The sequence below is a fragment of the Seriola dumerili genome, unplaced genomic scaffold (genome assembly GCF_002260705.1).
Source record: "Seriola dumerili isolate Sdu_G_001 unplaced genomic scaffold, Sdu_1.0 BDQW01000127.1, whole genome shotgun sequence".
Lineage (NCBI taxonomy): Eukaryota > Metazoa > Chordata > Actinopteri > Carangiformes > Carangidae > Seriola > Seriola dumerili.
The window spans coordinates 1,122,957-1,259,454 of record NW_019174382.1 but is presented as its reverse complement, the minus strand read 5'-3'; the positions used below and the strand labels follow the sequence as shown (position 1 = coordinate 1,259,454).

The 136,498-nt window shown below is 41.9% G+C and overlaps 4 protein-coding genes across 4 annotated transcripts; 3 read left to right on the top strand and 1 right to left on the bottom strand.

The window, feature by feature from the left end:
• Positions 1 to 7,500: 7,500 nt before the first annotated feature.
• On the top strand, positions 7,501 to 9,009 carry LOC111224225 (D(1)-like dopamine receptor). The gene has a single exon (XM_022748647.1). The coding sequence runs from the start codon at positions 7,501 to 7,503 to the stop codon at positions 9,007 to 9,009; it is 1,509 nt and encodes a 502-aa protein (XP_022604368.1).
• An 11,836-nt stretch (positions 9,010 to 20,845) lies between these two features.
• fgfbp3 (fibroblast growth factor binding protein 3) lies at positions 20,846 to 26,839 on the top strand. The gene is made up of 3 exons (XM_022748662.1): positions 20,846 to 20,911; positions 25,314 to 25,593; positions 25,691 to 26,839. Exons 2-3 carry the CDS (start codon positions 25,319 to 25,321, stop codon positions 26,136 to 26,138), a joined length of 723 nt encoding a protein of 240 aa, XP_022604383.1. The 5' UTR covers positions 20,846 to 20,911; positions 25,314 to 25,318; the 3' UTR covers positions 26,139 to 26,839.
• Positions 26,840 to 44,836: 17,997 nt separating this feature from the next.
• On the top strand, positions 44,837 to 47,617 carry LOC111224234 (protein phosphatase 1 regulatory subunit 3C-B-like). The gene is made up of 2 exons (XM_022748657.1): positions 44,837 to 45,001; positions 45,440 to 47,617. Exons 1-2 carry the CDS (start codon positions 44,988 to 44,990, stop codon positions 46,467 to 46,469), a joined length of 1,044 nt encoding a protein of 347 aa, XP_022604378.1. The 5' UTR covers positions 44,837 to 44,987; the 3' UTR covers positions 46,470 to 47,617.
• Positions 47,618 to 86,247: 38,630 nt separating this feature from the next.
• On the bottom strand, positions 86,248 to 127,295 carry hectd2 (HECT domain E3 ubiquitin protein ligase 2). The gene is made up of 22 exons (XM_022748659.1): positions 126,782 to 127,295; positions 119,430 to 119,559; positions 114,026 to 114,164; positions 113,749 to 113,851; positions 113,485 to 113,574; positions 113,018 to 113,082; positions 112,681 to 112,726; positions 110,827 to 110,936; positions 108,607 to 108,755; positions 108,358 to 108,481; positions 107,288 to 107,384; positions 107,009 to 107,116; positions 106,369 to 106,501; positions 102,905 to 102,993; positions 97,317 to 97,381; positions 97,079 to 97,172; positions 95,198 to 95,272; positions 92,770 to 92,857; positions 92,310 to 92,416; positions 87,976 to 88,091; positions 87,087 to 87,230; positions 86,248 to 86,401 (listed from the first exon to the last, which is right to left on the bottom strand). Exons 1-22 carry the CDS (start codon positions 126,863 to 126,865, stop codon positions 86,281 to 86,283), a joined length of 2,277 nt encoding a protein of 758 aa, XP_022604380.1. The 5' UTR covers positions 126,866 to 127,295; the 3' UTR covers positions 86,248 to 86,280.
• Between the last annotated feature and the right edge of the window lie 9,203 nt (positions 127,296 to 136,498).

The following is a 136,498-nucleotide window of genomic DNA, read 5'->3' as shown; positions in this document are numbered from 1 at the left end:
GAGAGAGAGAGAGGGAGAGAGACAGAGAGAGAGAGAGGGAGGGAGAGAGAGAGGGAGGGAGAGAGAGAGAGAGGGAGAGAGAGAGAGAGAGAGAGAGAGAGAGAGAGAGAGAGAGAGAGAGAGAGAGAGAGAGAGAGGGAGGGAGAGAGAGAGAGGGAGAGAGAGAGGGAGAGAGAGAGAGGGAGAGAGAGAGAGAGAGAGAGAGAACAGCCTCACAGTGATCACTCGTCCTCCTGATCTCGTCTGGTCGAGGACGGAGGTTTTAACTGTTACCTGTCATTACGTTGGTATTTTAACTCTCTGAGGTGATTTCTTAAATTCGCCTTTTGAAGTTACTTGTATATATTATATAATATCCATGTGTTTTATTTCAGAGTGTTCGGAGCGATCTCAGCTCTGTCTATAATGAAGCTGTTGATTGTCGAAGTTGATTGTCGTGTGAAAACAAACCTTTACTCATGCGGATGAATCATTCCGGTGCTTGACATGGGTTCTCCAAAGTGTTAGGTTCCTAAAAGGAGTGGAATATAGGAACAGAATAGGAGATTAATGTATAGTAAATGACTATAATGAAATGTTTCTATGTTGTTTTTGAGTTTAAGTGTTCACTCTTCTTTCACCAAATGTCAGAGGCCTGCTTATTGGCTTTATATATGAACCAGTCTACAGATTCTGACGGCATTTAAACCATATTTCTGCACCGCATTATCACAAACATATCAATAGAAACAAGACAAAGAAGAATTCGACTACCTACATTCAGCTGATATNTAATAGAAACAAGACAAAGATGCGCTCCTGCGTCCATCAACTGTTGTTTATAATATAAATGGAAATTCATCAGGACAAAGACAAAGAAGAATTCGACTACCTACATTCAGCTGATATCACAACAGCTCTCCTGGTGGCTTAGACCTTTAATATTTAATGTTTAAATATGTTAAAATTTAAATTACAGAAGAACCAGCATGGTCACCAATAATTTAACGATAACATCGGTTCATGTTCCGACCGTCCATCCAATTATTTCAACATCCTGAGAATTCAGATCTGCAACAAATTCAAAACACTGAACAAAACCCATCACCACAGTTAGTGAAGTTAAATATTGATCCAGAATCTGAACGGGAAATGATTTAAAACTGTTGAATATTTCATTAGGATTCTACAATTCTTTAGCTTCAACTTCCTGTCGGCGGTGCGCGCGATTACAGTTTACGCTTGGTAATTGGATGGTTCTCAGTGAAATGAACGTTGGGGGCTGTAGATGATTTCTCTCTTTCCGGGTTTATGTCCAGAGGCTTGTACCTTTCAACCTTTGAGAGCCGAATGTGTTTGTCTTTTGTTTGACGAGTCAACGGGGGATTTTGTGTCCGTCTAAGTCTTGACTGGCTCCAACTGTCTGTCGTCTAAAACCAGGAGAAAATCAACAGGGCTCTTACTTCTGGAAACATCAACACTGAACTGTATTTCATTTTTTTTCCCACTGATTTCTGTAAAACTTTTAAAGACACAAAAAGGAAATTGACGAAACACAAACAGAACTGAGAAAAATTTGCACGAATAAAGTGAAGCGAAGGTTATAAATGACTTCAGGGAATCAGTGAAACTTGTTTGGAAATTAAAATGAAACAAGAAAATAAATGGAGTTCTGCTCTGAGCGTCTCAGTTTGTGAATGCACAGTCCTAGCTGACAGGGAACAGACACACACACTCACAATGAATGACACGACTGCACTTTCTTTGACCCTCTTTCTTCTTTCTTTTTTATCCCATGTGACAAAATCACAATCACACATCCAAAATGGCTCCTGTCTGTTCTCTCTGTAAATATTTATGACTGAGGTTTCCTCGTCTTCCTGCCGCTCAGACGTTCACTCAGCGTCACTGTTGGACCTAAAAGCTCTTCTCACTGTTGAGACTTTCCTCGGACAACTCAATGCGTCTGTCTTCTCTCCGTCTCTATCTTGGGCGTCCGTCTCACTCTGGAGTTAGTTATCTCCCAACTCCAAACAGCCGACAGCCTCCACGTTGAATATCCCCCACAAGTCAAAACATCAAAGATCTGTTGATGCTCGTCTGAAGAACCGACTGTTGACGTGACAAATTCTCGTATTAAACAAATTCTGACAGGTTTAAAGTAAAAGATAATTCCTCCTCATGAAAACCAAAGTTAGATTTCCAAGTGACGTAAATAATGTACCAAACTACTGTTACTTGGCCACTAAACTCCACTTTTCCAAGAACAACTTTCCGAATGAGACACCAACGACACGCTCCATGGCAGTGGGTGGCGGTAGCGTAGTTTGCCAGCCGCCATAAAATACGAGAAAGGACAAAAAGGACGGCGACCACATCGAACACGGTGGAACATATTCACACGTTGGGTAACTCACTAACCCCTGACGAGCGAGGACCCTTCCCAGTTTCTAGTAGGGATGGGCATGTTCAGTCATTTCAATGTTCGAGTACGCTACTGGAATAATGGTGTCAACGACCCATCCCTAGTTTCTAGTCACTCAGAAAGTGTAAAGTCAAGTCTTAGCAACTACATTTTTACAGACGTTTTTCACTCATGATAATCAGATTTGAACATGCTGGCGTGACATGGACGAACAGTGTGGTTGCTGGTTTGCACTGGGATCATTTAGTGTTGGTTATTGTACTTGGAGTCCCCTGAGTCCGGGACCCTTCACCTCTCGGACTTGGAGCTCCTGTAATGACACCCTGTAGCGGCGGCAGAGGCTCAGCTCACCTGTCAGGCGTCCTTGTCTCTCTTTTAGCTGGTAAACTACACACACACTTTCAGCCAGGGGCTACAGACGGTGTGTGTTTTTCTTGGTGACCCTGCCGTGTGTTTGCTATCAAACAGCAGGATTTACGACTGGACCTCTCTCTCTCTCTCTCTCTCTTTCTCTCTCTCTGGTCATTACAGAGGGGAAAAAAAGCGTTTTAAAATACAAGACAAACACTCCAGAGAAACGATTTTACTTCTTCAGAGGAGAAACATAAAATCGTGTAAAGACCAAAAATATCTTGACAGTGAAGTGAGTGTTTTTAAAGCTCAGAGCCAACATGGCAGATAGAAACTATTAACTCCAAAACACATGAACTCTGAAAACCAGGATAAGATCTAAAACAAGCATGGCAGCTGCAATAATACACTCAAGTCTCTCTCTCTCTCTCTCTCTCACATACACTTGTTCTCCAGGGTCATTATTCCTCCAAGGTTCAGCAGTGGGTCAGCATCCACTTTCTTTTTCGTTTCTTTTATTCATCGCACCTCCTCTCTCTCTTTCTCTCTCTCTCCATCCTTTCGTTGATGTGACCTCACTGAACCCTCAGCTATGGATCGATGTGTTGGATGGTTTTTAGGTTTCATAGAAAGGTCTGTGTCCATGTGTAGTGTGATTATAGATCAGCTCTAGCTTCTATATTAATACTGTGAAAGTATCAAAGCCTCAGTCCACAGAGAAATGCACACAGCCTGTATTCAGAAACTGAGCCTTAAAACCAGCCGTCAGGACTTCTGGAACTTTGTGATGTCACAACAAAGCAGTCACCAAGCCCCGCCCACCTGGACCCACCATCCAAACCTTTACAGGATTTGGTTTCTCTGAGTGTTTTTACCTGAAATCTGCTATATTTTTATTGGATCAGTCAGAAAACAGTCAGCCAATCAGAAGAGCGGCTCAGAGCCTCCTCTCTTCTGATTGGCTCACAGACCTGTTGTTACTAGAGCTCCAGAGAGAAGCCTGAGAGAGGAGATGTGAAACTACACTGAGATGGTTTTTATATCTTCTGATGGATCAACACTTCAAATAAAACACAGAAGAAGAAGAAAATATGAAGCAAAACTTGAACATAACAAATATTTAAGTTACATTTGTGTGATGGATCAGCCTCCGTGTATCAAACACATTTCAAGTCTCTACAAGCTGCTTCTTCAGCTGCACTGAAACGAACCAGCGCTCTGCTGCCTGGGAGGACGAGGATCGATCTACCCACCGGCTACAGCTCAGGATGCATATGACCTCATTCTGTTCACAGTGGCTCTGTGTTGTTTACACAGACTCCCAATCCAGTTTCTCTTTCTGCTTCTTTTTAATTATCCAGACGAGCTCGCAGGTGAGCCGCGCCCTGCAGCCGCGACACACACTCTGTTTATGTTAGTGAGACGCCTCCGACAGGCAGAGACCATCACCCTCAGATGAAGCTGCGCTGTGAGTTCACCGTGTGACCTACAGGTTCATGCAAGTTCAACGTCACCAGGCGTACACACACACACACACACACACACACACACACACACACACACACAAAGAAACAGAAATCAGTGAAGATATGCACACACATTCAGAAAAATATATATATACAAAAACAAAGACGAGTGTTTATACACACACACACACACACACACACACACACACACACACACACACACACACTAATCAGCTGCTGCTGCCCCTCAACTGTGGAACCAAAGCAGTGATTAGAGCTTCAACTCTTCACCTCGGTGTCGAACCGGCAGCCGCCGCCAGATCTGCTACCGGGCATAATTACAGGTGAGGAGGAGCTGGGCGGCGGTCCAGCCCCGATCAGCCTCGCCTGCGTCATAGGTGACTCCGCCCTCAGCTCGCGGCAAAGTGCACACCAACACACACACACACAGGTACGATTTAACTGAGCACATGAAACACAAAAACAAAATGTACAGTAGCAACCGCAAAGAAGAAGAGCTCATAAAACTAAGAGATGCAGAAAGTTCAGGTATGTGTATACGCAGTTTGACACACACACACACACACACACAAGGAAGTACAAACAGAAAAACAGCAAATAGTGACAGTGTAATCTGCTTGTTTACTCTACTACACTTATGAGGACCAATTCTGAACCAGACTTGAGACAGAATCAGACACACACTGTGAGTTGTGACCTTATCATTACCTCACAGCTCGCCACAAACAGGGCGAGTGACATGACCGTGACCTCTGGACAGAGAAACACGAGCGAAGGTTTCTGGGTTTACTAAAGTTCATTTTATAGAAGTTCATTTGAGGACAGGTTCATAACGAGGCCTGAGGGCGGCGGTGTGATCAACGTGTTGACGCCACGACAGGAACAGCGTGATGTTAAGTGTTACTCAGGGGGCCGCTGGTCCAGAGCCCCCGCTTCAAGACTGATAACAGAGAGGTCGTTTTCTTTTTTGCTCTGATGCAGATCAGTGTTTCAATAAATATCTGTCAACTAAATCTATTCCTACATTTATTTTTCTTCATTTTTTTCTTTATATTACAGCTGCACAGAAAACTGAGGCTGGGTATCAACAAGCTGAGAAGATCAAACACACAGCGACAGTAGCAAACACATGAAGACACTATAGACAGGTGGCGCCATCTGGTGGTTGAATCTGTGCTTTGCCTCCTGTGACGAGTCAAAGTGTCGACTTCATCTGTCATTATGAAAGTTTATTTCTTTGGGTGTAAAGGGACCTTGAATCCAGCACTGTAGTTATTTATAATGAATGTATTGAGTTTTATTTTATTAAATGTCCTTTTATCACGGAGGAGGAGACGCAGATGAACTCAAATGAAGGAGAATGAAAGGAGGAATTTCAGACGTTCCTACCGTCTTTATGGTTTCATCTGTCGTCAGTTCAAATCAGTTGAATCTAAAGTTAAAGCTCCTCCAGTGTAAAGGTCTGTGTCCATGTGTAGTGTGATTATAGATCAGCTCTAGCTTCTATATTAATACTGTGAAAGTATCAAAGCCTCAGAAGAGGCTCAGAGCCTCCTCTCCTGTGTTACTAAAGGTATTATAAAATGCTTCCTTTGTACAGAAATGAAGCCAAGGTCAGTGTTTGATGTACAAATGTGCGGCTGTTTTTTAAAGCAGCCACAACAATAAGAACTTTATTAAGACATATGAAAACGAACTCTTCCTCCTTTGTTCACAGCAGACTCTGCCCTTCACTTCCGTATCTGAATGTCTCTTTTGTCCTGGGGAACCGTGAGGACACTGAACACAGCTGTAGCCGGATGAGAGAGACAGATGCAGAACATGCTGTCTGTTTATCTCGATCTGTCCCTCAGTTCTCTGCAGCCTCTGCAGCTCTGATTAAAATGACTAAAACCAGCAGAGGGCCTCGTGACCACCCACAGCATCACCTGCCCAACGCCACATTTAACCTACATTAATAACCAACATTCCTGATCATTAATCTCATATTTTGAAGTACAGTAATATTGTCAAATATACTTTAGATTTTTCTATTTATATTGAAGGTGTCCCACCTGCTGAACAAATTCCCTGTGTGTTGAAAACCTACTCAGCAATAAACGGATTCTGATCCTGCTTCAGGTGAACAAGCACCAACAGGATTATTGACAGTGGAGGGACAGATTAGGGTTAGTGCAGCTGATCAATGATCAACAGGAAATAAATCATTATCAATTAATCGTTTAAGTCCGTTTTCAAGCAAAAATCCCCAAAATTTGAAGGTTCTGTGTGTTTTCTAATGTGAATATTAGCTGCTGATTTGATAATGAACTGAATATTTTGAGAAATTATATTAATAATTTTTCACCATTTTCTGATGTTTTACAAAACAATTAATTGATTAACTGAGAAAATAATCAGTGGACTCATGTAAAGTTTCATATTTGATGTTTTGTTGCTTTTTATCTGCAAAAATCATAATTTAAAAAAAAGTCACCAACAGGATGTGAAACATTTTTATTGATCACCATATTATTGATGATTATTGGGTCTGGTCTGTTTGTAATGTAAAATGAATGGAACGAAATGACGGAGCATTTGGATTAACAATAACATACTGTTATTTATAGTAATATTTTATTATCTTTATTATTATTATTATTATTGTTATTATTATTATCATCATTCCTGACAGAAACACAGGAGAGCTTCTCACGCGCTCATTCAGCTGCCAAACCTTTTTTTTCCTCCTCTGTCATAATTTCATAGATTCAGTTTTTTCTCTCTGGAACAAAGTGAATCTAAAAACACTTTTCTCACGTGGACTCGGTTCTGACTGAACCGGGTCCCTGTAATCTATTACCTGAGCGGAGCAGCGCGGCCGCTTCCACCTGAGCGCGAGTCTGAGCGCGTCACACTCAGAGAGGGGAGTCCGCTGAGACTCACACCGGGACGGAGACGCTGTCCCCCCGCGGAGGCGCCAAACTTTACCCGGATTTATTATCACCGCTGCTCGTTTATTATTATGGGTTGTCTGTTTTTTTTAAATCTTGAATATTATTTTAATTTCTGAGGAGAAATGTTCTTTTCTGGGATTTGATCCGCGCCTCGTGTGTAGGGAATCAGGAGCAAACAGGATTTTTATTGAATAAAGTCACATTTTTTCTTCCTGTTCTTCCTTCGCTGAGACCAGAGGATGGTGCGTGTGTCCGGGGCAGCTGAGCAGCGGAGGGTCGGTCTCAGATCTGGATGTTAATCTGTTCTCTCCGTGTGGAGACGATGGGAAACACGACGTGGAGTAATTTCACCCAAGTGCTGTCGGAGCTGGACGGGACGGGCGGCGAGGAAGAGGAGGACGACGGCGGGAGCGGCGATGGTGGTGGAGGTGATGGAGGTGATGGAGGGAGCGGCGGGCTGCGCGTCCTCGTCGGCTGCGTCCTCTTCCTCCTCATCGTGTCCACGCTGCTCGGGAACACGCTGGTGTGCGCCGCCGTGGTCAAGTTCCGGCACCTGCGCTCCAAAGTCACCAACTTCTTCGTCATCTCTCTGGCCGTGTCCGACCTGTTCGTGGCCGTGCTGGTGATGCCCTGGGAGGCCATCACCGAGGTGACGGGCACGTGGCTGTTCGGACGGTTTTGTGGCGTGTGGATCGCCTTCGACATCATGTGCTCCACCGCGTCCATCCTCAACCTGTGCATCATCAGCATGGACCGCTACTGGGCCATCGCCAGCCCCTTCAAGTACGAGCGGAAAATGACTCACCGGGTGGCGTTTGTCATGATCGGGGTGGCGTGGACGCTGTCCATCCTCATCTCCTTCATCCCTGTGCAGCTCAACTGGCACCGGGCTGGGGAGGAGGAGGAATCGGAGGAGGAGATGATGGCGGAGGCGTTGGCGATGATGGTCGCCGGCGGCAGGAACTTCACAAACAGCAGCAACATCAGCGCCGGCGCCAAGAGCTGCGTCGCCAACTTAAACAAAACCTACGCTATATCCTCGTCCCTCATTAGCTTCTACATCCCCGTGGTGATCATGATCGCCACCTACACCCGGATCTACCGGATCGCTCAGACCCAAATCCGCCGGATCACGTCTTTGGAGAGGGCGGCGGAGCAAGCGCAGAACCAAGGCCACGGCGTGAACCGGAACCAGCAGCAGCAGCATCGGTCCAATGACGAAGCCTCGTTAAAGTCGTCGTTTAAAAAGGAAACCAAAGTCCTGAAAACGCTCTCCATCATCATGGGGGTGTTCGTCTTCTGCTGGCTGCCGTTCTTCGTCCTCAACTGCACCGTGCCCTTCTGTGACCCGCCCTGCGTCAGCGACACCACCTTCACCGTCTTCGTTTGGTTCGGCTGGGCCAACTCATCCCTCAACCCTGTCATCTACGCCTTCAACGCCGACTTCCGCCGCGCCTTCACCACCATCCTCGGTTGCAACAGAATCTGCTCGAACAACGTGGTGGAGGCCGTGAACTTCAGCAACGAGCTCGTCTCTTACCACCACGACACGACGCTCCACAAGGAGGCGCTGGTCCCCGCGCAGCCGCAGCAACACCCGCGCACCATTGACATCGGTTCGGACCACCTGGACGACATGAGCGCGCAGTTTGACGAGGAGTCGCTCATCTCTAACGGTTCTCAGAGCCACAACCGACTGCTGCTGCTTCCTGCCACCGTCCAGTTCGAGGACGACCCCGAGATCTCCTTGGAAACCATCACGCCGTTCACCTCAGTGGCGGGGCTGGAGAGTGATGCACTGATACCTGGACAGGTGCACCAGGATGAATAATTGGGCTGTAGATAAAACGCCAATTCATTCAATTTCTTCCATGTGACTGTTGGACTGTTTGGTTTCATTTATGTGTTTGAAATGGAATGAGATTTAGTAATTAGACCTACCTGACACACAACGGTTGGATATTAATTAAATGAATTAACTAATTTATTTATTACCCTGATTTTTTGTACTGTAACTGGCTGTTAAATATGGTGTCTGAACCTTTCCTCAAAATAATGAATTGACGAATCGAGACAAGTCGTCCAACCTGAGCGAACGTTATCGGTAGTTTGTCCCTACCCTGGGTTACAACCCGTAGGAGCGTCTCCTGAAATAAGCCCCCCCCCCCCTGCAGGTCCTAGGCCTATACCTTTGTTGCCATGGTTACAATAACAAATATGCACACAAAAACTACTTGGTTAGGTTGAGGAAAAGGTCGTGGTATGGGTTGGAATAAGAACTTCCTTAAAGGTTAGATGTCAGATAATAAACATTAAGGTAAGGTTGTGGATACAACAAAAAACAAAGACTGTATCAAGAGGAAACAGACGTCTCCTGTATCATCCATCCTTCCAAGCCCAACAGTAAAAGTTAACCGTGGGTTGTAATAAGCTTCTTGCACAGACAACCTACAGACTCCTTTGTTTTTTTTACAGGAAGGTTTCCTCAAGGTGAAGTTAGTAGGTAAGATCGATCTCTGAAACAAACGACAAGTGTTTCAGCTGCTGCCTCTGAAGGACGTGTCCGCTGAAGGTCGAGTGTGTGGAGTGGAACGCGCCTTGTCGAGCTGTGATGAAGTGTTTGGTGTTGAAATGCAGAGTTTGAAGAGGGAGAAGTCTGAACTGAGACGGAGCTGCCGAAATATTTAAAAAAAAACAACAACTCTTTCCTTTTGTGTGAGCTGAGATCGACTCCTTTAAATGTCTCAGTCGGTGGAGCGTATCTGGATGTCATGTTACCCCCAAAAAATAAAGGTGATTTAAAGATAACTGTGACTGATGGATGACCTGTTCTGAATAATTATCAAATCTGGTTTTCATAGCTTTTTGAAACTAAGAGAAATCAATGGTAACCCAATTTGAAGAAATCAAATCTTTTGGTTTTGGAGGAATGGTTGGTGGGTGTTTATCGGGCTGAAATGCATCACAGGTGTAATCCTTCAAAATACTGATTAGATTCTTCTTATTGTACGACAAACCTTCAAGAAAGTCGTAGTGACTAAGTCTGTGTCCTCAGAATAATGACATCTCGTCCTCACTGATGCTTTGAAACGTCCACGACTTCCAATAAGATTTGTGTATAAAATTAAACAAAAAAACGGCCACAAAGTTGTCCGCGAACACGTCTGAACAATTAGAGTTTCAGTGAGCTACACCCCCTAGTGCTCAAGTCAAGTAATGGCTCCTACAAAAGTCGTATTGAGACTTTAGTCCACTCTGAACTGGTCTGTCACCTCACCACCCACCCACATTGTTTTCTGGATTAGTCTGTAAAGTCATTAACAAGGATTTAGCGTGAAAGCCGAGTTTTAATATTCGGGAGAACAATGAGCAGAGTGATAAGCTTCATGCTTCAGAAAAGAAAAGGCCATGAATAAGTCAAGTCTGAAAAGCAGCAACAAACCGTTTACATTTACAACAAAGCAGAAGGTTTCAAAGATTTCAGGTAGAACTCTTCTGACAGAACCATTAAAACCACCTGGACGTTCAGCTGATTTTAGGGAAAATTGGCAATAAAGCAAAGAGGTCAAATCATCGTGTTAAATCAGGAGTAAAAGAGACTGAACTGCAGCATCTTCTGCAGTCGTTCTCAGAAGCATGACACCTCCTTACATCTCCCCCCAAAGAATGACAAGATTGCTTCTAACCATGGAACAGAAAAGAAGAGAATTTCTTTTCTTTATATTCTGAGTTGGATTCTGTTTTTTTTAAAAGTGAAGACGATCACTCAGCTTTCTCTCCTGCAGTTTAATGAGGTGTTTCCATCACGACACTCCCTCTTGTGCTAATTAACAAATGTACAGGTTTAAAGAACAATTCACCTGGTACGGGAAAACAAAGTCTGAACAGAGGACACATGTTCATCTCATTCTTATTTTACGCATTTGATTAGGATCAGATTGATTAGCGTTGGTCCTGGAGACAATTTAACATTAAAAATACTCATTTTTTTCACCTTGACATTTTATGAATTTATTTTTTTTTTAATTTTGGGAAAATGACAGGACTGATTTATTTTACAACCTATTTTGTGAAAACACAGAAGACACAGTTACTTAAAGCTCCATATTTCTTCTTCTTCTGTGTTTTATTTGAAGTGTTGATCCATAAGAAGATATAAAAACCATCTCAGTGCAGTTTTACATCTCCTCTCTCAGGCTTCTCTCTGGAGCTCTAGTAACAACAGGTCTGTGAGCCAATCAGAAGAGAGGAGGCTCTGAGCCTCTCTGCTGATTGGCTGACTGTTTTCTGAGTGATCCAATAAAAATAAAGCAGATTTCAGGTAAAAACACTCAGAGAAACCAAATCCTGCAAGGTTTGGATGGTGGGTCCAGGTGGGCGGGGCTTGGTGGCTGCTTTGTTGTGACATCACAAAGTTCCAGAAGTCCTGACGGCTGGTTTTAAGGCTCAGTTTCTGAATACAGGCTGTGTGCATTTCTCTGTGGACTGAGGCTTTGATACTTTCACAGTATTAATATAGAAGCTAGACCTGATCTATAATCACACTACACATGGACACAGACCTTTACACTGGAGGAGCTTTAATAGGAGCTCTAACAGGAATGAAACTAATCTATTTGTCCATGTATAGACCAAATACCATATAAAACCTGGAACATTTACTCATTTGCTGCAGCAACAAAACTTTCTGGTCACTGCAGTTTTTTCACCTTCATCAAATTCACAAACTCAGCATGTGGCGAAGAGAAAGGTCACAACTTCAAAACCTTTCAACACTGGATTTTAATAAGGTCAGAGGAAAAGAAAAATCCTCTGCAGTGAATTTCCTTTAAGAGACTGACGCCTCAGAGAACGAGGCAGGAGAACGAGCTCGGGCTTCACTCATCATGACTGAAAACGGAGCCACCTGCACATTTCTGTTTCCTCACTTACACCAACAGAATTATCTCCCAGTTCTTAAATAATTCACAGGAAACCAATAAGGAGAGCAGGTCGAAGAAAAACCACCAGAGATGTCTGATAGCAAAATAAAATAAAAATTACAGATGGAAAAAAAAAGGAGCAAATGAGGATTCTTTTCTTTTTCAGTTTCCCTCTGTTTGCTCCTTTCATCTTCAGGCAGTAGTGCAGTTGAAACACACTGGGGGCGACACCCTGAACCCCACAGGTGTCCTCCAACAGGTTCAGCTGCTCAGGTGAAATTAAAGTGGAGCCACACAGTGTTTCTGTGCTGGTGGATGAGACCGAGAGAAAGGAGAAATAACGGAGACATAAACCTGCGATGGCCACTTCAGAAAAATCCCAAAATATAAAGAGAGGCTGAACGTAGACCAGACAGCTACAAAACATGGTGGACAACACGCCAAAGGGCAGGATGCGAGATATATATATATATATATATAGACTAACAATCTGATGGGAGCAGGTGTGTGAGCAGGTGACAGGTCAGGTGAGGATCTGAGGCAGGAAGCAGACAAACTGAGAACGGACTGGACAAGACGAACCTGTAGAGGAGGAGACGTGTGATGATGGGAGAAGGAGGGCAGAGTCAGAGTCACATGATGAAGCTGAGAAAACCCTGACAGGAAGTGAATAAGAGGTTGAATGTTAAAGCTCATTCTTCTCATCACATCACCTCTGGTTGAAATTCTGTTAATTCATCTTATTATATATATATATATATATATATATACACAATTTAATTTACACCATTATACACAGTCTGTGAGGCTCTTCTGTTTTCTCTGTCGTCTCTGATTAAACCCTTTCTGCCTTTATCCTTTTCTATTTCTCTATAAATCTGCAGTGTGCATGTGTGTGTGCGTGCGTGCGTGTGGAGAGAAAAACTAAATGTCATGGCAGTAAGTGTAGGACGTCTGCTGATATTTAAACCACAGTCATCACCGCGCTCACATCTCTGCACAACAGGCAATTACAGCCGACACACACACACACACACACACACACACACACACACACACACACACCTCTGTATGTTAACAAGCACAGATGAACCACACTTCAACTTCAACACACGCAATTATTAGCGAGAGGACAGGATGAAAATGTTTCCATCTGCACTTAAGTCTGATTCATGAACCGTCTCACACGCACACGTACACGCACATGCACACACAGACACACACACACACACACACACACACACACACACACACACACACACAGTTTGTGTTTGCTCTTCCACTTTAGAATCATTTGTGTTTTCTCATTTTAAAACAGTTTCTTCAAACTAAAAACAGCACGATGCTGCTGCTGCTTCCTATTGGTTCAAACGTCCGAATATTGTACCTGTGAGCACGCCCACAACTAGTGATGTCACAGCAGGTGTTTCATGATTTTACCAGGGAAATTTCCCATTAGGGCTGGGACGATTATCCGACGTAATCGACGTTGTCGATTATAAAAATTATTCGACGTGGAATTTTAGTGTCGACGCGTCGTGTAAAACCACACAGGGTAAATGTTCTTAGAACAAAACCGGAACTTTCTAATGGGGCCCTTTATATCCATCGTCTTTGGTTCACCCGGATACAAGCGCAGCGCAAAGGCGGGGACAACGCGGTGACGTAATTGAAGTCATTGACTACGTGAATGATTTGCGTCTGTGTAATCTATCTGAACAACATGGCGGCGTCTACCAGCAGTACGACGGAGCGTGTGGAGCAACACGCGGCAAAAAAGGCTCGTACACGGTCCTCCAGAGTTTGGGAATACTTTAATCTTGACACCAACAGTGCGGTAGTCTGCAGACTCTGCAAAGTGCATCTGGCATATCACTCTAGCACGACAGTCATGTCAAGTTAATAAAAAAAATTATCGAAAAAACAATCACTAGATTAATCGTTTAAAGAATAATCGTTTGGGACAGCCCTATTTCACAGTAATAAAATCTTAAATCAACTCCCTCATTAAAGTCGTTTCTATCTGATATTGAACTTTTATTTTGGTTTGTCTCGTTCTCTCCACTGAACACACTGTAAACTGAAGTTCAGTTATGGATCTTCAGATGTTTATCATCTTATCAAGGTAGAATAAAATCAGTCCTGATGAGTCTGAGTGAGACCTGGAGAAATAAAGTGAAAGATGATTTTATTTCCTGATCTTTGCTCCGAGCTCTTTTCTTTTCCTTTCTTTTCTTTCGTCATCTCTTTCTCTCTCTCTTGCAGCTGAAGCAGTGACATTAATAACGTCTGACTTTGATGCAGTCACACCCAAAGGTGACACCGAAGTGTTTCCAGCAGAGGAGAAGTGTGTGTGTGTGTGTGTGTGTGTGTGTGTGTGTGTGTGTGTGTGTGTGTGTGTGGCAGGCTGACATTTAAAGCCACCGATCAGTGTGAGTGTGACAGATTGGGAGTTTGCCTCATTAACCTGTGGTACATTAAGGTTTCTTTACTCTGAGTCTCTTTACAAACAGAAGGATGAAGATGAAGGATGATGAGGGATGATGAAGGATAGAGGGATGATGAAAGTCTCCTTATCATGTGTTTGTGATGTTTATTAACCTCGTGTGACCTCAGACGGTTAAGACGACTGAAACTTCTCTGTTAAAGCTCCGTACTTTCTTCTTCTTCTGTGTTTTATTTGAAGTGTTGATCCATAAGAAGATATATCTGTGGCGTCCGTCTGTGGCCACTGTTTTATTTACAGTTACATAACTTCATACGTCATGTAGAGACAAGCCGAGGAAACCAGTTCAAAGTGCTGATGAGTCTGAATTGTTCATGTTTTTGATGATTTACATGATTTATACTGTAATTTTAGTGAAAAATGAATTGGAATAAAATCCTTTTACATGTAATTAGACTGTATTATAGTTTAATTTCATACATATTTCTGCTGTATTAGTGTGTATAAATATTGAGACAACAGCTATACAACTTTGAGCTGTTCTATTATATTTCGATTGATTATGACCAAACATATGAACATTTTCACCGGTGCCTGTAATATTTCACGTTTCTTGTGTTCGTAGCAGGCTTCGCTCTGATAACAACAGGTCGCTGAGCCAATCAGAAGAGAGGAGGCTCTCTATAGAGTCTCATATGAAGCTATATAAACTGAAGAAAGCTCTTGACAACTAATTGAAATATTATCAATAAAAAGTGGTTGAGGACGTTTACATTGAACCTGGAGACCTCGAGCGTCGTCTAACTCATCACCAACACACGACCGCAGAGTTTCTCACCACATGAAACTCATTATTTTCTTCCCCGGTTGATGCCGCTCATTAAAAATAATTGTGAACAGCCAGAGGAAGATGGTTTCACACTGTATGAACTGACGGTTCACTGTTTACTCTGAAAAACACGTCTCATCTTTTACAGTTTAAACATGCAGCTCTCTCAGCGTTTAATGGTTTCTCAATGACAGACGGCTCGTCCTCGTCTCATCACACTCTCTCACCTTCTGCCTATTGTCCTTTTGACTCTCTATCTCACACACACACACACACACACACACACACACACACACACACACACACACACAGAGGAGGTTTTGGTGTGGTGTCATAATCATCACAATAATCATGGAAGAGGAGGTGACGGCGGTGACGGCGGTGACGGAGCGCTGATTGCGGCCGCCTCTCAACGACCGTTGAGAACGAGGAAGAGGGCCTCTGTTTGCCGTCAAGGACTCTAAGTCATCACTAGCTCATCTCTCTCACACTCACACACACACACACACACACACACACACACACACACACTCTGGTTAAAGAACAGAAGAGAAGGATACAAACTCACAGCAGGTGTTGAAACCAAACAAACCCTGCAGCATGTGTAAGAACATCATCCTCCATGTTCTGAGCCTCTGTAGGTTCATTACAATATTATGAGTTTATTATGGATGTTATGCCTTCCTATGTTGCTGCCTGCTCTTCACAAATCATCAACATTAGTCAAATGTAGAAGTTTGAATTTCCATTAAAAGATTTTAACAAATTAATTATTCCTGCACAACATTTACTTTATGGAACAAATGTGTAGAAGTTTGAGAAGAAGTATTAGATGCTTGTGTAGAAGAACATACACACCATTCAAACTGGTTGTTTCTAGAAACCACCAGTAGGAGGCAGCAGAGTCCCACTGAGCTGTGACGTGACGCACACACACACACACACACACACACACACACACACACACACACAACTGAGAGAACTGTTTTGTAGTTGTTTGTTGTTGTTGTTTATCTCATGTGGTGAGGATGACATAAAGGCGGCTACATTTCCATGTGTCGCCCTGTTTGTGTTTGTGTGTGTTTACATCATTTATTCACTGAGGCCGTTGTTCAACTTGCGCTGCAGGTGTGGAAGCATCCCACTCTGACTGAGCATGTGTAATCTTTGATTTCAGGTTGGGAGGGGTTGAGGATGTCGACGAGGAATTGGGTCAGATCCAGAATTGATTTTGGGAAGACGGTGTGTGATTGGTTGGTTTCAGTGTCGAGCTGTGGGAGTCTGGGGGAGGACAGTGAAAGTCTATCAGCTGAAGAGACAGATATATTTTCTCAGTGGTCAGCTGAGATGAAATCAGAGATAACATGAATTTAAATTCATCACATGGACAAAAACACCACCTCTGATCTGTTTCTGCTGGATGTGATAATAAAATAATCTCCGACCTAAACGACCTTAGAGGTCGTTCGTCCCTCCGATACGACCCTCGGCAGCGTTACCTGGAATGACGACGGTAGATACGTCACAGATAAACAGTTAGTGTTGACACATAAACAACTAGAGCTTCATGATGTAACGATGACAACAAATACGTGGTCAGGTTCGGGAAGAGATCGTTGTTTTTAGATAAAAAGACTTCGTCAAGGTCGTCTTGGTTACAATAATAAATGTGGTTAAGGTTTTTGTCAGTAAACTCTTTATACATAGTTTTTCTTTGGCGTGAAAACCACAGAAAAGTCGACCCATCAAACTTCCCCGACCCCCTCCCTGTTTGGACTTCCTGCCTTCCTTCCTTTCTTCTTTGCTCTCGTCGCAATCCCTACGTCCACCAGAGGGCGCCGTCTCTTTAACGTAAAGGTTGTTTCGGGGCTTTTTCTCCTAAGAAATATTGATGAATATTAAGGGAAAGCCAATGATTTACAATTTAAGGTCTCACATGGTTTTTATTTCATGTGTCTATTTCCTTCAGAGGCTGAGAAATAAAGGTTGTAGTGACAGCGTGGCATCAGGTAAATCTTTACCTCTGGCTAGTGGTGATACTAGCTTACCGATCCTCTCACCCTGAGCCTTAACTAGCTGGTTAGTAGCTTAGCAGGTTGAAATCAGTGTCTGAATCTTCTAAGTGGTTGTCTGTTGTAATAGCTCCCCTCGCTCAGGTCGTCAGGCATCGTCCGAACCGCGACTTTAAAAACTTTTTTGCGGCTAAAACCACTGATAAAAAAAAACCCAAACAAACTACATTTCCCATGATGGATTTCACCTTCCTGACCCGACTTCCAGCGAATCAAAATGAATTTCATCGATCACGTCTGAAAATCGTATATATACAGTATGTATATACATATATATATATACACACACTACTCATATACTATGCGTCTTAATGGGATGAAGGAGGACAGTGTCAGTGATACGTCAGGGATGTTTGAGTTCCTGCTCCTCCTGATGCCGTAAAAACTAAAGTAAAAGATCGACTGCGTTTGATTCATAAAAGAAGAAATAAAAGTTTAAAAAGCAAAAATCAAAACAAACCAAATCAAGACAACTTCCTCGTTTCGAGTCACAAACTCTGACTCCACCAACTTGCTTCAGACAGGACTCCACGCCGCTCCGCCCGGCAGCGAAGTGTACCGACTTAAAGGCTGAAAATAAGGCGACATACTTGTTCCTGATTGGCCCAGACTGGGCGGAACGACGTGTTCGCTGTTGCCGACTGTTGTTTTTTTTTTTTTACTCAGAGCATCCTCTCCTCGCCAAGCAGATTTCTGGCAGCGCCCGCGGGGAAAGAGCTGTCCTCGGAGCTCCACCAATACCCGAAGCTGAATGAGAAGGAGCTGGGCAGCGATGACAGGGTGTCAGCAGGGGGTTAAGCTGTGACCCAGATTCCCGCACGAGTCTTTGTCCTGGAGGACAGAGAAGATTCTCCTCATTCATCTGGCTGAGGGCCCAGTTACTGACTGTTACCAATACAGTGCGGGAGAAAGAGAAACTCGGGCCGATAGAAAAGGAGGAAAAAGTGACTTTGATTTTTAATGTTCTTCCGTGCGACGGGGTCGAGCATGACAGATGATTTTTCTCGGAGCAGCTCTCCAGATATTTGTTAGTACTGAGTTTGTGCAGCTCTCGTTCGTAGATTCGTAGTGTAAAGAGCTGCAGCGGCTCTGCAGGAGTTAACGTCACATTCAGATTCAAGAGGAGCAGTCGGTGCACTTTCCCTGCAGCCTGTTTCTTTACCGTTTCTACCATGAACACCACGACTCTTCTAACATGTAGTCTGGAGCCGCTTCACGCTGAAACACAATCATCTGAACGCTGCGACAGTTCTTTAAAACCGTCTTTCACTGTTCCACTAGATTTACAAACACTTGGTTACAGAGGCTTCAGCCGTGTTACACACACAGTTAAATAAAGATTTAACTGAATACAAATGTTGAAATTGTTATATATTCCTTTATTTGAATAGCACGTTTATACCCCAGGGCAAATTCAATGTGATTTACGGGTGCAGTTAATAAAGAAAAGCAAAAAAAAAACCTACAATTCAAGAGTGTAAAAGTACAAACAAGTGATACAGGGAAGGGATGTAAATAAATAAATATATTGTGTGTCTGGATATTTACTCTTTGCAATAACAGAACTTAACATTCAACGGGAAGATTTCTTCTTCCTTTTCTTTTTATTTCTTTTTTTTTTTTAATCTCCAATATCTTTTGTGGACTGTTGTATTTTTCCCCTTTGACCTTAGTGTAATAAAAGAAAAAAAAAATCATGTTTATCTCTTATTTATTTATTTTTGTTGTTTTAGTTTTTTTTAATTATGTTTAGTTTTTGTGTCGAGTCTTTTTTTGTTTTCTCCGTTATTTTTTTTTCAGGTGAAGCATTTTCTGAGTCACCACTAGAGGGCCTCGTTTTTCTGTGAACGCCCCCTAACGGGGTCGCCTCGCAGCAGGACATAAATGATTTCCTGCTGTATAAATGATTATTTTTATTGTTTATGTTCGCAATGTTTTTGAGACATCAGATCTACATTATTTAGCACAATTTTGAAAACTCCTGCCCCCCCCCCCCCGTGGTTGGTTAAAGGTCAATGGATGACTTCTTCATCAATATCAGACAAACCAGGAAGCAAACAATAAGAGCAGGAACGTAGTTTTGTTCTTCCTTACGTTTAGTTACGTTACAGAGCATGAAACTGATGTGCTGCAGAGAGTTTACAGATGTTACTAATTCTCAACACTTGTCACTAGTTGAGCCTTTACATGTACAGGATAATTAAAATACAACATACAACACACTACAGATGTAGAGTAAATACTGGGGGATGATAGTAAATGTTGTGATACTGTGTGTTTTGTTGATGAAGCAGCTGTTGCCTCCTCTTCCTCCTTCTCTTCCTCTGTGACTGTAACAGGGAGTTTCTCTGAGCGGCTGATGAGGCTCGTGTGGTTTTAAATGTTTAATGTGTGTTTCTTCCTGCTGCTGATTTACAGCTGAGATCAGCTCTGCACTAGTTTACACAGCGAGGACTGTTTCACGTCTCTCTGACTCTTTTGTTTAATACCTTCAGAGAATGATAATGCTTTTATTTTCTATGTTTCTTTGTTTGTCAGCAGGATTATGTAAAAACTACTAAACCGATTTAAACCAAACTTGGTGGAGGGACAGGTCATGGTCCAGGGATCGACTCATTCAACTTTGGTGTCGATCCAGTTAAAGGGGTGGATCCAGGAATTTTCTTTCATCACTTCCTGTAACATTGCGAGGTAGAGCATTTCTCCACATTTTTGTCAATTTCTCAGGAAATAAAGTTTGAATTTTGACGTAAAGAAAAATCAGACACACTAATAGTGTTGAGATCTGTGGGTTTGGAGAGTTTGGTGCAGATCCAAGAAACAGTCTGGATCTGGTGGAAGAAAATGTTCGGCCTCGGCGGAGGTGTGAGCTCTACCGAGAGCAATTCTCGTTTGTTCTGTGGTTGTCAAACCAAAATAAAGTTTACTGAATAAATAATCATTTTGTTACTGAAAAGTGGCCATGTGGCTATTCTATTTATTTTTATTCATTTAATTTAACAAGACAAACTGAAATCAAGATGCAGCAGCTGAAGAGTTTCCAGTGATGAACAAAGACGTGTTTTGTTGAGTGAGTGACACTGAAGCATCCAAACCCTGGAGGTGTCGTCAGTGTCGCACAGAGCAGGAGACCCTGGCAAGTGTCCATTGTCCTGTTCTCTCACACACACACACACACACACCCACACACACACACACACACACCCACACACACACACACACACACCCACACACACACACACACACACACACACGTACATAGGGTTTTGTGAGGAGGGGGGAATGTGGGAGGTGTGCTTGGTTTTTGGGGTGGGCAGTTCTTCGTATAGTCCTCCTTATTCTCCGAACTCCCTCCTTCCTCCTCCTCCTCCTCCTCCTCCTCCTTTATCCCCGTCTCCTCTTTTATCCAAGTGTTTGTGGCCCCCACATTTCCACAGCGACTCAGAGCTGCGGAGCGTCACATGGTAAGAACACCGGGCCTCTGCTCACACTCAACCACCGAACAACAAACTCCGAGCTACTGCATCTCTTCTTCTTCTTCTTCCTAAAACTGTCACTGCAGATTTTATTAGAGCATCAGAGGAGACAAACACTGAGCTATTGATTTTATTGTCATGACTTATTGATGAGGGGTGTGTTTAGAGGGGGGGGGGGTTGTGCTCGGATGGGGGATTATGTTTGTTTTGGTGCTGCGTGTCTTTGTTTATCATCTCAGGCTGTTAAAATGCTGCAGCAGGACGAAGTCGAAGGAAATCTGTTTCATTTCTGTTTGAGTTTTTACAATAGAAACTTTTTTTTTTTAAGTTAAAGATGAACTCAGTGTTTTTGTTCATTCAGTGAAATGAACTGAATGTTTTTATATTTGTTGTGTTACTGATGCTGTGTCCTGACAATCACCTCAGACCTCCTTAAAACCTTCACTGAGGAGATCTTTGTTACTCTGAACATCAACCAGTTTAAGGTCAGTCAGACACTAAAGTGTATTTTATAAACAATGAAAAAACAAGTATAGTAAAAAAAAAAAATATATATATATATATATATATGTTTAAAATCCCTGCAGAAGTGTTAACTGCATGTGGACGGCACAATGAGCTGTTATTGAGAGATAAAGCACAACGCTGCCCTCGGCTCAGCCTCTTTATAGCATCACCAACCAAAATTAATAATATATTTAAAGGGGACCTTTATTTTCTGTAATTTAAATTATGTTATAATGTCAGATATACATTTTAAACGTCGCAAAAGTTTGAAATAAGGAGGAAAATGTATGAAAACGTAAAGAACACCAGGTTTCAAACGTCGTCTTTCTACTTCTGCGACGAGCTGACATCAGCACGTCACGGATTTCTTTATACAGTCATTCGCTCCGAGTCTACTTCAGTAATATTATAGACATTTAATGTTCTCCAGCAGACAAATTACAAACTAACCCAGCAGAATAATATTTTTCACCAGCAGCGTTAGCAGTTCAACATTTTAATCTTTTTTTTTCCTAGAAATTTCCTAGAAAAAAAAAGTTATATACGGACTAAATCCACCGTCATGTTGCACGATAAGAAGAGAGCAGCCGTAACATTCACCAAACAGAGTCGTCCTGTTCTAATCTTTGTTGCTGCCGATGTTCGTCCCGTCCACTCTCTTATTCTGGATCACCTTCAGGCTCGAACAAGTTACTATTTCTAATTAATTATATTCTGTTGCTTCATTTTACAAGGCCTGGGCCGATATTTGATCATATCAAATAGCACAACATTTTCCGCCATATGCGATATTTTCATTATATCAACATGTCATATATCACAGTATTTGGGCTGGACTGGATCCAGATGTTACAGAGAGAAAAACGCTATTGATTTTTCCGGATGTTCGTCCAATCAGATGAAAGCGGGTTTTTAAGGAGGCCTCTTAAGGAGGTCCAAGTTAATAAAGCCTGTTTCAGTCAGAGCTACATAAACAGGCATGCTAAGCTGCTCTGGTGGAGTCCCAGGATAAAAAATACAGAGCTGGAGATGAAAGTAACAGGTCTCCTTTAAATATGAGAATACCCAGTTCTGATTGGTTTGCAGGTGTCCACTAATATACAGTAAAGGTCATGAGGTGACAGGAGTGATGATCCCTTTTTCAAACTGGATTTAGAAACAAAATGTGAGAAATATAAACATTAGTTTGAATTATTTATGACGCTTTTGGTTCATGTGATATCTTATTTACTTGCTGCACAAGCCGTCGGTTTAAATCAGTCTGACAGGAAACGGCACTGAGCTCAAAGCAGCTGTGTCCGTCAGGTTTGTCAGCTCATACCTGTTCATTCAATTTGTGAAATTAAATCTTTTATTTGGGTTCAAACGGTGAAGTTAGAGCTGTTTGTTTGGTTTTATGTTTCTCCATGTGAAAGGATATTTAAAAAAAGATAATTGTCCTAAAGTGCTTCATTGTTCAGGGAGCACAAAAACACAAAAACAGCTCGATGCTCTGGAGCTCCATGTTCTCCTGCTTTAATTTTCCATTTCATTACGACGACACATAAACATTACTAATGGGATTAATTTTGGCTCCACACAAACTGTTCTGTTGTTCCCACCGTGGCCCGGGGGCTCAGCGGCGCACAGGATATGAATGTTTTTACTCTAATTAATCCACACTCACATAATAGACTCACATTGATGCAGGTCGCAAATGGTTTTAATGAAACACACGACGACCTGAGAAACAGGCCGAGGTAAAACGATCTCAGCATTTACATCGACACTCGTCAGTTTCTTTCATTTATCTAGTTCATTTTCAAGTTAAAATTCTAACAAATATTTATCTAATAATCCGTCTAAACAAGAGAGATTAACATATCATTATCTGATGGGTTGTCACAGACACACAGTCTGTGTTAATGTCGACTGAGAAGACACTTTATTTTTATTCGCAGATTTTATTTAACACATCTCACTTCAAGATTAAAATAGTAAATATTAAAATATATATTTCGATATTAGAAATGATAAAAAGTTTTTTCAGTTTAAATAAGTTATTTGATCAACAACATGTTAATTCATGTAAATTAATGTTTTATTTTTGGCTGTATTTTCTTCTTTGTGATAAACTGTTGCTCTAAATCTTAAAGTTTCTCTAGAAGAGAAATAAAATGTGGAACTAAGTGACGGACTCTCCTCCAGCTCTCGTCCCTCCCCGCTCCGTGTGATGGCGACACATCCTCTTGGGGGAGTGTTTCTGACGCTTGGCTGGTTTTCAATAAGCCGCTGACAGCGACTCACGCCCCCTCTCCCTGTCCATTGTCCATTTCTGAAACATTTAACACTCGTGTGTCGTGTCTCTTTGCCGCTCTGAGAAACTGATGCATCAAAAATTCACCAGTCCAGGTTTTCTTTTTCTTTTTTTTTTAAGATTAAATTTGAACAAATTCAGCCAACAAATAAAATGATTTCAAACTAAACAGTGTGATGAAGCTGATTCCTTGTGGGTTCTTGCTGCACTGACCCAGTTGCCTCGCAGGGATCATTAAAATTTCATCGAGCTCTTAGTAGTTCATATTCACAGAGCCGTCATACTTCTCCTCTGACCTCCTGTGAAGGAGCTACAGTGGAGTATTTTACAGATTAAAGGGACGGTACGCTGATTTTAAAGATGTTCAGTTCACTGGCAACAGACAGGAGGTGTCACTCAGCCTGTGAAAACAGTTGTATAACGCTCTGGAGGGAGCTCTGTAAAGTCTGGAGAAATAATCCGGTTGATGTCATCAGGCGTGTGTTTAAAGGACATTGACATTCACAAGGCAAGGAAGGGTCAAACAAAAGACTCTCCTGAGCTGGATTATGGGAAATGAAGGAGTTGGCATTTCAGGATCTCGGCAGATTCCAGAGCATAAAGTCAAAGTATCTCAGGTTTGTCAGTAACTCCACCAGCCTGGACTAAAATATGTCAACAGCTGCTGAACGGAGCGATATGGATATTTGTACATGGACCTCAGAGGATGAACACTGGTGATTTCTAGCGCCACCATGAGGTTTACATTTGTGGTTTGGCAGTAAAGGTCCTCAACAAATATTGAATGAAACGCCACGACATTACGTTCAGAGGCCGCTTGAACAAAACACCTTCAGTTCTCAACTTAAAAATAAAACTTAAGGTTTAATTTCTCCTTAACTGAGGGAGTTACTGTGTTGCATAGAATCTCTTAACAGGTTTCCTTCGTTACGGAAAAGTGAAGGATTTTACAGCAGTAATATTCTACCGTTTCCATGGAGACCGTCCAACGCTTCAATTTATGATCAAACACCTTCCAAACTAAAGACATTCCCAGCCGCAGCAGCACTTTGTGATTAGAGCTAATTAGCATGTTAGCCTGCTAACAAGCTAAACTAAGACATTGTACGTGGTAAACATTATACCTGCTCACCGTCAGCACAGTAACACATGACATGGTGAGTTACGCTAGACCAGTGTAGACCCGGTTCCACGGCCCAAATCTGGCCCATATATGGCATGATGATCGGATGCTGCTTCCACATCTGGAAAATGTGAAAATGAAAATCTTCCGACTGTCAGTCAATACTGGACGATAACAGCTGGAATCTGCCCAGATGTGGAGGTATATTTATTTGTGTCCACATGATCGACTGAAGTCCAGTTGTCTCCTCTGTTTTCATCTCCACCAACTTTGGCTTTTAAGCTGCTTTTTCTTCAGTCTCTAACTCTGTGCGTCTTTTTGCTGCTGAGAGTAAATGACAGTAAATGCGCTTTAAAACAAAAAAAAATGAACTAAAAGAGGCTAAAATGTCGACTTTCAACGCAAATCTCAAATTAAACCCAAAATAAATTCCTCATTTTCTGTGTCCACGTGTCCCTCCCCAGCCAACATGAGCGTCCTTCCATGCAGCTTCCTCTTCCTCCTCCTCCTCTGCCTCCCCGTCCTCCCCGAGGCCAAGCGGCAGCCGGGTCAGGGGAAACCCGACAAACCCCGCCAGCCTCCGTCTTCACCGCCGCCGGCCAAGAGACCCAGAAATCGCTCAGTGCCCGGCTCTGGAGAGCTGAGCACCAAGGAGGGGCATCGCTGCGTCTGGCAGACGTCTGGCGAGGGCCTGGTGAGCCTGCTGGTCAATTGTAGCACTGAAACGCTGGGAGACCCGCAGAGGTGAGACACCTGACCCCAGTCATTCATTTAAAGCCCTTAAATCTGTCTTTATCCAACCTCTTCATTCATCTGGTTCTGGTTTTCCCTCCTCCTCCAGGTATTGGTGTCGTTACGCCGGTAAGCCGGACCTGTGCCAGGCTTACGGGGTGAAGTCCAGCCAGTACTGGAAGCAGCTGGTTGGAAAGCTGAAGAAGAGGCAGAACGCCTGCGAGGGCGAGAAAGTCCTGAAGGCCAAAACCTGCAAGAAGGCGCCGGCCGAGGCGCACATGAAGCTCGCCACGCGCAGCGGCGAGGAGGACAGGAAGGGAGGAAAGGAGGGAGGGAAGAAGAAAGGAGCGCCGGCCGGTAAGAGCTCAGAGGGAGGGAAGGCGGAGAGGAGGAAGAAGAAGGAGGAAGAGGAGGAGGAAGAGGAGAAGAAGAGGAGGGAGGAGAGGACTGGGTTTGAGGAGGAGGGAGTGATGAACGACATGGATCCGGTGCAGAGTTACTGCAGTGAGGGGTGGCACTCCGTCTGCTCCTTCTTTGTCAAGTTTTTTGAGGGTTGATGGGAAATTATGACGCAGAGGCGAAGCTAATTTTTTGATACAAAAGTTCAACAATCTGAAAACAATCAAAATAAATACGTTTCAATCAAACTGGAAGCTCCAGGAAACTCGTTTATGAAAACACTTTTCATTTTATTTTCAACTTTGAGCTTTTTTGAATCAAATTTAGATAAAAACTTTAATAAACGACGGACTTTTAACAAACGAGGTTTACAAATTCACGGTGGAACAATAATTAAAATTCGTCAGTCTGAACGATATAAAAACCTTGAATCAAACCCATTAATCTGCTGATGTAATGAATCCAGTTGTATCTGAGCTCAGTGTTTTAGCTTCGGGACGAGTCGTGTCGTGTAAAAGTTTGTCGTAGATTTTTTCTGTAGAAACGTTGAATAAGATGAAACTGAACAGTTGAGTTGTGTAACGTTGTAACTGACTAACGATCAATAAAAAACAATGTCTTGTTGGAAAACAATCAGTCGCTGATCATCAGTGATGATGATGATGATGATGATGATGGTAGAATCACTAGATGAGTAGGTGTTGTTTATTCGTATTTTTGTGATGTGCAACTAATATTTTCTATAAACTTTGTATAAAAAAAGAAAAAAGAAAAATAAAACGATCTGGTTTGATGTTTGATTTGTGGCAGTTTAGACCTCAGTGACGTTTTTTATATTTTCTGAAGACACGTGTTAACACTGTTCAATTCTACAATAAAAACAAAGTGATTCAAATAAACAAGCGTTTCTCCAATTCACCTCAGAGAGTCACAGAATTTCCTCTGATACAAAAGGTTGATAAATTGAAAATAAATGGGTAAAATATCATTAAATTTACAGCAGTAAATAACATAGAAATTATCTCTCTTTATCAGGGTGATATTCTCCTAATAAAAAACTGTTAAATTCCAGGAAAACATCAGTGATTATAGGATATAAATAGAGATTTCCCATTATCAGTAATTCAAACACTGACTTCTTACCAGTAGAAGCAGATTTGTAGTTCAAGCTGGTGAGAATTCAGACTTTCTGAATGAATTAAAAACAAACAAAAAACAAAACCCCAAACCCCAAACCCATTGGAGACTAAATGAAGACAGACGTGCTGGTGTATATGACCACTTTATATCAAACAGCACAAATGTTGTATTTTGTATTTAGTGTGGAATATCTCTTCATTTCTACACTATTTCTTAAAGTTCTTGCTCATGAGATAAAACCCAAATGTTTTATATCACAGTTTTCAGATCAGTCTCAGCTTTCTTGGCCCAAATGCTGAAAAACTGAAGCCCAGTTTTATGAAATTCTCCAAATCTCTTGAAAACAAACCTTGACTGATGTGGATGAACTGATGATTTATATGGGTTTACCCAAGTCTTCTTAAAAATGACATGTAACATGTAAGTAAGATAAATACATAAATGTATAATCAAATTTTAGAGGCCTGCTTCAAAGCCTTCTAGCTCTGACCTCGAGTCGTGTACGTCCTCACGAGAATATGAAACGCAAAGTGGAGAGTCGACAGATTCTAACAACATTTAAACCACATTTCTACGCTGTGTTATCACAAAGATAATGATGGAAACATCCGTCGACCTCAGAGGGTTAAGTTTGTTTTCCGCTGATCTGTGGCTGCATTTTGCTGCTGCTCTGTCGGTCTCCACGACATGGAAAGAAACCACACGTCACCAAGTGCTACACGACAAGTTATCAAACATATTGGTCGATATTTGAAGACTTAGAAAAACCAGAACCTGGACTGAGAATCTTTACAGACACAAAGAAACCTTGTGTTTTCAGAAAAAGAGAAACAGTTTAAGAAAGGTTCGCTCCGCACAAAGCAGAGGGACGGGGCAGTTAGTCACGTGTACCTACACTATTGTTCTAGTGCATAGATATATATATATGCAAACACAGAAGCGCCACTTTCACCCTGTGGAGAGTCAAGCGGACACGTCACTGTATGTGGCAGCAGGGAGCTTTACATCCTGCCGTGGGTCAGTGAGTGAAGACGCTTCACTGCTTTAAAAATAGAAAAACTAACTTTGACTGGAGCAGTTCCCAAGGACAGAGAGGGAGGGAAGAACTGGGAATGTGGAGAGCCTGGACACCTCTCAGTGGTTACCATGCCAACAACCCGAGAGGTGGTATGTATGTGTGTGAGTGTGTGTGAGTGTGTGTGTTGTAGTCGGACCTACGGCAGGGTACTTGGCAGGATGTATGGTGTAGCCTACAATTTGTTAAGAAGGGCTGCATGATCCTTTGCATGCAAGTGTGTGTGTATCAAGTACAAACACACACACACACACACACACACACACACACACACACACACACACACACACAAAAACACACACTGATGACCCTACGTTTGGTGCAGTCCATTCATCTTGAAGCTAACATACTCGCTAATTATTACCGTGTCACACTGATGCTGTGAAACTAACTTTCAGAAACATTTTCACCTTGTTGTTTTCTGCTTTCAAACTTTGTTTAAAGGTCGTTAGAGGTCAAAGAGCCAGAGCTGAATTAAACTGTTTAGTTGCTTCTTTTGGAGAAATTGTTTTTACTGAGTCAAAACTGTTAGTACGTCCTGATTTAAGTTTAAGCGTCAAGTCCACAGCTCTGCTTATTTTAAATTACATCCACGACCATCATTGGTATTTAAATAAAACATCTGTACTACAATCATTATCCTTTAAATTACTTCATGAATTACATTCATCCTTCACTCCTCAAAAATGTGCTAAATTAAGATTTCATAAATTTGCAAAGACATTTTTTAAAGACCCCTCTGATGAAAATCTAGTGTTTAGAGAGCCATGGTTTCATACAGCACAAACCAAAGGTCACTATTGGTCATCGCCTCCATCCTCCTCCCGTCTCAGACTGTAGTTATAATCTCACAAAGGTTTGTGGCAAACGAAGCTGCAGTCGACACACAGAAAGTTTTCCTGTTAGCTTGTTCATAACCGTGTTATTATTAGCTTATCGCTAGTGCGCTACACTCGTGTAAAACAAACCGCAGTGGATGGAGAAGTTGGAAATGCAGCTTTTCTACATGTTTAAATCTTGTTGAACAGGAGGAGTGATGAGGGACGCTAATTGCTTTTTTACTCGTAAAGGTTGTGATGCGTTCACAGAGCTACGACTGTAGTTGTTGTCAGCTCCAGTAAATAAAAAGTTCACTGGTCACTGGTCTCCACCGCCGCCTCTCTGCTGTCTGCTGTGCTCAGTGTTGTGCCAGTTCACACGAGTTCAAAGTTCAGTTCATACAGATGAAAATGAACTAGTTCATGTTTATTGTTGTTCACTACTCTTTTTCAATAGAACCTCCATCACTTTTCAATAGAACCTCCATCACCAGCCCTAAATCATTGCCACTCCCAAACTAACTGGATTATTGTACCACTGAAGAATCACAGACATGAGTTACATTTAAAATCTGTATATAAAATGAATCCGTCTGAGTCTTCACTTGTTTGTTCATAAAACTGCTTCATATGCTCAAACAAACTGGCTTCAGCAGCGGTAGATGCGTCTGTACCGTCTGTACCGCCTGTACCGTCCGTACCGCCTGTACCGTCTGTACCGCCTGTACCGTCTGTACCGTCCGTACCGTCTGTACCGTCTGTACCGCCTGTACCGCCTGTACCGCCTGTACCGCCTGTCCCGCTGGCACCAGCCAAGCTGTGGAGACGTCATGCAGCGTGCCGTGAATCTGTCGTAAAACGTGAGCCTTTTGTAAACTCATTCGTTCAGTTCGGCGTTAAAAAAAAATATATGAACATGTTCAATGAACGGCTCTCATTAAACACGTTCATACACAACACTGGCTGCGCTGTCTGAGCGGCTGCAGCCCGACACCAACACACCGTAGTTTTCCGGTTCATCTGGCTCCGACGCTGCGCCTTGAAAACCCTGCGTGTGTGAATAAAATAATTTTTTCAGTCAGTCTTTTGCGATGTGTTTATTACACGTGTTCAAATCTCAGTGATGATGAAAACACGATTAATCTGTCAGCACTAGTTGTTGCTCATTACGACAAGCTTCGACTCCAGAACTCCTCTCCCACTTCACATCTCCACGGTGGCCTGGTTGTCCACACACACACACACACACACACACACACACACACACACACACACACACACACACACACACACACACACACACACACACACACACACACACACACGCTCAGCAGGGAGCAGCATGGGTCAGATGCTCCATAGATTCGGACACTAAGACCCCCCATGTTGGACGCTGGCTGTGTGCCTGTGAGGACTCGGGGCACAGCGAGGGTCTGGCAGCTCTCAGCCTCTGTTCAGTTCAGCTTTTATTCCTTAGCTTTTCTCTACCATCTTCATCTTTCCTCTCACCCTTTGGTCACTGTGGGCACACACCTCCATGCACGCTGCCAAACACATCCAGGCTGCAGATGAAGTCACTAAACCTTTCTGGGAAAAAGATTCTTCCTTCGTCTTTTATCCTTTAACAAACTTAGACACTGATTAATAGTCCAGCAGTTAAGATGCTGCTTCCAGAGTTGTATAAATATGTTTATTGTCTCTTGGTTTGAATGTATATTTAAAACTGTAGTCAGGATTTGAACCCACAACCTCTCTGTTACCAAACCTGCTTCATCACCAGATGAACAATGAAGACCTTCTGAGCTCGAGCAGCTCTCACCCAGAGAATATTTAAACAGAAAAGTTAAAATGAGAATATTTGTGACCTTGAAACATAGAAAGTTTGTTATTTATAAATTGATGAAGATGAATATCTGCAGTCTGTGTTGAGAAAAGTATCCTGAGGAAACATAGCTCAGAGGAACATGAACATTAAATATACCTGATACCTTCATTAGCTGTGCTCTGATGATCTGAAGCTAATATACCAGGGGTTTATATTTAAGACAAATTAATATCTGTGCATCTCAATTTATGTCTTGTCAATGTACTGTATGTCTATGTCTTCCATGTCATTATTATACACTTCATTTAATCAGAATTCAGAAAAATATGAACTGAGATAAGACACAACAAAACAAAACACGCCCAGACCAACCCGTCTGCTAGAGTCTAAGTTGCTATACAACTAATCTGCAACAGCAGCTCGGTTTTGAGGGAAACATAATGAGGAAGTTGTATATTTGTCAAGAGGCAAAAGATCCTGGTCAGTTTAATCCAGAAAAAGTTCACTTTCAGTTTATTTACATTTAACAAAGCTCAAACACAGAGCTGCTGCAGCCTAAACCACAGACAGGATGTGAACCTGGTCTGTGCATCCGCCGTCCGTCCCCACCCACCTTCTGCTATTAATAAATGTAGCTTGGGGGATCACGTGATGCTGTCACCCTGAGCAGTCGACCGCTGCTGAGCTCCGCCACTACTGAGCTACATTACTTGTTTAACACATTTTTTTTCCGAGTTACAACCATACTGAAGTTTATCTAACAATATCAAGAACGAAGTTATGATGAGTAAAGCCGCCAAATCCGGAGGGAAGCCTCCCAAGGACCAAAACAAGAATGTGCAAGCTAACAAGGGAACCTTGCTAGCTAGCAATGACTCGCCTGATAAGACCCACGCTGTCGAGCCTGATACTCTTGCGATGGACATATCCCAGACTGTCAGTGAGAAAATATCTGCTATGATGGAGAAGAAGTTTGATGAGTTTTCAGCGTCACTGAACAACTATTATTATTACTGAAAAAAGGTGTTTACTAAAACTGCTTTAAGTGGTGAACCAATTACTGTTTTGGTTTAAGGAAACTTAAATGGCATTTTATTCTCCGTATTTGATTTATATTACTGTACACTGTATGGAATGACATCCATGCACTTCCAAGAGCTGCTGTTCTTCACACAAGCCAGCTGCATTTGTTTGACGGCTACCTCACGAATGTTTTGTATGCAATGCACTATAGTCAATCTAATACGTGTTTTAAATGCTCCCTGCCATGAAGAATGATAGGTGCCGACTTTACTGACTATGTTTACATATAGTTCTCTTGCCATCTCAATATGCCATTGTGGCAAGATTCAATTGATTTCAGTTGAGTTGGTTACTGTTGAATTGTTGAATGTTTTTGGACTCCTTCGAGAATGGACGCTATCTCCGCTGCTCTTTGTGCTGGCGCTTGAGCCTCCAGCTGAGGCTATAAGGCGGCACCCAGATGTGCATGGTCTGTCAGTCGGAGGAGTGGACCGCAGAATTGCACTCTATGCAGACGATATTTTATTATTTCTGACAAGGCCTGAAGAATCAATACCAGCTACCCTCTCCGTTATTCAAGAGTTCAGCTCCTTCTCAGGTTACAAAATCAATTACAGCAAATCAGAGGTGATGCCACTGTGTGAAGCTGCTGGTCAAACTCTACCTATCAGCTGTCCTTTTAAGTGGTCCCCCACAGGTTTCACATATCTCGGAATAAAGGTTTCACCAGACTTGACAGAGCTATGGAAGCTTAACTTTGCTCCAATAGCAGCTACAATAAAGAACGACCTGAATAGATGGCATGACCTCCCATTATCCTTCATGGGTCGTATTAGTTTAATTAAAATGTATGTCTTCCCCCGACTTCTATACCCCCTTCATATGCTACCTTTGTGGATTTCCCCATTTTCCCGATTCATATGGCATGGCAAGAGGCCTAGACAGAAAATGAGCACTCTTCAGCAGCCCTCTGGGAGGGGAGGCCTAGCCTTGTCCAACATAATTTTTTACAATTGGGCATGCCATGCTCGGTTCTTGTGGGAATGGCTGCATGCTCATATTGAATCCAAGCCCTGTATGTTAAAAAGCAATTAAATTCTGTTTAAAAATAAATAAATAAATAAATAAATAAATAAATAAATAAATGTAGCTTTACTCATTCATTAAAAATAAAAACGTTCTCTGAATGTAGGTCAAAATTAAGGTCAAAATTAAGGTCAAAATTAAACGTTTAAATTAATCTAATTTCAAGTATTTCAGTCCTTTGTGATAATATTAATATAATAATAATAATAACAATAATAATTATTATTATATTACCATTCTCCTTTTACTGCGAATTAAGAACAACCGACTTTGTCATATATGATATAAAATGATGAATATGNAAAATAAATAAATAAATAAATAAATAAATGTAGCTTTACTCATTCATTAAAAATAAAAACGTTCTCTGAATGTAGGTCAAAGTTAAGGTCAAAATTAAACGTTTAAATTAATCTAATTTCAAGTATTTCAGTCCTTTGTGATAATATTAATTTAATAATAATAATAACAATAATAATTATTATTATATTACCATTCTCCTTTTACTGCGAATTAAGAACAACCGACTTTGTCATATATGATATAAAATGATGAATATGATATTCATGAACTCAATGAAGCATCTGCAGATTTTCTTCCCACCTAAACGCAACAACAATCTGATATTTAAACTCGTCAAGCTGTTTCATCAGTGAAACCAGTCGCTGCTGCTGCTGCTGGTGTCATATTATGTCATTATTGTCATTATTATTATTTTAACTCATGTAAAGTGTCTTTGTGTGTTATGAAAGACGCTATATAAATAAAATGTATTATTATTTATTATTAGAAAAGCTTCAGACTCTAAAGAAAAGCTCCTGTTTTGTCCATCCCTGATTTAACTTTGCAAGCAGCTGCATCAGATCTGTCAGGTCTCTGCTGCCCTCTGTTGGAGGATATTTGTAACTGCAACAGGTGAGTCAAAGTCTAATTTAGTCAGTTCTGAATGAGGCAAAGATATTCATCAGGAATTATTTTTTTTAAATGAATGAAATGCTACAAATACACAGTAAATATAAAAAAAAGTCAAATCTGATCCATTGAATGTTTCTCATGGATCTCATTGTGTAATATCATCATACTAAACAATTTGAAGTTCCTAATAAGGATTAAGTGATTCTGAGACGATGTGATGCAACTGTCGAGTTGTACCACTAGAGGTCGCCACTGGATCACTGAAGTAAAAGCTCCACATAACGTGAGAGAGATGACAGAGAGAAATAATGCAGACAAAGTATCATAGACAGACATATAGAGAAGATAAAAATAATAATCCATGGCTGACATCACTCCTCATCATCCAATCAGCAACTGACAGTAAAAACTATCACGTCTAGAGAGAAGCAACATTTTGTTTGTAAGAGAAAAGTTTAATTTTGTTGAATTTTAAACTCTTTTATTAAAGGTGAGTTTGGTTGGTTTTTCACCTCGTTTCATCACTTGTCTTATCTCTGTTCTGACTAATAAGCTTGTCCTGTTGAACTGTGAATGTCCGGCTGATAGCAGCCTGTGGGCTACAAACTGCTAATTGAGCATTTCACACAGGTGCTGCCTCTTACATCACAACACGCTTTCTTCATCCAAAGGTTCAGGCATGAAGCAGAAGATTTATTCTGGCCTCGTTCTCACGGCCGACTTTGATAAATGAGCTGGACGAGTCATTTACAGGGTAACTCGTTTACTTTAAAACACACGCGTTAGCTCCCACACCTCAAGTCAAATCTACAATGATACTGTCTGAGAAGAAGAATAATATAATAATATCTCTTATATACATTACAAATACTTTTAATTTTACAGACACATTCACTGATACAGAACTAGGATATACTGGGACAGTCAAATTCTTCTGAGAAAATTAGTTCTTTACATAATTTGGTGTTGTGGATGAAACCATGTACGTCACAGTTGTTTTTCTGTGTTTAATCCTAACTCTATGTTCAGATGGGAAGTGGCAAGAGTCAAAAAATTCCACCAAGTTGAAGTTCATAGGCGCTCTAACGTGGACGACGTAGACGATATAGGCAGCTAGCATTTTTGTTCAGAATGCTTCGTCTTGTAAACTGTATTTAAACGACCCGAAAAAGCAAACAGACGTCAACCAGTATCTTTGTGCCAACTGACCACAGGTAGTGACAAAGTTAACTGCAAGAATTAGCAAGATTAACGTTACGGGCTGATGTCAGGAAACACTGTACTGCATGCTATTGAGCTAGTTAGCATGTAATTACCTCCTATTTTCACAAAATATATTACAGGCTACATTTCAGCGTCAGACATCTTTGTCCACGCAGCATTTTATTTATTCTTTATTTATTTAAGTCCCTGTAGCACACAAGGACTCGCCGTAAAGGACGGGGAAACACACCACCGCAATTATCAACTTCTCCTCCATCGTGCTTGGGAACAAAAGTTTACAAAGCTCATCAACATAAAGTTTCCTGGATTACAACTTTTTTCTTTTTAAAAGTAAATTCAACACTCACTTTCAGAAAGAGAGAAAAACTGTATGCTAATGAATGCTAGCTTACTGTTAGCAGTTAGCGTGCACACTGCAGCTAAAACTGTCAAGAACGCACAAATGGTGAAGTCCTTCCTCTCCAACACAACTGCTAACAAAAGTTTATGTACAACTCAGCTGCCGGCCGCTGCTCGATGACTATTGGTTGTCTGGTTTCGTCATAGCAACCGAATAACCAATAGGGAGATACTTCACATTTTCGCAGCTTTAATTTTACACAAATGAACACAACTGAAAGCCATTTTTATGATTTGTCAGTTTACGCATTAGAGCTGTTTAACTACAAGGAGGTTCACTGCAACAGGACGAACAACAACCTTTTAATATGAACTCTGTTTGAACTATCTTAGAGGTTTAAGTTTATATATAGATTCAGGTTTGTCTTCATTCACCCCCCCCCCATTCAAACTCCTCTCTGACAGCATGAGTGGAGACGATCTCTCTGACCTTGCGTTGTCCTCCAGTGTTGAACTGGAGTGACTGCTGGACTGTTTCCCGCAGTGTGAGCTGTTCAAGCTGCTGTCAGGATATTTACACAGGCTGCAGCATCAGTCAAACATCAGTCAGATCACAGTCCAGCCCCAGACGCCTGCTATTTCAAGACCAGCCTAGCCTGAGGTGGCACAATGCCTGTGTGTGTGTGTGTGTGTGTGTGTGTGTGTGTGTCAGAATGTGTATGTTAACATGACTTACATAAGGACAAGGACAACGCTCCAACATAATGTGATCCTGTAAATAACACTGTATACGTGTCACTCTCCACATTCGGTAAGAATGGGTGTGTGTGTGGGTGTGTGTGTGTGTGTGTGTGTGTGTGTGTGTGTGTGGGCAGGCCTGACCTCATTTCCCTCACAATGCCTGAATGTGCCAGGCTGCAGGGTTAAATAAGAATACAGAGCTCAGCATGCTGCAGTTGCCTGAGTTACAGAGACTCGCCTTTAACTTTCTTTATGTTAAATATGAAATACATACATATACATACATAACATAATATTTTTCTGAGAGAGAAACAAACAACCAATTTATGAAATCATTCCCTTGGATAAAAATCTGCGTCTCATGCCCAGCAGAGACAGGGAAGAGTTTATCCTCATCTATGCAAAATTTCAGACTACAATGCCATTTTTGTTTAATTCCCTGCTGCATTATTGACTGTATGCATGTCAACTAAAGTATGGTAAAGGTTATGGAATGACTGTGTATGTTCACGTTACACTATAGGCAGAGATAGGCAACTAAAACACTAAGTTAGGACTAGGGAAAGATTGTGGTTTGGTATAAATGAAGCAGCATCATTAACTGTTGGATTGGGACTGGATTCAGATGTGCTACATGCCAATCTACCACTCTGACTTCCTGGAGAGATCAGCCCTGCAGAATTAGCTTGGTAGCTAGGAAATAGCTAGCATGTTTTCTGAGCTACTTCAACACCAACTCTGGGGAATAAAACACATCTCTAACCTAATGCATTAACCTGCGTGGAAAAAAAAAGGCCAGAAAATGTGAAGTGATGTGTGCTTCCATCCATTACTGTTATACAAATGTTATTTTTTATATTATTATTTTAATTCTCCAATCAGGCGCCGTTAACCCACTGCAGAAGAAGAGGGTGCAACAGGATGAGGAGCGTTAGAGTCTCGTCATCGCTGCACAAACCTCTGATGTTTATCATCTCCTCAGTCGAGCAGAAGCTTCAGTCCTTCATGTTTGTCTTGATTTATTCCTTGAGTCTGTTTTCACTATAGTTTGTTTTTCCACATCCAATTTTTTATGAGCAAATGTGAACATGTGCATAAAAACAGGGGGCTGGAAACACACCTGTAGAAACCGAGAGCTGCAGGTGTTTTGACATGAATGAAGAACAAGATCTACTAAATTATTTGACATGAATAATAGTTTCTATTTGCTAAATATGTAGTTTATAATCTACTGTAAATAAGATTAGTGGCCATAATGTGCAGTAACTTAGTATCTTGTGTGACGCCTGTTTCTTTGCAGCCTGTAAACAGCCTGTAAAATGCCTGTTGACACTGGCAGAGATCTCCTGTCTATTTCTACTGGCGTCATGTTTCCTGCAGCCTGCGGTTACTGACTCAGTGGGCCACGGTTAAAAAGAACTCGTGCCAGACGGTAAGAGTGCTCATCGTGGCTCTGATTCTTCTCTCGTGTTGGGTTTATTTTGAAAAGGCAGAGGAGCAGTGATCAGGATAACAGGATAACACCATTTACGTGATAAAAAACAGCAGCCAATAAAGACGCGAGTCAGAAGAGTCGTTTCTCCTGAATGACCCAGTGAATCACCTGCACAGGTGTTTCCACTTATTCTGCCTGATCGGACCTTTTCAGCGCCGACATCTTTTGGATGTTTTCTTTTGTTGGTCGTCGGAGCGAGACGGATCACACAGAACAGCTAGCCTCACATGACGTGATTGATCCTGAATTCTACACAACGACAGATTCAACTCCAGGAAGCATTAGGGCCGTCACGTTTTCAAAAGATCAAGATCGATCTAATTCGAAACGACCCGCAATTCGTTCGAATGAATTCAAACAAAAACGTAGCAAGGTAGAGCAGTCCGACCTCATTTCTCATATTATTTGCCAAAAACAAATCTATCAACATGATCCAGATCAAGTTCGGCTCTTTTTTTTATTAATGGTGTTACCTGCCGATGGTTTGATGCACTTACAGAGGCTGCAGCTACGTTTCCAACAGCTCATCACTGCTCAAATATGAACTTTTCACCCCACGTTCCAATGAATTTCGGATTACAAATAAAAAGTGACAGCTCTGGGAAGCATAAAAAATGATTCTCAAAGGCACGGACTGTTCCGCTTCTCTGATTTCAGCTCTTCACAAAATCAAAATAAAACAAACCCCTGACGGCTCTCAGGATATTAATGTAATAGTGAAATAAGTGAGGCAGAGGAGGAAGCAGATCAGAGGATACAGGGAGGGAGGGGGCTGTTGTTGTAGAGATATAATGTGTATATACAAACCAACAGTCTATAGTCCACAACAGCTGGTTAATATGTTTTTAATAACGTCCCCCTTAATGCCCAATGACACACAAGTAGGTCGCAACCCAGATTTTAAAAAAACATTGGTGTACAGTGATTAAAACCTGGACCTGGACCTGGACCTGTCCTCTACAGTCAGACTCAGACCTCTCCAGAGCTGTAAGGGGTGGGGTGGGTTGACCTGGGGTTACATGAGGTCGACTCGCTGCCCAGATTCACAGAGCTGCAGGCCGGATCATGCCGAGGACACACCCTCACCTCCGTCTCACCAACACCACAGATTTTAAAGCAAAGACAGGTGTGTCCTCTGATATTCACCTGTGACCTCAATCAGGCAGCGATTTGTAGATAAGCAATAAAAACACTGGTTGATAACGAGTCTAATGTCTGAAAGTGCAGCACCTGTTTCACCTGCTATGACGTGACATTTATGCTTTTATTTAGTTTTTACCTGCTCTATTATAAGAGGAATAGCTCTGTGTTTTTATCATGAAATCAATACAAATTCCAAATAGTTTCTTACTGAACATTTTGCATTTTTGCATATATATATATATATAAGAGAGAGAGAGAGAGAGAGAGAGAGAGAGAGAGAGAGAGAGAGAGAGAAGAAACCTATTGGTGACAGATTCACCTAAATCATGGCAGGCATATGCCATATGGTTGGTGTTAAATGCATATTTTCTTTTACTACATATTTATATATTTTAGTGATTTTAGTCTTTGATTATTTTAACATATGCTGCCAAACTTAATTGTTTTCAATGCAACGACATTTAAGAATCAATCTGTTATCACCTGCTTCCTGACTGGAGCCACACTGAATTTGATATGGCCTTAGCTAAAAACTGATGATGACTAACTGATTTAAAACCTAGTTAACAGCTGTTTTCAGTGTTTAAACAGCTACAAGTTGATCATCTGTTTTTAAATTATATTTTTATTGTAGAAACAGTGAGAGAGAGACAGGGACGTCGGGGAGAGAGAGGGAACAACATGCAACAAAGGGCCACAGGTCGGATTCGAACCCGTGGCCGCTGCAGTAAGGACTAAGCCTTAATGGTACGCGCTCCACCAGGTGAGCTACCGCCTCGCTGCGATCGTCTGGTTCTCTGGCACCAGATCAGATGACTGTCTGAACGTGGTTTTCACTTCCTGTTTGTCCCCTCGCAACCAAAGGAGCTCACACAGCTGTTTGGGAGTTTGACTAATTAGACCTTGCAGTTAAAATACAACAACCTTCTCCTTCCCTCAAACGCTTGTTACCGCCTCCTTTAATGTCTCCATCACCAAACGCCGACAGTAAACACCTCGTCTCACTCGGCGGTCCACTGGTGTCGAGCATCGTCAGTATCTGACCCGTTTGATCCGGCTGCACGGCCTAAAACCTGTTTCTATTCCTGGAGCTGTGAAATGTGGAATGAGGACACACTGCATCGTTTAAAGTACATCAGGTCTTGAACACACTATGAGGAGAATTAATATATATTTAGACCAGTGAACAAAACTGCCCAGGTACCGCCAGTGTCAGCGTTCAGGTGCTGGTTGGATGTGGGAACATCTTCAAAACAAAATGAACCACGGCCCGGCAGAAACGTGTGACTGAGATTAAAAAAAAATCTAAGTTTTTGCAAAAAATTAAACTGATCTTCAGCAGCCAGAAAAAAAGCTGGAGACACTTTTGCATTTCACTTTTAAGTTTAATTTATTGCTGATGATTTGGAGTCTTTCCCACCAGCGACCATAACTCCATACTTCAAAGTCCTCAGTGAAATCCAGACAACATGCCAGTAATGTCACACGCAACCCCCCCAACCCCAGAGACAAATCTAAAATACAAGTACAAACTGTGTCACTACACACAGTACCAGCAGTAAAGAACACATGGTACATAATAACCTACAGAAGTTGTGAATAACTAAATGGTTCAGACCCTAAAAAATTCTGTAGTGACATTGAAAAGCCGATCATCAGAGAAGTAACTCTAACTTTAAAATGCGACAATTTTAACGCAAAATCACAAACAACCCTCAAAAGTTATGAGTGTGTTTGAAAAGTCATGGATGAGGCAGAAAATGAAGTAGTTATGCTTCCCAGAGAAATCAGCAATAACCCTGAGAAGTCAGAGATGAAGCCTCTTGGTCAACAGTGATGGTAACTGTGGATAACTGAAGATCCAGCAGTAAAGATATTTCTGAAAAGCTTGAAATATTGGTATTGACTGGACAAAACTGGGTCGAGATGTCTGTCATGGGCAGATGTGTGATTCTATAAACAGTCATACAGAGTGAGAGATAACGGTCCCATTGTGTGGACAGTGAAACAGACCCGAGTCTGCCCTCCTTTAATATCAGTCCATGAACTTTCCAGCTGCTGACACGACCCCCTGACAAATGCCAGGCAGCGGCCGGCGGGACGCCTGACGGCAGCCAAGACGCAGAGGACCGGCACGGCAACTGGGCTCTTTACCATCTACATTCATGACCAAGAGCAGGTCGATAATAACTGCCAATCCCATTTGTCTGCAGATTACACTGTATTACATGCAAATGAATACACACATAAAACTCTTAGTCATCAGTTTAAAGCTGGTTTTAAATAAAGAGGAAAATAACTCCAAATCTTTCAGTACAAATAGAGAGCGACCGTCTATCTGCTCTCAATGGTTTCATACTGAAAATGTGCACAGGGTTTCAGGTTTCTTCTCCAAATACACACATAAAGGGCAACATCATTACTCCACTCTTGTCTGAGCTGTCAAATACTTAAAAACTAGAATTACTGTCTCATGGTCGTCATCCCCGTTTATCCAGAGTCATAAAATATGAACCACTTGTGTGAAAAAAGGGTTTTGTGAGGTCATGCTGACCTTGACCTTTGACCACTAAAATCTAATGAGTTCATCCTTGAGTCAAAGTGAATGTTTAGGCCAAATGTGAAGGGATTCCCTTGAGGGGTTCTCGAGATATCGCGTTCACAACCTTTAGCCACTACAATGTAATCAGTTCGCCCTTGAGTCCTAGTTCTCTCAGGGCGTTACTGAGATATCGTGTCCACGAGAATGGGACAGACGGACGGACAACCTGAAAACAAAACGGCTGCTGCTCTGGCTGTCGAGGAATCACAATTTAAAGAAATTATCTTTGAAAATTTAGATGTGATATGGTTTTGCTCTTGACCACTAACTGGATCCTCGTTACTCTCGTTACAACTTGAGTAAAGGAGGAAGGAAAGGAAACATGGAAGGAGTGATGACTATTTTTACCCTGTGCTCTCACACAGGTATGGCTGACGCTGCATTCTGCTCTGCTGTCCCGTGAGATACATAACCTGAGAGCTATCAACATCTTAAGAGAAAATCCAAGTCATGTGACAGCTGTCGGCCAATCGCAGCGCCCGATAACCTCTCCTGATCCCTTTTGTCTGCAGGCCATCGAGCGGTTGCTACGTGAACGGTAACTGTGCCAACTGGCAGCCTGGAAATTACACAAAGAACCAGTGGTGACACAAGGTCTCTCTCTCTCTCTCTCTCTCTCTCTGTGTGTGTTAACACATCTCAACCTTCCCGTCATCTTCAGATCTGTCAACTTTCTGTTGCAATGCTGATATTTCCAAAAACACACACACACACAGTTCAGACAGTATCCTCCCCTCTTCACTGTGTTGGAGATTTAACTTTATCTATATTCAATAATCCATAATGTCAGAGTTGTTTCATAAAGTCTTCGGAGCGTCTGCTGTGGTCAGCTACATCCTCTTTGATCTAATCACCCCTGAGAGAAGTCTAGAAGTTGATTGGAGGTAAATTAGGACGAAGTTTAGAAAAGCAATAAATAAAATTCCACAAAATCAGAGGTGTAGTTCTTGTTTCAGAGGTGATGTAACCACTGTTCCTACGGTGACAAGTTCACATCCATTCAGAGGTGAAGCTAAGCTAACAGGCTAGCTTTCTGTCCAGGTGTAACAGACTGTCTTTGTTTCTGGGTAAAAGCATCACGGATGAAGAAACTGTCAGAAGAGTGGATGATGAATGAAAGGAAGTTTTCTGTCTTTTCATCTTTACTCATTAATCATTTAATTCACTGAGCATCCGCCATCTTTTAAGGTGGAATGTTTTCTTGCGTGTTACTCAATGCATGATTGACGTTTGGAAATCAGTCAATACACCTTAAATGCCAAAACTTTGACCATGTAGTTTTGTTGTGGATGGATGGATCTTGTATTGTGGAATGACAATCAGCTGCTTCTGTTTGTTGGTTTTCGATTCCTCCCTTTTTTTCTAAATTCTTTGAGCAAGAGTTTCTGATAAACAGCCATGACCACAAAACTGCAATAGTCTCTCCCACATATATTGTCATTTCCCCCCGTCTTTCGTAATTCATTTGATTTACCCTTTCATCGAGTCATCCCAACTCAGCACGGCTGCAGCTTCAGTATGATCCTCTAACTTTGTGTTTACTTTGAAAACTCAGACTTCTATCTTTGGTGTGATCACATGAACGCTGCGTGACACTCGTAGATCAAAGAGAGTCAACAGCTAAAATTGGAAAATCTTACATTTCTGTCGAAACCAGAATTAACCACTGATCCTCGTAAATTCTTTCTAGCCAAAAGCTTTAAACGAACTTGTTCGCATCTCTTACAAAACGAAAAGACACAAATGTCTTTGTGGGAGATGCACATAATCAAATTATAAACCATAATATTTATCTATTTCTCTTTTTATAAACCTTTTTTTATCAATGTTTTATGACTTTTACAGCATCTCTTAATCACTGCTGACTTCATTCGGTTGTAAATGTTTTTGCCAAATAGATGATATCTTTTTTTTTTCCTGATGCAATCTTGAGGCTGTGTTGAGACTGAGCTTGGTAACCCTTAGACAAGGCCGTGATAGATACTCTCTGTTGTCTTTATGACCATGTGAAAGTGGCGTGGTCGCTTCTCCGAGTCCAAAGTCTCCCTGCAGATGATGAAGAGGTAGACAGAGGCGTGGGGCATGAGAGGGGGAACCCTTCAGAGGTATCTTGCCCTCTGACCTGGAGGTCTGTTAAGGTCAGGACTCTGCTAATCTGATCCAAAGAAATCAATCAATTACAGTTCAGATTTGTAACTATGAAGGTGCTGCACATACAGGTGAACGACTTGAGACTGAATACAGATGTTCCAGATGTTGGACCGACCTGTTAAGTTTGTTTTTGGACTTGAGGGCTCAGCGCTCTGAGGACAGCCTCGGCTTTCAACTCTTGGGCTTCTTATTGAATCAAAAAGCAGATGATGACCTTCAATTTACAAAAATTAAAAGTATAATGGAAGAATTCAGTTCACCCATTTCTGCCTCCCTCCTTTTTTCCAAATAAAGTCGACTCCATTTGATGTTTTTGAGGATAATGTTTAACCCAGGGCTGAAAATCAATGAAGCAAATAAGCTTTAAAAATAGAATCGGTCAATATGTCCAGAAGTCAAAACAGCAACAACTGTGACGGAGAGGATTCAGAAAACCTTCAACCTTTACGGCTCACTTTTCAGGTGTATTTTGGTCTGATATGACTCGACAAAGACTGTAAGAAAATCCTGTGAGTTCAGTGTCATAATGAATTATTTCATTTCTAGCTAAGGTGTTAAAAAAGCCGTCAGATAAATCACACGTGATCCACTCGTGGCCCTCATTACATCACACTGATGAAAACACTCCAGAAATTGCAATGTCACAACGTCAATATTGTCTATTTTACACATTTTCAAAGATATTTCTTCACTTATATAATTAAAACCTTTAATAATTGATCGTTTTTGGACATTAAAAATATTTTTTTTCTTCTAGTGGGTCCAACAAATGTGTCAATCCAGAAGAATAGGATGAAAAATTCTAATTCAAAAGTGAAATATCAAACACTTTTCATTATCATCATATAGGAAAATATAGGAAAGGTTTATTAGTATTTGTAAACATGTTTAATCAGCTCAAATCATCATCAAAGTGAGAGGGACTAAAATAATCCTGCTGTGATGTGTTATGGGAATCCCTATCACAGGGAAGAGCCAGAGGCTCTCTGCAGCACTGTGCAGTGACTAATCTGAAGATCATCTCCAGCACCAGCAGGGGTCCATAATGTTTCTCAAATAGCAGCTGAGGCAACAGGCTGAGGCATCCCAACCATGAGGCCCATGCAGGCGACACTCCCCTATCAGCTGGACAGCAGCCAGGTCAAACCTGCTCTGATTGGCTGATGTTGAACTTCTCTAACTTTCCATTGGCTGTTTGAGGAACCATATGACAGAATATGCAAATTGTCTCTATGTGGCAGTTGAAATCCCTGAGTGCTGAGCAACCCCCGGCACTGAGAGGCAGCAGGAGAGCGAGAGCGAGCAGGAAGAAGAGGGGGAGTGACGACAGCATGCACTGTTAGAAAAAGCTGCTCTGTAGATCTCGGAAGTCAGACGGACCGAACACTTTTACAACACTTTTCTCTTGGGACTGTTTATTTCTTTTTTCCATGAGTGCTGCAAGGTAAGGATCACAGATGACAGCTCGGTCAAGGTTTTGCAAAAGTGACGCACGTCACACCAGAATGAATCTGTTGTGCTTTTTTTAAGTGGATGATCTTAAGTCAGATCAGGGTTTATTTGTGTATAAAGTCTGTGCAGCTGAGTCATTGCTAAACCCGATGTATATGCCGTCAAACTGGGGCGTTTCACTGGGCTGATGTTGCACAGTATTGGTGTCATGCTGATTGCAAAGGTGATGAGTTTCATCAAACAAAAGAAAAAAGGGAAGTTGTTTTTTTAATTGTTTTTTTTAAATTGCATACAGTGCCTGGTGTTCTAATCTCTCCACCTTTCTCTCTCTCTGTCTCTCTCTCCACCTCCCTCAAATTTTCTCTCAATTTCCTTCTCTCCCTCCTTCTCTCACCACCTCCCTTCTCCTCTTCTCCTTCCCCTCCCTCAGCGTGCTCAGGTCTTTCAGTCCATCAGCGATGCCTGGCCCAGTGATGCCGATGGATGTGGCTATGAGGTTCTACATCAGCCACTCTCCGCCGCCCCTCCGAGGTTTCCTCAGCTCGTACGAGGAGCTGCAGAGGGCTAAGAACCGGGTCAACCAATCCACCGCCCGCTGCCACAACCAGCAGCTCTACAAACCCCTGCGGCCCTGCCTCAGCAGCCAGCAGAGAGCGGCGGCCGACGGTAGCTGCGTCACCTGGAACAACAACAAGGCAGGCAAGAAGAGGGTGGTGTTCGCCGACACCAAGGGCATGTCACTCACCGCCATCCACGTCTTCTCCAAGTTCGATGACGAGCCGTATCAGAACAAGCGCTGCGGGGGGATCACGGAGGAGCTGCAGTTCGACATGACGGACCTGGAAGCGGCCACCATGGATCTAAAGATCAGCTCCGTGCGCAGCCTGGCGCTGGACTTTAAGCAGCCCTCGGCCGACTACCTGGACTTCCGGAACCGCCTGATTCAGAACTCGGTCTGCTTGGAGAACTGCTCGCTGCAGGAGCGCTCGCTGACCGGCACCATCAAGGTCCGGAACATTGGGTTTGAGAAGTCGGTGCAGGTGCGTGCCACCTTCGACTCGTGGGCCAGCTTCAGCAACGTCGAGTGCACCTTCATGAACAACGTCTATGGCTGCCAGGACTCTGACACCTTTGCGTTCGTGCTGGAGCTGCCCACCTTCGTGCCACCGCAGAACCGGGTCGAGTTCTGCGTCTGCTTCACGGTCCAGGGTCAGACCTTCTGGGACAATAACGACGGCAAGAACTATGTCCTCAAGCACGTCGGCCTGAACGGAGAGGACCTGAACAGTCTGACGCCCCCGACTTCTGTTGAGCAAAAGAAGCCTTCGGAGCAGAAAAACGGGGGCGTGAAGCTGCTGGAGATGGAGTTCGATCAGTTCGGCAGCCCACGCATGTCCAGCGGACTCTTCCCCGGCTGGCAGAGCTGGGGTCAGATTGAAAACACAGTGCCTTATTGGTGAAAGCATCGAGGGGTTCGCTAAAACAGTACTGAAATAAGTTCAGACACTGACGGGGCATTCAGTTTGAATCCAGCGGAGGACTGGCTCTGGGCCAGAGACTAAACTGAAGCAAACAACCTTGAAGTAACCAGCAGAGGAAGTGCACAAACCAGACAGAAGCCTGACTGTATCGTGTCCAACTGACCTGCTTTTTTTTTTTGTTGCTGTAGCGTGGTCGTCAGGCCTGAGAGTCCTGATGGACTGTGGTCGGAGAACGAGTCATTTATGGGGGAGATCTGTCGTGTTTCACATGTTCCTCTCTTGTAAAATATTAATGTGCCTTCTTTAGAGTGCCTGCCCACTAAAATACAGACAAATGTTAAGCCCTGTCTGAGGGCCCGATGTATCTGGTTAAATATGCACTGATTGAGATGTCCCTCTCAATGTGACGTCTGTCAACTGAAGAAGTGGAAATGGAGCTGATTAAGTCCTTCATATTGAAGGGAAAGTACAGGGAGTGCATGGCGACAAAATGCTTCTCTACTACAAGGAAATACAGCTGATTCATTTCTAATGAAAAAAAAATGCACACTAAACTTTCGCACCTTCTTCAAATGAGAAAAAACTTTTACGTGATTCAAAATTGCCTTCATTTTTAAAGAATTTGAGTCATGCAACCCTTTCTTTCCCTCCACCTGCCTGAAAGTGCACATTTGTGTGATGAAAACTGTTTGGATGATATAATTTTGAGGTACGTTTGTCAAGGAACCGAGCTGCTATCAACAGATGTGTCAAAAGAGAGACTCTGCATGTGATTGTCTGTGTTGAAAGGGGAGGATGTTTGGAAATTTCTGTGGTTACGGTATGTCAAGAAAGAAAATGGTGTAAAGAGCGAATGTTTTTGTTTTGCTTGTTTTCACAAGTGCAATTCAGTGATGAGTGTACAGTACGTGTGGCTGGAAGTGATAGTTATCTTTGAAACAATCTATATATTTTGTTTTTTCTCACTGTGAAGAGAAGAAAGCATTTTGTGCTTCACTTGAAGGTGTGTGTTGCTGACATGCACCATGTCAGTCATGTATTTCCCTTTCTGAAATAAATTTCTATATTTGTGCGAAAATATTCACGACTCCTGAGCTCTTTGTTTGCGATGTTTCGGTTGTTAATTGTTGATGAACAACTCATCAAGAAAAACAAACAACAAAAATATGAGGCCGCTCTAAAATGTGCAGCTTTATTTTGAAAAAAAACAAAACAAAAATAAACATTTATTAGCTCTAGAAGTTCTTTCTCACTCGGTCTGTTTTACTTATACAACACTGTCCAACTGTGCAATTTCAAAATAAGGTAGTAGGAGTACATTTACAGTGAGTGATGAAAATATACAAACAAGTAAACAAACACGTACTCCCCACAACAAAAATAGAAAACACAAAATTGGAACCGCCTACACGCAATTTGACCGAACCACACGTCAGACTTCAGATGTCTATATTCAGTGGGAGGGTCTTTATTTACCACAGCGAGAGAGAAAACAAAGCCTGAGAAATTAGACACAGGCCTTTATTTTTAAACTCCCTTTGATTATGTATTCTCTTTAAATATATTATATGTGCCTGTTTGTCACTTGTCAAGCTCCTGTTAGTTTAGCAGAAAATAAACACGTCCACCTCCATTAACCTCCATCTGTCTCACATTTAAAGCCTCACAGCTGTTAAAAGAGGAAGTACCGCCTAACCTTGAGGGCTTTTACTGTGAAACATTTACAGGAAATTATGATTTTTCAGAAAAGGCTTAGCATTTCAGTGCAGTTAAGTACAAATGAGTAAAAACATATATCTATTTCCAGACAGAGTGGTTGAGTCTTACATGACAACACAGAACTGATGGTAAGAAGGCAAGAAGTGTGTTACTCATTTTGTTCACACAAGCTACAAGCTACTAAGCTAATATTAAGACCCTCCCTTTACTTAAACAGGTGATTTTATTTTATGGTTTTAAAAGTGCAAACACACTGTTTATTCCAGGAGTCTTGTAACAGAGCGACCAGTCACATCAGTCAGTTTATCTTGACCTACACTGATGCACTCATGAATGCAACAGCCACCACTAACAGACACAAACATGTATAAATCTCTCAAACACCCAGTTTCTACACACAAATACATCCTGCACACATAATTCTACCTCATGCACACAGAGTATTTGTCTTTTTTTCCAATTAATAATGCAAAACCTTCCGTTTATTGTACATTTGGGATGAGGATGACTACAGATAAAAAGCCCCAGTTGCCTGCTGGTGTTTTTTTCTGAACTCATTTCAATTCCTGTTCATGCTGGACTCATATCCAGCAGGAAGAGCGCTCACTCCCTGTGTTTGGCATGCACAAAGGAAAGACCTCAGGCTGGACCAGGATGACCCTCTGAAGCCTGAGCATTCCTGCTTTTATCAGAGTTTTAACTCTTTAAGTGCAGGCTTGTTATGTGTCTTATATGGGAAGAATCTTTACTCAAAGCACTTTGCAGGACCATGAAAATTTCTCAGGGTCCATATCTGTGAGTTGAATTACCTCTGCAGATATCAGGAGGTATTTTTATTTTGTTGTTTATGTTTGAGCCTTGAATACAGTTTTGTTGATGTTTCTAAAACATATAGATTATAAGAAACAAATGATATTTCTCCAAACATGGAACAACCTGCAGAATTTGAAAGATCCCATACATTAAAAAAAAGAAATAAAGAAGAGAAGACATCGGTGTATTTTGGCAGGTTAATAAAATCATCTTCTCTGGTCCTGACAACAAACCGAACTACCAACATCTTAAGTAAAGAGTTAAAGGAGCTATTTGCAAATTTTGGTATTAGCATTAGCATTAGCAGCTGTTTACTGACCAGTCTTGCCAAGAGCTTCAGCCATTGTTGCGTTTACAACACGAGGTTATAATACGTCCTCGGAGCAGCACTACTTCTTCGCGGTAATCTGGGTGCTACAGTGACGAGACGGGCTAACCGGGGCTACCTGGTTAGCATGCTAGCTTCAGTAGAAGAAAAGACAAAACAAAACAAGTTTCTTCTAGACTGATGAGTAAAACAAGCTAACGTTGGGTTTATTTTGAAGAATACAGTTGGTGTGAAGCCTACAAGCTACTGTACGGGTGCGTTTCAACTTATAACGGCACTGATCCCGCTTTGATCTTTAGGGGTGAATTTGACCTGGAGGACTTCTTACACATCACCATACTGCTCCTGCACTCCTCACTGTGGGGTTTATGGTGGAAAATTGAAAAGCTGATCCCGTATCAGCTTCAAAAGACGGCTTCATCCTGAATCCGACCTGCCCTCAGGCCTCAGCTCATCTCCACCTGCTGACTGATGGAACCACATTCCTTTAATACCTTTAATTTCCTGACATATAAACAACCCCTTTCTCTCCCATTCCGTCTTTCTGCTTTTCATTCCATTCGCATATGTACGTAGGTATCTGTTTGTACAGTAGCATTCACTGTCTTTCTCTTTATTGCAGGGTCTTCTCTCATTTCCTTTTCCCCAGTTGTTTTTCCTGTTTACATTCCTTTCTCCGTTCTGCCTATTGAAAATCAAACAAATGCACCTGAACTGCACATACATGTTTGAACCTTGAGATTTCTTCCACCAGAAACCAATTGCAATCATCCAAGTGTGACTTGCCAACATACAAAAATTATAAGGGGAGGGTAAAGAACGGCACAGGAAAGTGGTTTTCCCATTGAACCCACTGTTTTTCTAAATTAGGTGTGCATCACAGTGTTTATATCATAGCAAAGAACATTTGGACTTTCAATTTAAAAAACACAACAATCATTAATTGTTAGGCCCCATGTTCTCAAAATGAAAGTTAATATTTTTTTGAAGATAAACAGCAAAATATGATTTCAACTCAATATTGAGACAATCAGACAATTTTAATAAAAACAAGAATAACATAAACAATTCAAGTTTATACTGTTGTGTTTTCTGTCGTCCTGACAACAGACAACTTCTGTTCAAAGTCAAATTTCACTAAAATCTAAAAGTCTAAAATCTGAAAAGTCTTTCATCCATCCCTGCTCTCCCTTACAACAGTGTGGAGCATCAGTTGTTACTATGGTTACCGGTCATGTAATGTGCAGTAGCTTAGGTGTTGATTTATTGCAGAACACTTGCCAATAAGAAAGTGATTCACCAGAAATTATCATCATTATTCGCATCAGTTAAAGTATCACTGACTCTAATCCTCCCTCACCTGAAACATCAAAAAGGTACAACATACCTAAGAGATTTGTTTGCAAATTTGTTTTTTTTTTTTCATATAGTTTCACCTCCATCCAAGAAATGTGCAGCCGGAGTCACGTGTAGCTCACAGTCCACTGCTGGTCAAACATTAAGAGAGGCTGGGCTGCACTCAGAGAAACACTGGACCGAAATGATGCAATGAGGATGCAAAGACAGAAACCTCCCATGCAGCGACAGTGAGGTCCCAAAAACAACAAGTCTGTGAGATTTAAACAGGTTCCACACAGTCATTTAAGGACAATCTGCCAAAGTTATTCGCTATAATATGCTGCACAGGTGAGATTTTCATATCAAACTGACTGAGGATGATTAAAAAGGGGAAATAAATTTGGCGACAACAAAAAAAGGGGAAGTTGTTTTTGTGTTGTAACAAGCTGAATTAAAATATGGTCCTCTTTGAATTTTAATAAAAAATTTGCCTGTTAATACCAGTGTTGATTGGGTAATACCCGGAGAAAGGAGAAGTTCTTGGCTTTAAAGGATGTAAGGAGTTGAAGTCTTGGATTTGTGACCAATTTAGATGATGTGATTTGATAAAGATGGGGATGAACAGCATCAGGTTCGTGCATCTTAAACAGTATGTTTGTGAGGAAGAGAGACAGACTCTGAAGCGTGAAGGAAACCACAAACTACAGGAAAACCAAAGCTATTTATGGTTCATCAGCTCAGATAAGACATTTCCAGCAAAACATGACTAACAAGCATGTCTGCATAGTTCCCCGAAAAACGGATAAACGGTTCACATTCTACATCAGAAAAAGGCCCAAAAAATATACTTTAAAAAAAGAAAAAGGTCCATTTAGTTCTACTGTCCTCCAGCAAAGCTATCACGGAAAATACTGGGAACTGTAAGTCTATTTTTACTGTTACTCAAGGCTAACCAACAAGTCATCCCGAATGAATCATTATTGATCCTGAACTGTTCCAAGATTATTGAGACGCACACTTAAAATAAATCAAGTTCATGCTCTGTAGTTCAAGCTTACGCAGATAGCCCGTTAGCATGTAGGCCTAAAGGGATAACGCAAAGCAGATACAGTCTTTAATAAATTGATGATTGATCGATTGATTGATTGTCATAGTTATTCATTTTGACACAGCCTCCCTTCTTTTTTCTTTGGTTTAATGGACTTGGCAGGGGGACTTTGACCACTACACTGGTTTTTTGTTTTTTACCCTAATCAGCCAAAGCACCAACTAAACACGTGTTAGCTATAAGCTAAGCTAGCAACATACATGTGTGATGTGTGACAGCTCAAACTCTGACTCTTAAACTCAAATTTATTTAATTTATTTAACCTCCATTTACAGACAGTCCCCTTGAGATACATGATCTCCTCTACTAGAGAGACCTGTCAATATTAAAGGGGACTGATGATGATGATGATGATGATGGCAGCGTTTCAAGATGAAGTTTATCGTGTCAATTAGTCTAAACTATGGCGCATAGTCTGAAAACAGTTTTAACAAGTTTAACGAGTTCAGTGACACTAAAGATTAGACAGGTACAAATGTAAAGAGGAAGTTTACCAAGAATAGATAAACAGGTTGTGCACACATGAAACTTTCTCTATCTTTTCAGTCAATCCAGTTCCAGTGATGAGAACAAAATAAAACGTCCACATACAGGGTATCGATATCATCTAAAGACAGAACTTGTAGTAAACAGAAGACGTTCTTCTGTTGCTGGAGTTTTGACCTCTTTGGACTGTTTTTCCTTTCTCCGTGCAACTTGGAAGTCAGTGAAGTTGTACCAGAAACCTAAATTAATATCATCTAAAACAGTTAGCAATGTGAACTTTCAAATTCACGTTCCAAAGTTTAAATTTTCGATGTCGTCCTTTTCTTGTTTGTGAGCATTTTAGGTTAATTTTAATTGGTGAATGATAAACTGGAGAGTGTGAAAGGCAGTTCAGTAACAGCGCTTATAGACAAACATCGACTGTATACATTACTGTGTCATCTGCATACAAACAAATCTTTGCTGACTTTATATGTAACTGCACTGCTTTTAAAATTCACATCCTAGCACTGAATTTCAGTTTGAATCCAGTGGTCCACAAACTACCCAGGATAGTGATGATAATCAGCACGTAGACACTGCCTCACTTACTCAGAGCTGAATGAACAGGTTGGCACAGGTGAGAGACAACTGTTGTTGTGTTCAGTAACACAGAGGCCAGACAGACGGACGAGCCTCAGCAGAGACACAACGTGCAGATCAACATGAAAATAACACATCAAAGTGTCTGAGCTGGACAAACAGACGTTCTGTCCCCCAAAAACAAACAGAACCGACGGCTCTGAACAAAAAGAGAGAGAAAAAGAAAACTGGGTGACCAGGTGGATGATGGCTTGTGTGTTTACCTGCCCTTGATTTGTTTGTTTTGACGGGAGGTTAACACAAGAAGCCGAACACTAAATATTGAGATACATGAATGTGTGTATGTGTGTGACTGTGTGTGTGTGTGAGTGTGTACTTGTACAAATTAACCGTCTATCGATGTTCTGTGTGTGTGTGTGAGTGTGTGTGTGTGTGTGTGTGTGTATGTGTTTGTATCCAAGTTGAAAGGTCAGAGGGGTGAGGAGATAAAACAGATCTTTCTCTGGCACGTGACCAGTGGTTGTGTGTGTGTGTGTGTGTGTGTGTGTGTGTGTGTGTGTGTGTGTATGTGCCATTGTTTGTGCGTTCATTGTGTTTGACTTAGTTTTACTGATTGCCCTGTATTGATCCTTGAGGGGTTTCCACCAGGAGGTTAGACACACGTGTGGACCAAAACACTTCTCCACATGCTTCAGTGTACATGTGAACACACACACACACACACACACACACACACACACACACACACACACACACACACACACACACACACAGCCAGCCATCCAAACAGAATCACAGCTGCATGACCGCACAAAGAATGACTAGAAATATTTTTCCTGTTGTGCTTTTCGACGTTCACATGTGTGATTTTATTCTGAGTGACAGTGGGTGTGGCTGTTTTCATGAGAAACTATACACCTGGAAAATGATTAATACCTTCTGCGTTCTAGCTCCTAGTTAATGTAGCAATAAGCAAAATATGGAGATTGTTTTCCACTCTTATTTCCTCCAACAATGCATGTACTGTAACTGCGAAACCTGACCAAAACCAGCCTGAAAAAGAAAAGAAACCTGGTCCAGGGCTTAGCCAATCATGTAGCATTTTCTTAGACTAGTAGGAGTGGATCTACATCATCTACATGCGCATACACCACCATGAAGCATGTTAATTAGACAAAAACAAAACAAGACTACAAACAAAACCTTGTTTATGTCCATGGAAAAATGCTGAAGGTTTGTCCGTAAAGTCACTAGATTTGTCACTAGGTGCTAAGTCGCTAAAGGGTCTGAAAATGAAAACTCATGCATCTGATGTAAACGCCACTGATTATATAATAGAAAATGTTCCTGCCAAAGAAACTGCACAGGCCAATGGGACAGGATAGCAGCAATGTGCCAGAAAAACTGTAAAACCGCTCCAAATACTTAGTAACTTTCAATGTTAGCATCTCGATCTAAGTCAGTGATGACACCCGGACGATCAGGGGCCTGATTGAAAGCGCCAATCGTCTAGTTTAAGGAGAAAAAATGGCCTCTGCACAAACAGTCGTGGAGCAATAACACTCTACAGACAACATGAAATTTGGAAGCATATATGCTCCCAATGGCTTAAGAGGGTTAGCATTAGAGCCCAACCCATTTTATCAGCCGATCAGAGATATATCAGTATTGGCTCATATATTCTCCGATATGCGCTAATATTAGTTATATAGGCAGCACTTTATGTATAGTTATCAAGTTAAAGATATGTATATAATATATACACATATTTGTCCTTATGTTTTTTATTAATAGTTATTTTTACAGTTATTTTATTTAATTCCCAGCGAAGTTTACCGTTTCAGTGCACTGATGTCATTTTGGACAATAAAGTTTATTGTTAAACTATAAAATATCCTGCTTTCATTACATATCTTTTTTTACATATATATCGGCCAATATATCGATATCTATAATTATTTTACTAATATCGGTATTGGCCCCAAAAATCCAATATTGGTCGGGCTCTAGTTAAAATACATCACTGTTAGCATATGATCCCAACACTTCAGTGAGTAATGGCAAATTTGCTAAACAATATGTTGAACAAGTTCAAACTGTAGGAAAAGCACAAGGAGTGTGTCACTTTACTGTGTGCAGAGTGGTATACGCAGATAAAACACTACAACTTGCATCTGTCCAGGACACACATTTAGACTTTTACAGGTAAATTACAGTCCTACGGCCCAGTCCTCTGCACTGTCTCAGTACAAATGCTCTGTTCTGCTGTGAGGAGGAGGAGGGGGCGTGTGACGGTGGTTAACCAGGATGGAAATAGTGTGTTGAGTCCCCGTTGGTCTGCCGAGGCCTAAAGAGCTGCCTGATGTAACAGAAGATCAGTGTCTGAGCTGGGAGGTTGTCTATACATGACAGAGGCACGTACGCATGTAGGGAGCTATACGAGCCAGAAATAAACGCACACGCAGGGGAAACACTATAATTAGAGCTGAGATGTGACTCATGATATCAGTCCGCTGACAGGTGAAGCTGTAAGTAAAAGTCAGGAGGAGTCACGAATGAATGAAGTTTCAAAATTAAATTGAATGTTAATTGGCTACAATAAAAAACTTGACTATGATAATCAAATGTTGAGTTATCCTCATGGACCACGATCCACATCGTTATTCATTTAAAACTGTATAGTAGTTTAGCCATTAGCTGCTTACGATATTTTGCTCTGTGTTCTCAAAAATGACAGATATATCGACAAACTCTGTCTCAGGTCTTCCTGCTATAAAAATTGTGATGTTTCTATACAACTTTTTAAAATTAATTTAACTGTCAAATGATGATTTTGCTAATTAATTCTTCATTTTATTCATTATTGAATTCCTACCCCCTTTTTAAAAGGGCTTAAGTCTCCAATGGGTCTGAGGATGTAATATAGTTGACAATTTTACTTAACCCATGATCTACTGTTCAGATGAATCGTACAGATTACGTCATTAAAAGTTTATATATTTAGATCTTTAATTTTAGAAGTTAAATCGCAGCTAACCAGCCCAGCGAGCTTGTTGTAGCGGCACATGAACCAGTTCAGCACCTGAGCAGAACAAGAACCGCCGTCACCAGCTGCAGTCCAAGATGGTGGAGCTGCAGGCACCATATAAATAAATAACAGCGCTGTCCAAACGAACACTCCACATGAACTAAGCAAAAAGTGAGATTAGTTAGTTAGAAGACAGCATTGTGGCCGAGGAGTAGCAGCGAACGGACAAACATCGGAAAGAAGCGTCAAAGCGGCGGGAAGATACGAATCACAACTTCTGGTCAGGACTTTCAGAATAACATCAGAGAGGAAACAGGAAGCAGATTGTGGATTGCGATTCTACCCAAATAGATTGTAATGTGACCTTTTGGCCAGACCGCCCACCCCCGCTCAGAAGTACAGCATTAAACCAAGACCTGAAGCCATATTGAATGTACCAGAAATCTGAAAGAAAAAAAAAACTCAATTGGCAAAGACAATTAAAAAAAAGTAAAAAGAAAAGAATGCACAGTTACAGAAGTCGCTCTCTGTGCTGCTCAGGTGGGAATGTTTGCCAAAAAAGTAGCAACCAACAACAAAGACCTTCTGTTTCCATCCTACCACTCCTGGTTTCCCTGCAGAAGCCGCCTGGGTGTTTTCTGGGGCTGAGCTTTACGGCCTGACTCACCACACGACCTTCACAACTGCTGGGAACTGAGGACTGAATCAGGGAATTGCCTTGAGATTTAAATCTTTCAGAGAGAGTCCTGCAGTGTTTGCAGACAGCAGGAAACAGGAGAGAAGTTTCAGGTTCAGGTTTTATGGCAGATTTGTAGAGCTTTACGTGGTTTGTGGTCTCAACCTCAACACCAAATTTGGGTACAAAGTGGCGTTTCAGGTCCCAGATTAGCGCTGAAGGACTAAATGTTCCTCAGGTTCTGCAGAAAAAAAAAGAAAAGCCTGATGTGAGAACGAGCCCCGTGGCAGAGTTTTCACTGTGCTGGGAACTTTCCTGGCTCGCTGCAGCAGATCACACGTCATAAAAGAGCTCTGACTTTAACAAGAATCAGTGGAAACTTATTTGTTGCACAGAAATAACTGCGAATGTGAATGTGATGCATTTATAGCACAAAGAGCTTGATGAAAACTGCCTCGCCTCTTATCAACCTCTATATCTGACACAAGCCTTTTAGCTGGGGCTGTTTGTGCAGCAGATGAAAGCAGAATCAGAGTGGACGATTGTTGCCCAGTAGCCGGTTACTTCTCCTCAAAGAGCTTCTTCATAAAAGTTCAGTTACATAATGCTGCAGAGAGAATGTGCAATGGCATCCTGTGTTTAATAAAGCTCACTGCCCCAAAGACCTGACGTCAGCCGATCAGCAGCACTTTGTTAGATGGAATAAACAGACCTGGAGCCCGGGAGCCATTTATTCCTGTTCCTGCTTGTTTTGCAAAGACAGAAACATTTTTCCTCTACAGACTCACATCTGATTTACAAACAGAAAATGTAAATTCAGATTCTGTAAGGTACATTTAAATATTAATATCACCAATCATTGTAGGAAGAAGTGTTGTACATCATAACTATAATAACACTGTCACAGAGTGTAGACACAGCTCTGTTTAGACACAAACTAGATTTATTGTGTTGTCAGCAGCACAAACTGCCAGCATCACTGTCAAAGCAGCTCCTGTGTCATTGCACACAACCATCACTTCCTCATAGTTTCTGATTTCTGCTGATTATCTGAGCCCAGAGAGAAACGAGGAGCTGGAGATTATGAATGGCTCAGTTTATTGTCTATACTGACCACATGCTGGGGTTGTTGTTAAAGTGACTGCAATCACTAGTTTTAAGTCTCACTCTTTTCTTGTTTTTCTGTTCTAGTTCTCTCTCACCGCTCCCACAGCAGCAGATGTTTTCAGAGAAACATCAGTACATAAAAGTCTCTGTCCTCGTAAGTGAACGTGGAGCCAGATGTTTCCCGCAGGAGCTGGTGGAGACCAAACACAGAGCTAAAAGAAAGAGAGGGAACACTGGACTGAGATCAATCAGGTGACACATTCACATGTTGCTCTGTAGTTGCTGGATGATAGTACTGTTTGATAACAAGTTAGCTGTATCAACCTAAAAGATGATGACATGTAAAATCTGGGGCAAATTTGGGGCAAAATCTGGATCAACTTTGAAGTTAGTCGAGACAAGTCAAGTTGCAAATCTTCATAAAAAACTTTCACTTCTTCGACATCTCTAAATGCTGACTGCGATGGGGGATGGGTCAGGGAAGAACCCATTAAAGTTTTAGTGAGGATCCGGGTAAGGAAGGCAGATCCAGGTAGGACACTTCTCAGGAAATAATGTTTGGTTTTGGATGTAAAAAATAAGACATATTTATGGTGTTGAGATCTATGAGTTTATGCAGTTTGGTGCGGATCCAGATAACAATCTGAATCTGGCAGAAGAAATCCTGAGTTGAACTTATTATTAACAGTAAACAACAGTGCATGCAGCACCAGCAGCATTTAGGAACAATCACATCAGTGTTTCAGTCAACATGCAACTAATAAAATCACACAATAACACCAGCGCAGCTACGACATAACAATGAGACAATTCATACAGCTCTAGAGCTGATGACATCATTTCACTTAACAGGTAATAAAACCATATATAAAAACAATAAACAAATGAAGCTACAGAATAGAAGTGTGGGATTGTTTTGGTGCAGGTCTGAGTTCTACTGAGAGTCATTCTAGTTCCTTTATTTAGCTGTTTCTTTCTAATTTCCCCACAATTATATCAGGTTAAAACCTGAGACGTGAATATTTTTTCTGTCAGATCAAGTTGAGTGTTTAGTGCCAGTCACTACAGACAAGACAGACGCAATATCTGAATTCTCCTCCGACCTTTCTGACCCATATTTAGGTTGGTTTAATGGTGTTATGGCCCTGGACATGTTTCCTACCCTGTGACCAGTTTTCTCCTGAAAAAGCTAAAAGAGCCTAAAACATCAATGTTGTTGCCGTGGTTACCTGCAAATAAATATACCCTGATATCTGATGCCAGTCAGAAATGCTATTTCAAGTTGTCATGACATAATATAATTCATTGCAGCGAGAGTTAAAACAAACAACGACCAACTTTCTGTCTGATGTTTTCTTCCTTCAGCTCAGTTCATGTGTGACTACTGTACGACATGCACACACTCTGCAGCATGTAGGGCTGCACCTGTCAATCACACAGTGTGATCTAAGGGGCCAGGGTCAGGGGTTGAGGTCAGGGGTCAGGGGTCAGGGGTGCTCAGTCTGTGAGTATTGAACTTGATGAACTTGCTTCCTGTCAGGTGATAGCAGACTGTAAACACTGGAATATAATCATGTGTTAAACTCCTATTAGAGAAATCTGTATTAGGGTGAGGAAGATGAGGATGAGGACGGCGATTCCTCTTCATCATCTGCTCACATCAGCCCTGTCCAGTCGACGCTCAGCTGCAGCGTTGTTTGATGGTAAATATTGTGAGCTGTAGACTGCTTTGTTTATGAGGTCACAGACTAAAGTAAGTTTTTACCATAAACAGAACTGTTGCTGTGTGTGCGTGTGTGTGTGTGTGTGTATCATGTGTGGAGTTTGTGCGTCACTGTGTGTATTTGTGTCTGAGTGATGATTCTGGCTCAACACAAAGGTCAGAAACAGCTCTGAAATATTTGGTCTTCTGAACTCAAAAAGCAGAAGCTCACATTCCCCTGTGACAGAAATATGTCTCAGTGTGTGTGTGTGTGAGTGTGTGCATGTGTGTGTGTGTGTGTGTGCGTGTGTGTGTGTGTGTGTTTAACGTAAACAAAGCTGAGCAGGACCTCCTTCACTGTGCAGAGGGACTGCACATCATCTTTCATGAACCACATCAGCGTTTTTGTTTATATCCACTTACATTATCACATTAGCCTCACATGACCTCTGACCTTTCTCCAGGAGCAGGGAGTATGAGAAGAAGAACATACCAGATAGATTTAAAGCTAGTAAGATATTCACTGTGACAATGTCAAACTTTTCATTTATGACCAAATACACTTCCCATCAGACTCAGCTGCAGTGGTTAGTGCTAATTAGCAAATATTAGCATGCTAACACTCTTAACTAAGATGGTAAACATACAGAACATCTGCTTAATGAGCATGTTAGCATGTTAGCATTTAGCTCAAAGAACCACTGTGCCTCACTGACTCAGTAGCAGGGCTTTAGTCTCTCAGTCTTGTTCTATTGTGGGTCACAGTGTGACTAAAGCAGCAGTTATGGATGATAAGAGCTAAACAGACTGATTGTAAGGCGTCGATAAGAGAAGCTCAGCAGATAAAAACTCTCTGAACAACGGGTGGAGACACTGCGATAAAAGTAATTTCACTGCTACAAAGACGTCTCTAAATCACAGCTAACAGGAGTTCACCTGATTTCAAATTATCTTTTTCCATCTTATCTGTTGTAGGTCAACTTATTGGAGATGATAACAGCTGATGGGGGTCACACACCTACTTGTAATTTCCTTCTATAGCCACCACCTGTCTCCTATACAGTCCCCAGGTACAAGGTATAACTGATAAGAGTGAAAAATGCTCCCATTCAGCTTTAAAACACACATTTCTGCACAGAGGAAAGTTATTAGTGAAGCATAGAACTTAGTTTCTAGTAGTAAGCTTTGGTTTTTATGTTTCCTGCACTGTTTAAAACTGAAATATTAGACTTTTTAGCTCCTGATTTGACTGACAGCTGACATTACTGGTCACTTTACATACTCACATTTTATATTCAACATGAGATCAGGCTAATGTCTGTTGAAAAGCTCCAAAATTCCAAACATTTCAGCTTCTTCTACAAACAAACATTATAGATTTTAGACATTAACACTTTATACTGAGCTTGAGAAAATAAATTCACACATAAGGATTATTTACTCAGTCATTCTTCAGATGATCTGAAATAATTAATCTCCAAAGATAATGTGAAGTTTTCACATGATGGCAAATCTAAACTGCTCTTCTTCACTGTACAGTTTAATTAAATAAAAATATGAAATGCAGGATGTGTAGACACTAAAAAAATCAGTTAATGAGTTTAAATTTTAAATCAATCAGACAGGAATTATTCTGACAAACTTGTCCAAAACTCTAACCAACTCTTAGTAACTAATTGCACATGCATACTACTACATTTGTAGAGTTTGTGCACATTTCATGTCGTCTATAAAATCCTGCTCATCAGTCTCTGTGTTGTCAGCTCCTCTGATCAGTCACTGTGTCTCTGCACCGACTCCCTCATGGCAACTTGTTGCACCTGGTGCCATTTAAACTCTTAGACATGGACACTTGGCCGACACAGACCAACAGCAGCAGTTTCTGAACATCCTGCACATCCTCGTGCGCGGGGCATCAAACCATTTACAGTATAACACACAGTCAGCTGGGCTCACGTTCAGGTATGAAGAGCAGCTATTCCTGTCGAGCAGCGGCCGCCGCAGGAGTGCACAGCTGTAATGTGATGCCACGCTAGTGCCACCACGCCGGGTCCACGCTGTGAGAGCGTGATCAGCGAGAGAGGGGGAGGAGGAGGGTGGTGAGGGATGACAGAGACAGAGAGGAGGAGAGGGAGTAGAGGGGAAAGGAAATACAAGGAGAGGCAGAGAGGGAGAGAGGAGGTGATGCAGAACTAAAGAGCCTTTCAGAGCCCTGACCTCAACCAGACCTTGTCCAATTCCAGACTGAGGCCCGTGTGTCAACAAAGCCTTCATTTTCCATGTAAAGCATCATGTAGAGCAGCAGATCACAGTTTGTTTCATTCTTTTTTAATGATGCCAACCCTCAAATAGATTCAGATCAAGAATTATAGATTCTTATGATCAGATTTTGCCCAGAGGAGAATATTATTATTGTTAATTGAACCTGATTTAACATATCTTTTAATCAAACACTGCACTCAATCACTTTTCAAAGATGTTGAAGCGCACTAAAAAATATTTCTAATGGATAGAGGAGTAATATTTTAGCACAAAATACAGACTGTGCATTTCCATCAAAAGTGTATTACTAATGAATTTTCAAATGCCTTAAAAATACTCAGGAGACTGGATTTGGCTGCAGCCTGCTCTGGAAGCCAAGCTGGACTAAATACTGAAATGGATGGAAAAAAAATAAACATCATTAAATACCCCCAGACGATGGAAACAATCTCCATTAGCACCAGCAATGCACGTGCAGGGAGGGCAGCGCTGTGGTTTTTTTGTCTGACAGAGGATGCTAACGGGGTCTTGTTGTGTCTGCTGCCAGAGAAATGTGACGAGGACAAACCGAGTCCACGTGAGTCCGAACAACAGAGAGTCTTTCTAACTGGACACAGAGGAGACAAAGAGAGCAGAGCCCTCATCAAACCACACACACACACACACACACACACACACACACACACACACACACACACACACCCTTTACTAACAAGCAGTAAAACTTCCACACGTATACACACACACACACACTGACACACACACTCTCAACACATAAGCATGTCATTACAAACTATGTCCTCTCATGAATCCAAACAAAGACACATACATGAGGAGTCAACAGTTGTCGTCCTTCGACTTTACTTCCACTTGACAATCGTAGGAACACATACACTGAATTAACATTGCACCAAGCAGTTTAGTTCTGGACTGTCTTAAGACAGACTGTGGTACAATGAATTCTGGGAACCTTGTCCAACTGCTCAGCTCTGTTTACCCCAGCAGAAAATGTTTGCCTTTAGGAGGAATTCAACAGTTTACAACAAGACGTTTTACTTCGGGAATTCAGTAAAGAGTGAAACAAAAAAACAAGAATAAAAGGATTAGCTCTAAGCTCTAAGGTTATGCTCTCTCCATAAAAATGTTAGCAAACCTCAAACTATGAGGCGTGTTTTCCTGTTTTTGGTTTAGGTGCTACTACTCAGTGCAGGTGTCATTGATTGTTGCTATAGTAACGTTGGTTTTAGGCCTGAGTTAGCCTGAAGGTAAGGTGTCTAATGTTTCTGGCTTGAAATGAGCAATTCTACTATAATGAATTGTTTTAGTGAAACAGTTTGACTAACATTAGACTGAACCAACACTACAGACCATTCACAGATATGATTGTGTAACTGGCCACAGGTTTTAACCCTCACACAGCCCCTTTAACCTGTGTGGTCCAGCATTCTGGTCCCCAAAAGTATAGCACGAAAACAGTAAACAAGCCCATAGACACACACGTATTGTGAGTAAACGCCTATTATCTCTGACCTGTCATTCATGTCTTCACGCAAAATAAACACAAAGTATTTGGAGCAGAAAGATTCACAGAGGTCAAAGGTGAAACGACAAATGAGGCAAAAAAAATAAAGGACTGGGAGATGAGAGGTCGACTGTGTGAACTAATGAGGCTGCTGTATGCGGCCTGCTAACACGCTAACGATGCTACCGTTCATCAACACCGCTAAACCTTCACATTAGCAAAGCACCACTCTACACAACACATGAAAGTGTTTGTTAGCTCTGAGACACAAGAAACCAACACGGCACGACACGGCAACCAGTTTACTGACATACAACATTTTTACTAGGTTTTCATGAAGGTGTAAACGCTTGTCAATATTGACATGCTATACCTGGCTAGCTCGGTTAGAGTCTCCACAATTCAAATATCCAGTTCATTTTTCAGTAATCACAAGCACATAAACACAATTCACTCATCTTTACCAGCATGGTAAACAAGCGAGAAGTGTTGAGTCCCTACCTTAGAGGATGTCCCGCCCTGTGTCCATTCCTCCGTTAATTACAGTCCTTTAGTCCGTAACGGTCCACAGATCAAAAAATTCGCATCATTTTTGTCAAAATTTCATCCGTTTTCCCTCCTTCCGACAACATGTGAGCAGGTGTGCTTGTTTTCGTTAGCTTACTGGCTAAAAAATGGCGCCCCCCCCCCCCGTTTACATTTCACTCCACGAGACTCCGGTGAAGAGAGCGAGCGCGAAAAAGAAAAAAACCCGATGCATTTCTGTGAGTTAGAGGAAGTGCTGCTATTGGCTACTGCCTCTGTCAATCATTCTAGCTCGAAGACCGGCACTTACCTTGTTTCCCGGGAGGAAAAGTGTGAGAAAAAATACGATCAATACTGTTTTGAATGATTTAAAAACGTTTTTTAGTTATCAACATGCTCCGGTATGTTTTATATTGTTTCACATTGAATAGTTAAAGCACAGTTTTCCTTTAAGAGAGGTTCAAGGGCACCAATAAAAATAAACAAAAAAGTCCATAGCTCTGATAATATTAGACCTAGAGACCTGAAACTTCACTCAGATGTTTTTGACAAGACGGGAATTTGGTGATCTTCCTACTTCTTGCATAAAGTATATTCTAGTTATGGTTATCAAATATCAATTTTTTTTTTGGCAAGAATAAAAAAATTAAAATTACATCTATGAACTGATGTAGTTTAGGTTGGGTTTTAGTCCCATGCTAAACAAGCAGATTTTCATTAACTAGATGTTACCTTTCCCATAATGTTTCATGAAAGCATTTTGGCCTTACAGTTCTTCAGTTATAAGATTTTTCATTTGAATATGCAAATATATGCAAATTATATTTTTTAAAAAAGGGTGGATGTTAAGAGGCTAGAGAGACATTTCTGTGACACAATTAGCTTAGCATTGACCAAAAGTACAACTGTAGTTTGAATGAGTTTGATTTTCAGCACTGAACCACTGTCACTGATTTCTGAAGTTTCCACCACTCTGATTGTTTTATAAACACCTGCAGAGTTTAACGAATGATAAACAGGCGAACACATGAAATGGATAGAGGTCATTCACTTCATTGTGATTGCTTGGCGTTTCTATTCACAGAGAACAGCAGGTGCAAAACCAGGTTGACAGGCTGATTAAGTGGTGTTGAAAGTAACACAACACAGTGCTGACACTGCTGGTACGGGACAAAATGTAACAGGAAGCCACATATAGCAGGCAGCAGCGAAGGAAAGGGAGTGACATTTCAGTCAGTTTCAGCTAATCAACTTAAGATCTAAATTACTCAGGATCAGTTTCTGTTTCTGCTCCTGGAAGAAATTGCCAGTTCATCAAACTATCAAAATATTCATCTGCAAGAACAACAGGCTTATTTCATCAGATGGTTACAGAAGAAAATTGTCCCAAAAAGACTTGATTGTTTTGTGGGGATGGTTATCGTCGACTGTTCAGTGCAGTTGATCTCGTGTTTTCCTTATTTCGGGGAAGTGAAACTGACTCCAGCGTGGCAGCATTGATCATAGCTGCAGATTTATAGATATTTTGTGCATTTTTTTGCACAAAAATGTCACAAAGTTTTACCAAATCATATGATAACCATGGTGTAAATGTATTATATTTTAATCATGTGACACTTGGTTCCCTGCAGCTTCAGTCCAAGTAAAATGAGATAAATTCACATAGCAACAAACTCTTCTAAGACATTAAATGTGCTCACTGTCAAGAGGTGATGAATTAGAGAACAAGAAGTTCAGACAGTTCAAACAGGTGGACATAAATGGAAGGTGTCAAGGGACATGTGAGCTGGAATGAAGGACAAGTGCTGCAGAGGGAGGGCGAGGGTGAGAATAGGTAAGGTGAAGTAGGGAAGAGGTGGACAGGAGAGAGATAAACGTTTGGGCACAGAGAAGTACAGGGTGTCAGGACGGATCAGGACGTCCAGAGTGCAGAACCTCAGCGAGTCCTCGGCTGACCGGGAACGTAACCGTGACCAGAGGACAGAGAGAGAGAGAACATAAGGTCGGCCTCTGGTTCATTTATGTATGAAATGAATATTAGATTTCAATTAGATCGATTACAAAAAACAAATACTCTCCGTATCTGAAATTCAGAATTTATAGTATAATTTAAATTTAATGCATTTATTCAACATTTTCAGGAGCTTCTCACTGAAGGTGAAACCTGAGGAAGTTTTCTAAAAGTAATTTTCTGTTTTGTGTACAAAAGTGTGTAAAATTACAGAAATTATCTGTGAATTAACAGCCAAACTTCTGTTTTAAGCATTATGCCAAAAATAATGAATTACATAAATCTTATTAGTTTTACATTAATGTGACTTCTACATTCAAACTTAAATTCAAACAACTTAATTCTGGATGCAAATGTAGCAAAGTTTTTTTCATCACATCAAACCTTCAAACTTCAAACAAAAAAGTTTGAAGTACTGGAATGTATCCCAGCATGCACTGGGAGGAAAGCAGGAAAATGGTTTATCACACAACAACACACACTCACTCAAACGCATGGACAATTTAGCGTCCTCAATGAATTAAATGTGCATTGTCCGTCCTTCAACAGTGACAATACAGGATCTAGAGACAGATACTAGAGTTTGTGCTTTTCTAATTTGTCTTATGAACTTACCAATTTAAATAACAATGAAAACACTAATTCACCAAAGTGACTGTTAGATTCATCATGAGGCAGATGGTAAATATGAAGAAACACTCAGTAATTTAATCACAGGTTTATTTATTAAAAACTTTTTCGATCACAACAATGAAGTTCTGAATAAAACTAATGAACATGAGCTGTACTACACTGACAACTGCTTCACAATCTGAACTGTCAGCGTTCAGTTCTCACTAAAGAGTGTGTGAGGTGAACACATCCGTCTATTCATATATTGTTTTCTCAGCCGATGTCCATCCATCCACTGCACCACAGCACATGATGTGAGCTGCAAGAATAAAAGAAAGCACACATTACACATGAATCCTCACATACAGTAACAGCATTGTGTCCAATGGAAACTATTTACAACATTTTTACCAGGGAAACAGTCAGTGTCCAGTCTTTGCACTGCGCCATCCTGAATGCAGTTTAACAATATCATTAAAAGAAAAAAGACCTGTGCAGTAAAATAATGATTCAGTTACCGTCTTTGTCATCTTTGAATATATAAACTCCTTGGGCCGTAGCCACTGTCCACGACCTCCTCAGCAGCAAACAGCAGAGACACGGTCCGACAGCAGCTGCTGAACATATGGAGCAATAAGAAGCTAAAGAGACGGGTTTCCCTCAGGAGCTGGTGGAGACCAAACACAGAGCTAAAAAGAGAACACTGATCTGAGAATCTCATCATGCAGGACATCAGCTGACACAAACACCAACTCCAACTGTCCCAACTAATCAAAATATAACAATTATAAATAATGTCTATTATAATGAAGTTATGTAAAAGAAGATAGACCTCAACAATACTCAAACACTCCGTTTTCCCTCCACTCCTCCACAGTCTGTCACCCAACAAGTTCAACAGTGTACACACCTGCAGTGTTGTGAGCGTTCAGAGTCAATCCTTCTGGATATGTTGTCCACACTTGCTGCAGATGCTATAAAGTATGACTAGCCCTTTGCAGCCGGATGGTTTTTCCTCCAGGCAGCGGCCTCCCTCGCCACAAGGCAGCTTCTGCAGTCACCTTCCTTCTTCTGTGCTATGTACCTGGGTACAGGTAGTCCAGGCAGAGGAGGTGGAGGAACAGAAGAGGGGAGTGGTGCTGGAGCGAGGGGAGGACCAACAGCACTGGATGAGGGGCCATGCTGTTCATTGTCTGGAGGAGGAGAAGGAGGAGGAAAGGAGGAAGAGGAGGAGGAGACCCCTGCTGGAGGGCCAGGCTGCTCCTCCAGGACATGAAAGTTAACGGTCTGTCCTTGTCCCACCTGGACCAAGGACAGACCCTTTGTCTGAAGGAGAGTCTGGCCAGCAGCTGGAAACAAACAGACAAACTGACTGTTTTAGGATTTTCATCTTTCATTAAAAGATAAATCACAGAACAGGTTACAACACACCAACAGCTTCATGACAAACTCTTACCACTGAGTCCTCAATTCAATTCAAAGAGCTGGATGTTGGTCTGAGCCATCAACCTGGGGTCGGCCAGCACTGCCTCTCTGATGCCACATAATCCTTGAGACTGAATGACCAACGAGTCCTCATGGTCCCTCTGGACCACGTGGCCACCGGGTGAAGACGCAGAGCTGGTTGCAGACGGCCTCCACCAGGCGGCTAACACTGGCCCAGTTTGCAGGGCCCGAGTTCAGTCCAAGAAGACAGCTGAAAGATAATCAGAGAGCAGTGTGTGTTAATATAGATCTGATATTCATTAGAGGAAACAGTGATATCTGAAGTGACTCTCACCTCTGGAGACTCTCCTTCTCAAGACAGGAGGTGTTCTTCCCCGTCGCTGCCTTGAACTGTCACCTGGGCTGCATCTCCTGGTCTCTGGGAGGGAAGACACCTCGCTCTTCCTCCTGCTCTGTCTGGCAGGTGTTGCCAGGAGCTTGGAAGTACTTGGCACTGGTTTGAGGAAAAAGGTTTTGGATCAAGAATGAGCATCCTGTGCTTCCCCTCCAGCTCAGACCGCTATGCCTCAATGAGACAACAGGCTCCTCCGGGGGTCCATCTCGAAGATGTGGCGTCATCAATCCGGTCGCCATCCTGGAAAGCCAACACACCAACATTGGTAACCAAGGCAACTGTTTCAGAAGCAGCAGCAGCAGCTTCTTTGTCACCTGGAGAGAGACAAAAAGGTTTCACATGTTAATATTAATATTTGTGTGTGAATTTAGGACACACACAGCAGTGGTGTGAAAGCAGCTGTAAGAACATAAACTCTGCCTGAATTACACCTCATCCTAGAGAAACTCCCTGCTGGGAAAGAATATTAGAGATGGCTGCTGGACAGATCAATCAGTTAGACACACAGTGCATTTACAAAGTTCTTACTTTTTTACATTGTATTATTTTGAATAATCTTATAAATCGTTAAATTCATTCATCAATGACCAAAGCCAGCAAGCTAGCTGCTAATGGTAGCGCTAATGAAAATGGGGGCAGCTCTATGTACTGTACGTGCACATGTTCATTGCTGCCATTATCATCATTATCATTTATTGATATACATCACTGTTAGCATAATAATTGTTATCAATACTCATGATTGTTATTTTTACAATTATAATTATTATTTTAACTATTATTGTCATTATTATTATTATATACAATCAAACAAAATGTCACTTTATATAAACTTTGTCACTTGTGTATCGTGCTTCATGGTTAAAATGTTCTGCGTCACCTTGTTTGTCACCAGTGAAGATGCTAGCTATCCCCCCACTTGTCATTTGCATTCTTATGAAATTGTTAAATGCAGCATGCCAGCTGCTAATGCTAGAGCTAATTAAAATGGGGGGGGGGTCTATATACTGTACACGCACATATACTGTATATTGCCGCCATGTATATCATTGTTAGCATTATAGTTGTAATCAATGTCATTATTGTAGACAAGAAGCTAATCCTGATGATCAATGCTAATGCTTGACCCTTCTCCCAAACACAGACACAGTGTCTTATATGATAATATAGTATTTTTTAATGTAACACTTGTGGCCATAACATTGTTCAGTCTGATCAGCTGTGCTCTTCCTTGTTCCCGACACCCTCACTGTCGTATTACACTCTCTGCCCCACGTCAGACATACAATCACATGACTTCTGGACTCCACTGTAGCTGTAACAAACTCAATAGTTTAAAACATTAGATTCATATTTCATAGTCTTCAGCCATTATAGTTAATATCAGTGCTGTTCCAACAGCGTCACTTATTTAGAGGGAGATTGTTACTGGAGCAAATAAATATGAACTGTCTCACACATTAGGACTCATGATGGATAATGATTATACTTGTTACTAAAAATTCTGTTGCGCTGTTGATTCAACTACTTCTTTTTATTAAGCAAACTTAATAAAATTCAGCTTCAACTTCATCCACATCTATCTTTTGATTTTAAATAGTTAGTTGCTTGTAAATTGTACACTACAGTATTTAATTAATCCATTTATTATTCTTTTATACATGTTTCCAGTGTTGCTAATTGTTTAAATTAACGTAGTTTATAATGTCCAATAAAGTAACGTCGATTAAATGCACCTTTTTATTGGGCGTTGACTGAACACCTCCACAGGCTAACGCAGGTTGGCACAGGTTATCAGCTAACTCTAGCACTAGCTGGCTAGCTTGGTTAGCAAGGTGCATCTTCACCTGAACTGTGATATTAACAGGGATGCTAATTTTGGCTAGCAAAGAAATAGGCTTAAAACAAAATGTACTTACCGGAAAACCGCTGAAACTTTAGTGGCATCCCTTTATTGATGGTGTTTGATCATAATAATTTAGGAGAAATCTGTAAAATAACAGTTTTTCTCTGTAGAAATATTAATGAAATTCTCTGTAAATTTATTGTTTTTACACTTTATTTGAATTAGGATATTTTACTTTCATGTTATGGTGTCATTTGACCGTTACGATTTTCTTTTTACAGTGTGGATTAAACCAGTTCCCCATCAGTCATGTGCAAAGAGGTTACCGAGCCAATAACCGGCTCATGTTTCAGCCCAGTGAGCGTTCGGGAATGGGAACCTAATTTGGAGCTTTATTGGCCTGTAGAGTAGAAATAATCATTAAAACATGTTCACGGTGAACTGTTACAACAGAGGTAGCTGGCACACACTGATGCCAGTGTTTGGGTAATTGGGAAATTATTTAAACTTTTAAATTATTCAGGGTGAACAAACAGAAACATGTGTTGAACTTTGACTGAAGTTATTAGATTAGAAATTAAAATAAAAGATGCAGAGGGAGCAGGAGGAGTTCTGCAAAGTCAGACGTGCTGATGCTGTAGGAGGCTCTGGCCCAACAAATATGACTTTATGCAACCTGCAGGCTACACACGCACACGCACACACACACACACACACACATGCGCGCGCGCGTGCATAATGCATGCACACACACACACACGCGCACACACAGCAGTGATAGCTGGTTCTCACACCTCACTGCCAGGACCGGTTTAGTCTGGAGCCTCAGACAGGTTGTGACATGGCTGGTGAGCTGCTGCCTCATCCGATCACGTTTTAGCAGTATGTGGAAACAGGTGTTGAAACCTGCTGTTTGTGAAGGTTCAGTTTCTTATTTATTTATTTATGTGTTTTATATATTTTATATATCTTATGTGTCTGTTTCCTCTGTGTTGCCAGATTGCTGTAGACACAATTCCACCTCATGCAAATCTAATGGACAATAAAGTTTTTATCTCATCGTGTCTCATCTTCACTCTGATCCTGAGTCTGATTTATGAGACAAAAATTCCTTGATAAAATAAAATAACTCCTTCATGCCTCTGCTCGTCCTCCACATTTGAAAGGTCTCACTTCCTGTTTCCTGTGTGAAAACAGATGAAGAGATGCGGCGTCAAAATACTGATTAATTCTGACTGACAACACACTCGTCCCACTGAACTGAGTGTTGTGGGTAAAGTAGGTCAAGACTCAGCCGGTTATGTAACATGCTCAGTCTATCCATGGTTGCACAACACGCACACACACGCGCACACATGCGGCCACATACCGATCATCAGAGAGAGTGAGAGTGGGACTGACTCCACTGAACTGAACTGAGGGCGGCCTGATGATGAAGCAGAGTCTCTTCCTCAGGAGCAAGATGAATCCTCCTCTTAAACGCTGTAAAGTCACGTGACACTGTGCTCTCTGGTCATCACGCTGAAGTTACTGTTAGTCATTCCAATGATTTTGACTTTCAGGACTGAAAACCCAGAGTTACACCTGAAGTTACCTCGATAACCTCAGACCTCAGGTTGAGTTTCACCTGTTGCATCGTTGCTTCTCTTGTTTCTGCTCGATGGAACAACGAACGCTGAAGCCTGTGACATGTGGAGAGCAGCAGAAGTGACACAAACAGCACACTACATGTGTTTCTGTGGGTGCACAGCTTTATTGTAGCTGCCTGCGTGTCTCAGTGTTTGGTTGTAAAAGGCCGAGTTCAACGGGTCGGAGGACTCGTCTGTCAGAGAGACGTCACTTCTACAAGGAATGTCCTCGTCTGAGCAGTATGTCCTGTAAGGAACGCAGGACACATGAACGGAGACATGCAGCAGTCTGGTTTAAGTGACATAAAATGGGGCCTGAACTGGGTCAAGAAAGTAAAAGTAAATTAAAAAAAATTTGATAAAATGTCATTAACACAGTGCTACTGCAGAACTAATGTGATAATAACAAGGAAAAAATAATCAAAATTCACTGACAATGGGCAGTAAATGAACTCACAGTTTCTGTTTATCATAATGACAAAGCTTTTAAGGAAATAGAGAGGAATGTTTTTTTGTTTTTTTTGCAATATTTCTTCTCTGAAGAAACAAAAGTCTGTGATGCAACTTCGAAATGCCACAGAGCGTCTTCACAGACCGACACACGAAAGCGCCGACTCACGTCCTCCTGCTTTGACGGAAGTAAACATGGCCGACCAAACACACAGCGACTAAACTAACAAAAGAACCTTAGTCCCTGAAAACCAGAATCAGCTCTTCACCGATCCATTAAAGTGAAAATAAAGTGAATATTGAACCTAGTTGTGGTTTGATTGATTTGAAAGTAAAAATACAGACACTGTGACAGAGAGCGAGACAGGGGTAAGAATGGAGAGTTTTGTTTTTGTCAAAAGTTTAAAAATGTTCACTTCTGTCTTTTCATCATCACCTCTGAGCCACAGATTCCTCCAACACCAGCGACTTATTTCAAATGAGCATCAGCGTCTTTCTCTACAAATTCAGGAACTTACTGTGAAACACACATACTACATCTGTGTGTGTGTGGTTCAGGTATTACTCATGTTGTGGGGACCTAAATCTGATGACACAGTCACATTATGGAGACTCCGTATGATGTAAATCATGAAATTTTAAGGTGACGAGTTTTAAGGTTAGATTTAAGTTTAGGTTTAGATTAGGTTTAGATTTAGATTACATTAAGTTAACTTTAGATTGGTTTTAGATTAGTTTAAGGTTATGTTTAGATTGGTTTTAGATTAGTCTAAAGTTAGTTTCAGATTTGGTTTAGGTTTAGAAAGGTTTTAGATTATGTTAATGTTAACTTTAGATTAGGTTTAGGTTAAGGTTAGGTTTAGGCATGTAGTATTTAAGGTTAGAGTAAGTCCCCAGGAAATGAATGTAAGTCAATGTAATGTCCTCTGAAGTCATCGAGACACGACTGTGTGTACTGTGAAGGGTAAAAGGCTGTTTGAAGATTAGGTTTCAGGGTACACAGGCAAACATTTCACAATAAAATAAAAATAATTGCCAAAAGAAAATACAGTGAACAAACTGTACAGAAACACGAAACCATGGGCCATAAACGCTGGACACAGGGGGATATTTAAGTTTTACAGATGTCCACAGCTGATCACTGTCATTAAAACTTTATTCTCTCCACCCACCAACCAGCTTCTGTCAGCTGATGGAGGAAAAAAAATAAACACAGGAACATGGAGTCCCGATGAAGGGACATGAAGTCTCTGTTTGATCTGACCAGTGACTGAACCTGTGAATGTAGGTTACAGCAGTCACAGTGTGAGCCACTTTAACAGGGTCACTTCATGTCATATACTTTAGATTGTACACACACACACACACACACACACACACACACACACACACACACACACATAGTTTAGGCCTTTGATATTCATCATTATAATTTTAACATTTAATGATGGACAACAAATCTGATTCAGTGGCTGCAGCTTCATCTCAGTGGCATAACTGGATGTGAACAGCAGTCTGCACTTTATTTTGTCATGCTCTACTTTCCAAAATAGAGGAATTGCTTCATCTCCTACCCATGAGCACTTGCAGTCACTTTACTGTAGTTGGCTCAGATTTAGTTTCCTCAAATGTACAGTTCTTTTCATATTACAGTTTTAGCAACAGTACAAATGGCGCCATTTTCAACCTGGATATAAAATAATGTCGGATTTTACTGGAATTTGGTGGAAAGTTTCATCATTTTCATCATTCGTTTTGATACATGCATAACTTCATAACAACAAGGCGTAGGTTCTTTATGATTAATCAGTAAGAGACAGCCTGTTTTCAAAGAGGCTTTTCGGCCATTTTGAATACTTTGAAAAAGCAGTTCCTCTCCTCCTCCTGCACATAAAGAAACATAAAGTTAGATGAGCCAAAAATATAACCACAGACTATATAAAGATGGCCGTCGCCTCTGTGATATCACCCGCAGGTTTCTGAAGCTCAGAGTGAGCTGCTCACCGTCACCATCTTGGCAGTGTCTGACTCCGCCCCCTAACTCCCAGCTAATACAAAAATGGTCAAAGAGGAGGGACGTGTGTGGAGCTGGGACTTCGGTGCATGTCGGTTTGTGGCAAGTATACGCTCACCCACCTGTCACTCAAAGAGGCCACACCCTCAGTCCTCCATAACTGTAGTCCTTAATAAAATGTAAACAGGTGAGTTATATAAACAGGTGTCATGAAGGAGGAAATTAGCTCCAGAGACCAAAACAGTTTTTGTTCCAGGCTGTAAACATGTTGATTTCTGCTGTAAAGTTGGACATTTTAACATGGGAGTCTATGGGGACTGACTCACTGTTGGAGCCAGACTCTAGTGGCCATTAGAGGAACTGCAGCTTTTGGCCACTTCCCCTGGAGGATGTCCTCGTTCCATACAATTTCCTGATGATTCTTCTTCTTTGTGACATGAACTCTTGAATGTATTGTGCATTTGCAAGTAAATCTAGATGACACATTCACATGCTGACTCAGAAACATGCATTAAAAAAAGCAGCAATATAAATATGTCGAGCAGCATCAGAGGTTCAGCTGAGACGCTTTGAGAAAAAGAAGGATTTTTTTTTAACTGTTAATCATGCAAATCTGCTTTAGTCCCAGAATAAGAATATAGAGCTGGAACCTCCTTTAAGCTACGGAGTAATCATGGTCACGATTCATTTCCTGGTCGGAAATGGTTTCCCATCTACGTCTTCATGCAGTGGTGGTCCTTTTTCATTACACCCCACTGCAGGACAGGTTATGTTTACTCCTGATGTTTGGCATGTGCATAATGTTTTTTTACATGCTGGGGGGAGGGGGTGAGTCAGATGACTTTCCCCTGGCATCAAATGGACATACCGAAGATACTAGATATCCACTCGTGGGCTGACTGGGAGGGTTTGGTGACCAGTAAAGGAGTTTGAGCCAGAGAAAGATAATTCAGGTTTGAGAAGAATCAGATAAAATTCTCTACTCTACTCCAAATACACTGTAGATAAGAGATTTTCTTCTTCTTGCAATGAATTTGTCACAGCGTTGAGAAAGAGACGAGGGTTGTCATGAGAGTCTGGGCGACAGCCTGAGCACCGGAGCCAATTTTACCTTGAGTTATGAGCTAGCTGAGGAGTTGATGCTGCCTTACAGGCTTTCTCAGGTTATAAAGTGTCTTTTTAAAGCTGCTACATGTGTCAGTAAATCATTACTTCAGACAGTAGTATGATTAATGGAAATAAGATCACTGCCGCAGGGCGAGCCTGAATTTTATAGCTTACAACTGGATCATGTTTGGAGGGAAACCTGCTGGACGTCTTCGTGGCATGAAGCAGCAACAGGACGCTGAAGAGAAGAAGAGGAGATATCAGGCTGATGGACAAAAAATTGGCCTTATGGATGACACTATTTCATTTTGTGTTCACTGACAGTTATGACTCAAGTTCAGCTCTGGTGAAATCTGACGTGTAAATCTTTACTGTAGCGCAAGACCCACAGTTCAATCTTCTTTTTTTAGAGGCACATAGAGCTAATACATACCCAACTGCTAACACTCGCTATCACCTGCTAACACCTGCTAACACCCACTATCACCCGCTAACACCTGCTAACACCTGCTAACACCTGCTAACACCCTCTATCACCCGCTATCACCCGCTAACACCCGCTAACACCCGCTAACACCCGCTAACACCCGCTATCACCCGCTAACACCCGCTAACACCCGCTAACACCCGCTATCACCCGCTAACACCCGCTAACACCCGCTATCACCCGCTAACACCCTCTATCACCCGCTATCACCCGCTAACACCCGCTAACACCCGCTATCACCCGCTATCACCCGCTAACACCCGCTAACACTCGCTATCAGCCGCTAACACCCGCTATAACCCGCTAACACCCGCTATCACCCGCTAACACCCGCTAACACCCGCTATCACCTGCTAACACCCGCTATCACCTGCTAACACCCGCTAACACCCGCTAACACCTGCTAACACCAGCTCTGGATCCGATCGAGTCGTCTTCAGTGTGAAGGGAGTCAAACACCTTTTTTAGTGGCTCTACCCACGTCTAAAATACCTGCTTTTACCTGCTAATTTTAGTGTAAAAAGAGTAAATGTGAACCCTGGACATTCTCTTCTTCTGTGGTGAAATAAAACATGCACTGTAAGGTCCTGTGATGTCAGAAAAACTACAAGTCAAGGTGGATGAAACAACAATTTAGCTAGTAGCATAGATAACACAGTGTCTATAGCATGAACAACTCTCACTGTGAAAATACGTAGGTGTGTTTTGGTGGTTGACTCAGCTGAAAGAGGAAACTGTGTGTGAGGAGGATGTGATGGATGAGGAGAAAGTGGAGGACTGGAGCAGAGCTCTGCATTACTCTCTCTCTCTCTCTCGCTTCAGTGTGATGAGGGAGCAGTGACGAGGCTAAAAAAGCTGCTTGTGTAACGCTTCTGTCTCTCTGCCAAGTTTTTTTTTTTTCTCCATCACCAAACCAGGTCGTTAAAGTCTGTAAATCTGTCGTGTCGAACTCTGACTCTCGTCCAAACCGCGGCCGGGCTGAGACTCTGCTGCGCACAAAGGCTGCTTCTTCACATCTGGAGCGCAGACAGCTGGAGCTCATATAGAGCTGTGTTTAAAGACGGATTTTAACCAGAGGCAGAGAAAAGCATTGTGGGAACAAATACCAGGGAATTTTTTTTGACTGTATTTAGAAGGATACAAAGTTTTTTTGTTAACGTTTCCAAAACAAAAAAGGTGCTTGTGAAACTATTTTAAAAAAAGGAATTGAAGGAAATTTTACATTAAGTGTAAAACAGTTGACAAAATCTTTACATTTCACAGATTAGAAAAGACTTTTTGTGCAATTGTTTCCCTTTAATTACAGTGACATTTAACGATGCATATAATTGCAAATGTATGTAGTTAGATTTCAGGTTATATTTTTTAAAATGAAAAAGCTTTTTTCCCTTCAATATAAATATTTACAATTTTAATCCTATTTGTATTTGTAGCATATTTTTTTTAAAATAATACAAAAAATTTCATAAAAAACACAACAAAATACATCAAGCTGTCAATATCAATTTCATACTTAATTTTAATTATTTATTATTTCATTTATTATTTTATTATTATTCCATCTCATTTTACATTCATGTTTTTCATTTTACATTAATATTTTCAACATGTTTTTATCTTCATTTTATGTCTTTTCATGTGAAGCACCTGGTGCAGGTCATTTCTTTGTTGTAAAGGAATTTGTGCCTCATTATTATTATTATTATTATTATTATTATTATGCATGTACACCTATGATGCATGTGTGTAGCATGTACTTGTATGAACTTTATGTGTAATAAATGTCCATATTATTCTCTGCAGGTTAGTAGCAGTCTGTTTTTATTTTGGCTGATACACTCCTGCTTTATGGAGCCAAGACTGCAGGAAGAAGCCACAGGGGTGAAGTGAGGACGGCAGCCTGCAGCAGGAGGAGGACCTAACCACAGCAGGAAGATTTACTTCAGCTGTACAGATGGGAGGATCGGTGGTGGGGAGTGTACGGCCTCTGGTTGGAGAAGTGTTTCCATTTCAGGTCAGAACCCACTGACCCTTTGCACCTGATAACTGTCTGTGATTCAGAATTTTTGAATCTGTGTCACAATAAACCAAAAGTGCGTTTGGGAGGTTTTATATCTATGACATAACATCATCACCTGTTGCTCTCATCATCACTGTGGGAAAGCAGTTACAGTAACAGCGACTGTAACATGAACACACTTCCACTCTGAATGTGGGTGTGAGTGAACTTGACAGCTGCAGTTTTAACCATTACTCTACAACACACATAATACACCATCCAAAACACAGTGATGAACAATTTTTGAGGAAATCTATAAATTATAATCTAAATAATTTTCTGCACATTTTCATATTTTTATTTAGTTACCATGCCAACAGTAACCTGCGCTTATTTAGTTTGACCCCTTTGGCCTGTTGCTACCTGATTTTACATACGTCTGATTAAAGGAGCTATATTTGTTGTTTTCTATCGCTACATAGCCAACGTTAGCATTAGCTGTTTACTTAACAGTCTTGAACAAACGAGTTCGGCATCAAACTTTGTTCCTTTACTTGCCAAGAGCTGTCTCTGGTGGTGGAAAGAAAATATCAGCTCTTATTTTTTTTCTTCTACTGAAGTTAGCATGCTATCCAGCTAGCTAGTCTTGTCACTTTCCGATACCGAGTCACTGTAGTCTGCCTGAAGGAGTAGCTGCTCAGAGGAAGTATTATAACCTCTTGTCTTGTAAACGCAACAGTGGCTGAAGCTCTTGCCAAGGCTGGTCAGTAAACAGCTGCTAATGCTAACATTCGCTATGTAGCATTAGCAAAACTTACGAATGGCTCCTTTAATAGTTAATAACTGTTTATGTAAACATCACAGAACCATGGTAAATGGCTTAAATTGGAGAAGACACGTGTGCAATTAAATGTATAAGGATAAATTAATGAATTCATCTGCAGAATTTAACTGCAGAAAGTTAAATAGAAAAATTTACTCTATCGATGAAAATAATTATCTTCAATTAATACCCAGAAAACTGCAGAGTAAGCGCAAAGTAACTGCAGAATGAGCAGATTATGCTTTAAGGAAAGTGTTAATTAATTAAATTTAGTTTAGAAATAATTTGTTTTATCAAAATTAAAATGACATGTTTTTGGATGTGGTGATCAGTTAAAGTGCAGATCCGCTGCCAGGAGGTGATGACTCATCATTCACCACCCAGCCACATACATTGTTATGACATTAACAGTTGAACTGAATCATCCAGATGATGGGAAACTCTAACATTACGCTGTGAGTTCTCAGTAACCTCCATTGTCTCTCTACCTGCTCAGCCCGCATTCAACACCTGAGTCAACCTGGATTGGGAAATATTGTTTTTGATTTGTTTGACCAAGCTGGTGTCAGGTATGAGGTGTGATAACACGGGACAGTAACAGGAGTGTCAGAGAGTTTTCTTCAGTCAGGGTTTGGTTCGCAGAACACGTTTGTTATTAAAACAGGTTTATTTTATTATATATTATTATTACATATACGTCTAACCCGACACAAAGGAGGGAAAATCAAATTACAAATCAAATATAAAGTTCTGCCTTTTTCTGATTAAGAATTAAAGAAGAATATTATAAACAGAAAACATACTGGTGTGGTGATTGGATGGTTGCTGCTGGAAGTATCCCATCATCGGATCTGAGCCAGATGGCACTGAATCTGAATAAATAGATTTCTGCCAGTGTTGAAAACAACAAGTCGATATGAGTGCTGACCAGACTGGGCGAGTCTCGTTATGTAACTCAGATATAACCCATTATTTCACACTTTAATCTTTTGTTAAAAAAACAAAAAATAACTTTATATCAACTATGGAGAAATATATAAAACATAAATATCAATTATTCAAATTAGCAACTTTTATTTCAGAAATCCTGTGTCACTGCCGGACAAATAAATAATATGATGAAATATGATGAAACAAGGTCAGTTATACAACTGTTAGAGCAGCTGGACACTTTCCAATGTTAACAAATATGTGGTTCCATCCATGTGTTTTTACCTGCAACAATCAGTGAAAAGTAATGTTTTGATCAAAGTATAAAGGCATTAAATGATCAGGTTGCTGATAAACACTAATATTCTGATATTATTTTAATATATTAATTCTTTAGGTCCCAACATGCTGCAGAAATGAGTTCGATCTCTAGAGGTTGCATTATGTGTGTTCAAAAACCCAAGTCCCTGTGAGCTACAGACACGATAACAAGTTAGAAATGGAGGGAAAAGCGGAGGCAGTTAGAGGCCGTCAGCTCTAGGGGTGTGGTCACACAATCCACAAGGAAACGACAACAGATATAGGTCGACGCCTACAAAGAAAAATGAGAAAACTGCAGATCAATGTTTTTAAACTTCAGCATGAACCTGGAGTTTACTTTTCCCGTTTATTCACATGTTTTTGGATGATGAAAAGTTTATTTAACTAGTTTGATGTTGCCAAGTTTCTGTTGAAACAGGATTTGAGTGACACCACGTTGATCCGCCATGTTTGTTGGTAGCTAGTTATGTAAAGTCTTTTCTGCTTGTTGTCAGCAAACAACATAGAAGCCGTGTCCCAAATCAATTCAGAGGCTGCATCTGAAGAGCGATGGCGTCACAGCGGCGAGACTCGAAGACTTCTTCAAATGTGTCCTTCTCCTCCTGGACTTAAAACATCTGGTTTTTGAGAAAAAAAGTTACGTGTTCTCAAGGTTGCTAGGCGACAGGAGCCACGTTTTGCGACGCGACGGTAAGGGCGGGAACAGCTGGTGATGCACAGCGAAAATCCTCCGTATACCAGACCGTCTGATTGCAGTTCGGCCCTCGTGGTCGACGAAGGATGCGCCGCCTGAATTGACTTGAAACCTTCAGCTCGTGTGTGGGAACATATTTAGACTGGCCAAGATTTATGAATGTGTGCACGCACTTATTAAATAATAAACTGACAGATGATGTTTATTTTCTAGTTATGTGTGAATCGGAGGACACAGAGAATCCGGTTCAATAAATTAAGGAAAGAGTGGATTTACAGACTCTGTGGATGTAGAGAGAACTCACAGCTTCAGGTGGTTTTTGACTCTTTAGAGTAAAGAAAATTGAATGAAGACCTTTTATGCTCTGCAGCATCTACTTGCTCTGGATGCTTGTGTTACATCAGGACAGGTAGAGAAGCAGACATGGTGAATTTGAATGTTCAAATTTCAGTTGATGTGTTTCTTAAAAACCGACAGTCCCCCCACATGTTCAGTGTCCACAGGGAGACACAGTTAGAACTACACCCTGCGATCCTGAGTCTGTGGTCTTACATTAACTCAAGTGTCAATAACAAGCCACCAATAAGTACAGTAGCGCTCCCACTCCTCCCCCGACGTATCTGCAGCCATGTGTGCATATGACAGTAGCAATCAATACGAGGACGGACTATGTGACGGGATTCTGAAGAACTCCGTGATCCACCAACAGCAGCAAATAAAAGGAAAGACCAACTTAAGGTCATTGTCCCGACACTTGGCACAATGTGTGTGATTATTTTTGATTTTTAATAGGGTGAAAGCGCTGAGTCGGCCAGAAAGCTCTCCTATTAAAAAAAGATAATGGCGGCCTGTTGTTGGCGGGTTACTGAGTGACAAAGCAGCGCCGGCCATGGCCTACATATTTCTGTTTGTTTAATAAACGATAAGATCCCTCGTTCCCGGCATTAAAGTAGGACACCTCAGCTCCACAGAGACGGACGGAGGGAAAACAGAAAGTAAACATGGGAAAAAATATTGTTGGGCATTAATTGGTGTCTGCAGTAAAGGAGAGAGAAACACTGGATACGAGTGTGTGTGTGTGTGTGTGTGTGTGTGTGTGTGTGAGGTAACAGCTCTTAGTGTCTTTAACTGTGACTCTGCTTCAGTGTCAGGATAATTAGTGAAATGAAAACATGAACCCGTCATTATTCTTCTGTGTTCACTCACACCACATGACAGATCGTCCCGTGCTGCTGTTCTTCCCGCCGTTTGTCTCACTTCAAAGTCAAAACACGAGCTTTACATCTCTGTAACAAACTGAAACTCAGAGTCAAAGTGTTTCTGTTTGTCTCGGCCGTCTCTTTGTGGCAGAGACAGTGAATTTAAATATTTATAAAAATTAATTTCTGCCGCTGTAATAAGAATATTTAATGTTTCAAACAAAAATCAACTTCTTTCAAAAACTTTCTGGAATAATAACAAGTTGATTTTCATTGGAAATCAGTGTCACTGCACGAAAAGATTTTGTTTTTACTTTTTCTTTTTAGTCAAAGACCTCTTATATTCACAGTATAGAGTCTATTTAATGTAAAGCTCCGTGTTTTCATCTTTTCCTGTGTTTTCTTTTGAAGTGTTGATCCATAAGAAGATATATTTATGGTCTCATCTCGGTGTCAGTCTCATCAGTCTCATCTCATAACAACAGGTCGGTCGGCCAATCAGAAGAGAGGAGGCTCTGCACCAAGCACAAAATTATTCTGACAAAATTTCATACAAATGTTTAATATTTTCTCCGACTCTGGATAAACAGGATGTCACCTGAGACCAGTCTGAGTGGCGGAGGGATACGACCACGAGGAGCTGACAACAAATCTACTCTCCCTCAGTTTCTCCATGTGTGTTTTCTTTTGTTTGTTAATGTCGTGAAACGAACACAGACACAAACACCGGTCCTCTGAGCTGTAAACCAGCAGCTCTCAGCTTCCCAGGCTGTTCTGTGCAGCTCCCAGTGTGAATGTGAGGAAGAGCATGAACTCAAAGGATCTAAACAAAAGAAACAAAGAGAAGAAGCAAAGACGGAAAAGGTTTTTTCTAGAGAGGAATGACCCCTCGTCAACTTTTACTGTAAATACTTGTGGAAACACGGCAGTACGTACAGTATTATATAAGACTTGGGCAACAGAAGCACGACAGGATTCAGAAAATGGGTCATGTTTGGTCGACTCAGAGTGTAGAGAACATCTGGACCTGAAGGTTTGCAGCTGTCAGTACGTGACGTTTCTCTGCTCTTACATTTCAAACACCTGACAAGTGAAAATATTTATATCTCATCAAATCCTCTGAATCCATCTGAACTATTTTCAAACAGATTTTCGACAAGGTCTTTACTCCGCCGTCCCACTGTATAACCTGACACAGTTTGGTCCCATTAACAAACAACAGACCTGGGTCAGATCAACATTAAAACAACAACAACAACAAAACAACAACACTTTGACATTTACATGATCCCATTTGTCCGAACACGAGCTGCTCCTCCGACATTTCCCTCTTCCTCTTTGTATTCAGCACCAGGATGCTGACATGTTTTTATCCCCGTCAGCAGCTCCTTTTTCTTTTTTCTTTTTTCCGATAGTTCCGACGTGCCGTGAATGCAGCATGAAGTCCTCCTCAGACAGATGCTTGGACTGAAGCGTCTCCTGGCTCCAGCTCCTGCTGACTTGTCGTTAACCGACAGAAAGAACCCGCTGTTGTATCAGGATCTTTCTCAGACCCTATAGACGCTCAGTGAGACTGGGTGAATGGGTGAATGGGTGAATGGGTGAATGGGTGAATGGGTGACCCAGATCTGGCTGGTGTAAGTCTCAGCGGTGCAGCCATACAAGCTGCTTGACCGTTGCTTAGTTACTTGGTTTTCTTGCCAGATCGTTTTTTATTTTGGGGACTTTAGACGTGTTACCGTGGCAACCTTACATGAGACAGTGATGTCCCCGCTCTGGACGAGACAGACAGAGAGAGAGACATCAGTGGCACGAAAACCATGAGAAGCTCCAGAGAGCTTCATTAGAGGCAGAGGGTTTGGATCCCACCAGAACTTTGTGGCACTTAAATCGTGTTTGTCTGATTATGTGCGATAAGCTGTTTCTCAACTCAGGGGCCACGTCCTTCAGAGACCTTCAGGGGCCTCGGGAAACCACATAGACTACGAATGCCGAACAGAAATGAGACGGTTTGGTCTACAGAGTTCACCTTTTTGTAATAGACATAGACTGTAAGGAGCGCTATGAATCTTGGGATATGTTGTCCCCCGAACTGAGACACAGCTTTACAGAGCTGCAGGGACGATGTATTTTTGTAGGCTAACCCGGAAGTTAGCATCACCCTGGTTCGCTCAACAAAAAGCCAATGAGATTTTTCCGTTGTCTTTTGTACTGCAGAAAATAAACATGTTTCTGATCCTGACAGGTTTAGTTCAGCAGGATCATCTTCACTAATGAACCACTTTATGATGTTTGAAGCCTCAATGCAATCAGAAGTAAAATGCTAACGTTAGCCTATAAACCAGCTTCACCACGGTCACATGACTTCAGTAAACTTCATAGTGTGATTCAGCTCTGACCTTCTACTGAAGCCTTTCCTCTGAGAGTTAGTGACAGTTTGTAGAAACACAACGAGGTGACGAGGGAGCGATTCGTAAGTCTTGCTATTGCTACCTAGCTAGCGTTAGCATCAACAGCTGTTTACTTCAACAGGTTGTGAGTTCATCACATTATGATTCCTCTATTGAAGTCAGCATGCTAACCAGCTAGCTGTCACTGTAGTGTCCAGTCTGCTATGAAGAAGTACCAACATGACCTCTTGTATTGTAAACGCAATGATAGCTGCTCTTGCTCTCTGCTAATGCTAACGCTAGCTATGTGGCAATAGTAGAACCTACAGATAGCTCTGTCGTCTCATTTAGACACTCGTTAGCAACCGGCCTTTTTTTTTTTACAGACGGAAAGGCTTAAAGAAATCAAGACTTACTGACATATTTTATGTCGTAGAATAAAACGTAAAAATGTCTCGAGCTTGTGTTAAACACAGAAACTTCAGCCATCTAACTAAAAACACAGAGACTTCAGGACGAGGGAACCAGAGGTGCTAAAATGCTAATTTACTTCCAGGTTTTAGGAGTCTTTACTTTAATATTTTCTGATCTGACAAACAGGAAATTGTGATGAGAATTAATGTTATGTCCACAAATTCTGCTACAGGATAAGATCGCCATTACTGAAGTTTTGTTTTTCAGAGTTGCGCACGGTGCTGCCTCTGGTGGCCACAAGTCATATTTCACCAATTTATCAATAATATTTTCCATTTGTTTTGAAAAGCAGAACATTTAAATTATAATTTAATGAATATTGCTAGAATATAATTTCTGACCACCAGTGGCAGCAGTGAGCACAGGGCCATTATGAGGTAGACATGAGTTATTTTGGATTTTCAGAGGACGAGTGGCGGGTTTGTGTTTCTGAGATTTGTCCGATAATGTCATCTTAACTCAAGCGTAGTGTGTGAAGGCTTTGCCACAATAACCGGAACATATCAATATTCAAATAACCACAATGATTATCAACATGTTAATAACAGAACAGGACTTTTCTACTCTCATCCTGCTTCATCTTCTGTTCTACACTCGAGCTGCAGCGTCTGCTGCTCGTTTCTCCGTCTGACGGCAGCAAAGACACGACATTAAAAAAAAAAACAACCTCAAACCAAACACTGATCTATAAATCAACAGCTCTGGATCAGCTGTGTCATAATATCACAACATTCAAAACAACATTAAAACATTTGTGCTGCGGCCTTTTGTTCAGTGAAACAGGCGGCAATGTCAAAAAAACAACAAGAAAACTATTCACAAGACAATCTACATCTCATGATACACAATATTATTCTTCTCCCAGCAAAGCTTTATATCCTGACAGTGTGCTGCAAACAAAGCAAAACCATATAAAACACGTTTACTACGTCTTCATACAAATATATTTAAACAGTCACCGAAGCGCTGACGTCAGAAATATCAAACCCATCACCTCAAAACTCAGATTCTTAGATTTCAGTTCATTTACCTTCATATTTTACTCGCACTGGATCTTATTGCTGCTCACAATTAAATTCAATTCTTACTGAATACTCAATGACGTAATGTTGGTGATTAAAAACTGTAGTTTGAGCATTTTTAAGTCTGATTTTTCTGTTTAACTCACAAGGGTTAATGTAAGAGGTGGGAAAATAATTGATATTGATCTTAATTTCCTGAGAGAACGAGCAGCATTTTATAATTTAAGAATAGTTGAATTACTTTGGTGATATAAGTTTTAGAGAGCGAGGACTGGGGGAACGACCTGATCCAGTAGGAGTGATATGTTTTCAGTGGTACGAGAGCAGAAATATTTGAAATATCATTTATGAATTTGACCCGTAAAGTTTTTGGAAGGTGATCTGTCACTGAAATGAGAACTTCTTCTTCTTCTTCTTGGTTTATATTCCTTCAGTTCTGTCTTACAATCGACGAACACAGTCCGTGTGCAAATCAAAGAATTTATAGTGTCAGGAGGAAGCTCCCGTTTCACCTGCTGCAGATTTGAAAAGTTCAACATCGGCAAACTGACGAGTCCGACCCCCGATGTACCGAAACAAACCGCATCAATGTCCATTATCATGATGTCTGACGCTAGAAGCTCCTTCCCGCTACAGAGATACATAAGGCGCATTGTGGTAGCTGTGGCGGACAGATAGCTAGCGTTTGCTAATAGTGCGAATGAGTGAGTGTGTGTGTGTGTGTGTGTGTGTGTGTGTGTAGGCCGGTCACTCCAGGCCGAAGCCCTCGGCGTTGGAGATGGCGATGGTGAGTTTGTGTTTGAGCTCCTTCCTGGTTCGGTACGGAGGCAGACAGATCTGATTGAAGCAGGTGTGAGAGATCGGCAACCTGACGGAGAGAAAGACCAGACGACAAGTTACAAAAATAAAGTTAACTATCAACTCTTAAAATTTTAAATAAAAGTTAAATATTTATGATTCTGAAAAGACTTTTTTAACCAAAAAAACACTTTAAAACATCAAATCACTGAAATTGGAGCTAGTTTTTCATTTGACGAGCAAAAAAGTAAATGATCCAACAACAGTTATTTATCCTGTCCACCTTGAAATCCTCTTATCATATTGCTGTATATTGTTGACTAATAAAAGAATGAATAAAAACTTGTCTGATATGAACTTATACCCAAACAGATCGTATGACTGATAGAAAAACCTCCTGCATGTGTGAAACCACCGCCTTGGAGCAGCTGGTTCACTTTCTGACTCAGTCTTATCACACCTCAGCCTGTTCAGTGCAGTGTTAATGCTTCACCCGCCTGTTGAGCAACTCCAACACTTTAATAATCAAACTGTAAAACTCTGACTCAGCTGAGGCTCAAAAGACTTCTGGTGACTTCTCGACTTCTCGTTGTTCTACTTGTGAAACCAACAATAAATTTCAGCCGCTGCAAGTTGCAGAATGTTTGGATGGAGGTTAATGTGTGAATAGTGTTTCTGTCTGGACGCCATTAAAGAAACAACAGTCTGTATTTGTATTTATTAAAACTTCCTCCCCAGTCTCTCCAGGTTCTCACCAGTCGGTCGGAACGTCGATCTTGGAGATTTTGAAGTTGAGGTCGGCCATTCCTCCGACGGGGACGCGGTCGCTTCCTGTGGCGAAGTGGAGGAGCTTCTTCTGCAGCTCCAGGGGGAAGGCCAACACCACGTCCCAGAAGCACCTGGTGCAACACACAGATACAGCTGTCACATGACACGTATGAACAGTGTTAGTCAGACGGGTATTTCAGTAGATGAGTTATAGGTGTCGGGGCCTCGTCGTCCATCACATTACTCAGTGTGAGCCAGCTTGTTTCTGTCCCTATTCGACCTGGATGTAGTGACGCGTATTAAATTTATCAAAAACTGTCAAATAAGAATCAAAATGTGTTTAATAAAATTATACTTTAAGTATTTTTTCAGGTGTTCTGATCCTGTCAAGTTCAAATATTGTGAAAATATTCTGCAGAGTGGATGAATCTGGAAACGCTCGACTTGGTCTGTGGTGTGGACGAAGCTCTGCCTGCGCAGAAACGAAGCTCTGCCCGTGCAGAAGCTCTGCCACGACAAACGTACACACATCTGTTGTAACACAGTGGGACAGACAGTGGTGAAGTTGAGTAACAGGCCTGTCGGGCCTTGTCGATGGATGGCTTCAGTATTATTGTTGTTGCTTATTTGTTTATTTAATTCATTTTATTGTAATATTCTTCATTTATTATTAGATAATCTAAAGAAGAAAAGAAAAAGATAAACTCTGTTTCTCGTTGAAACAAACTCAAACTGATGTCAGACAGCAGCTTCACCACGGCACAGTGGGTCTATTGAACAGCAGCTTCCCAGCCAGTGAGGTCAGTGTGTGAACAGGAAATGTGAGGTGCTTGGACGCGCTATATGAGCAGCGAATAGGAAGTGGAGACGTCTCACCGGACGGTGGAGTCAGTCTTGCCGTATCCTTCGTACTGAGCGGCTTTCTGCAGGGCGCTCATGTCGAGCTCTGGGCTGCCGCACACCAACATCTCCACCTCCTCCGGCCGCAGCAGCTGGAAACACAAGAGAGAAACACTCAGTAAACACACACACACAAATTTGGTGAACAACTGAACTCATGAATCATTTCCTGTAAATCCCTGAACAATCCTGAGTTCATAAAAATCTTAAAGCTCCATGTTTCTCTGAGCCTCTCTTCTGATTGGCTGACTGTTTTCTGAGTGATCCAATAAAAATATAGCAGATTTCAGGTAAAAACACTCAGAGAAACCAAATCCTGCAAGGTTTGGATGGTGGGTCCAGGTGGGCGGGGCTTGGTGACTGCTTTGTTGTGACATCACAAAGTTCCAGAAGTCCTGACGGCTGGTTTTAAGGCTCAGTTTCTGAATACAGGCTGTGTGCATTTCTCTGTGGACTGAGGCTTTGATACTTTCACAGTATTAATATAGAAGCTAGAGCTGATCTATAATCACACTACACATGGACACAGACCTTTACACTGGAGGAGCTTTAAGGATACTAACTTTGACCTGTGTTGTTGGTCTCCTCGGCTCATTTCATTTCATGAAAACAGCTGTGCAGATGCAACATCAGCCTTTCTGCAGAATTTCCACTAAGATACAACAGTGGGCGAATGCAACACCCTCTTCCGCTGATGTAAGATCATGCAAGTGCAACACAACCAGTAAACCAGCAGCAGAAACAGGAAGTTCAGCCTCATCAGAGCAGCTGATAATGGCAAAATGTGTCAAACTGTCAGAAAGTCAGTGGTTCACAGCAGAGAAAGTTTCTTACTAACAACCAGACAAAAGTGACATTACATAATGGACTTTATGAGCTTTATAGTCATGAGTCTGACTCTGCAGGTGACTGATGCAGGTCACAGCAGGAAATTATCAAGATTAGAGACGTTTTCAGAAAGAACCACAATAATAATGTGACACTAATCATTTAAAATAATCCGAATATATTCGATAGTTGCACTGACGAGATGATATAGGTCATAAAAACACTTTACGTCCCGCATCACTGATGTTGCAGTTTGACTCTTTACTGACCTAAAAACCCTGGAAACTCCACGACCACAACACACACACACCAACATCAAACCACACACACGGCCACAAACCACAGGCCTGTCTCATCACATCCGAGCACGTCGCACAGTGTGGACGTGACTGAGCAATCGAACACAGTCAGAGAGAGAGAGAGAGAGAGAGAGAGACAGAGAGAGAGACAGAGAGAGACAGAGAGAGACAGAGAGAGAGACAGAGAGACAGAGAGACAGAGAGACAGAGACAGAGAGAGACAGAGAGACAGAGAGAGACAGAGAGAGAGACAGAGACAGAGAGACAGAGAGACAAGCAGAAGAAAGATGCTGTGAAAGGGTGTCACACTTTGTTGCTTTGAGTGTGAGACAGGTGCGTCTTTATTTGCCCCAGGTCACAGGTGATTCTTCACTTGTTTCATCCAGAAATATAACATTCACTTACTTTGAGCCTCAGACCTCATTCAAGTCACAGCGTACAAATCGTTTTAATTTAAAATAAGCACGATGAAACGTCCACGTCAACAGAAAATCCACAGATACCTGATACACCTCTCCTCTGAAGCCACTCAGGATCAACTTTACATGTTCACCTCCACTGCTGTTAACAGCTAAATCATCAGTATCAATCAGAAATATGGCTGTTTGTTCTGTCTCATATAAGAAGGGCTTTAAGCACTTGGACAATCAGGCGTAGAAGAAGAAACAATGAGCAAAAACATTGTGATTTCTAGTAGTTTAGATTTTAAAAGATGCTACAAAAAGTTTCCAAAGTTTTGTTGCGTTGTTTTTCCGGACTGTGGGAAACGGAGGAGGCAGCCGGGGGAGAGTTTATCCCAGGTTGAGATCAGCCTGTCTCTCCTCTGACCCAGATCCAGACTCAGCTGAAAAACCGCAGTCTCTCCCTCCGTCTTATCTGAGCTCCCACAGGTATTTCAGACAGCTGTTCCGACACTGCCCCCTGACTGTTGCCGATAAACTGTGAGTCAGGACCCACAAGGTCAGAGGTCAGAGGTCGCACAAAAACTATGAGCCACTGCTCATACAACAACAACCTTAGACATCTGAGTCTCTTGTTTAGACGTTTAGACGTCCGCAAAGAAGATTCCCACACAGAAAGTAAATGTTACTTAATTATATTTAAGTTAAAAAATAATAGTTATTGAAGCTTATTAGGAAAATTCTTCTATTTTATGACAGTTAGGAACGTTAAAGTTTAAAAAACAAAGTAAATTTTAATATTTATATATCTGTTATACTTACTGTTATGAAGTAAATACGTAGAATTTATTATAATTTCTTTCTGTTTGACATTTTCAATTTATTTATTTCTTTTATCAAATACAATAAATGTAATAATTTTCTCTGTGTATAAAGTCTTATATTATTACATATATACATCCTCTGGATATATGAAGATCTAACATATATGAAATACCCATAGTAAAATGTGTATGTGTACATTTATTAAAAAATATCTATTTGATGAATCTTTAACTAGTATAACATGTTGCGTACTTATTTGTTAATTATATATATTTAATTTATATATGAAAGTTTATCAAAACAACAAATTCTACATGTTTATATGTTTTAAACATGCATCTCTTTCTTTTATATTTAAATATACAATATCACCATCCTGTATGTCTACAATATAAGCACACATACATCAACATGTGCTAGACATACGTATATGTGAATATATGAAATTATTCCAATTTCTAAAATTGCACATTGTACATATTTGTATTGTTTTATATATATATATATATATATATATATTTATATATATTAATTGTTATTGTAAATACTTTATTGAAACTTTATTTTTTAATAAAATATTTAAACTGTTTCTGATTCTGACGTGGTTACACATGTTTTTACTTCATATGGATGTATACTTCATTACATATGAATTATTCGTTTCTTTTTGTGGTAAAATGTGTTTATTTTCATTATAACTACTTTATTATTATAATCATTATTATTTAATTCTAACTGAAAAATTGTCCCTTACTATACCACAAAATATGGAGGCAATATTTAACAGTACCCCCCCACCCCCAATGGTCCTGGAGCTCTACAAACAACAACATGATCAGGTTTGAGTCAGCAGCTCTTTATCAGGGAGAGCAAACATTTGGCTAAGGAGGAAGTCAAACAGAATTCGCTGCCTCGCCTCCATCTATGGTCACATTTCTCTCTGTTCATGATGGAGACATTCACAAGCTCAACTCACACTTGTGAGGTTTGTTCTCGGCTCTAAGTTCATATTAAAGCAAACAGTGATTCAGGAGATAAAGTTTCAGTTCTGTCACTGTTGCTGCACAGGAAGTGATGACTTCTGCATGACTGATTTGAAGCGTTCTTCCAGTGAATTAAGGTCCTCTGTTTATCTCAAGTCTGAATCACTACATCCAACGTCTCACTCAGTTCGAGTGAAGCTGAGTTTGGATCAGCTGATGTCGTATCTGATCAAACAAGAGATGATTGACGTCTCTTCATCCTCAAACTGATGAAACACTCAGATCCAAAAATAACTGAACAAAGAATTCAGAAGGTTTGAATGACTTTTTAAGAGATGGTTGATAAACTGAAGAACGTCACATTTGATGGACTGTGAATTATTTGAGCAAGAACAGGAGTGAATCTCAATCCTTTCCGTACGATCGACCTCTGAATCCACATCAGAGAAAGTTCAATCAACATTTCTTCTTGATTAAAAAAATGTTGTTTTGAAAAAAACTGGAGGGAAATATTACAAAACAAAACAAAACAAAACAAAACAAAACAAAACAAAGATACATGATTAAAAGATGTGAGAACACTGACAGAATTCATGCTGAGGATTAGAACAAAGGTTTTATCACAGCGTGATCTCACTTTCTCTTTCTGTGATTTCTAAACAGGTTTTAGCTTGTGACTTGTTTTGTATGTGTTGGTACCGGAGCCTCTGTCAGTGGAAATAACTGAGTTTTTAAGCTGATTTGATTTTGGCTTTGGAAGTTCAGGGTGACCCGGTCCGACCCGTCTCGTTTGGTGATTGTGCGTTCGACCTGTCTGAGCTAACCGTCCGGTTTTCTGTCGACAAGAGCGTCACGGATAAATGTGAGAAGGCTGGGTGTTAATGTCGTACTGCGTGTAATGTTTATGATGCTGAGAGACATAATGTGACCCTCACACACGCACAAACACACACACACACACACAGTGGACTCACCATGAGCGCGTCAGAGGCACACACGCTGTGGAAGCCGTGGTAAAAGGCAGAAAACTGCTTATAAATGGATTTATTCAGCAGGAAGTCGACATAGAGCTGGACGTACTCTGTGGAGAGAGAGAAAGATTTTCAATATTCCATTACACACTTTTACAACATTCACCCTGCAGCCCTGGCTCCTGTGTTTAACACACACACAGGGACGTCGGCCCAGAGCCGGGCCGGGGTGGAAAATAAGGTTTTAAGAGGAGAAATAAAAAGTCATCGTCTTCACAGCAACAATAGCAGCTTTTTGGCCGAGCCGGGTTTGAGTGTCGCTGCTCACATGATGCTCCACATTTAAACACCTTTTTATTTGTGTTCACACTGAGCAGGTTCATGCAGGTATGAACTCTGAGACTCTGAGCGCTGACCGTCCTGCAACTCATTTCTCCTGCCGTGACTCTCGGCGTGGACTCACCCTTCCTGTTCTGCTTGGTGACAGGAATTTTGTCTCCACCGGGCTTCAGGTTGTAGGATTTGACGACGCCCATCTCCTCCTGGAACACCTGCAGCATGCACGCACGCACACACACACACACACACACACACACACACACACACACACGGGTTATGATTATAGAAGAATTTAACCCTTTTGAAAACACTGTTAAAAGACTTCTGGAACTTTGTGATGTCACAACAAAGCAGTCACCAAGCCCCGCCCACCTGGACCCACCATCCAAACCTTGCAGGATTTGGTTTCTCTGAGTGTTTTTACCTGAAATCTGCTTTATTTTTATTGGATCACTCAGAAAACAGTCAGCCAATCAGAAGAGAGGCTCAGAGCCTCCTCTCTTCTGATTGGCTCACCAAATAAAACACAGAAGAAGAAGAAAACGCAAGAGCTTTAAAATCAATTCTAAGCCGGACAGGGAGCCGGTGAAGAGGAGCCAGGCCGACATGATGGGGATTTAATTAGTTATTTGATGCTATAAACCAGGAGTCAGACGTCATGATTGACAGCTGTGATTGACTCGTGATTGGGTGGAGCAGGCATATGGGCGGGACCTCCACTTCCTGTTCGCTACAGCGCAGAATCTGGCTTTAAATGATGTCACCGGAGCAACATGGCAGCGCTCGTGCGCGGGAGATTCTGGCTTCATTTTTGAACAGTGACAGGAAGTGGAGACGTGTCGGCTATCTTTATCTACAATCAATACATTATGGTATTTTAATAAACTCTGGGTTTAAGTATAGAAAGGTGTGTGTGTGTGTGTGTGTGCATGTGTGTGTGTGTGTGTGTGTGGACACTGGAGTGTATAAATACAGTGAAGGTTACACAGTGATGAACAAACACACAGAGAAAATATTGGGAGTGACAGCTGGTGGTGGGAGCTCCAGACGTGACGGACAGAGAGGGGTCCAGTGTTGGTGGGTCAGCGGGTTCGTCAGCACCGCGGTGGTGTGACTGTGACCGGCCTATAGCTCACGGTCGGCTCACACACTGGGGTAAAATAACACCTCCACTCAGGCCTTTACATAATGCTGCTGCCCACATATGTTCCTGCTTCATACATAACCCCCCCCCCCCCCCCCCCCCCCCACACACACACACACACACACACACACACACGCTGCACAAAGCCCCCATTATATGTGGTTACTCCGCTCAGGAGCAGCGAGCTCAGAAACCTGCTGATGTCACGTCATGTAACGCTGAGGGCGAGGAGCTGAGTCATGTTTCAGATCATTACTGAGCAGCTTCTACTCACACTGCAACTCACCACTTCATTTAGATGTTCACAGGAAATGTGTTTTCAGTTAACTACAAATTAAAACACATCGTTGACACACAGATAATGTCCTGAAGTAGCTGATAAAGAGTCGTTAATTATCGTCTGAACAAAAGCAGTTTTACAAAACGTAGCTTGAATAAAATACAATATATTTAAATCAGGGAACTTATTGATTTAAAGAATAAATCTTTATTAATCTCAGCTTTTGAAAGTTTTCATCCTGCCCCAAACATGGTCATTACTTCCTGTTAATCGCTTTGTGAGAACATGTAAGATATTTGGAACCACACCCCTCGTAGCGACTGAAACTCTGACTCCTGATGGTTAAACAAAAACAAATATCAGATCCAGACCTATTGATCCGCATCACATCCTGGTCTAAATAAAGCTGCACAGCAGAGAGAGCTGACTGTCAGCAAGTCATGCACGACATGCCGAGACACTTTAATCATGACATCTGTGGAGAGAGTGTGTGTGTGTGTGTGTGTGTGTGTGTGTGTGTGTGTTGTCCCTGTAGAGTTTTTAAATGTACTCATATCCTTCTCACACCTGTGATCAATAAAAACCAATAAAGTCATTATTTACAGTTTTATTTGAACAGCTGATCACACAAACTGACACACTACAGCTGTTTCTTTTTCCCTTCACGATTTTAAACAAGAGGAAGTAGAATCGCCGCCTCGTGGTCGTCTGCCTCCGCTGCTCAGACTGCTTTCAGATTAAATATAAATATTATTTAATATATATATATATATAAATATATATATATATATATATATTAACCCTTTGTGTGAAAGTTTGTCTTTGTTGCTGTGTGAAGAGTTATGGTTAAAAAGCCTTTCGTGTTTCCTCGAGTCTTGTGCCAAATGTGAAGGCCAAAACTTTGTTTAGCGAGGTCACTGTGACCTTGACCTTTGACCTTTGGCCACCAAAATGTAATCAGTTCGTCCTTGAGTGAGTGAATGTTTGTGCCAAATTTGAAGAAGTTTCGTCAAGGTGTTTCTGAGATATCGTGTCCACGAGAACGGGACGACCCGAGAACAAAATGGCTCTGCAAGCAGCGGAGTTGAGTAACTCCTGCAGCTTTACTGTCAGTGCAGTTTTTCTCACCTGGAAGGTGAGGTAGAAATCCTCCTCCACGTTCCCCTCGTAGCTCAGCAGCTCTCCCAACCCGTGAGCCAGCTCCTGCAGACACACACAGGAGGCAGCGTCAGATCTGTCGGAGCAACTGGCAGCAGGAAGTTACAGAGACAGAAGAAGAGTTGACAGGAAGACGTCCATCCCCTGGTGTCACCGCCAAAGCTCCTCCTCACACACTCACATCTGAAGGTGCGGAACTTTAAACAACCTCCACAAGAGCTGGACGGTGAGTCTTCACCTGCCACTGATCATCTTCATCATCATCATCATCATCATCATCATCATCACCTGAGGATCTTTTCATTAACATTTCTCTCTTCGCAGCACATCTGTATTAGTGAACGCAACTTCTTAGATTAAACTTCATTCTGTAAATCCTGATTTAAAGTTTTCTTAAATATCCATCCATCCATCCATCCACTGTTTATTCCCTGTTTGTCTAACTGCACTGTTTCAGAGACCATGTGACTGCAGTGTTAAACATTCTGATGTTTCTGAAGCAGAGCCACTGGATCAGATTCATGTTTGAATGGAGCTTGTTCGTGTGCAGTCACCAGAGTTCTGGTGCCGCTGCCAACTGCAGCCTCATATCTGGTGTCCTGTTGTTACATAACCAGAAGGCCAGTTATAGCACCTCCTCTGTGTGTGTGTGTGTGTGTGTGTGAGGATCTTTCTCCCTCTGCTGCTGCATGACACTGAGCTGTTGCTGCTGTCACACTGTGAGCTTCCTGCAGCAGGTCTCTGCAGAGTTTAAAGCCTTGCTCGAAGGCCCCTCAGTCTCTTTTAGCAACTGCATGTATGATACGGTTCATCTCTGAATGCAGCTTCTCTGTCAATGTGAATGAAAACAGGCTCCAGCTGCTTCAACTCACAGACGTCTCTGTTCACCGTGCTGTGGCTGCACAAACAGCTGCGTGAAAGAACCAAATAACAACACTTCAGGGATGTTATCATGCTCATATAAACCTCGGCACACAGGAGTCTCATGGAAAATGTAAATGTGTGTGTGTGTGTGTGCGTGTGTGTGTGTATGTGTGTGTGTGTAGGCTTCACATCTGGGAACACTCAAACCACCGAAACTCGACTTTCTAAGTCGTCGTTCGGTGTGAATTTAACCGGAACGCATCATCTGTGGAGAAAAACCTGGACGAGTCGAGTGTTTGATGCGCATGGATCCACAGGGGAAAGAACATGGTGTACTTTTCACATTATTTCAAAAAATGTTTACAAAATCAACACAGAAATATGCATGAAAGAATATACAATGGAGAGATACAGTAGTATGGTAGAAGTGCAGAGCAGTGTATCATCTAACGATGGTGATTAAAGGGATTAGCAGGGTGAAAGAGATTAAAGGTGTAACTCTGGCGCCCTCTAGTGGCCGACCAGGTGAATGCAGGTGTTGGCAGGAAAGACTCAGACATGAAAAGAGTTTAACACAAGTGAGTGTGTGTGCAGGTACAGAGGATATAAAACATCGACACGCTGCTGTTAAAAAGAGCCCAAGATAAATCAGAACTTTCACTGTGAGAAGAAGACGTCAGAAAAATCCTACGAGAACAGCTGAGCTTCAATTCGTCACTTTAACTGACAACACGTTTGTACTGACTACTAATTAACATGAGTGTGAATGTGATTGGATAATTGTGAGCACAGTTAGAAGAGGGTGTGCACACTTATGCAACCACATTATTTTAGTGTGTTATCTTTATTTCCCTCCCTAAAGGACTTCACTTTGTTTCCATTGAATCGTGCAGGTTAGAATTAAACTAAAGTTCTCTCTCTTCAGACTTTAGTCTTTGTTTCTAAGCTCGTATTTCATCACAGTGGGGGGGGGTTTAAGACACCTACTGGCATGATCTGCTGCAGGTCGTCCAGGGTGGCGGTTGCCATGCCAACAAGGGCATTCTGGTCACATGGTACAGTGGGTGGAGTGAGGAGTTTCCTGCGAGGGAGGGTAAACATTCAGAAATAATTAAACTAAATTACAAGTTGCATTAAATTCGAGATAAACGTTCCTGCTGCTGCTTTTTAGACACACACACACACACACACACACACACACACACACACACACACACACTCTTACCTGTAACAGTAGAGAGGGAAGTGGATGTCCAGAGCGATGCTGTTGTAAACTGCTAAGCCCATCAGCTGGACAGAGAGCAGGTTAAGGACGTCACTGCTGTCAGCTGTTAGTTTCTATGTCGGTACAGATGTTTGAATTTACAGCGTCCAGATGTGAACATGAGAAAGTCTTTACTACATTCACTTTGACACATATAGTACACATAGTATAATTATTACAAACAAATAAAACCCTCACCAGGAGTCTCTAACGGCCTGTAACAGCTGACATGATGTCACAGATTGACCTATGACCTCTAACTGTCAAATCCTTTCACCGGATATCTGGTGAAAGATCTCCATAATGGCCGCCATGTTGTTTTGTTTCAGAAATCAGAAGCAACGACTGAAGGTCTGACAGGTTGACAGGTCACCTCTGAGCTAAGGCTCATGGGAAACATTCAGTATTAATTGACCGTAATAACATAATCTTTGTTTTTATCTTTGTCAAAATGTTTTTTGAATCTGGATTAAAGAAACTTCAGAAACGTGATTCAGATGTGAAATAAAACCTCAGTGAAAACACAAAGTGACTCAAAGCTGGAGGAACAGAAGCTAACACAGGTTCTTCACACAAACATGGAGCTGGAAATCCAATTACAATGCTAACGTAGCTAACGTAGCTAACGTAGACTTCAGCTTTCATTCGACAGACTGCTGAGCCACTGTGTGTGTGTGTGTGTGTGTGTGAGAGAGAGAGAGAGAGAGTGTGTGTGTGTGTGTGTGAGAGAGAAAGAGAGTGTGTGATTGTGTGTGTGTGTGTGTGTGCATGTACGTGAACTCAAAAAGACCAGCCAGTCTTTTTTCTTTTATGGCAGAATGAGTGTAATGTAGATGAATGACTTCATTGTGTAATTTTTTGTGTGTGTGGCCAGGCGACGGCGAGTTCATGTACTGAATGTCCCATCCACCTGCAATTTTTTTTCCATTTACGTCCAAAGGGCGGCGGCATGAAACACACACACACACACACACACACACACACACACACACACACACACACACACACACACACACACAAAGTGCTCTTAGCTGCCACATGTGGTGACCATATGTGGTGTAATTGTATGTGTAGGTTGAATGTAGGTTTGTGCGTAGGTAACACACACAAATAAATCCTTTTCTACACACACACACACACACACCTATACACACTCAAAAGCATCGACATGAAAATAAACATAAACTGTACAATTACCACGACCATTAAGGTCATTAAGAAGTCACACACACACACACACACACACACACACACACACACACACACACACACACACACACACACAGATATCAAAGAGAGTGCAACAGAAAGCATTTGGAGGCCCTCGTTTATATATCTTCACTTTATGGGAAAGACATGAATCAATCTCTCTCTCTCTTTTCTACCCTCTTCCTTCTGTGTGACAGACTGGTTCTTAAACTTCATGTTGCTTCATTGGTGAAAAAGCCTGAAAACAACTAATATAAAAACATTAAAGCTCCTCCAGTGTAAAGGTCTCTGTCCATGTGTAGTGTGATTATAGATCAGCTCTAGCTTCTATATTAATACTGTGAAAGTATCAAAGCCTCAGTCCACAGAGAAATGCACACAGCCTGTATTCAGAAACTGAGCCTTAAAACCAGCCGTCAGGACTTCTGGAACTTTGTGATGTCACAACAAAGCAGTCACCAAGCCCCGCCCACCTGGACCCACCATCCAAACCTTTACAGGATTTGGTTTCTCTGAGTGTTTTTACCTGAAATCTGCTTTATTTTTATTGGATCACTCAGAAAACAGTCAGCCAATCAGAAGAGAGGCTCAGAGCCTCCTCTCTTCTGATTGGCTCACCGACCTGTTGTTACTAGAGCTGCAGAGAGAAGCCTGAGAGAGGAGATGTAAAACTACACTGAGATGGTTTTTATATCTTCTGATGGATCAACACTTCAAATAAAACACAGAAGAAGAAGAAGAAAACATGCAGCTTTAAAAAGACATGAACAATCAGTTTATCCGATAATGATTGATTATTTTAACCTGTCAGGTGATCTCAGGTAAAACTGAGATGTTGCCCTATAAAGCCCTACTGTGTTGTCATGGCACTAGCTAACCACAATAAGATGTTTACATGCGCCGGATTCTCCAAAACTCTCATACCCAGATCACTTTTATTTACTTCCCTCACATGTAAACCATGCTCGGCTTCTGCAGCTTTCACAAAGATTGAGACGTACGAAAAAAGGAGCACATGTAGATATTTAGGTGATTATGTGCATCTCCAGGTGGTTACCTCTCAATTATCTAATCTTCCTCAATTGTTCAGCCTTGGCAAAAACTTCCCTCGACTGATGGTTTGGATGGTTTGCTCCTCCTCTACTTGTCGTCGAGAGCTGCATCACCAAACAAAGCAGGGCCCTAAAAACTGCCCTGGGTCCTAAAAGCAGCAGGTTCAGTATCTAGAAGCTGGTTTTTATTAATTTGACTAAATATAATTCTGTTTGGGAAATGTGTTTTTTTTTACCTTTTTACGTTGCGTTCATGACTCTTTTATTCCAGGTTAGCGTAGCTTCTTTTAGTTCTGCTCTTTACCGTCTGATGTCGGGACCCTGTTCCTCATTATTTCGTTGTGCTCAGATGTTTCTTATTCCTAAATTCATTTGTGTTTAATCAAAGTCCCACACAGCCAACCTGTAGCCTCCATCACAGGAGTCCCTCTCATCTCTCTACTTCCTGTCTCACTTTGTCTCTCTACTTCCTGTTTTCTCATCGGTGTTTGTTCCTTTGTGTAAACATCTGTTTGTCCATCGTCTTTCCGTTCTACACCTCCCTCTGCTTTTCATTTATCTCTGTCTCGCTCTGCTGCTTTCACTCTTTCCCTGTTAGAACATTTTCTCTCCGGCCTCCTCCTCCTCCTCCTCCTCCTCCTCCTCTTCCTCGCCACAGCTCCATCTCCATAGTGACGCAACGCTGCCATGACAACCAAACAGGAACGAGGGAGATTGATAAATTAGCTCTTAGCAAAAGCACACATGTGGAACATGCATGGAACACCCAGGAGCGTGCATGCTCGCACGCACGCACACACACACACACACACACACACACACACACGTCCCACCTTTTCATTTCTTTTTCTCTGTCTTGTTTTCTCCATCTGACTTTTTTTCCTTGCTCGCTCACTGTCCTAAACCAAACACACACACACGCACGCACGTGCACACACACACACACACACACACACACACAAAATAACCTGGCAAGGAACAGGCAGCTATTAGGTTATATAACCTTTTGACAGTTCCCAGCTGGCTAGTAACTAAGGCTAAATTGCTGGATTGTTCTTTAGTCGCACACACACACACACACACACACACACACACACGCACACACACACACACACACACACACACACACACGCACACACACACACACACACACACACACACACACGCACACACACACACACACACACACACACACACACCCACACACACACAAACACACACACACGCACACACACACACACACACAGGCAGACATATACACACATGCACATTGTCCTGAAGTGCATTTTACAACAGCAGAGACTGCTAACGTGAAAATTGTGTTTCACAGAAACGCATCATTCTGTATGAGACAAATAATAAATCAATAACATCGATTAGAAGTCGTGTCGGAGAGCGCAGACCTCCGCCGAGACCGAGGTCCAACAACACGCACCCGACTCCAGAGGAAACAATTTATAGTAGATGATCCGGATCTGTCCTGAAATCTAATGAGTTCTTCTCTTGCCCGTCCCCCATCCTTCCATTGAGTTTGGTGAGTATCACTTAGTGTGATCTTACTGACAAACAAACAAACAAACAAACAAACAAAAACAAACACCGTTAGTGGAAACATAAACCATTTTCCCACCAACATTAGCAGGTATAAGCAGGTTTTTTTCAACGTGAGTAAAACCACTAAAAAAGGTGATTGACTCCTTTTATACCACAGACAGAGGACACACACACACACACACACACACACACACACACACACACACACACACACACACACACCTGGACAGGTGACAGTTGTGTTTACAGTGTCTGTGCTCTGAAAGACGGAAAAGGCCATCAGGCATTACAACACCTGAGCCACAGGAAGTCGACTGATTTAATTATTATTGTTTATTATTTATTATTAACTGTTATTATTATTATTATTATTATTATTATTATTATTATTATTATTATTATTATTACCAATGAGCTAATGGACACATGAATTTCCCCGAGGGGATAAATAAAGTATCTATCTTTCTAAAATGAGCCTGTTCTCCCGGGTGTTGTGTTTACGTCACTGCTGATCGAACCGGAGCCGACAAATATCTGCGTCTACTGCTGAGTCATGTGACCCGGGACTGAACGCCGATTGTTCCCTTTTCCATGACGACAGAGCCTGGTGTTAGCGGGTCACAGCGTTTCCTCTTTAAACCAGTGGAAAAGGAGCCGAGGACACATCCGAGCAAGTGAACAATTAACACTAATCACAGCCCCGTGTGCGGCACCAGCACGTTAGCACGTTAGCATGTTAGCTTCCTGTCCACCTGACCACCCCGATCACTCCGTACGCTGCTGGATAAAACTCTGGTCCTAAGAAATGAAGAAGAAGAACGCTGCTGATCTGACACAGCAAACACTGGTTAAAGGAAACACAATGCCACCCACCTGCAGGTCCTGCACCCTGCCAGTCCGCTGTGCAGCGCACAAACAACGCACTTATCTAAATAGAAAAAATGAATATAACTGAGGCTGGAAATCAGCAGAATATAAAGATCATATCTTGGAGACAAAGCTGCTGCATGTTCTCTGCAGAGAGCGGCAGATCTCAGGTCTGTGCACAGTGATTATTATCAGTATGTTGATACTGTCCATGAGCAGAGAAACAGTAAAGCAGAAACAGCTGATTTGAGATCAGTCTGAGTCCAAGCCGACAAACACACAGTCAGTGAGTGGCGTTCACTAGTTCGACCAAACATCTGTATTCTGTCAGTGCGGCGGCTGCTAACAGTCAAACTCAATATTTAAAACAAAAAGACTTTTATTTTACTTTTATTCTTTAGGTTGAGATGTTTTTATTCAGAGCATCTGTCTGTAATATGAGAAGAAGAAGAAGGAGGAGGGAAAATGAAATCGCAGAGTGTCTGTTTGTGTTCGTGTGTGATCCACAAAACACCACAGAGACAAACCGCTGAAGAACTATGAATATAATGGATTTAATGAAAGAGCATTAAAATGCTAACGTGGTCTGTTTGTGCGAAACGAGCTCGTGGAAGAAACGTTGACGACTCCACAGACAAACTAAATGTAAAACCTCGGTTGTCCCAAAGCTCATTCTCCTCTTATTGAACCCAGATAAACATCGAAACAACGACACCTTCATGTTTAAATCCAGCAACAGCAAATTCAGATTCAAATTAAAGCCGCAGACTCTAAAAGACTCGGACCAATAAACAGAGCGACAGGAAGTGGTTCTGAAACAGAGATTCATTAGAGTTCCTCGCTGCTGTTGGTTCTAATGAAGGATACAGTCCCGACCAACTGGAACTCAGAGTAGTTGTCACACTTCCAACTGCTGAACCAATGGCAGCGCGAGTCCTTCATGTAGGTGAACATCCCTGAAACATGAACAGAAACATCACCCAGGATTAGATTCCACACATTCCTGAGGGATGACAGAGAGAAGGAAGGGAGGAAAGGAGGCAAGGATGCAAGGGAGGAGGAAACAAAAGGAAGGTGAATGAAAGGAAGGAAGAGAGAAACAAACTTTATGGAAGGAAGGAAGAAAGAAGAAGGATAAATGTGCTAAATGAAGGAATTATGAACAAATAGAGGAGTAACATGAAATTATAGAGTTAGGAAATAAAGACATGAAGGACGGATGGAAAGACAGAGAGAGGAGGGAAAGAAGAAAAGCACAAATCAAAGACACAAAGAAAAGAAAGAAAAATAAAATAAATGGAGGAAGGACAGAAATACCAATATTATAAATTACATTTAATTAAAGAGAGAAAAAGAAGAATTACTAAAAAATCTCAGATATCAATTGATATTTAATTTATATTTCTATACGTCTCCCTGCTATTCTCACGTGACGAGATCTGGTCACATGGGAGACAAAAACATGGCCGACGCTGCTCCACTGAAGGCAGATGTGTGGCTGCATTTCAGATTTAAAGCTCCTCCAGTGTAAAGGTCTGTGTCCATGTGTAGTGTGATTATAGATCAGCTCTAGCTTCTATATTAATACTGTGAAAGTATCAAAGCCTCAGTCCACAGAGAAATGCACACAGCCTGTATTCAGAAACTGAGCCTTAAAACCAGCCGTCAGGACTTCTGGAACTTTGTGATGTCACAACAAAGCAGTCACCAAGCCCCGCCCACCTGGACCCACCATCCAAACCTTGCAGGATTTGGTTTCTCTGAGTGTTTTTACCTGAAATCTGCTTTATTTTTATTGGATCACTCAGAAAACAGTCAGCCAATCAGAAGAGAGGCTCAGAGCCTCCTCTCTTCTGATTGGCTCACCGACCTGTTATTACTAGAGCTCCAGAGAGAAGCCTGAGAGAGGAGATGTAAAACTACACTGAGATGGTTTTTATATCTTCTGATGGATCAACACTTCAAATAAAACACAGAAGAAGAAACATGGAGCTTTAAATATAAACACTAATATTTTATTATATTCAAATTGAATCAGGACGTTGTGAATCAGAATTGAATCGATTGAGGAAATCAGTGGTGATACTCGGCCCTGATTCTCTTCATGCCCAGAGTCGACGTCTTCAAGTGTCAGTGATAAAATAAAGAAATAACAAAAATAGAAACAGGATAATGAGCAGGTTTTTAAATAGAACAAACTGAAGAGAACAGTGAAGCGTTCTCCGCTCAGACTGAGAAACAGCAGCGGTCTGTTCTGAGCCGAGACACATCTGGACCGCTCACATCTCTGAACACCAGAAACTGACACCGCTTCACGCATAAAAGAGCCTGTGTGTGTGTGTGTGTGTGTGTGTACACCTGCGAGTGTGTGTGTGTGTGAAGCAGAAACGGGGCTTTCCCTGCGCTGCTAATGAGGGGAACACAGCTTTCGTTGAGTGTGTTGCTCTGGGCCGACGTTCCCTGGCACCGAAAACACAGACGACCGCGGAAAGATGGAGAGACGATGGAAAGAACAACCGACCAGAGGAGAGAGAGAGAGAGAGAGAGAGAGACAGAGACAGAGAGACAGAGAGACAGAGAGAGAGACAGAGAGAGAGAGAGAGACAGAGAGAGAGAGAGAGACAGAGAGAGAGACAGAGACAGAGAGAGACAGAGAGAGAGACAGAGAGAGAGAGAGAGACAGAGAGAGAGAGAGACAGAGAGAGAGAGAGAGAGAGAGAGAGAGAGACAGACCTTTGCTTCATTTCCATTGAAGGATTTTTTTAAGCAAATTCCAGTGAACTGAACGACGGAGTTGAATCGAAACTGCAGCAAAATCTTGGAGAAATTTCTACATCAATATTGAAGTTCGGTTTTAATCCTCACATGAGTGTTTCTTGTGGTTAAAGGAAATATTGGAGCGACAGTGATGGAAACAAGGACAGAAAGTTCATCTTGAGACGTGTTCGCTCACATTTCACCTACATTCAAACTGGATTTGAGTCGACTCCTCGGAGCCTCAGAACGCTGCTGAATTTATTTCTCTTGATTCAATCGACCAAATATGAAAAACAGAAAACACTCCGACATCTGCAAAGAGCCACCAGTTTCAAAGTGGTGAACACACTGGTTAAATCACCACTGGAATGTACGACCAGCTCGTTAAATCAGGCGGTTCGGCTGCTGCTCAGATTCTTATTGTCAAGAAACAATAAAAAAGATCCAAACAGACAGTGAAATGATTGTTGTGTGAGTCGAAGTCTGATGCACTAGACGCCATTACTGTCCAAAAACAAAATAAGCAACTGTTGGAAATTTTTAGCTGTAAACTCAAAACGTTCCTCTTCAGCCTGGCATTCATTAAATATGGTTTTCAGTCATTAATCACTTTATTTTATTCACTTATTTTATTATAATAATGTTCAAAATTGTATTTTATTGTATTTTATCACTTTTTTTAATTATTAATTTTCTTTTTTTGTTTGCTGATGTTATTGTTCCTCAGCTTTCTTTTCTTGATTTGTCCTTTTTCTTTTGAGCTGTGAAGCTCTTTGAACTGCACTAACCTGTATGAAAAGTGCTGTTTAAATAAAGTTTATGTTTGCGGTTTATTCTGACTCAGAAATCCTCACTAGAGAACGAAATGTGGATTAATCCGCTGCTGAAAATAGTTTCCTCCTTCCATTTGATAGAAACTGCAGCAGCTGTTTACAGGTGCTGCCAAGACGGCGACAGGGGAGCAGCTCACTCTGAGCTTCAGAAACCTGTGGGTGACGTCACAGAGGCGACGTCCATCTTCTTTCACAAACTACGGTCACTCGCCTACAGGATACGAACTCATCCGGAGTCGCTTCAGGAGGAGAACGACCCAGAGAGAGAGAGAGAGGAAATCTGAGTCCAGCCGTCGGTAACGAGAGGAGAGGAGACGGAGGAGAAGTCACAGTGAGAACTGCTCTGGTCTGAAGTCAGTATCCAAAACCAACACTGACCCCTTTCCTCAGCCATCTGACACTGACTCCTGCTGCACTTTGTCCACCGAGACTCCATCTAATAAAAAACTTCATCTCTATCCAATAAAAAATCTGATTTTCTTTCCCCTTGTTTTCAATAAAATACGGCTTCACTTTCCACCGACTTTGCATCACTCAGGTTTTTACCAGATTCCAGATCCTGTTGTTGTTGTCGGCCTCCGATTTTCCCGCTCTCTTCATTCACGCTCGATCGAGGCCGTTTCATGGACGTAGTTTATATTTCAGTAAAAACGGCTTCGGCTCAGACCGCAGGTGAGCTGATGGCTCGCGCTGTAATGTATAACAGTGCTTTGAATTCTGGGAAGTTGAAGTGAGTCTCACCGTAGTCTGTGTGGAAGATCTGTCGCACCAGCAGCAGGAACCACTCCTTCGTCAGGCCGCCCATGTCCAGCCCCGCCTCCCCGACAAACGTCACCCGCAGCTTCTTCTTCAGGTCGCACCGCTTCCTCGTCAGCTGGAGGGGGAGGAGTCAAGACTAATTAATAAGATTCACCAGATTAACAACCAGATTACATGTAAGATTACTGTTTTATGTCGTTATGTTCCGTCTACTATCTACCGACAGTCAGCAGGTGAGGCATTTAGGGAACATCTGTAAACTGTGGCGTCTGCTAACAACATGCATCTCAGTGGTTTAGGGGATGTCTGTAAATTCTAGCGTCCACTGATAGTGCGAGGCGTTGAAAGGACATCTGTAAATTGCAACATCTACCGATAGTCTGCAGGTGAGGCATTTAGGGAACTATTGTAAATTGTAGGTTCTACTGATGTCTGCATGTGAAGTGTTCAGAGGAAATCTGTAAATTCTAGTATCCACCGATAGTCTGAATGCGAGGCGTTGAAAGGACATCTGTAAATTGTAGCGTCTACTGATAGCCTGCGGGTGAGGCATTCAGGGAACACCAAGGGACATGTGGGGGTCGTGGATGCAGTGAGGAGAAGGTTGTGTTTGTGCACTGACCTCATCCAGTGAGTCGCTGAGGAGCTGCGCTCGTCGTACTTTGATGTTGAGGAACAGAAGGTTCATGTCCACTCTCTGCCTGCGAGAAACTTTACTGACCAAGCTTTGCTGTAAAACACAAACACACATACTTCAGGTCTGATCCTCGTTATGTTCGTTTGGTCCTCAGTTCGTCAGCGGGCTGTTTAAGAGTTAAGGCTGGGTTATGGTTAGGGGAGGGGCTTGAAGATAAGTGTGTGTATGTAAGTGTGTGTGTGTGTGTGTGTGTGTGTGTCTCACCCTGGCCTGACTGATCATCTGCTGCTCGGAGTCTTTCTGGATGATGGCTTTCTTCACCACCGTTGAGAGGATGAAGGGAAACTGACAGAAGGAAAATCTGAGAGGTGAAAGAGAAGAAATATGAAAAGTAAAACACAAAGAAAAGCTTTTTCTTTTTTTTAATGTTTTGCTGCCATCAGTTACAAAAACATATTTTCTTTAAAGTCAGCAGAACAAAAAGAGACTTCATTCCTCTCAAGTGTTTTTAAAATTATATGCTTCACAGGAACGAGCAGGTTCTGAAATCTACACCCTCCAAACCCAGAATGAAGCAGAATCCCCGACCACAGCCTGCAGGAACTTTTCAGGCCGCTCGTTTGAACTGTAAACTCTGGATCCGTTTCCTTTATCGGACGCTAACGAGCTGTGACGCGGCGTGAAACAGACCTCACGGCTTCTGAGAGCGTTTCCACGGCTGTGGAGAAGCTGCAGCTGCGGGAACGTTACCTCGTCCGCGCTCAGGACATGGGTGGAGCCTAGTCAAGCTAATGCGTTGTAACATCTGTTAGCATTGCTGGTCCTCGTTAGCAGGCGAGAGCAAAGTCACTGTTCAACTCTTTAATAATGTAAATAAAGTGGTGACGATAATGATGGAGTGAAAATCTGATACCGTGACAGCTCGACTGAAACAAACCAACTTCTTGTTCTTATTGTTTAGCGCTGAAATGATTAATGGATTCATTTTAGTTGATAAAACCAGATATTCATATAAAATGTTGCTTTTCTCTGATTTGGATTATTGATCATTGATATTGGTCTCTGTTTTATCCTGTTAAATCCTCCAACTGTCACCTCACCTTGTTGCCAGGACACCTGATATAACCCCTCCCACTTTGCTGCTCTGCAGAGTGGGCTCAAAGAACACTGGGTAATTTTTCTGAAGTTAGTTGAAACCTAACTTTGTTCACAAGTGGAAAAACAACTTTTTTTCCTCCTAAAAATCAGAGAATATTTCCATCAGACTGACGGAGAACCCGGTGAGTTCAATGGTTACACTGGACAGGAAGAGAGAGACGGGACGGTCGTCTGACCTGTTTGAGTTGCCGTAGTTCTGCCAGGTCCTGTACTCCTCCATGAAGTCGATGTGCTCAAGAGTGATGTTGTAGAAGTCGGTGAAAGGCATGATGGGAGGAGAGGAGACGCTGTTGGCTGCGTCTGAGGGGAGGAGCCCAAGAGAGAACGTTGAATAAAACAAACAAATAAAACTAAATAATATTGTTAAGGTGTGTGTGTGTGTGTGTGTGTGTGTGTGTGTGTGTGTGTGTGTGTGTGTGACTCACTGAAGAGGCTGAGCACTTTGGTGGCGGAGGGAATCCACCAGGAGCACTTGGCGAGAGGAGGAAGTTCGTCTGGTTCTGCAGGAAACAGACGGGTGGAGATGAACTGCAGGAGGCGCTCTACCAGCTGCCTGAAGCGCCGTGCTGACAGCCTGACAACACACACACACACACACACACACACACACACACACACACACACACACACACACACACAGATAATACTGGTTCACATCAGAAGCTTGGCAGTGAAACCTGCACATACCCTGAAATATACATATGCACAGAAATAGAGCCTCACACGTGAAGGGGGAGGAAACGGCAGCGCTGGATGCAGAAACGCTTTGAGCAGAACTAAACAGAACTTGTAATTTGAAGCAGCTCGCTTGTAAATCATCACCACAAACATCAGCACGAATTCCTCCGCTTTTCTAATTCAGGCAGAGACAGAGACGTTCAGGAGCTGCTTGACATCTGCGAGCTCCGGGATCTGACGAGGTGGAGAAATGTTTAATGTGAGAATAAGATAAATGAACACGGAGACGCAGAGAGGGAAAATGCTGGACACCGGTTTAAAGACGCTCGTCTCTCTGAGTCTCTGTCACAGATCGAGTCTCTGTTGTTGTTTAAAACACACAAAGGAGTCTTTCTCTCTTTTCTTTTCAGCCTGCCATGAAAACAGAAATGAAAAGCAGCAAACAATACGTCCTCTGTATTAAGAGGCTGCGTATTGTTTGAATCCAAATTTCATTTTACTGCAGATATCAATCAAGTTTCATTTGTCTTAAAGTTTAAAGGTCCCATATTTTATACTTTTTATTTGAAGTTTTAGATATGAAAACCATCTCAGTGTAGTTTTACATCTCCTCTCTCAGGCTTCTCTCTGGAGCTCTAGTAACAACAGGTCGGTGAGCCAATCAGAAGAGAGGAGGCTCTGAGCCTCTCTTCTGATTGGCTGACTGTTTTCTGAGTGATCCAATAAAAATAAAGCAGATTTCAGGTAAAAACACTCAGAGAAACCAAATCCTGCAAGGTTTGGATGGTGGGTCCAGGTGGGCGGGGCTTGGTGACTGCTTTGTTGTGACATCACAAAGTTCCAGAAGTCCTGACGGCTGGTTTTAAGGCTCAGTTTCTGAATACAGGCTGTGTGCATTTCTCTGTGGACTGAGGCTTTGATACTTTCACAGTATTAATATAGAAGCTAGACCTGATCTATAATCACACTACACATGGACACAGACCTTTACACTGGAGGAGCTTTAAATCATAATATAGTATATGTACTTCTGACTATAAGTTGTGCAACAAGCCACGTTACTGCCTCTTTGGATCCTCATATAGTTTTTTATTTGCCTCCATATAAGTTAAAGCGAGTTTTAGCAACAAATCAGCTCAGAGTCCCTGAACATGGAAATCTCATTTTATTCAATATGGGACCTTTAAAATTCACAGAATTATGGCTCATGAAGAAAAATATAATCAGTGAGTAATCAAAACAAAGAATCTCATCCAGCATTTGATTCCAACTCGTGACAGATTTCAGAGCTGGATGCCAAACATAGATATGAATCAGAAATCCAAACGTATGGAGATCTGATACACAGCTCTCTGAGGCTGATCAATACATCCAGCCTGAACCGGGTCCATCAATAATTCTTCTTTCAGACTGGGAGGGACTGGCACACGGTGGTGGACAGTGTGGTGCTAAAGGATATTTATGGAAACATGACTCCTCCTCCTCCTCAGATTAGAGGTGGAAAATAAAGAAGATGAAACATCAGATATTTGCAAAGAGAAAGTGAGTCGGAGCAAAATGAGACGGGAGAGATGGAAACTCTTCAGATTTACATTCTCGTCTCACAATCAATCACCTGCAGCGAGGATGAGACCGACAGGATCCACCTACACAACCACAACTCATTCTCTCAGACGGCTGCTCGGTCTGTTCAGACTACGACTCTGCGCACAGAGTCCGGTCCACAGAGGAGCAACAGTGATGACAACACCAGAGAAATACAAAGATACAGAAAACGTCCCTTTGAGTTCACGCTGCTGTTAAAGGTTTTAACTTCTGGGTCAAAAACAGACAGAAAACAAACAAATACAAAAGGTTGAGAAACATAGAAGTCAGTGATTAACTCACACACACACACACACACACACACACACACACACACACACACACACACACACACACACACACACACACACACACTCACTTACTTTTTAAGCCAGTGAACCAGGAAGTGGTGGTCGGCCTCGGACAAAGCTGCGATCTGCCTCAGCAGGTGAGCGTAGATCACGTAAGTGCTGGTGCTCGAGTACTGGGGGTTCTACACACACACACACACACACACACACACACACTGTGTTATGACGTCATCATGAAAAAAAACCCCAAGAAAACAGGAACAGAGTTCAAATAAACCAAAATGATTCTTTAACAACATTAACTAACTCACACGGTTGGAGTTTGAATGTTCGCTCGTCAAATTAATAACGACCCGAGTCTCGTCTCGAGTCTTTAGGAATCTGTCACTTTCCCAACAACAAACTGAGTCTGAACTCTGACTGAAGCTGCAGTCAAACAGTTGTTATTCCTCTGTTCCTTCATGACTCACTGTGACTGTGAGAACGCCAGGTTCTGACCGGTGGACTGATGTTTGGACGCAATAAAATATACTAACAAATGACTTAATAAGTGAGATAATCCCAAAGAGATCCACTCGGTCTCTACAGGGTTCTACCAGAGAGAGAGAGACAGAACGTGGAGCCTATAAAGGAGGGAGAGTCGTCATCAGACAGGAAACCAACAGTCCTCAACTCCAACATGACCTCACCCACTCCCTGTGTGTGTGTGTGTGTGTGTGTGTGTGTGTGTGTGTGGTTGTGTTCTCCAGAGAGTTGGAAGACGAGGCGAGTCCTCAAAGTCAAACGGGACAAAATCAGGCATTTGTGTGTGTGTGTGTGTGTGTGTGTGTGTGTGTGTGTGTGTGCGTGTGTGTGCGTGTGTGCGTGTGTGCGTGTGTGTGCGTTGATGGAGCATGGAACCACAGTGGAACTACTGTAGATTCCTGCCTTTATTTGATTCTAATTCTCAAAACCATATATGGGAATCAGACGGGAAGAGAAAGAGAGAGAGAGAGAGAGAGACAGAGAGAGAGAGAGAGAGAGAGAGAGAGAGGGAGGGAGAGAGGGAGAGAGAGAGAGAGAGAGAGAGAGGGAGGGAGAGAGAGAGGGAGAGAGAGAGAGAGAGGGAGGGAGAAAGAGAGAGAGAGGGAGGGAGAAAGAGAGAGAGGGAGGGAGAAAGAGAGAGAGAGAGGGAGAAAGAGAGAGAGATCCAAAATAGGATCAAACAGGATCAAAGACAGATCAAGGATAAAACCCACAAACAGAACCAGAGAGAAATCAAGGGTGAAATGAGAAAAAGAGAGAGAGGAGGATTAGTGACGATAAAAGAAAAAGAGAGGAGAAGAAGAAAAAAGGGTGTGAGAGAAAAAAACAAAGGAAAAACAGAATAAAAAGGGTCTTTATTCAGTTTAAATGATCTGATTATACAATAATCAGATAATTCAGGATCAAGATCAGGACCAGGACCAGGACCAGCTCTCTAAAGCCTGATCCCTGTGTGATCCATGAGACACTATAGGAGGAGACAGGAGTTAGGAGCTACAGTAGGGAACCATGAAACACTAGAGGATCCTATAAGACACATGTGCAATAACACATAACGTCCTAATAAAAATATAGTGTAAAAATAACAGAAAATAATCAGAAACAAAGAAAATGCATGAAGCAGTTTGTGCTACTGATGCAACTGTACATCAGGAAGCTGAAACACATAGTTCAACAGTTTAACCTCCTTCCTACAGGAGAACACAGTGTCTGTTTCAAACCGCCTGTCAACACAAGTTCAAAAATAAACAGGACAATCATTTCCACACAGCTCGTCAATATTGCCATTGGCCCGTGTCCATAAACCAGATAGAAGAGAAATAAAGGTCAGTGCGGCTGCACTCTGTGTCCCGCCACCTTGTCCACTGTTTCCATATAACAGGACACCTTGGACCGTCTCACCTGAACCAGGATGAAATACGCTCGCAGGTCGTCCTTCGTCCGAGGCCTGAAGACAGAAAAACACAGAAACCTGTCAGGCAAAGCACACAGCTGAGTTTGGCTAGCTCTGACTTTGTGAATTAATTCCCTAAGACACTGGAGTATCACTCGCTTAGCAACCGTGTCCATGTTGCTAATGATTCCCAGTCATAAGATGATTTAAATAGATTTTGATTTGTTTGGAAATTACACAAATAATAAAAGAGATAAACAAGTAAAAAATAAAATTTGGAAAAAGAAAATGTGGATGATCTAATTCTAATAAAAAAGTCAGATGTGTAGCAGGAAGTCTTCTCACCCTTTCCACTCCCTCAGCAGGCTGTTGATGATCCCTTTCAACACCGACTTCTGGATGTCCTGAGGCTGAACACACACACGATGAATTAGAGGGTTGAATCAACAACCCGAGATGTCACAGACCCACGAGGAGAAATGAAAACACCGGCCACCGCATTTATCTCATCTTTTCTTAACCACAAAGGTCACTGGAGAGCACACAAGTGTTTATTAGGACGACCCGAAGCGTTTCAAGGCTGCTTTTTAAAATCACTGAGTCAACTGACCTGAAGGAACCAGGGAAAACTTATTGTTAAAATACGTTTTATAGAACGAGTCTACAAACTCAGTTACAGACTTGATGTCGCTGGTTCAAATCTCCAACCAGAAACGTGTCATTAAAGCATCAAACGGTCAACAGATTAGGAAGCAGTTTGACGGCGTGAATGTGTCGGTAGGTGAGTTCTTGTTGTGTGAAATCACGCTTACTGTGCTGAGCAGCGCGTCGTAAACGGCGTTGACAAACTTGGCGTTGACTCCCGAGTCGTCTATGGTGTTAAACGACCCGTTCGCCTCTCGCTGGGGGAGGAAAAGGAGGAAAGAAAAGGAAAGGAGAGAGCATGAGAAAAAAGGAGGAAAAATTGCTTTCCCATCGTAAAACAGTTACGGCATCTGGTGAAATTTACCTAAAACACTTTTCTCACAACGGGCATTCTGCTGAGAGACAACTGTGAGTGTGTTTATGTGTCCTACCTTGAAGGCAGCATTGATTTCTATGAAGGAGTCGAAAGTGGTCAGGTAAAACTCTCGGACCTCCCTCCAGTCCCCTGATTGGACGGCACGCTCCATGTCCTCCCTGGCAACACAAACACACATAAACAATGCTTAAAACACAAACCAGAACCGGCTCATTACATAGTGTTTGTTTTCAATTCTTTAGAGAAGCAGAAGTGAGTTGGGTTTTCTTGTCTGGACTTTTTAGCAAAAGTTTGAATGTTTTCGGGTCCCAGTTCAGGGACTGGACACTCACTGAAACTCCTTGGTGGTCTTGGTGCGCAGGGGGATGATGGGGTCAGAGGGGAACGGAGCTTTGACCTCTGGAGGCAGAGTGTCGATGGAGAGGCGCTGCTTCTGACGAACATCGCTGCAGATCGGAGGCAGCTCTCTCCCTGGAAGAGAGAGACGGCAAACCACTCGTTAACTCGAGTCTCCTTCGGCGCAGGGAACTCATTTTCATTTCAACTCTAGAGACTCAAGCGAGAGCTGCTCAAGCTCAACGGTAAAAATATTTTACACACTAACTGCAATCATCTGTACAAAAAAGTTATTCAAAAAGTTCTTTAAATAAATGTAGAGCTAGAGCAGCTCTCACACAGAGAACAATTATCCAGAGTTCAGATGAAAACATCAGTTGGCTCCAGATGTTAATTAGAATCGTAATACTACAAAATAAGTCTGTTTGTTATATGTTTATAATCTATTTGGTTTGAAATCCACAACCAGCTCATAATCAAGACTTCATGTAGTCCAGAGGATTAAGATGCTGCTTCCGGAGTTGAACCAGATCTTGAAAGGTTGAAAGTTTTTGTTTGGACTCTTATTCTGTAAAATATCTTTTTGTACAAATACAAAATTAGATATTTAAAGATCCAGACAACACCCAGAACTTCAGTTAGCAAACCTGCTTCTTAACCATCTGAGCTATTGCAGCTCTCACACAGAGAATAATTATAGGTCTTGAAAGGTTTTTTGTTTGGACTCTCATTTTGAAAAGTGACAGGACCAAACCTGATTCTCAAGCAGCACACAGCAACTATCAGCGCTTCCTGAGCTACATCAGCTCTCACACAGGGAACAGATAAAGTTATAGATGTAAATACAGAGATACAGTTTCAGCAGGATCAAAATTTTAATGACAATCATGATAATAATCATGAAGTCTGACAATTTTTTCTTCACTTTCTAAATGTTATTTCAGTCTGCGGGCTGCAGTCTGTATATTTTGTGATTTTGCCAGTGACAACATGTCGCACCAAGTTGTTCGCCAAGTTTATGAAGGAGGAAAAACAATTTATAAATTAATCAAACAATCAATGATAACTGCCAATCACAGATGTGAAGCTCGAACGAGCTTTAAATGATGGAAAGGAAAAAAAGATTAATGCGATGAAATCAAAGACGGGAATTGTTTTTACCGTTTCTGTTTGTAAACAAAGAGAAAAAGGAGGATGGACGGCAAGAGAGACAGACTGAGGAAGGGATGTCATTGATGATGTCGCTTCCCCACACACACACACACACACACACACACACACACACACACACACACACACACAAACAACAGCTATTAACCCCAATCAGTGTGTAATCACAGAGGCCAGGCAGAAACACACACATTCAGTTTCACCCATCCTCCCACACTTTTGAACATCTATTCACTCTGTTTATAATTAGCCTCCTATTGTTCTCCGTCTCCACAGTAACAATAGCCACCAGCAGACGGACCTGACCAGGTGCATTGTGGGTGCTCGCTGGTGTAGGCGTGGACACATTGTTTAGGCAGAAGCGACGCAGATGGATACATGACACTGTGATCGGGTTTTTATCACATTCATCCTTTGAAGAGCAGAGCGGCGACGTTCATCCTGAGGGTGGCGCTGGAGAAAAGGTCATAGGGTCACCTCGTGGGCAACAGGAAGAAGAAAAGAACAGCTGATCAAAGCGAGAGCAAGGAGAAGACAACACATCTTTCCATCTTTGCACCCTTGCCCTCCCCCGCTCCTCACCCTCTGCTTCCTAATTACCCCTGCTTCGTCAGTTTGTGTGTCACCCAATTTAGTCCTGACAGCAACAAGCCCCCGTCGCCATGACACCCTTTAATCAGAAGAGTCATCTTCAAGACCTCCAAGGACATCCTCCTCCTCCTCCTCCTCCTCCTCGTCTTCTTCCTTTCATCAAAGTTTTCTTCAACGGAGCCTTTGAAGTCCTTTGACGAGGTTCAAGTGGACGACCTCGTTGTCCTTGTCATCTAGTGCTGTCCATTAATTCATGTAATTGTTCCTGCTGAGGTTTAATGAGCGGAGCAGTCCACAGACCTCAGTGAAGATGAGCCGTTAACCATGTACGGTGGGAGGAAACCAAATATTAAACACCTTCGTAATAAGAAATCCTTTTAATTAGGAAGCAATTCACACTTATTGAAACACTGGCCCTTCAGTATTTCATTGGGGTTACTTGTTGTGACACAATCTGCCGTTCAAATGCACCTGTATGTGGATAAAGGTGGAAATGCATTTAGAAGGTATGTGATCAGATCTCAGCCAGGTGTAAAATCAATACAGAAACATCCCCTAACTCCACCTCCCTGTGCTGCCGCCCTGCAGAAGCTCCCAGCAGCAGCCGCCACCGCCGCCGCCGCAGCAGCAGCAGCAGCAGCCGCAGCAGCAGCAGCAGCAGCAGCCGCCGCCGCTGCCGCCGCCGCAGCAGCAGCAGCAGCAGCAGCCGCCACCGCCGCAGCAGCAGCTCCCAGCAGCAGCAGCAGCAGCAGCAGCCGCCGCCGCCGCGGCAGCAGCAGCAGCAGCAGCCGCCGCAGCAGCAGCCGCCGCAGAAGCAGCAGCCGCCGCAGAAGCAGCTCCCAGCCGCAGCAGCCGCAGCAGCAGCAGCAGCAGCAGCTCCCAGCTGCAGCAGCCGCCGCCGCCGCCGCAGCAGCCGCAGCCGCAGAAGCAGCTCCCAGCCGCCGCCGCCGCAGCAGCCGCAGCAGCAGCCGCAGCAGCAGCAGCAGCCGCCGCCGCCGCGGCAGCAGCAGCAGCAGCTCCCAGCAGCAGCAGCAGCAGCATTAGCATTAGCAGCAGCAGCTCCCAGCAGCAGCAGCCGCCGCCGCCGCGGCAGCAGCAGCAGCATTAGCAGCAGCATTAGCATTAGCAGCAGCAGCAGCAGCAGCAGCAGCATTAGCATTAGCAGCAGCAGCAGCATTAGCATTAGCAGCAGCAGCATTAGCAGCAGCAGCAGCCGCAGCAGCAGCAGCAGCAGCAGCCGCAGCAGCAGCAGCATTAGCATTAGCAGCAGCAGCATTAGCAGCAGCAGCAGCAGCAGCAGCCGCAGCCGCAGCCGCAGCAGCAGCAGCCGCAGCAGCAGCAGCTCCCAGCTGCAGCAGCAGCAGCAGCAGCAGCCGCAGCAGCAGCAGCAGCAGCAGCAGCAGCAGCAGCAGCAGCAGCAGCTCCCAGCTGCAGCAGCAGCTGGTGAGTCGTCCCTGTTAATGAACTACAGCTGTACGTGGCAGGAGCTCCCCCGGCCTCGCATGACTAATCTGCATATGGAGAGCCAATCACAGCGCAGACACAAGTGAAGTGACAAGGAAGCTTAAGAAGTGTAAATGCAGAGACTGATGTTAATACCAAGTCTGAATGAAGCCTGAGACTCAAGTGCCACTTTGAATCTGATACGTGCATCTACTTGGTTTTAATTTCAGGTGCTTGGGATGGTGTTGATTATTCCTTGTGCTTATAATAAAATTGATTAAGTTAATATGTGATTTGCTTTTTATTTGCAATTACCTCTTTATTTTCCTTTTATTGATCGATTGTTTTGCTTCAGAATTAAAAATGCTCTGTGGTAACTATATGTTCATCACACACACCTCAACTGTTTAAAGCTCCCTCCAGTCTGAAGGTAAAGAAGAGAGGCTCAGAGCCTCCTCTCTTCTGATTGGCTCACCGACCTGTTGTTACTAGAGCTCCAGAGAGAAGCCTGAGAGAGGAGATGTAAAACTACACTGAGATGGTTTTTATATCTTCTGATGATCAACACTTCAAATAAAACACAGAAGAAGAAACATGGAGCTTTAATGATTTTATTTGAGCAGCAGGAAGTTGGAGTTTTAAGGAGAAAGAGACCAAAGGTTTTTAAGGACAGCAGAGTAAGTAAATGATATTTTTAAACTAACTGTTCCACTTTCTTCACTGTTTCCTGCTCCAGTGTTCCACATCAATAAAGTCTGGAATCTTATTCCATAACAAACTATCACGCCAGTGTTTTCTGAAGCTGAAACGAAACTCAGACAGATTCCAGCTCGCATCAGACTCTTCGCTCAAAAACCGTTTCTGACAATATTAACAGGAAGTACAAACCTGCTGTAATACTTCACAGGTGAAATAGCAAATTGCGGTGATTATGCAGCGAGTCGGGCGACTGTAACGGCCCGAGGAATGCTGCACTCACCGTCTTATGTATGTGTGTGTGTGTGTGTGTGTGTGTGTGTTGAGTGTTTTTGCTTTCATATGGTTTTCATTTGGGCCGGAGGTTTGCATAATTATTCTGGCATCAGTCGCCGTGGTGACAAAGCGAGCTGGTGAGCGCTCCGCTGGGTCTGCGTTCTCACGCCAGTCAGAAATAACTTCGCCTTCGGCGGGAAGCAACACTCCCTCTAATGTCACAACACGACGCGCTCACGACAAATAAACAATATCGCCGCCATCTTTTTTTCGTCCCTTTTCCAGAACAGATGATCCTGGTTTCCCTCCATTTCTTTAGTGAAAGAAACCGCGCCGGGAGACGATTCAAACATCTGTCAACACAGAATCTGAAATCATTGATCTCTGATTGATTTCGCCTCTTAAATCTACTTCAACCATGAAGGTAAAAAGGCAGAGAATGAAGCATCGCCACAACAAACCCTCTAATCAAACACGTGACCCTGTGATTTTCTGCACAGTGAGTTTTTGTAAAATGCAAAGTCATCAGCTGGAAAACATGAACCGCTGCTTTTCCTTTTCTTTTCTTCATGAAAACCTTCCACTTTGGAGACACGAGTTCGCTGCTCCGACGTCGTTGCTAGCAGCTCAACATAAACACAGTCTGAACACATACATCAAGCGTACTGTAAACACAGGAAGTAACACATCATTACATCCCAGACGAGATGGAGAGCACGGTTTCTCCGAGACAACAAAGGCAGTCAGACAGTGAACGCACCACTAGGATGGAAGCAGCAGCAGCGTCGCGGCGTGTTGCTCTGCTCCAAGTTAAAGGTGAATGTTGGTTCAGTAAAAACGATGAAAACCTGACGTGACTTTCTTCAATATTTTTTTTTCTCTACAACGATTTCATGCAACATTTTTTCCTGAATCTGGTTTTAGGAAAAATAAAACATTGACTTTATTTTTGAAGGCAGAACATTCAACCAAAATTCAGCCTGTTGCTGTTACATTCACTGCCACGCTCGGCCGCGTGCAGTTTCTCATGGAGCCGCCAAAGTCCTGGAAGAAATCTGCACAAAATAATAATATAACATCTTTAAATCTTATTTTCTTTGAACAGTTTCATCATTTTGTTTATTCCTCAGTTTCTTCCAGGACTTTTCTGAACTCGTGTGGTTGTCCTGATGCTGGTGCAGCAGCGTGCTCCAGACCGACCCAAAACACTGAACCTGAACTCACCGTGCCTGAGCCCCAGGGTGCCGCTCAGGGTGCCCGCCAAGCCCCGCCCCCCTGCATCCCTCCGCTGGCTCAGTGTGGAGATGAAGGTGCCCAGAGATGGAAACGGCTGCTTGGCTCCTCGCCCCAAACCCTGTCGCAGGAAGATGACATCATCATGGTGAGGAAACGGAGAAGAAGAATTTCTGCTTGTGTGTTTCGTTTGTTGGAGAAACTGAACTGTGATCAGCTCGTGACAAATATTATAAATAAAAATGATGATGAAAAACTAATAAAACAGACACTACTTTACTTTTTGGGCCTGAATCCTTCAGACTCGTTTGTTTGTTTGTTTGTTTTAAATTGAAATGCATCTGTACACGAGCCTCTCATACAAACTTTGTCTTTTATAATTGGATTATTTTCCAGTTAAACAACGTGGCAGATCAGAGTAACCAGTTCAAAACCTGTGTGAACAGTAAATGAAATAATCACAAAAACAAAAAAGATAAATACATTCAAGTTGAATGAAATAGAAAATATGTATAAAAATGCTGTTTTAAAAATGTAATTTCACAATTTGCTGCACTACAATTAAATGCAACTTATCCGCCAATATATTCTCCAATAAGTAAGTAATATAACAAGATGAGGAAATGATTGATGGATCAAACCTGCAGCTGAAGTGACTGTAACAGATGAAAACTGCATGTGAGCAGTAAATGAAGTAACTACAAACAGAAATATGACGAATGTTATTTAATCAATATGTATAAAAATGCAGTTTTAAAAATGTCATTTTACAATTTACTGCACTGCATTTCATTTTCACTCATCTCTTCACTTGTTCACCAGTAAATCGGAGACAGATCTGAGATCAGCAAATAATAAAAATGAACAAAAACATCATCGAAGCTCAAATAAAACCGAAGCTCTGAATATGGAACATCTTGAAAACGATTAGTGACAAAATAAAACGAGGCCAGAATGTAAAACCTTTCAACACTAATGTTTAAATGTAAATCCATCCTTTGTTTTTCATTTATCTATTTATTCTTTTCCCTGAAAAACACCTTGAAATAAAGAGCGAGAAGCTGAAGCAGCGACTGTTTCCCAGAGAAGAAGTTGAGCAGAAAGTGAGACAGAACCAGGACTCACAGCTGCACGAACACTGAGCCGAGCTAACAACTTTCACTAACTGTTCCCTGTGATTAATCACCGGCTGCGCCGCGACGGAGGGATGTGGAGAGGAGAGGAGGGAGGAGAGAAAATAACGGAAATTACAGGACAAAATAGAAGGAGGGAGGGAACGAAAGGAAGGTGAGGCAAGAAGAAGAGGATATGAGGGTGAAGAAAAAAAGGGATGGGATTAGGAGGGAAAACGAAGGAGAGGACGAATGAGAGAAAGTGAAAATGAGAGCAGGAAAGGAGGGATAAGAGAGAGAGAGAGAGAGAGAGAGAGAGAGAGGAGAGGAAATTGATGCAGATGAGATGGAGAAGAAATGAAGATGAATTAAATGAGGAAGAAAGAGAAAAATATGAGGGACTGAGGGAGAGAGAGGAAATGAGAAAGAGGACAGGAAGTGAGGGAAGAAAAAAGGAATGAAAGGATAGAGGAGGGACAGAAGAGAGAGAGAGAGAGAGAGAGAGAGAGAGAGTGAACAGGAGGAGGAGGAGAGAGATCAACAGATGCAGAGCAGCCGCTCCTGACAGCACCAAACACACACACACACACACACACACACACACACACAGCAGCGATGTGTTCAGGGGCTGCAGAACAGAAGGAGCAGGAAGACGGTTAATCTCCCGTTCAAAATGAATCAGTTTCCAAAGAAATAAGACCCAGAGGAAAAATGTGAAGAAGAAAATATCTTGGTCTTGGCATCGAGACACACACACACACACACACACACACACACACACACACACACACACACACACACACACACACACACACACACACACTTCTACTGTTTCCATGTCATTATATCACTTTGTCTCTTGTGCAGAGCAACAGAAAAACAAAGGGCAGTTTGTCTGAGAGGAAACGTCCCGAGTCAGTTAGTGACAGGTCACGTTTTCAGAGGCGTTATCTCTCTCACACACACACACACACACACACACACACACACACACACACACACACACACACACACACACACACACAGATGACCTCATCAACAACTCAACTCTAAATAACAGCAGATTTACATGAAGTGCAGGTGTTGGCTGGTCGCTCCATCGTTTTGGTTCAAGAGTGAAATCTCTCTCTCTCTCTCTCTCTCTCTCTCTCTATATATATATATATATATATATATTTTCTTTACTGAAACGTTGACGGTCCTCACAGGATTAGTTTAACTGAGTTTATTTATTTATTTAATGAACATGGATGATGCAATCTAACACAGCTCCTGCATGAAACTGAGGTTTATCGCTGCTGCTCGTCCCTCCTCCAGCTTTTACATGTAGAATACCATCAGTCTCTTTTCACTGTTGTAAAACCACAACACTCCACAGAAAAAATACTACATTTACAAACTCATCTGGGAAAGAAATAAAGAATAACAATCTCCAAAAGAAGAAGAGAAAACTTCTGTTGTGATTTGCTCCATGAATAAAAAAGGATTTTTCAGTATGTATTCCTGCATTAATGAATCCGTCTGATACTGAGAGTTTAAACAACACTGTTGAAAATTAAAGTGAAGAAAAGTCGTCTCTCTCTCTCCAGGAGACAAACTCTTCAGCTTCTTGCTGTTCATCAGCTGGCATGTCTGCTGATCAATAAGCAGCGCTGTGATTAGGTTTGAGGGTCTATGGTCAGATTTCTATCCATCACGACGAGCGCGAACACAGCCAGAGGGATCCTGAAGAGACGGAGACACTGACACCTGTGACTCATGCTTCATGTTGCCTTCACCTGGTAATCGAGGCTGATGACACAGCGACGTCATCGCTTCCTCAGGTCTTTCCATTTCTACCGTCCAGACTAAAACACAACCCCAGACTTTTCAAACTACAACAGCTCCAGCAGCGTTTCTGAAACTCTACTCAGTTTTCAGGGCGTTGTGTTGACGGACGGAGGAAAACGTAGGAAAATAGATTTTAAAATGAAAAGGATGAAGCCTTAGTCTCGTTTACTGACGCTGGTTTCCTGCGTCATTCTCTCACCTACTGGATAAGTGACGGTGTTTAATTACACTTGTTTCTCAGTGAGGCCTCAGAGGCCACACGGCCCCTCCTCTCTCTTTAATTATCACCGTCACAGCCCCGCCCACACCGGCTGATTGGCAGGTGACCTCTGGGGAAAGGTCGGAGCGACAAACGGAGACTACACTCACATCAGGAACAATCCTGTTGTCATTAACCAATATTTCACTGGGGTTTGTCCTGATGAAAAGAGCGGCGACGTCAGGCCGGGTCACATGACGACGATCAGCAGCTTCAGCAGCGAATGATGTCACTTCTGTCCAACGCCGCTCAGTCATTAAGTCTGAGAGGAAACGCTGTCATCCAGAGAGAAACCACACCAAGGAGCTCAACACACACACACACACACACACACACACACACACACACACACACACACCACGCCTCTCTCTGATCAGACCCTTCAGGTTTCTGACGACAGCTTTTTCTAAGAAGAATCTGATGTTAAACGTTTCTAAACCCTCCGAGGTCGACGGATGTTTCTGTTCATACATATTAGTAGAAATATGATTTAACTGTTGTCAGAATCTGTCGACTCCACTTTCCTTTACATTTTCCTGTGAGATCGTACGTGACTCCGCCTCTAAACGCTGGTGAAAGTAGAGCGACGGACGACTCAACATTTCATCTTATTGCATTTATTCTTCGTTCATCTATTTTACTCACGTTGCTCTGTTTTAATGAAGCTACAGACTGAACACATTTCAATTCATCCACATCAGCAAAGGTTCGTTTTCACTAAATATTTGAAGAATATTATTATATGTTATTAATATGTAAGAACCCTTTAAAAGGTGAATTTAATTAATAATGTAGAAATGGAGACGTGTCAAACGTTTGGTCTGAGTGACGGTTGATGAATCTTCGGACTGACGGACCTGCAGCTCTGTGAGAACACACACACAAATCACTGTTCCTTCTCTGCTGAAGTATAACACTGAAGATTTCCCCTTAGCCGAGGGAGTCATTTACAGGTGCTGGTCACATCTGGAATTTAAAATCAATCCCTCATCATTAAGGGTGTCCGTTATCTTCTTGGAATCCGTTCACCTTCTTGACACCAGAAATGTGGAAACAGAGTAAGAGGTACCTTTAGTTTTATTCCTTAGTTTGGTTGCCAAGGTTTTTGTGCAGCGGTTTGAGTGATTCCTTAAGTAGAAGACGAAGATAAAGAGGAAACTTTAAAGGCTTACGTGAACATTTAAAGGAAATCTGAACTCAGACTTTCAGGAAAATCTTAAGGTGTTTTGTATTTACTGAAACCACAAATCTCAAATTGAGTTTGATTGAAATTGAATTGAAATATTTGTGTTAAACCCACAGTCATTACTTCTCATCAAGTCCGGCTGAGTGTCGGCACATTCGGTTGAGTGCTGGCACCAGAGGACCAGACGTGAGCCGAGTCTCCGTCGTACGAAGCTGCCAGGTCTGACTGGGGTTTGGGTCGGGTTAGATTTGGGTCAATTAAGGCTGACAAATCAGCTTCTGGCTAGCGGCACTTGTGCCAGCTTTGGGCCAGAGATAGCTCAGTGTTTCCCCTACTGTCGCCATCACCATCTCTCCTGTCCTCTGCTTTCTGTTTCACCGACTGAGCAGAGCAGCGGAGAAACAGGTCGACAACTCGTTACGTCAAGCGCTAACAATACTATCTGTCTGTCTGTCTGTCTGTCTGTCTGTCTGTCTGTCTGTCTGTCTGGATACCAGTCGTAACAGATTCAGGTCACATGGTGTGTTTGGATATCTGGGTGTGAGTGAGATAAAAGCATCACACAGAAGAATCAGAGTGAAGTCAAAGTGAAGCTGCTGGTTCTGTGTGTTCGAGCCTCATTGTTCATAACGGAGTCGTTAACGAGTCCAGAGCGACACGTCGTGAAGGAAACGCGAGACACGGGTTCAAGCTGTGTTTGTAAGCAGCTGTTTGTCAGTTTTCTCGGCTGATGGTCGTTGTTTCTTCTCAGGAAGACAAGAGCTTCGGCCATCTTTGTCTTCATAACACGCCCTCTGAGCAGCTGCTTCTTCAGGACCGACTGGAGGCTGCAGTGACTCGCTATCGGAAAAAATGACGAGACAGGCCGGGGCTAGCTGGTTAGCATGCTAACTTCAGTAGAAGAAAAAAAAACGTGACAATTTGTGTTTGTTTCCACCTCTGGAGACAGATGTTGGCAACTAAAGGAATGAAGTCTGACAACGTGTCTTCTAGACCGCTAGGTAAACAGCCGCTAACGCTAACGTTAGCTATTTAGCAATAGCAAAAACTTACAACTAGCTCCTCTAAGGTTGTTGGATAAATGTCTGAGAGGTCCGACAGGTGCACTACACCTCCCTGTGAACCTGTCGCACTGTGTGTGGAACCTACAACCAACAGCTGAGCGCCGGCTGAAGCCTTTGGAAACATGATGCACATCTCCATCCGCCATCATCATAAAAACACCACATGAGATGACTCCTCCCTCAGAGAGCCACAGATAGAGAGAATCTCTGACAGCAACAACATGACACACCTGTCGTACCTGAAGGTGTCGGCTCCGTGTTTCACAAATCACAGGAGGTTTCAAAACTAATCTGTTTTAATTAACTGGTTGATTGTTCAGTTGTCGACCAACTGCTGAAACTCAAAGATGTTCCATTCACAGCGACATTAAACACAAACAAGCTGCACAGACTCCAGAGACTCGTTTGCATTTTTGCACTTGACTTCATGAATTAATTCACCGTTGAGCCAATAAACTTTTATCTAATCTGATGTAACCGCACCATCATCTCCCCAAACTCATGAGAAAATCTGGTGAAGAAGAAGCAGCAGCAGCAGAAGCTCTGAGTAACTTTCTCTCCAGGTAAAAAACATACTTCCTCCTTCAGTGTTCACCAGCTGTCTTCAATTCCTCTACTTTTTTTTCTTTCTGGTTCTGCAGTTCACTGACGGCCTCGGTCTCTAAAACCTTCTCTATCCGAGCGTTGAGCCTGAATTTCCTCAGATCTCCCTGAGCTCGGGGGGTGAGGAGACTTCTAAGGAGGACTGGGAGAGAAGCAGGTCTGACTGAAGTCCCAGAGAAACCAGAACGCATGCAGACACTTTATGGCATTTCCAGACACCAGCGTCGAGTCGGCCTGAGCAACGGCCGACTGTTTATTGGTCAAAACCATCCGATCTGCACATTCCTGCTCCCTGACACAATGGAGATGACATCAACACAACCAGCCTGCAACCCCCGAACCGTCGGCTGCGAAGTGACACCGATAAAAACAAAAAACCACAACCAAAAACACACCAGCAGAGAGAGGCTCCCTGCTCTGCGTTTAACAACACCACCATTACATCATCGGACGCTGCTGGAGAGCTGATGTCAGGACTCTTTATGTAACACAGGGGCATCACTTTTTCCAAACCGCAGGGAAACAACGCTTTTCTGTCACTCTCAGATCCTGTGAGAGCTTTTATTTCATGTTTTCTGTTGCTCAGGTCTGCGCGTGCTCACCTGGCTGCAAGGTGAGTTCACACTGACAGCTGAGAAGATGATCCCTCAGTCTGTTGAATATCAGACGTGTCTGTGTGGGATCACAACCTGCACCGTGTATCATGTTTTCTATTCTTTTATAACTGCACAAATGCAAAACTGTAAAAAACAAAACAAAAGAAAAACAAACAAAAAAAACAATAAAATATAATAAAATATAATAAAATATAATAAAATATAATAAAAAGTTTAGGTGTTGAAACGTTCCGCTAAAATTTTAAAGACGAAAAAATAAAAGCATCATCCGGACTTTAACATTCTGGACACTGTCACACATCGTCATCAATATTCACTGATCACGTCCTGATGATTATGTTGCTTTCGTTCTTAAAAAGTTATTGACTCTTCCTAAAATCAATATTACTGAAAAAATGATTTGTGCTTCATAAGAAATCTGATATTTTCTTTTTAACAAGGATCAATATGTTTCCTGTTTGTTTGTTTCTTTTGGTTGTTGTGAACATTATAAATGATGAAGTTGTTTTGCTCTGTACAGTTTCATGACCTCATGAACAAATGCAATTTATTTCCTAATTGGAAAATTAGAACTTTCTGATTGGATGCTGCTTTTTTTAAACAAACACATATAAAAAGTATTTCTGCAGAAGAGAGAGAAGGAAGCAGAAGAAAGAAGGGCAGAGCTCTTACAGCTGGAGGCGAGCTGTGGTAAATGGGTGGAAGCTTCTCTCTCTCCCTCTCCACTCCTGACAGCGCAGAATGTTCTCCATCCATCCTCCCGCCGTGGAACACTCTGTGGAAAAAGTTGTTTTTTTCCCCCTGGAAAGACTCAGTCCTCTACAGCCGCGGTGTTCCCGCTCCTCACAGGGCTGCACATGTTCTTCACCAGCGCCAGCTCTGACCCCGAGTTGCCCGTCTGCTCCGCTCGGTCTGCTCCGTTACTTCACATAAATCAGGGAGATTCACATCCTAGAAGAAACGGAGCGAGATCTACCTTCGTCCGACAGGTGGGTTCTCCGTCACGCGCGCAGCCCGACGCGTCAACGTCTCCAAAAGCCGCGCGTAAAGTCTCCGGCGGACACTTCAAAGCGCCAGAGTCCAGTCCTGCTCGTGTTTACAAGAGTTTAAAAGACGTTGAGGAGTTTCTACCCGCGTCTTCTTCTCCTCTCTCTGTCCCTCTCTGCGTCGTCTGTCGGGGAGGCAGCACAGCTGCGGGCCGGCGCCATGTTTGGAGGAGGAGGAGGAGGCGCCGCCTGGAGAGCAGAGGCGGGGAAGGCAGCGTCACACACACACACACACACACACACACACACACACACACACACACACACACACACACACACACACACACACTGAGGGAGAGAGAGAGAATAACGGGAAACAGAAGCTTTGGATTCATAATAAAAGTGAAAGAAAGAAAGAAAGAAAGAAAGAAAGAAGGAAAGAAGGAAAGAAAACAAACATACAAAATGATGCTGTAATTAAAATGATGAGACAGGAAGTCAGGAAGCGTGTCATGTTTTCACCTCAGATCAGACTCGACAGAGAAATTTTATATTTTATAACAAATTAGAAAAAGATTGAAGCCTCTGACAAAGAGGTTCCGGACAGACTGATGACACACCTGTCTTCACTGCTGAACTTATAAATAGTTCCGTTATTTCTGTAAATGTAAAAGAATTCTTAAAGGAACATTGAACCTTAAACTTCTACTGCTCTTCCCCTTCAAGTCTCTGCTGATCACTCTGATTGATGAATCTGTGGTTTCAAACTTTTTCTGTCCTCAGTCCCGTTTCTTTACTATTAATGCCACATCTGTCGCTGGGGGCTTTTGTTTTGACAGTCCTAACAGGAAGTGATGTGCTGTGACTCCCCCCGTCTTGACCTGGCTCCTGCAGACTCCGCGTCACCGCTGCAATTTAACTTCTGTCCATAATTAGTGAGAAACAGGATCCGGGCTGGAGGCCAAGTCTCACTGAACATAAAGAACATAAAGAGGAGGAGGAGGAGGAGGAGGGCGGCTGAAGGCGCAGATCTCTGTGTGTGTGTGTGTGTGTGTGTGCGTGTGTGTGTGTGTGTGTGTGTGTGTGTGTGGTTAAAGCTGAGATCATCTGCGCTCTCTCTCCGTTTGATTTCCTAAAAACAGCCTCAGTGTTTCTGCAGATCCTGGAAAAACCTTGAAGACTCTTTTAGATGTTCGATTGTCCCTCAGACTCCTGCAGTCACACAGCAGCCAGTCAGTGGAATCAGTGGAATCAGTGGAATCAGTGGAATCAGTGGAATCAGTGGAATCAGTAGAATCAGGTCTAATGACAAGAACACTGCTGCTGGAAGAAGCAGAAATGTTCATGTTGTCTGACCCTAAAGCAATAATAAAAAGCTGTGAGTTCTGTTTTCACTTTCTTAGTTCTTTCTTTTGCATCACCAGTAAAGATAAATAATGTGTGTGTGTGTGTGTGTGTGTGTGTGCGTGTGTGTGCACCTGATGTGGACACATAAACACCTGCCGTGAGTTTTGACACATGGTTGAGTGGGGGGCAGCCCCCTGAGGGACCCTGAACGCAGCGTCAAGTCAACACCTTCAGATTCTTCTTCTCTTATTCTGGTTGTAAATAAATGATCAGATTATTTAAACCCCCATGAGTCCGCCTCAGTCCAGGTCCTCCTGGTCCAAACTGGGTGTTCATCGTTTATGTCTGGAGGATCAAGGCAGCAGACTGAGGCACCAGGCACTGTTGCATTATGGGAGTGTTATGTAAGAGCAGATGGGCTGCGGGTGACTCATGGATTTATGGGCTGTGGGCTTCTTCTACAAACACGTCCAGGACACGGCTCCAGAGCTGAGGAGCGAACGCCCGAGTCCGGAGGCGAATAAATAAGAGGGTTGAATGAATGAATGAATGAGTGAGTGAATGAATGAGTGAGCGAATGAATGAATGAATGAGCGAGGGAGCGAGCGATGAGAGGCCGAGCGGAGGATTGTTTATTTGATGTAAACCCTTCACAGAGCCGAGAGTCCTGCTGAAGATGAAGGAGTTTCTCCACAAATAAAACCATCCACTAAATATTTACTTTAGTTCCCAAACCACATGATTTACACAAACTCAACTCTAAACCCTGCCGGGTTAAAAATAACCCAACAACCTTTAACCCCGACACTGCTGGTTGGTTTGACCATCAAACCCAGAATGCTGCTGTTCATTGGACTCAACCTGCTGAGTGTTTAATATCACTCTAATATTACACTGGGCTACTTCCTGCCTCTACTTTTATATTTCATAACAATAACAACAACAAATGTTTATTATATAACAATTATTATCGTTCTGCACTTTATAATTTCCCATAATGATGCAAACAAACACAATACAAAGAGAGACCACTGTCAAATTGTTCATGATAGTTAACTTTTCATAACTAGTTGTCTATAATATACAACAGCACAGAGAGAAAGTGGAAGTAACAGGAAGTAAGTTTAGAAACAAACATCTACAGGCCGCAGTGAGAGACCATGCTGGTCCCCACCTGTCAATCACTCATCAGTCACTTAAAGTCGCAGTACAGCGCGAAACATTAAAGTGTGAAAGGAAAACGAATGAAGTATATTAATTCAAACTCAGTCTTCACAAACTAAATGTGACAGTCATTTAGAAATAGTAGTTTGGACTAATATTATTATTATTGTGAATATTACTTTAATGTTGATGTTGTCTGTCCGTTGAAGAAATACAACGAGATGCTTGAGTCAGGAAAATAGATTGAGGTGCTTTAAAAATGTAAAAACAGTGAGCGGGAAAAACCAGGACTTCCACAGGAAAAACAAAACAAAAAAATCAAATACAACTTGCAGAAGTCACCTGTGTCTCACAGCTGTCCTCAGACAGCCTCACACCTCGTACCTGGCAGGTTTATAACTGCTAAGCCCCTCCCCCCAGACCAACCGAGAGCTGCAGCTCCAATCACAGTTCTCACCTTCAACAAATACAACTTATTAAAGGAAACACAATTTCCCAGTTAAATAAATAAACCCACAAACTTTACCATCATTTCATAAACACAGCCGTGACCCAGCTCACCTGCTCAGGTAGCTGCTGTGCTTCACATCCAGGGACAGTGGAGATCATGTGACGTAGTGTGTTTCTATCGTCACAGATTACTGCAGTGGATGTGTGTGATGTTGTGACTGTAGTTTTAATGTGGTGTGTACACTACACCACAACGACAGAAGGGAATTATGTGTCTGGATGAGTTATGAGTTATTAACATTAAAACACACACAGCACATCTCACAGGCGCAGTGTTTAAATACACGTCTGTGAGGTAATTAAAAAAAGCAAAAAATGAGAAACCAAACGAGAACAAGCATGAAAAACAAAGAAGGTCCAAGAGTAAAAAAAACAACATGATTGTGTTACATAATCAAAACAGAACAGCTGATTTCTATTGTGTTGTTTCCTTTAGATTTTATTCTTCCTCTGTTTGTTTTTTGTCTCATTTACTTTCTGTTTTTCTTATTTACAGTTTCATCATTTACTGATTTTGTTTTAGATTAATGGTTTATTAGTATTTTGCTTTAAAACGTTATTTAAATGACCATGTTTTCATTTTATCTTAACATTAAATCTATGAAGACAAATTAGCAGCTATTGTTACTGACACTGTGTAATACAGCTTAATGCTAGCTCTGTAATGTCCAATGTTTAGACGTTTAGCAGCTAAGGCTAGCTTTATAATACCCATAGTTTATAACTTTAACAGCTAATGCTACTCTTATAATGTCTGGCTAGTCTTAGTGGTACTGCATTACCTAGCTTCATGCTAGCCTTGTTATCCGTAAGTTAGCAGCTAATCCTACTTGCATGTTTTCATTTCACACTCCCATTAAAATTATGAGGAAAAATTAAGAGCTAATGTTAGTAGCAATGTAAAGTAGTTCAATGCTAGCCTTATAATGCCCTAAGGTTAGCAGCTAAAGCTAGCCTTATAACATTCAGAGGTTAGCAAGAGCTAAAGCTAATAAACCTCATGCTTTGTTTAGCTGAATATCCATCTTAATATTTAGCATTGGAGACATATGACAGGTTTGTTTGTGGAAAACATTTTTTACCATCAATATATTTTGTTTGAACATGAACAAAGATGAGTTTCGTTTCATTTCTACTCTGTTAGTTTAACTCTCCTGATCCTCCACAGTCACCATGACCTCCAGGAGTTACTGATGGGGGCAGCAGCTAAACACTTCCTTCTTTTCTGCTCTTGCTGATGTCATCAATGATGTCACAGGTTATACCAGCACTGTGGGGGCGGTCATAAGTTTAATATTCTGTGTTGATAAGTATTTGTCCCCTTGGGAGTGATTATATAGTTTGTTTACAAATATTATTGTGTACATCCTGTTTGTTCTGTTGTTGTTTACTGATACTGAACTTTTTGTGAATTGATTTTTTTGATCAGATTACTCAGACCCCTGAATGACGTTTGGTTCTGCCCAGGCTGATTGTTCTGGAGAGCGAAGGGACTATATAAAGAGAGAAGGCTGTCTGTCTCGCAGGTTACCAAATAGCAAACATCACTCTTTTTGATTGTAGTGGTGCATTCAGGCGCTCCTCAGCAGCTGCATTTGGATGAATCTGAGTAAAAGACGATGAGATGGAATAAAAGACGTTTGGTTCTTATTAAAAACACGTGCATGCAGGGAGATATCATCCACTGACAGATTAACTGACTCTGGATATTTCTGTGATCGTCACTGCGACAGTGAACAGACGGGGAGCAGACTTGGAGCGGTTGGCAGAGAGGAAACTCTGTAGTATTTTTAACCCACATAAGCATCAAAAGCTGCTGAGCCACGCAACTTTGTGAAGTCTGGGCACTCCTGCAGAAAATTACCAAAAAAACACAGAAGCCTGCCCCCGGGTTTTCCAGCCTGAAGAAGATTTGATCTTCATCACAGGCTGAGCTGTTCACTGACAGTAGGAAAAAAAAGATTTATTTTTCTGCAATTAAAATGCAGCATAAAATAAATCCATCTGACAATAAAGATAAAGACAGAAGCTGATTCGCCACTTAAAAGATTTCTAGAGATCCGAGTTAAAACTGGACGAACTCTGGTTTAAAGAAAAGGTGTTAGTCATCAGGGTCACATTTGTCTGAACAACACTGACTATGATTCATTTTCACTCTGACATGATAAAGTCCAACTCCTGAGCAAAAAATTATTTTCAGTTAATTCTTATAGAAAGAATCTAGAACTGATAATTGATCAAAGATAATGCGATAAACAACCATGTAGAATATTCTTGAGTTTAAATGTTAATTGTTGAAATTAGAAATGGTAGTTTTTTCTCAAACATGTTTTATGTAACATACTAATATTTATCAAAAAGTATAAGGTCTCTATCTATTGGATATTTAAAAAAATAAACTTTTGGATTCATTTATATATTTTATTCCATATATTTTTTGTTTATTTCAAACATTAAATACAAAAACTCATCAAGAAAATAAAAGTCTGTGTGATGGGGTGGTAGAGAGCTGTAATGGTTTATATGAAAACCACTTTGCACATATAAAATAAATAAATAAGAAAATAAGAAATGCAAAGAAGCAGGAGTAAATGTCATATTTACAGTATAAACAATTATTCTAATAGTGATTATTATTGATCCAATGACACAGAGGAATCCACCAAATGTACAGTTTCATAACTCTCCGATGTCTAATTGGGTAATTATGGAAAAACTATAAAGAAAAATATACAGATGTAAAGAACGTTGACGTTAAGAAAATAGTTCATTAAAATGCAGTTCTTTATTACTGGAAAGCATGAAAATCTATTTAATTGACAGATGATATAAGTTCATAATCTCTTTAAGCCTACTTGTTATTTTTGATTGTTGTTGAAGAACTCTGAACATAAACCTACACCCTCGACTGACAGGGTTAAAACATGAGCTGCTTTCTGTTGCATAACTTTGGATTTTTATGAAGCCAGACTCTTCACCAGAATCCCTGTGTTCCACCTTAACAAATGTAAGAGTTACGATGCGTTCAGAGGTCGTCGGGACAGAGCCTGACAGAAGCTGAATGCAGCATCTTCGACATGTTCGTCACAATCAGAGAATAAAAAGTTGAGAAACATCGATTTTCTCCGTGTGTGTGGAAGGATGATGAACTGATGTGTTTATCCCCGTCAGTTTGTTCTGATGTGAGAACACTGAGGAGCTGAGGAGGAGGAGGAGAGGCGTCTGTTGTCAGGAGGAATTATTGGTTTGACTCATAGCAACGCCTCAAACTGTGGGAGAGAGAGAGAGAGAGAGTAGCAGTCCTCTTTTTAAGACCTTCTGGCAGCAACTCACACACACGCCTTTCCTCAAAAACCAGAGAGGAGAGGTTACTGTAGTTCAAATCAGATCCAGAGAGAGAGAGAGAGAGAGAGAGAGAGAGGAGGATGAGGAGGAGGGTGAATGGTGCACACATTTCCTGCACATGAGGGTGTGTTTCTGTATCCGGTCTTGAATATTTCGCTACACAAGAGTGTCTCTTAGCAGCACTGAAAGAATGGAAAGATGAAAGAGAGAAAAGAAAAGAAGGGAGACGAGGGGAATGGTAAATGAAAAAGATGGACAAGAAAACATTAAAGATGCATAAAAAGAGAAGAAGAAGAAGAAGAAGAATGTATAGATGGATCCAATTAAAGGAGAAAGAAAGAAAGGGAAAACAAAACATGATAAAAGAGATTTTGACAGGAAACGACAGACGAGAAAAAGAGTGAAATGAAAGTTTTGGTGAATGTGCCACATGTTCTGTCTCCATCTGACGATGACGTTTCTCTGCAGCTGAACTCGAGTCTAAATCACCTTTCACATAAAGCTCTTGTTATTCCTCGTCTCGACACGAGAGGGCGCTGTTTACCCGTGATTCACGTGGTCTGCGGTCATGTGGTTTACATACTCTCAGCATACTCTGCAACATAACAGATTATTTCTTTAGTTTTACTGTGAAATATTCAAAAGATTAAAGCCTCAGTTTTTCACTGTTTGTGAGTTCAGTCCATTTCTTAAGTTAAACATCACCTGCTGCTGTCTTCATTAACAGAAACCATAGTCTATATGTATATACATATATATATATATATGTATATGTATATATATATATATATATACACGAGTTACTGCTACTTTCATACCTGCTAATATACACCACATTCACTATATATAGTTATTAATTACAGACTTTAATAGTTTTAACAGGCAGCTGTTTCGGTCACTGGAGCTAATAGAGCTCAACACCACATGATTATTATTAGAGTATTTGTCAAAACAAGATGTTTAAATAATAAACACAATATAGTGAAATCATTTATTTAACGATCGTTAACGGAGTCGTTGCTCCATATTAGACACTTTTTCAGATGTTTTGAGTAGAAATAAATGTGAGTGTGTGTGTGTGTGTGTGAGTGTGTGTGTGTGTGTGTGAGTGTGTGTGTGTGTGTGTGAGTGTGTGTGTGTGTGTGTGAGTGTGTGTGTGTGTGTGTGAGTGTGTGTGTGTGTGTGTGAGTGTGTGTGTGTGTGTGTGAGTGTGTGTGTGTGTGTGTGAGTGTGTGTGTGTGTGTGTGTTTGTATGTCTTTCTATGGTTGTGTGGATATATTTTAGTTCTGAACCATCGTTGAAAACATTTTGGTCGATCCTCACAACGTCGACCTGGTTTTAGGGTTAGGGTTAGCATTAGCCACATTAGCCATAGAAGTTATACTTAAAGTTAGGTGAAGAGACTAGGGATTGTTACAAGTCAACAAGTGTCTTCACAGCTATAAAAGACCACTGTGTGTGTGTGCGTGTGTGTGTGTGTGTGTGTGTGTGTGTGTGTGTGTGTATTCTCGTCAGTGTCCCTGTCTGTCCCTGAGACATTTACTGCCTCACATTACCACCTATTTACAGCCTCCAGCTCCTGGAGAAATATGATCTGATTAATCACACACATCAAACTGCTCTAATGTTGTCCACTCACTGTGTGTGTGTGTGTGTGTGTGTGTGTGTGTGTGTGTGTGTGTGTGTGTGTGTGTGATGCATCTGCTTGGCCATCTGTGAGACTGGGCTTTGAACACTGCCCCATGTTTGATTCAGACAGTGTTAGGTGAGATCAGTAATTACAGTAAATGTGTTAATTTTACTACATAAATGAAATAAAATAAAACTACGAGCCTGTATCTGTGCTCGTGTCCTCATTAGTCTGTTAATGTTTTAAACTCGACACTCCTCTCCATCATCATCATAACTTAAGTTTTGTCACAGTAATAAAAAGTAAAATCTAAATTTTGATGAAATTTGAAACAAAAATTCCACATTTTTACTTTTACTTGTACATAACTTCATTTCAGGTTTAATGGGTTTGACTCCACAGTTAAATTAACAAGGTCTGTTAAACTGGAGTGGTTTGGTAATGTATTACAGACAAAAGCATTCCTCTGAGAATTGATGTCTTAAGGTGAACGTCTCAAAAACACCTGACGGAAACACGAACACACCTGCGTTTAACTGCTTTCACTGCTCCGTCCAAACTGCAGCAGACGTAAAGATCAGAGGGCCGAAAGAAAGGCATTTAAATATTGCAGCTCAGAACCTGGAAAAGGGAAAATACAACCAGAAGAGAACTGGACACATTTCTAGAAGCTGCAGAAATTAGAGTTGAATCACTTCGTTTTTCTTTTATCTGAAGGAGAAACAACATTTTCATTTGTCCTGCTCGAAGCTGAGCGTTCAGCTCATTCAAACGAGTGTCACGTTGTAAACGAAGATGTCATCGTCATGGATTTCTAAAGTGGCTCACATGAACAAAGCACATGCTGGTGACCGTGAAGCTACATGACATTTCCCAGTATGTCTGAAGGTATATTTATAGTGTGACATGTACAGTGTTTATTGATCTCAGCGCCCGTATGTCGTCCACATGTCTCTGCGCCACGTCTCACCTTCTGAGACATTTGAGTGTTAATGGTTCAAATGCACATGTTGTTGTAACCAAACTAAACCAAAAATAAACTAAACACCTGGAAACAAACTTGTTTTAGAAACTTTTTACTTTTATTCCCATTTCTTTGTTCTCAGTCGAAAAGTCTGTAATGTTTTAAAGATTAGAAATATATCTATAAAATACATAATAAGAGTTGTTTTAATCAAATATGTTGTTTAATTGTTATTGTAAATCAATAAAAATCTATGACAATATACAATGACAATAACAAAGCAAGGAATGAAATACAGTCAAAAGATAAAGAAACTAAATCCTCAAACGACTTCCTGTTGGCTCCTCACACACATGGACGGGATAAAATGAATGTGCAGTTTTATTTTGAAAAAAAAGACATTTATTTGGGCGACAGATGACAGATGAAAACTACACATTTT

Coding starts and splice junctions, on each gene's coding strand:
- LOC111224225 (XM_022748647.1), top strand. CDS start 7,501: ATGGGAAACACGACGTGGAGTAATTTCACCCAAGTGCTGTCGGAGCTG.
- fgfbp3 (XM_022748662.1), top strand. CDS start 25,319: ATGAGCGTCCTTCCATGCAGCTTCCTCTTCCTCCTCCTCCTCTGCCTC. Junction 25,594..25,690: donor ACGCTGGGAGACCCGCAGAG/GTGAGACACCTG, acceptor CTCCTCCTCCAG/GTATTGGTGTCGTTACGCCG.
- hectd2 (XM_022748659.1), bottom strand. CDS start 126,865: ATGGATGGAGAACATTCTGCGCTGTCAGGAGTGGAGAGGGAGAGAGAG. Junction 95,273..97,078: donor ACCTGCAGCAGATCATGCCA/GTAGGTGTCTTA, acceptor GTGTGTCTGCAG/GAGCTGGCTCACGGGTTGGG. Junction 87,231..87,975: donor AAGACTGACTCCACCGTCCG/GTGAGACGTCTC, acceptor GTGTTGCACCAG/GTGCTTCTGGGACGTGGTGT.